Source organism: Falco punctatus, assembly GCF_963210335.1.
Source record: "Falco punctatus genome assembly, chromosome: 2".
In the NCBI taxonomy this organism is placed as follows: Eukaryota; Metazoa; Chordata; class Aves; order Falconiformes; family Falconidae; genus Falco; species Falco punctatus.
The window spans coordinates 111,357,398-111,501,576 of NC_137581.1; the positions used below are offsets into that span (position 1 = coordinate 111,357,398).

Below are 144,179 nucleotides of genomic sequence, written 5' to 3' on the forward strand. Positions count from 1 at the left end.
TGTTTTTATGGAAAAAAATAGATCAAATAAGTTGTTGGAAATTTAGTTGCCAGTTATTCAATCGTGCTATGTACTCTGATGACATATATGTGTGAGTGCCAGACCAACTGTTATAGATGCATACACTTTCAGATACACCTTACAACACTTGCAAACTCTCTACCTAATCCCTATTCAATCCCTTTTTATATTTTCCACAGCAGATTGAGATTAAACATGGAATTGCTGTCTGATGAGGGATAGTAAAGTTAGACTCAAGACTTCTGTTGACTTGAAAAAGGGGTAAATACCGAGTCCTACATAGTCCGAGTGACACCAATTCCCATTCCCAGCCTGGGAACATACTACTACAAGAGCAGTCTTTCTGTTTTTCTTATGAAAAGGGCCTTCAGTTACCTGTGATTTTTCATTCATCTGAACTATATAAATAAAATAAAAGTAAGAAGAGTAGTATTTCCATAGTGCCATTGTACTCCTCTCCGGTATAGACTCAGGGCTCCCTGACACAATTCAAATCAAACAAGGTCACTTGAATTAGCTTTGCTTTAATTTGCTCTCATTCGTAAAACTCTTCAAGGTGTTACATAAATGCTAATGACTGACTGATTGACAAGATGCCACAGTCTAGAACAAAGCATGCAGTCAGGGTGGAGGTGTACATACACAGTTCTAATTTCACATACAGCACGGGTCCTTTTCTGACAGAAACAAGCATGATTCTACTAATGTAAAGGGAGCCCTGAAAGTTGTCACCAGTTATAGATCCATTCCAAAACACTGAAAATAATTTAGGGTATCTGAAAACAGATTTAAAAACTCCATGGCAGTAAAAATATGAATTAGCTACTTGTCTGCTTTATAAGAAAAGCAGGTTAATCTATATACCAGCAGGCACATATTTAACCTGGCCTATTTCTGACCCCTCCCACCTTTCCTCCACCAAGATTACTTATTTAACCAAAAGGACATCATAATTTACATTTTAGTTTTCCCTTTTCTGAAAGCACGTATTTTATTTCATAAAGAAAATCAAAAGTAATAAAAATGTTCAAGTGCTTACAAACAAAATATAAAGCTTGTATGCAAACTATTAACAAAGCTCTCAATAGCAGTTCATAGGTACAGTGTTATATGTATTAAAGGAGAGATATTCTGGGTGTCAGTAGCATAGCAGTGAAGGGCCTACAAAGAGCAAGGTGGCTTTTAAACTGCAGCATTATTTCAGTTTCTGTTCAACTATTCCCTTAAGAAGGTTTAGGGAGACTAAGTTGAAACAGCCATGATAAAAATAGGTGGGGTTATGGTGATCCTTCAGTAGTGTTTAAGATAATAATTAACAAGAACAAAGCCCCTAAAGCTTCTAATAAGACACAGATGAACTACTGGTGAGTGAGGTACCTTTAGGTTATCCAAGTTGTCTAAGACTGTAGCATAACGCTTAGAAACCAAGTTCTATGTGGTATATCTTCTTCAAGTTAAGAGATGTCAAAATTGGGACTTTTATGACTACAATCCCATAGGAAAGGGAAAACTAAAGATCTCATACTAGATTTCATGACTACATCATCTAATACCCCTTTTCTTACGATCTTTGAATAGAAGACTGTTAGATTCCTAGGCAAATTCATACACAAACCCCTTTCTCCCCCCTTGCCCTATACAGGGAATACAATTTTTAAACAGGGTTTAGGTGTTAACAGACCATAAATGGGTACAATACACAAGAAAACTTACAACCTGAAATTCTTTGGTGGATTGTTGATGACTACAGTGAAGCACTGCCTTTTCTTTCCTACTTTATTTTCACCATTATCAATATTGTGTTAAACCTAATCCATGGAGACGTTACATGGTTGAGCTAACATTGATTAAAAAAACTGGTATCTGCTGTTGAACACCAGAGAACACCCCATTCTTCTTCTGCTGGGATAGAAAAACACACGCAGTTTGGACAAGCACTGGGGGAGGAAGGGGAATCCCATACCAAAATAAATAAGTAGATTCCCTATTTAAATAGTCAGTGTTCCTTATTGCCACAGATACTTAAAGTTTCCTTTCTTAGAAATGGCACAATTCCTTATACACTCATTTTATTCAAATATTAATTCCATTTTAACATGAAAGCAAAACAAAAAAAAAAACACACCTACCTTTTTGAGTGACAGTCCTATTTCGACAAAGCACCACTGTGGTTCACCTTACACTGTCATAGAACAGATGTCATTGCCTGGCACTCCAGTAAAAAAAACCTGGACAGACCTTCCCCTGTTTCTAAACATGAGTCCTTTTTAATAGTTTTATTTAATACTTCATTTAAAAAACCTATATCACCAACTTAAACACAGCAAATGTTTTTTTAGAATAGTTTTATATAATAGAACTCTGAAGGAAGTCAGGACTTGAGTACCTCTTTCATGTAATTTATGTACGTTTTCACTAATTGAAAGAATGAGAAAATGGTAATTATTTTTTTTAAAGATTGAACAGAGTGAAGAAAATTTAATGAAATAATTTAGGACTCAGAGTAACACCGTATCTCTCAACCAGGAAGCAGAAATTATATCTATAATTTCAAGGGGTTGCCTGATGGGGTGAGTTTTATTAGCCATTGTTTGTTTCACTACCAGGTGGCCACACTTCTGTTTTGAGTCCTTGAAGTTCATGCAGATTCAAAAGGCAGGAAATAAAATATAGGCCAGATGAAATAGCACAGAGGAACTACATATTCAGTGATATTCAATGCAATTTAATGGAGCCCAAGAATGCAAGGAGTGGACATGTGTAACACAAATGGTACCACCATAGGAGCATGAAGACAGCAGCTGTCTGCTGTAGAGACAAATTATTTTCATTGCATAGTTTTGGCTAGGTTGCAATTACTCAGTTACTCTGACTGGAGGAAAAAAAAAAAAATTATAACTAGTTCTTCATCTTTGCCACTTTCATCTCTCAAGCTTCACAACTTTTTAGTTTTCTCCTCGCATCCAAGCGGTCTGTGATATATTTCAAAATGAGTAGCTTGAAGTGTTTGGCTACCTGGGGCCATAAACCCAGCAGGTCAACAGCAGACACTGTTTGGGGACTTTCTGTGGCTTTTGCTGGAATTAAAACAAAACAATCAGGAGGAAAGCATCATGTGTACAGTGATAACTTATTAGTTTTAACACACGTATCCCTGCAGATCACAGCAACTTCAATCTGCTTAAAAAATGGCTTCCTTGGACTAGCCAATCTTTCTATTAAATAGGTCGGCCTTCCCTGGAGCCAAGATCTGCCTCCTTCTGCATGGATTATTATAACAGCACAGGCAGTATTTTGTGCTCTGACAATTTCCAAACAAAAATCAGTCCTACAAAGGCTGAGATTGTTTATTTTTCCTTAGGGCATTCAATCGTTCTGATTAGGAACAGAGCAGAAGAAAAGTTGGATATTAAAACAGCAAAGCTGAGGTGTTATTTTTAGTTTAATTAACAGTAGAGATCAACACAAATGAAAATAAATCATGCAGTACTTAAGATACGTAGACAAGGATACATTACGTGACCTGCCAAGAAAGATCACCATAATAAAGACACAGAGGTAGTAAGAAAAGCATCCTGCCCTGCTCCAGAGTAGCAAAAAAGGAGGGGGAGTAATCTATTATAATTTATGACACTGGCACCCAGCTTAACTGTGTAGTCTCAATCAATTGTAAGATATTTCAGGTTTACAAGTTGCAAGCAAAACCAAAGACATTCCAATTACATTCCATAAACCTCCCCATCTTCCATAATTACAGAAACACCAAGACAAGTGAATGCTCAAACAAAACACATCTACATCCACTACACTTCACACTTACTTCTTTCCTTGGAGCTTCTAGGCAGCAGAAGGAAGACCTTAGACTACTCACATGTTCCAAACTGTTAGGAAACCAGATGAAGAAAAATTTTTTCCCAGACCATCATTAGTACAACCTAGCAAGTTTATACCACATGACCTAAAGGTCATAGTTAAAACTTTATGCAGTCATTACAACCATTAATTGGAAATCCTAAATTTCTTCCCCAAACATGGGTCACCTCATAGCTACACTTACACAATCCTTACCTCAAAAACCTTTTTTTCCACCACAGAAGCCTCCAGTTCCTTTTTATAATCTCAGTGGGGTCAACAGCACCACCTGATTCTATGACAGTAATAATTACCTTGCACCTGCCTGCACAGTTCAAGCACCTGATAACAGAATGACTCGAGAGGAGTCCTGTGTCCCTGTGCAGGGTCTTCAAGCCTGCCCTGTTACAAACAGCTAATGCATATTATCAAGTTTCCTATTAGATCCTAATCTTTTAGGCTAGATTAGGTAAATGTCAGAATGTCATTCTTATGCTTATGAATTATTCAGAATATCTTACAGTGAAGCTATTATTGGCACCACTGTGACCTGAAAGTAGTATAATTTTTGAAAGACTAAGTGAATTTACCTCTATCTGGATGAATATTTCTGTGATTTTCATAAATATAATTCACAATTTATGAAAATGTTAAATACTACAGACAGCAAACAAACCTGTTTTATACTGGAGATGTACATAAAACTGTACATGAATTACAAAACACTCTGATTTTTAGAACTGAAAAACCAAAGCTCATCCAAAATGACATGCAGAACCAGAAGTAATCTTTAATCTCAGCCAGGTTCTAATTCTGGTTGTCTGTCTTTTCTTGAACTTTTCAATTTTGGCCAAACCATTCATTTGCGTAAAACTTTTTTTTTTTTTTTTTTTTAATAATGTTTTTATTGCTTTCTGGGAAATTATGAACGTTCAGATCTCCAATTCATAGATATATTTTTCATTAAGAATAATGTTATGCAAGGCTTCAATATGTATACAGGAACCGATTGAATGCTTTCAAATACTTTACCTTTGCTAATCCCTACCACTGTCTGTAATTGCTGTGACTAATCCCAGCTAGTCACTTGAGATTATTTCTGCTTCCTAACAGAGTGAATCCTGAGCATTCAAAGAATACTCTCAATATACTGGATATTAACATAAATTGTTTAGCACCATAATTGACCCAGGTTCACAAATTCAGAGAAACTTTCTGTTGTTTGACTTCAGACACTGAGTTTTGGATCATATTGAACAACTGTGGTTAATGGCATTAATTGGAGTGGGGGGAGGGAAGGGGCAGAGAGGGAAACAACACAGAAAGAACAGTGGCTACGTCTTTTATGAGTCCACTCAGCAGGAACCTAAAACAATCCAGAACAGCAGAAACTAAACACCTTTTCAATCTTATTGCAGAAAATGTCAGGTCCAGAAGAAGGAGGAGGGGTGGAGAAGTTTTAGGCATAGGCAAACAGAAAGTGACCCTTAGTACACAGTTAAAGAAGGCTCTTTTCCTAGCAGAAAAAAGAATAAAACCAGACTGCAACTCGGTAACAAACTGCTTAAGAAGACCAACTTTAAATTACACTTACTGGCAAAGGAACAATAGCTAGAACATTTCCAGTCCACTGTATGTAATGGTAAAGCAAAGAGCTATAAAATGAACTGGCAGCTTTCACCTTAGCTGTTGTCAAGTTCTAGCCGATAAGTCCACCGCAAAACAAAGCACTTTAGGTTTTTAGTGTTTTTAATAGACTTTCTTTTCCATTATTAGTTGCAACTAACTGACTGAAACACTAAAACAATCTATCAGGCTAAGCAACAAAATAAAGATTAATAGACCAGCCTGTCCCTCTTCTCTTTCACTTTAGCTGTTTCTCCTAGCATTTCAGAAATATTTATTTCTGGAAGGTTAAATCAATTGTAGTTATTCATAGAAATAAAGGAATTCTCATCTATACCATAGAACTTTGTATAATGCTTTCACATTCCTAAAAAAAAGTAAAGCAAGTAAACTAGCAAATAAAACCCCCATAAACCACAAGCAACCCTGCAAATATAATTTAAAGCCGCAGCTATGACAAGAAAAACCACTGCAGATGCTCCATAGTCATGGTCAGTTTACATCTATAATTCCAGAGGCACTACTGCTACTATTACAGCTGCTGCTGCTGCTGCTGCCGCCAGAACTTTCTGGATCAAGAAAAGAGTTTTATTGTCAAACTGCTATTTCAAGCAAAGATCTGATCAAGAAGGTCTATAACTTTAGTTACGTTTTGTTCTGAAACTCTGGTTCCGCTAATGTCTTTTTTATATTTGTGTATGAAATTCTGCAGATTTAATGAAGTTGAGAAAAAGAGTTTTACCCATTAAAAAAAAAAAAAAAAAAAAAAAAGCCACACATCAATGAAGGAATTTCACTAATAGTAAATGAAGAACAATAGCTTAAAAATTTTGAAAAGAAACCCTGAAAGCTTCACTTTGTTCCAAAGTATTTGCTATTATTTGGTCAGGAAACAAGGGGAGAGAAATACAGAGTGACAGCTATGAGTCATCTTTACTGAGGTTTAGAGACTATGCCATGCATCTGGCAAGCAAGGAAGAAAGGAATTTTATGAGGGTGGCAGAAAAATACAAAGCAATATAAAGCCAACAGACAGATCACTTAATAAACTCGTATTGTAAAATAATTACTTTGAACCTAGGAGTCTCCCTCAGTTTACTGCTAATATGCCACAGCTTCGCTGCAGAGGAGGAGCTGAGGGACAGCTGTATACATGACAGTAATGCCTTCATTCCTGTGTTACCACGGTCCTTGTATTTTCAGTATAGGCAATTTGTGACTACACAGTTACAATGCTGACAGGCTGGTGTGGATAGATCCAGAGCCCTTGCTGAACCATAACAGGGAGGAAGACCCCTCTTGACTTCCAGACTAGCAAAGCAAGGAAGCAAGGAGAGTGGGAGATAGATCTGTCATTCTCATACCAATCTTCAGCAGAAAATGAGGGTCGTGGAAGCGAGACAAAAATAAAGCATGGGTGAGAACCTGTCTCATCATTAGATGGTGCTAGATGCTTTGGAGGAAGAAACCACCATTTTTAAAGAGAAAAATTAATTTGGAATAACCTGCACAAACAAGAAGCTCACAAGGATTGTTCCACACCCCAGAAGAAGGTTCAGTTCTGTGTCTGTAGTTGGGGAAAAAGTATCTGGTAATTTTTTACAATACACAGTCATGAATCTGAAGGAGGATAGGACTGACCTACTGGACCTTTTTTCCTATGAGAAATGAAACAGGAAGATATTGCTCCCTTTTTTTTAAGGAGACTGATTGGTTTTACACCTGTTACATCCCAGGTTTAATATTGGTTGGCTTAGTTATTACAGTGACAGTGGACAGCACTGGCTCAGAGCAGCTTCAATATGTGGCAGGGAAAGTATACAGTAAATAAAACGCTCAGCTTGATAAAAGAACAAAGCATAGAAAAAAGTTGGGCATCTACGATCTTTTTACATAAATACATAATAAAAAGAAATTTATGAACAAAAGCAAAATATTTAGCGTTGGGAGAGAGGAGCACACCCATTCAGTATGAACCTGCTGAAAATTCTATATTTAGGTTAGCCTAAATGTCTCAGAAGTTCAGATGAGTTTTAGTAAATTAAGATTATTCTCCTAATACTTAGCCATAGCTGTGTGCCTGAGCAATGCTAACTCTATCTCTCCTAGGACACATCTCACAGTAAAATCTGCTTGGCTACAAAAGAAACCCATCTCTGCCTCAGTCTGTACCCACTTTGGCTCTGTACCCGCCCTGGCTCAACTATCTGCAAACGCACACACTGCCAACTTTTTTTTTTTTTTTTTTTTTTTTTTTTTTTTTTTTTTTGCTGGTTAGTGTGACCGGCATGACATCCTTGAGCTGCTCTTCCATCAGCTTCTTGTTTGTTCTGACTGTAAGTACCTTCAGTTGTGAAAGGACAGCAAAGGAGAGTGGAAGATGTCTGAGGCAAGATTTAAATAGCACCTGACAAAATGAATATATACTGTAAAAGGCGGAGGTCTCTCCAGTTGGATAAAAAAGTATCAGCCATGGTAGAAACAACAACCACAATAAATAATAGAAAGGTAGACAGACTGTTCACCAGCAAGTGTTTGAGGCAAGTCTATACATCTAGCAACTGGTGAGAGGATATCTGGTTTTTGAAGACTGATATAGAAAGCATATGTCCTGATATTACACAAACATCAGAAACAGCAGACACAACTATTTGCAAAGCAAAATGATTTAGCCATGCAATTGCCATGTACAATATCTGGCTCATTCTCCTGATTACTCCCCAAAACTGAACAGCACAACACATGCTTTAAAATGTGCCATCACCCTTTAACCCCCGCCGGCAACCAAGCCCCACGCAGCCGCTGGCTCACTCCCCCCACAGTGGGATGGGGGAGAGGATCGGAAGAGTACAAGTGAGAAAACCCCTGGGCTGAGATAAAGGCAGATTAATAGGGAAGGCGAAAGCTGCACATGCGAGCAAAGCAAACTGAGGGATTCACTCACCACTTCCCATGGGCAGGCAGGTGTCCAGTGACCCCCAGGAGAGCAGGGCTCCAAAATGCATAATGGTTACTTGGGAAGAAAAACACCATAACATCAAATGGCCCGACCACCACCACCACCACCATCCCTTCTTCTTCCCCCATCTTATATACTCAGCATGACATCCCATGGTATGGAATATCCCTTTGGCCAGTTGGGGTCACCTGTCCTGGCTGTGTCCCCTCCTAATTCCCCATGCCCCCACCCCCCCACCCCCCAGCCCTCTCCCTGGCAGGGCCCGAGAACCTGAGAAGTCCTTGACTCAGTATGAACATCACCCAGCACCAACCAACCCCATCCGTGTGCCATCAGCATTGCTCTCACACCACACCCAAAACACAGCCCTGCACCGGCTACTGAGAAGAACATTTACTCTTTCCCAGCTGAAACCAGGACATGCATGAAGGAATTCAGATGAAATATGAAATACCTAGGGTCTTACCACCTAGCCTTTAAAGGCAGCCTGATTTGAGTGACCAAGTGACAGGGGCTCTCCTGTCACCCCCCCGAAGCAGAGGAGCAGCACCTTCCCGCTGGCATGGAGCCCCAACAGAGGTGCTGACGGATGTGGCTGGGAGGTTGAGCCCTGCCTTCCAGCTGTGCCACCTCAGGTCACTGACCAGGACCATGGCTGCAGTTTCGGATAGTGACAATCGAGATCTCCTATTAGTGCTCAGCTCCTGAAGCTGGATCCAAGGTGGAGAGAAACCACAGTGTTGTCTGTGGGAGAATGTGGGAAATGCCCACAGAGCATCTGGGGGGCAGGAGATGGATGCTGTTAGGTGTGACAAATGCTCTTTTAGCCTCTCTCTACCACATGGATAGTTTTGTAGAATAAAGAAACAAGACAAACTTCAGGCGGGCAGCTTTTCAGCGTTACAAACACTAGAAGGCACCTACATTTGTGTCAGGGTTTCACAGCAAATGGTTTTGCCTGGACCTGGCAAAATACTCCTGTGAACTGTCCCATCAAAATATCTGAGTTTCAAGTCCTGAAAATTAGTTTCCTGAATAAGTACTTCAGTAGCTTCAAGTTCAGTGTAACTATAACTATTGTAAATCATTAAAATGATTAAATCATTAAAAAGCATGAAAGCAAAACAAATATATATGATGATCTTCAGAGTTCAGTTTCATGAAAATGTAAATGTTCAATGCACAGATAAGATGCTTAAAAATGGAAAGACAGCTTGAGCGTAAATATATATGGTAACTACACAGCAGTGACTGACAATAGTGTATCTATTTTGCAGAACATTTAAATCAGCAAAAAGCCAAGATACAATATTTAAATGAGTCTTTATCAGAAAACGTATCTTGAAAGTTCTGTGGAAGAATAATATCAGCTAGGGTATACTTTAAAGATTGTAATTGGACTTTATCCCAGAAAAGGCTAAATAAATTGAAATATGTTTTATATCATTATGCATATTTTTGTGATAAAAATAGCTTTATATTTCGTAGCAGTTCAAAAAACTGTGCATCAAGGGAATAATAATAAAGGAAAAGAAGCAATCAAAATGAGAAAGGGGGGAGATTTCTTGTATCCCTCTGCAAAAGAAGTAATAAATGACTCCTGTGAATAATTTCAAAGACTTGAATAAGCTGAATGCATCTCCCAGATGTCACTTGAAAAAAATTAAAGAATTGTCTCAAATACTTGTAGAAAGCATATAAGACTTTTTTTTTTAATCTGAAACATAAAAATGTGTGAACTACAATATTTACTAAACACAGTTTTATCAGATAGCCCTCTAAGAGAATCTTACAATAACATAATATCAAAAGTCTATAGTCCATGAAATTTCTTCGGGAAACCAAAGATCCTCCCCAACATGCATATTCCTTCATACAGTGTTATAAAAACAAAAAAAATTCTTAACAGGTTTCTAAGGATTTTGAACAGGACAAGAGTCAATAAAACATATGTAATCCACCTTCCCCCATTCCAAAATCACTTACAAAAAAGACCAATTCCACTATCGTGTAACAGTTGTATTCTCCCTTCCCAGAGAACAAAGATTTTTTTTTTTTGTTTCATATATTGAACATACACAGGCAAATGAAGAACTTATTCTCAAAAGTGTTTAAAATCATGTTAGCTATGAGTTTTTTAATATGAGCATTTATAACAAAAAGGAGATAAATATATATATGATTTTTTACAGACATAGATGTTTTATAAACATTTAGAAGTGTTTCATAAGGCACTTGGAAGTATTTTTTATGTGCAGACGTTCACTAAGAATCTTCCACATATTCTTTACATGTTGACTCTGGTGAAGAGAGGTAAAAGCTTTTTAATTTTCCTGTTATTTTGTATTTTAAGAGTTATTTCAGCACAGAAAAATGTCTTAAAGGCCACTGAAGCAGGATTTCCATCTTCAATCTGGACTGGACGTCACTTCTAAAACTGTTTCTTAGGAGATGGTCAGTTCAAGCAGAAGGCGGGCTGCAATAAATCGCACTAGGATGAGACCAGAGTTGATATTTAATGACTTGAAATATCTATTAGGTATTGTTGATTTTTTTTATTTTTTTTAATGTTGTCCAAGGGATCTGGGTCACCTGCAGGCAGGAGAGAGCAGGGAGGTGCACATGTCCACGCACCAAGCATGGAGAGTAGTACCAAGGAGGGTGGCAGAACTACCAGGTTTTGAGTTGTGGCAGATTTTGATTCCAGTACTTTTCCTCTCCTTGTTACACCGGCAGTCAGCAAAACTGGCCTTTTGTCTTTACTTGTATATGCCCTTAAGAATGTAAAATCAAGTACCTGCATCACAGGTGTTTCTAAAACTACAGGTACAGCAGCATAACTTTACTTTTCCATGTGCCTTTCCTTCCTTTTCTCCCCTTTCCTTTCTTTCTTTTCCTTAAAACATAAACACTATAAACCAAAACATTAATATAAATAGCACACACAAATGCACTTGGGCATTCATTCATTACTCACACTGCCTCGTATTTTCTCACCTCAATAGGCGATATGATAGTTATCTAGATAGCAGCCTGTACTCTCTCCTCTTTTTGTCTCCCTCTGATACATATGCACCCATACATGAAGGAACAGCATTCCACTGTATATCACTATAAATAAAAAGTTGTGCTAAATAAATTGCTGAGTGCTATCGCCATGAGGACATATTTTTTACAGTTATCATGATCTTGAATCTTTCCAAGCCAGTATGATAGTGAAACAGAACATTTCTCATGGGAAAGCCAATTTTTTTTATGTTTTAAAATGTCCATTTTTACAGGACATACTATATGCCATTAGATTACTTAAGGGGTTAATAAACCTCAGAATCACTTGTCTTGTCTGCAGTGAAGTGGCATAATGACTTCACTGCTGAGGTTTTTTTCCTGTAAAGGGGGACATTAGAAAACACACAGGAGAGAAATAATGCATGCCCTAAGCCCCTAACCAGCACTTTTAATGCCTTTATGGTGTACCTGAGAGCATATTAGGAAAATAAAGAAGAATCTTCAATTTACTGACTTAAAATGATTTTTTTCCCTTTTCTCTATTGACTTTAAGACTGAACCTTGAGAACTTTAAATTATTTTTTACATGCAAGGCTTAAAAACTAATTTACCATACTCTATCAGCCAACAGATAAGTCTGTAGCACAGCAGTAGATAACAGTTTCCAAGGGCAATACCTATGTCCAAAGCTTTCCAAAGGTATAACATGGAGGATACAATAGAGAAGGTGATATACATCAGGCTAGTTGTCCCCAGACCCTTTTCTTTCAGCTTCAGGCCAGCTATGTATCTGATGAATCTGAAATCCTGTCATCCCCTTGAGAGTGCCATATGCACTAACATATATGGATTGCTGCAGCCTCCTTTCTGTGCCAGTGCCGCAGTTATCTCAGTTCAGGGACTCAAAGAATCGCAGAGGAGACAGATAACTATATTTAAGCCTTAGGAATTGCCTTCTTTGTGAGGGGTAGCCACACTTTCCCATCAGAGATAAAAGAGACATGGCAACCTGTTCTGAGACAAGCAGAGCTGCAAGGACCAGGAGGTAAAAGCTGGAAAAGCACAAAAAAAAAATATCTATAGAGATGTCTTATAAAAGCACAAAAGTATTGAGAGCATCGATAAATCCCTAAAAATGTTAACTCTAGTTCCATGGAGCCATGCCAGCCTACTCCAGCTGAGCATCAGACCTGCACGCTTTGCAATCAGAAATAAACATTTTATTAAATCAGACCTTCTCGTCATTGTGCTTTTACATCTAAGAACTTTTCTCAGCAGGCAACACCCTGCTAATGCTGGATATAGAGGTTTAGAGACACAGTACCTAGGTTCTTTTTACCTGAGAGGGGAATCTTCCCTCCCCTGTCTCTTGTCACTTGGAACACCTGCTGCTGCAGCAGGCACCAAAGTTGTTGTATTTCTCTGCTTCCCAATGCATCATTTTTGTTACCTGCATCACTAATATCTGCCCCAACCATCTTCACAACAGTAATCAATCAAAAGGCTCGGGCTTTTTTAATAGCATTAAAATTAATGTGATTATTATAAATTAATTCACATTTCCACCTTTTGAATAGCAGTGTGCCAGCAAATGACTAAGCTTGTGCATTTCAGCTTTCAGTGTGGCCAACCTCTTTCTGAAGTTTATTTTCTAGCCCATATCCAATCTGTCATGCTTTGATTCATCGCAAAAAGTATGACAGCACAACGAGATGTCCCTCTGCATCTCAGCAAGAATTTTGCTTCATCAGGAAATCTTTGGTACCTGTCAGGCCAAAGTCAGGGCAGGATGCTGTACCAGGTGACAAGGGTCATCTCTTTCTCTCTAACTGCTTGATGTTAACACAGGAGACGGTCTCATCTTACTAGACGTGCTGCATTTGCAGAGAGATAATAAAGCTGGCTATAGACTCTGGAATTCCCCTTAGGTTTCAAGTAACAGGCTTGCCAAAAGTGGTTCACCTTATTTTTAAATATTTTATAGGTGTATAAAATGTGCCAGATGCTGTTTAGAAAGTGGACTTCAAGCTAACCACTCACTCAGCAAAAAGGGAAAATTGAAATGGCTTTTATTTAGCAGCTGCCAATATAAAGGAAAAACCCTAAATGAAACGGCTATGCACATGATATAAATTGGGTATAGAGTCACTGTTAAAGTGGCACACTCAGAGCATTTCCCATTCAATTTGAGATGGCAGATATCGTATTTTACATAGAACAGACTTATTTCCTAGTCAAGACAGCTTTTTCCTTGTGTCAGTGGAATAGATGCTTGACCACCTGTTCTCAAAATTGAAATGTTTCATTAAAGAAACATGCTCATTATCTATTGTGCAGAAGATATGCCGTATTAGATGTAAACTTGGAAGAGGAAGAGAGTGTGAAGAGAGACAGTAAAATAATTACCAACAAAGAGAAGACAGTAAGTGTAATATTTCTGGATTTTGTTAAACATTTGATACAGTGCTGCACAAAAGTGTATTTGAAAAAAAAAATAATTCATAACTAGCTTAGAAAAAAAGCATTTTCACATTAATAAAAATTTGGCTAAATTGTCCTAAAATGTGTAATGATAAATGATAATCTATTAATTGAACTAGAGGACTGATACTATTGGGGTTCTACAGGCTTTAGTGATTGCTTTCATGTATTAAGAGATATTAGATATACTAAATAATTTAATCTTAGGTTCAGAAAGACATTACATTGCAATATCAACATTAGTGGAAAAACATGACAAGAGGGTGACTCTAAACATATGGTTGAAAGAAAGGTAAAAACTTAATTTCAAAAACAGGGATGAGAGGACTAAATGAATTATAATCTAAATGCAGTTTTTTATGTGATAGCATGGAAAGAATAATTTAAAATAAACTAGAGCTGGCAGAAAAGGTATGGTATACCTATAGAATAGGCATACTGGCAGATATGGCAAAAAAATGCAGATGCTATTTTGACCCAAATTTATTTTTAAGTACCTCAGTTCCAAACTAAAACAAAAGCTGAGTCACTAGTTTCCTTAACAAGGCTTAACATACCAAAGCTCAAATAATACAGGGTAGGGGGACCAGGAGAAGCCAGTAGCCATCTGCAGGACCTTAAACATCATCAAGCCAAAAAAAAAAAAAAAAAAAAGAACTTTTAAGACTGGTTAAAACTACTGAAAACTACATATATAGCCAGGGTAATATATAAGAAAAAGCAGGAATTCCATCATTTGCAATGAGTTGCATTCCCTTGTCAAGAAAGAAAGAAATCAAAGCTTTTCACTCAGAACTGCATATTCAGGGTGAACAGATTTGTACAGTGAAACTGCAGAAGCCAATGGAGTTATTATAGTTATGCTGGGACTCGATCCAACAGGTAACGAATATTGCAATATTGTTTTGGCAGCTACAGTTCAACTAGGGAGAACCAGGAAGAAACTCAGAGCATTTAAGAATCCACAAAAAATATAAAGAACAAACTGCAATAACTTCTGTAGTTTATTTCAGACTCCCAAAGAGGATATAACTGTTCAATAACAATCTAAAATATTTTTACGATACCGGCTATCTGAAATGGAGAAGTCTTTTCAAAAAAATATCAAAGACTATCTAGATGAACAGAAATTTGCTTTGACTGAGTCATAAAGACTGGATCAAGCAGTGCCTTACTCCCTTATATGTTGAAGATAGGTTCTGGATATGTTCTTAGTTTTACTGACTGTCAAGCAGCCTCTGAAATATACATTCAAAAAATGCAGTCATAATATCAATTTTAATTACTTAAAGCTATAGCAATCACTTTCACTGATAGAATGGCCCAACTCTACTGATGTCCAAAATTATTAAGTACCAGTACACACACATGCACACATACACACACAAAAGAACACATACTACAACATATGCTGTGGCAAAGCCAGAATAGAAATACTAAATCTGTGTCTAAAAAATTGACAAGCACACATGGCTTCTTATAGAAAATACGTATATTTTAGGTTGCAATCACTGCCTAAAAGTCACAACTAAACACAACTAAACTAAACAGAACTAAAGAATAATTCAAAAGTAAAGTCAGAGTGAGACAAAAATCAAGACTGTCTTCCTTGAATGTCCAACTATAAAGTTATTTGCCCATTTGTTAATACTGACAAAAATGGCTCACAATTACTCCCACTTTCTAGTCTTTACCCTCAGCCAGGAACAATGGGCTTGTTTCATCCAAAGCCTGTGATCATCCACCTTCCAAAAGGGATCCTTGAAGATGATGTCTATCTGCAGATGAGGGATGTATATGCAGCTACAGACCAAACCTCATTCCCTAGACTTGTGAAGTACAACTTCGTGTAATGAATGGTGAACATCCTACAGAGCTGATAGACCTTGCAAGTTCACAAGGATAGCTGAAGACTGTATGGTAGTCCCCAGAATCTATATGTTCAGAGAGGGAATGAATGAGACATGAAAGCATTTAGAAGAACGTATCTTTCAAAGAAATAATGACTTTCATGACATTCCTATCTTTTATTATCATTTGGGTGACTCTCTGAGGACAATAGGACTATAAACCTGAGTTAAGCCACTCCACCTTCTTTGAACATCTTATTGTACTGCCAGCCATGCCACTGTAAACATAGGTGCAAAGATAAAATTTGAGTCTCAAAAGGATTTAAAAAAATTACTAAAGAAAGGAAATTGTATTTTTTTTATTTTTTTTTATATCATTTCTTCCTTTCCTCTTTATTTCCAATTGACATCTGAATACATTTGTTCCTTCACATCCACACATACAACCTAGTGCCTGCAGTGGGATGTTCACATGAAAATTGGAGGCCTTAATTTTGAAGAAATTTTATTTATTCCATTTTGGTAAATGAAAAAGGGAGCTTTCTGTTATCTTTCGTCTTGAGAAGATAACCCAGGTAAGATCTAATGGCAGCATGCTAGGGCAGCTTTGCAGTGATATTATTTAAGAAAGGAGATCAAAAGCTAACAACCTGTCTAGCTTGGCAAGAGCTTCCAAATCATTGCCTTCTAGACAATTTATTCAGAGAACTGCTGATACATTGTCCTGGTGGAGAAGAAACCAGCAGTTGGTCTTTGCAGGAAAGAAAGCCTTTTAAGCACCTACTAGCAATCTCATACAGAAGAAATGATTAAGGAAAAGCCACCTCCGGGCATGAAAAAAAATCCTCACAATAAACCAAATGGGATAAAATTAGAATCTGCTATCAAGTCTGAAAAGCTCAATGCTAGTGCTGTAATTGCAGCAAAGAGTGTCGTAGAAAGGATTAATACAGCTGCTTTGAATTAAAAATGGTGGAGTATACCAGCTGGAAATGGAAAGGTTTAAGAAAATTAGTCCCTCCATAAGAGGAAACAAACTCTAGTATTTCACTTGATCTAATAAGCAACTCATCAAATATATATCAGTTTTAAACTAATGAAATGAAGTGAGTCCAAATAAAATTGAAACAGTGGCTCCATCACTGCTTTAAGTTCTGCCTTGCAGTATCTTCAGGATTAAATCTCACCTTTTAAAATGCACATCTCAAAAGTAAATCTGGGGCTATGGGCACAATCATTGCCAGAGCTTAAAGTGCTAAATAATAGATTACACACGCATTACACAGAGTGGGACGCAGTAGTCAAGGTTGCGTGGACATTTGCAAAAAGGGTTGCAAATACAACTGACGTGCCTTCTGCACATGCCTGGGCAGGAGTTGTACCCCAGACCCTTCTGATACAGAGCCTGATGTGCTGACATTTGAGTTTGCAATGCCCAGTAATTTTGCTCTGCGGGCGCTTAATGCAACAGTTCCCAGGACCCAGAATTTCAATCTACACCAACTGAATGTGCCCCACTCAAAAAGCAACTCAGCTGAGAAGAGAGATCTCCTCTGGATGTCTCACTAAAAACAGACATTTTCAAGCACTGCAGTGTTTCATGAGTGAAATATCTTAAATTGACCCAAAGTCGTTCTGAGAACTTGTGAGTTTAAGTTACTTTTCCATGAATTTGTATCCAAGTTCAAATTGTAACACAGTCTGCAACTAAGCCAATTTCCAGATAACCACTTTGCACATAAGTTTTTTCGGTTGTTGTTTTTTCCTCCCCCCCCCCCCCCCCCCCCCCCCCCCCCCAAGGTTGCCTTGTAGGGTTTGGTGATGTTTTTTGTTTTTTGTTTTTTGGTTTTTTTTTGCTGTATAGTTTATTCAGACTTGAAATCAGTAATTTAACAGAAAGATATTCTGGCTGACATTATTCCAAGTTGTATTCTGCTACCATCGATGGAATTTAACTGGGCATGACCTGGCCCTATGGTTCTACTCCATCAAAACACAAATTATATATGTTATTTAAAAAGAAAAGGTCAGTTGGTTTGTGGTAGATTTTGAGGGTGAGAAAAAATAATCTTGCAAAGATCAATAAACTATGAAAGATTTCTATAGAGAAAAGTATTTTTCTCTTCAACTTGATGCAAGTATAGTCATTATCCATCTGTATTCCACTAGGACTATTTATTTTTTCATTTATCTCCCTTGTGAGTTACATTTTTATTTCAAAGTCAGTAGAAAAGGTAAAATCCAGTCATCTCAGAGACACTGCTCTTGGCTGAAGTTTCAGATAGAAAAAAAATCTCCAAAAATAAAATCACACATGTTACTTACAGGATGGAGGTGACCTGAGGCTCATGCCTAAAGATACCTGCTTAATCTTTTGGAACATCCAGTGGAAAAGATCAATTTTCAATTGACAGGAACATTCACTGTTGCAAACCTCCCTGCTGGGATACAAAACTGAGGTCATTTATTAAAAGGAATATAATGAATAACAGGGCTGATCCCTGTAGTTTTATGGATACATACCAATAAAATCTATCTAATCAAAGACTGCAAATTAACAATATGTTAAAGAAGGCTGGTTTAGTGTCTGTGGTTACTGACAAGTCACCAGATGCTCAAGATCAATAGATGTTTTGCATATTTTAATTATTCTTCTGGGTTTAGAACTTAATTACTCTTACGAACTTCAGGTAGTTTTGGCAGACATAGTTTACCTTGAAGCTGTGAGTTTTACTGTTGTTCCATCAGCTCAGACAAGGTGCCAGCAATGCTGATGTAGAGTCATGCTTTTATTTCCAGCGGCTCGTCTGAGTGCTGGAAGCTGATACCACAGAGATTCCAGTGTGTCTCCCACAACACGCAGTCATGTTTAATTTGCTGGCAAATATGAGAAATCTGTTGAAAAGAGAATGTTATTTTATAATCCTACGTTCATTTTCAGGAACAATGCTCCCAATATTGTGGACACTGACAGGGCCTATAAAGAAAAGTTAGAGAAAACATTAAATGTCAGACAGATTAAACAAGAGGAGAAAAAACATTAACAAAACAACTTGCATCAACTGTGCTTGAATTCAGGGAAAGATTAGATTGTAACAATGACAATAGAAAGAAAGGAATCTGCTTTACAATATAAGAAAGTGTATAACTAATGGGTACTTTACCAATCTGTCAAATTACAGGCCTCTCCTTGTAACTTGGTCCTTGGATTTGAATAATTCCTCAGCTAGCTTTTGGGAGTTTGTCCTCCCAGGGATCCCATTCCGGCTGCTGAAGCTGCCTGTTCCCTTTGTTTCTAAACACAGCCAGCAAACAGCACGCATGCCTCTGTGCAAAGCCTCACCACGAATTGCAGACCAGCAGCCTTGCAGCCTTGCCCTGCTCCACTTTCCTTCACCCTGGGTTCCCTGTCCTGCTTAAGAAACCCAGGTTCTGCCACCTTCTAGTCTTGCTTTGCTATCAAAGCACGACTTTCACCCTGCTCCAGTTCTGCCTCCTCCAAATACTCTGTTGTCAAAGGAGTGAAATATTAATTACTGCAGTAAAGAGTTAACAAAAACTTGTTTTGTTCTTTTAACAGCTGATGCTGGACTAAGTCATACCGGGAGCACAGATGAAATACAGGTTACTATCAGCTAACAAGAGGCAGGAAATTTACTCCTTACAAAACTGTGTACACAACAGTAAATCCAAATAGAACAGACTGAATTTGTTAAACAGCCACAACCACTAATACACAACATCAATCTTAAACATTCTTTTCATAATTATATTACTCTATAAATCACTGGAAATAAGGATTTAGAATTGGGAGGAAAGATGCTAGAGGAAATAAATCAGATCAAAGATGGTAAGAAAGAAAAGCATACATAAAAGTCATAGCAACTCAGGGTTAGAATACATGCATCTGTGCACTTCCCAATAAATCCTTTAAAATGATTGATGGGGATGGGCATTCTATCAACACCTAAAATACTTAAAAATTACAATAAATCAATCAATCCAGAATGTGAGCAAGAGTCACGTGGCATCTGCTTATCTATGGTTTTTTTCCTATTCTCCTTCATTTCTTTAGAAATGTAGCTAGTTGAAGTCCTATTTATGCATTTTTGCATACTATGAACACTCATTTTAAAACATTCCATATTATTAGATGTGTCTAATACTTGCTGCAGCCAGCAGTCTCCTTCAGCTGAAACATGACATTAGGTTCTGCCTAGGTGGATTACTATTTCAGAGCAGTTTTCATCAGGAATTTTTGCTGTTAATAGATGACACAGTCATTTTGTATGTCTTAATTTCTCTAATTTTTTTAAGCATTCTCCTTACTATAGGATTTGCTGTCATTATCATGATGATAATGAACTAAAAATAAGATGCACTTTTTTTTTTTTTTTTTTTTTTTTTTTTTTTAATGCCCGATGCTAAAGACTCCCAATATTCAAACTGAAAGACTACTCCTCCATCCTGGTACTGGCCCCTGAGCATGCTGAAATAACTTCGGAGCAACAAAATGAAGGAAGGGAGGTGGGAAACGACATTTCATGTGCAAAGCTGGCTCAACTCTCTAAGTATCTGTCCAACCACAGTCTGTCATGCCCATCACTTGTGGCATGCAAAGCCACATGTGCACTGCCAGGGGTTGCTTGCAGCTGTCCACAGCACAGCCAGCCGCTCACAGCTGTGGCACTGGGTTGGGAACTGTATCCAAAGCATCCAGAGCAGCCCAGCCCACAGTTACAGGTGCTGAAGCTTCCAGCGGTTCTGTCCCACAACTTTGCCTGAATGAAGAAGACTTTGAGAACCTTTATTAAGAGGCAGGACCATTCACTTTGCTGTTGAGAAGAGGGGATGTCAGCAGGCTGACTGAATAGGAAGGACACAGAGATCCCTCTCCTTCCCTCTCAGCTTCCCCCCTCACTTCTGTAACAATTTGTCCTTTTGCTAAAACAGATTAATTTCAAGTTCAAAGTTCGTTTCAAAGGTCTCCTCACTGTCATCACCTCTTCAGAGGCCTTGTGACAATGAACCCCACAAGGCCAGAGACACAGCTGGATGGGCTCCCAAACAGCTGCAGAGAACATGCAAACAGCGCCAAAGTCAGTGGCTTGGGATGCGTGGGACAATTTTTCACATGCACTGAGACATCTAAAGATGCAGCTAGGCATGCTCCAAGATTACACCAATGCCTAACAAGGCACTGGCTAGCTGCCATCATCTTTAAAAATTAGTTTAAAATACCTTGCCTGCTCATGTGCTTTTCTTAATCCTGCTGTGTGCCTTTCTGCCTTTTGGGGAAGTTCAATCTTTTTTTTTTTTTTTTTATTCTGGTCTTTTATTGTGTTACAAAACTGCACTATCACAATGTAATTTACATTAAGTCTATCAAACTTTGGAAAGCAGGGACATTTCTGTGTTTCCTGGTTTTTTTGGGGTGTTTTTTTGTTTTTTTTTTTGGTGATTGCTGACTAATAGCTTTAGCATTGCTATAGCTGTGCCATCTGATGACTGCAAAAAGCCCTCAAAATATTAATTAACTGAGGCACACAATGCACCTGTGAACTAGATTTTTATCATTCATAGGCAGATGGGGAAACAAAGACATGGAAAGGTTGAATGCCTTATCGAAGAGCCCAGAGGAGGCCTATTGCAGGGCTGGAAACCAAACAATCAGAACCCAGATACACCAACATTTGGTGCTGCACATTATTACTCTGCATTACATCTCAGGCTTTCCTTTCAAGTCTCAGACAGCAATCCCTTAGTAACTCAAAATTCTCTTACCACAATTCCTCTTCTTCCTGAAAGCCCTTCCATTATCTTCTTTCTGTAGACAACACCCTGGTTGTCACTCAGCCATGGGTGTTACTTTTGACTCTAGATTCTCATGTTCTGTCGAAGACTTGCAGATAGTTCTTTACTGGGTGTCTAAGACACAGCTTTCCTGTCTTGCCTTTGCAGATAAAGTACTTGTCTAGAGTTTCATCATACATCAATAGCTGCAACCCTTTCCTTTTGGCCTTGACAAATGCAATCTTACACAATCAATATTCTTCCAGAAAACATTGCTCAAGAGATCATTTCCATAAGCCCTTTGCTTTGTCTTTGTCACCTCGTCACTGGTTCCCCTTCATTTTATTTAACACACGTAAGTTCTCGTCTTCATTTTTTAAGTCCTTCATAGCTTGTTCCCGCATTATCTATATTGGTCATTCAGTATAAAAAGGTAAACCCTACCACTAATGAACCCCGATAAAGACGGCAGGGTAACAAAAAGACTGAGAGAGAAAAGATCAAGCCATTCCTTTGAACAAAAGACTCTTTTACTCTGGGATTAAAAAAAGTAGTGTTAACAAATAACTGGCAGGACAGCTGGTATCAGCAAGAAATAAAGGAATAGATTAGTATGAAGATTTCCAACTAATGTCTAACAAGCTGTTAGCTAGTGACATTGTCCTCCAAATACATATGATACTTTATTTTAAAGCTCCTATATGTGAAGCAGATTTCAGGGCCACAAACCCCTCTTGCTTGCATGCTTGCTATCTATGTAGCTAACTATCTACTGGAAAGGAAGAGTAATGATTTATCTTCAAGGAAAGGGAGAACAGGAAGAAAGAACTTCTCTGCATCTTTGAAAGAAATCACGTATGGATTCAGCAAGAAATATTTCTGCTGAAAAGAAAAACTGCTTTACTGAATCAGGAGAATTTTGGTACCTAACCTGATTTGAGGCTGTGGACATTCAAATCAAAGGCATCTATAAATTACAAAAAAAACCCCTTTCAAATTATTTTGAAAGGCAAGTGAGACTATATCAAAGATGGTCATCAAAAACAACCCAAGAAACAATTTCCTCTTTTATTTTACTGTGACATGACTAAGGCAAACAAATCAAGACACATGCATGAAAATTCCTTAAAAATAACTCTAAAATGTTGAGATGACTATTATAGTGTCTTTCAGGGGTCTTTGATAGTATGTATTTACATCAAGATAGCTGAGAAAAGAAAAACCAGCATAACACACACGAATGTAGCAGGAAGTGTTGTTCTATAAAAAAAAAATTCAAACTGTGAAATAATTCCATTAAGCTGTAATTTCATAAGGAACTAGAGTTAGAATACTTTGAAGTTTTCAGAAATGCCTTTCATACAAACACTAAAAGTACTTAAATTTCGAACTGTTCTGCTGGCTGAAAATGCTTTGGGATCGCACTATTCAGTTGAATTTAGATAATTTAATGCAATTGAAAGTCTTTCCTTGAGAGCAGTTACAAGAAACCATACAGAAAGGTCTTCCCAAAGTTGGAGATTTACTGCACAAGACAAACAAGAAATAGGACACCCGAGATGACATTCTTCCCTCCCTTCTTTGTGCTAGCGAGGTTCACCAATTTCAATATACTTGTCAATTTAGGATGTTGTGAACCTGGTGGTAGTGTGACAAAACCTGACATTTCAGATGAGTTAAGAATGGAGAATGGGTACAGCGATGAAAATGTATCCACATCAAACTTGACAACCAGCAGCAGAGACATCTTGACATCCTTGTCCTAGCTTCTAGTAAAAAAATTGGGGGGGGGGGGGGGGGGGGGGTAGGGGGGTGGTGTAGGGAAGAAAATGATATAAGGATTTAGCGTGCAAAAAAATGCGTTAATAAGCAATCACTTTACAAAAGGTGAGAAGGAATATTGGGCAAAAAGATATCTTTTTAAAAGTTCACCTTGGGAAAAACAAAAGAAAAAGCTGCATTAAGTCAACAGTTTTCTATAGATGAAAATATACAGGCAAGATGCTTCTTCCCACACATAATGGGGAAGAGTATGAAAAAGATACAACCTCCCAGCATGATCAATATAACAATGAATGATTTGCAATGAATAATAAGTTGCACAATACCTACAGTGATCATCAGTTTGCTCTGGTAGTATTTCTAGCAGGCAGCAGTCTCTGCACTCCTAAAATACAGCCGAGATCACGGAGAAGATAGGCAGCAATGTGGAAGATACATGCAGCAGGTTTCCCCTATAGGACAACCTTCATAACCAGCTGCTATTTTAACATTATTACAATATCTTTTTCTCTGTATTCTTAAAATGGTATTCATACCAGGAACTCTGACTGGATTCATTAGGTATTCCTATCAGACATCTAATGCTCGATAATGGACTGTATATAAGACAAAGCTCTTTATTTTTCGTCCTGCCCTTCTTCTCCGTGAATTGTTCTTTTAAGGTGTAGTAACTCAATATCTGTGTTTACATTAGCTGCAATTCAAAAGTCATTTAAACAGTCATTATAATGGCAGGGAACTTCTCTTCTTTCCTTACTTCCCATCTTCTCTATGAAGTGCCAAACAAAACAGAGATGGTAGTGTGTAATCCATTTAGGAAATGTTTCCTACTCATGTGGGAACATTTGGACAGGGGACTGAGTCTTTTTATTTTTAGTTCTTTTTTAGAACAGAAGCCTTGTAGGTGTGGAAGTAGACATGGCCAGCAAAGGAAGCAAGGCATTATTACTGGAATATATGTGGCAGCAACATCACCAGTGAAGAGCAGATACAAAAGAGACAGAAACCAGCCACAAGCAGGAAAAAGGGCCTCAGACTTGTACAGACCAGAGAAGCTTTAGTTTGGAAGGTAGTCTCCAAGGTGTGTGAGGCGATCAGGCTGGAAGAAGTTAAGGATGGAAGTGGGGATTTAGTGCAAGGATATTTGATGGGATGGCAGCGATAGTAGAGCAGATGGGAGTGATCTGAACAGGCTGGAAAGATGCAGCAAATGAGGATGTGGTCACCTCTGGGGAGAAGGAAAAGGCAACCTTAAAGGTGGGACAGCAGAGATTATGGAGCAGACTCAGAAGAACAGAAGGGCCCTAGGTATTAGGAGTTGGTATGAAGGAGATGTGAAGTGATTCAAAGCTGGAAGAACTGGAGTGTTAGATCTGTGTTTTGCTGAGGCACTTCAAACTAGTTTTGTTAGAGAAATACAGAAACACAAACAAAATTCTTCCAGGAACAGAGATCATATAAGCAGTATTGATATAAAAGGGTAAATACAAATGACAGTAAACACTTGACAATAGGTACAATGCTTAATTGAAGACAATATAATAGAAAAGAAGAGTGATGGACAGAGATAATCAATGCAATAATATCTTAATATCAGCATTTTACTATCTCCTGAGACAGCAGAGTCTAATTGAAGAAGTTAAATAAGAATGAGTTGAAATAATCAAAGTCCTAAAAGCACGTTACATCAGGCAGTGTTAAAAAATTTAATATCCTAGCAGTATTTTTTATTTGGCAATTTAAAGGGTGAACACTATTATTAACAGAGATTTTTTATCACAAAACTAGGTCTATTCAGACCCTCTGCATTCTTGTTCATATTGGATCAGATTGTTGCCAAAAAGACAGCTCTAAAGTTGGGGCAGATTTTAATAAATTCAAGCCAATTTTTAACATTTTTGTATTAAAAGGCATTAATTATTAACAACTTCTGTGACATCCACATTTGCACTTTTGCTGAACCATTGAGCTAAATGTTATGAACATTTAACAGCAATAATTCACATTTTTAAAACCTTAGCATTTGATGCCAAAAAATCATGAACTATCAGAGATGACAGCTCTTGAACCAAGTACTTTATGCAGCCTAATACTTATTTTGATCAGGACAAATTATTTTGTTTTTAAAGACCTTGCCATTAGTAGAGCGAATAAGATCCAAAGCAAAAAAATTGCATGCCACTTACCTATCTGAGATGTGTTGAAAAGACCTTCTGATCTGAAGTCTCACAAGCTAATGACAGGTGTAATAGAAAACAATGCTAAAAGCAATCTATTACAGACCCTTTGGCAGACCTCCCTCATGTGGAAGGTTACTAATGGGATTGAAGTCAAAGAGACATTTCCTATCCTACTGTGCTCATTGTAAGATGACTGCCACAAACTTACCACTGGAGCTGTTCCAACTTGACCCCCATGTAAAAATAGAGTATTTTAATAATATCACAGCAAGCTTTCCGGATCCTTTTAAGAACAGTATCTCTTTTTTCATGAAGTGACTCTTTCAGCTGAGCATCATCAAGCAGGCTTAGTTGTGAGACATTGTGTTCATTAATAGCTTCCACCTTGACTTCTGTAGAATATGAATCACTGACCTGTTCACAGGCAGGGAATTTTCTTTAAGTCAGATGGACAATTATTTTTCTTCATCAAATAAAAAGGCTCTGCCTTACACTGAAGAAACTAGAATAATGAAACATCTCTTCCCAGTAGTTTGTAAGGAGCTCTCGTATTGTTAAAATTAAATACATGGAGACAGAGCTATATAATTTGTGAGCCGAAGCCTAAAGTATAATGTATGCCACTTTGGCACTGGAAAGGGAAAGAGTTTTTTTAGGCAAAATAGACTGAGTCAGAGTTCCTCCCTACAGAATCTGAAAATAAGTTCCTCCTCTGGGAATAAAAAAATAGAAATACATTAAAGACTGTGTTTAAACATAAACCATTAAGCATTATCATTTGGCTTAGGAAATATCTAAAAAAGTCTTCATGAAAGAAGTATCAGGAAAAAGTTCGTATTATGCTACCGCACGAGATGTACATTGGAAAACAGGGTAAGTCTCAAATTTCCCTGGCAGTTACATTATCTCTGGAGAATAACATGCGTAAAAATGTGAGGTGGGATACTGACACTTTTGTCAGCAAGGAAATGCTTGTAACATATCTTGCATGTTTTAATTAGAGTTGATCAAAAGACAAAAAGTCTTTCAAGACTTTAAAATCTATTCTAATTTCATATTGGGGCAAATGTATATTTAAACAGAATTGGGACAAATTTCTAAACAAGAGGGATGAGAGAGATGTTTCTTGCATTCTTGGTAGCCAGGTGATTATGAAGTATGTGAGAAATTTCCATTAATCACTCACCAGACCTTTAATGTAGGCTCAGATGTTTCTTGAAACAGTAATTACAAACCACAACCACTGCTGTTTGCTGCATACATTCTCTGTTTGGGGACACATATTAATTACATATTATATGATACATGTTAATTTATGCAGTTTAATACTATAATTTAGTCTTGCAATTCATAACCTTTCCTCTACTTCTTCTTTACCCTAAAATGGAGTATATGTCACTATATTAGTGTTTCAGGAGTTAAGGGAATTGGTTACAGGAAGGTATTGGAAAATAAAGAGTTCAAAGAGATTACATATTAATTTTGCCTTTTTTTATTTTTCACTACACCTTGTACTAGTGAAGACATCTATCTACCCGTTGTGTCCTTTTTCAATTTCTGTTTGTATATAATGTGGCGGGAACATAATTTTTTTTTTTTTTTTTTTTTCCTGTACAAGCAGCAGCAACTCAATGGAACTCAGAGATTAGCACTGGGAGCAGAAAATGATCAGTTAAGTACTTTAAAACTACTTGTAGGGATAGAACAATTCCAGTTACAGCCCACAGTCACTTAGAGAACAAATCACTAAATTATGCCAAGACTGAAGTCTGAGACCAGAGAAGTCTGTATTAGCTGATTCTGCAGCCAAAGCAGAAATTAACAATGATCTACATTAAATGTACATAAAATATTTTGGGTCCTTTACAGAGAAAATAAATTGTCCAATTTACATATAATTAATTGACACTTGATATCTAATTAATTTCAAGTGTTACTATATGGAATGCAATGATCTACTGTCTACTGTCTACATCAAGATCTGTTGTATTTAAAGAGATGAAATAATAAAAACTACAGAAAGGAAAACATTTAACAATGTACAAGATGTAATCAGGAAGGGAAAGGTTAACCAATAAATCAGTATTTCAGGGGCTGATCTTCTAGATTGGTGAAAATCCTTAGATATCCATTGCTCTGAAGTCGGTTCAGTGTATGCTGTATTTCAAAAAAGATGCTCACAGCCAGAAAGAACAGGTCAAAGTATGTAAAAAAAAATTGTCAAAATCATGCAAAGAATAGCACATCTGATTCTCATTCAGTGTGGTAATTTTATGGGTCAAAACCAAAATTCTTTCAAAACAGGGATTTTTTTCAAGTTTCTTCAGAAATTTCAAATGCTCTATCTTTTATAAGGATATGCCCCTCCTGTAATATCATTGTCAAGTTTGCTACCTTTTCCATATCCTACCCTCCTCCAGTTTACAGTACTGAAAAATTATAAGATGGTCAGGAAATGCCTAATTAAATCACATCAAATCCATGGAGATCTATGCTTTGTCTTCATTATGTAGAGACTCTCACTGCTATTAAAATTAGGGCTTTTGTTTCTGTTTATTAGAAATAACAGTAAATATGCAGCAAATGGTCTCAGATTTCTATATCCATGATATAGGGGAATGAGAATCTTAAACTTCCCATTTTCACTGTCTGTGTAGCCACATTTGCACAAATAGAATGGCCTTACAGCACAACAGAGATGGAAGATCATACACCCAAATACAGTCCGAGACTAACTCTTCAATGTTTAGAAATAAAGTCAAGCTGTAATAAGTACGTCATCCCTCTGTAATCTCTGTACACTCATAGCATGCTGTTCCTATGGGAAAAACCAAGCAGTGCAGGTTGTAAATTAATTTTGCTGAAGTTTGAGGATGGACAGAATTAGATGAAAGGAACTGTCTTTCTTAACAAAGACTCCACAGTTCATGGGAAATTAAAAACAGTTCTTCAGTGAGCCCGTGGACTCCCTTTAGCTTAAAGTTTACATCCTTTCCTCTCTCACTCCCAGGAGACCTCTGAAGATTTACTAGTTAAAACTGAATTCTATTGCTGGTTACTATTTTACTTCCAAATATATTTTCTGTAAATGAAGTAGATCAAAGAATCAGCTTACCTATTCTGTTGCATCCTCATGGATGGAAAAAGAGTCTTTATTCTGATCAGGTAAGTAGCCTCCCAGCACTATGTAGAAACTGTACTATATAGAATCTACAGAAACATTCTCATTTTTATTGATTTACTATGGTGAGGACGTCCCTTGTTCTGTCCTCTTGGCATTCCTCCAGATCTTTCCATTATCCCTTTGAACCTCCAGGTCTGGAGAACATTCTGTCAGGGATCTATGTGAACATAGAACAGCATGAACAGTTTTAGCAACTTCCTCCTTTTTCTCCCACCCCTATAAAAAAATTAAGTTAAAATAAAACAACTCGATGGGATTTCTCCCCAGTAAAGTTTGAGCTACGTTTCCTTCCTTGTTTTATATCAAACTTACAAGTCCTGCAGGGAAGCAGGTAAACAGAGAAGGTAAAGCAAACAGATGCGGTGGCTACGCCAGTCTAACAGTGTGAAGACATGAACCAAACCTGTGTCGCACTACAGACAGTTAGCATTTTCCAAGTTGTTACCCTAGTGATCAAGTAATAACACACTGCAGCTTGGTCCTGTGACTGACAGTTGAGAAAACAAGCTTCGCAGCTGCATGAGACACTGCTAAGGAGTTCTGCTATGCCACGGTACAGAGAGATTTCATCCCTCTGGATGTCTTTGAATGCCACTTCAGATGAAAGAGAGATTTTACTTTTGAAAGATTCTGGGTTTTGGGGATATTTTTTTTTCTATAAATGCACAGTTCTATCAAGCAAATTTGTCACACCTTGAAATAGAGGGTATTAACAAGATAGCTCCCCTAAAGGGAAATATTATTTTCACACAGAAGCAGCAGGTATCTCTAATGAACTATTGTATACATATATATATAACATACATTGCTCTCTTTATATCAGTGTAAGAGGAGTAGAGCAAGTTGTAACTAACTTACAAGATGAATCATGTCATGTGTGCCTAAAAGCATTTTAAAAGCAATGAAACAATAACACAGAAAATTTCAGTTTCAAAGCAAGTAGGGAAAAAAAATATGCAGGTGTAAAGCTGATATAATATTTGAGAACAATTCCATTTCCTCTTGTTTACCTGAGTTCTGCTTTTTTTTTACCCTGCTGCCTGTCCTTGAGTAGTTCACAGCGAGTGCTGAACCTTGAGGCTTGCCTGGCTGCCTACGCCTTTTGTCTTCCCTGACAGGGTGAACACAGTTGCTGCACCTGGTACTGGATCCTACTGGGCATCCCAGCTCTGACTGACAAGAGTGAGTAAGAAGGGGTAAGAGAAAATTCAGAGTTTCTTAAGTTTCCTCTCTAAGCCAAGATATTTACAGAAAAGAGAAGTACAGAACACATAGACATGATGGCAGTGGTGGTGGGGGCAGCTAGGACTTTGTTGAACAGCTTTGCTGCCTGTGGGTAACATCTCTTCATTTTCAGAAAGTTTGGGTTTTGTTTGTTTTACTGAATTAAGCTGTATCCCACTTCACGAGGGAAAAAGTTGTTAAAGGGGAAGAACAGAAAAGGGAAAGCGAACTTCCAGTCAGCTAGAGTAAGGGACAGGTTTCTCTTTGTGCGGCTACTCATAGCAATATCTGAATGCAAGAAAAGAAACAGATGCTTGGAAGAGTATTTGCCTCTGCAGAAAGTCACAATGTCAACAGCAAAGCTGAGAGGCATGTCTTGACATTGCAGTAATCATGTGAAATCTCTACAAATTGATATAATGCTGGGAAAACGGATTTTACTGCTAATGATTTTTCAGGATCCTCATCATTGTTGGTAGTTTGGTCATATACCCAAGACAATAAAATAATCAATGTGGTCACTTCACAGAAAGTTAGACTTTAGTTCCTGTGAGAAAAATCCTAACCTAGTACACTCAAAGATGCCCATGCCTTGATATTACTCAAGTAATGTATATTTCCTAGCCAACAGACTCACCAAGCTCTTACCTTTGGATCCATTTCAGCACATGGATCATGAGCAATTACACAGCTTTTACACTGACATAAACCAATGTGATGAACAGATTGCAGAAAATTCATTACATCCCCTCAGTCCAGGAAATCAGGGAAATTAACTGGGTATACCTCATGATAGCTTTTTATTTAATATCAACCAGGAACATTCAATGGAATGTCACATAAGATGGAATGCAGAAAGTCTATTTTCTATAAAACAGAAAAAGTTTCTCACCTTTTCTTTTTCTTGGCTTACTGTTAAGCCCTTCTATATCTCTAGCTACTCTCATCTTTCAGTTACTGGAGAATCAAGAATATAGCTGGACAGCGGGAACAGGCTTGGGAGCAGTAAAAGGAGAAACATAGGTACCTGATGAGGAAGAACTGCTAAAATTATAAGTGTAGCCCTATTTGCCTGTTTCTGCTGTTGCTAATAAATGGAACAACTGTGTCAGTAGTCCTCTTGCCTCTCTCCTGAGCAGAAAGTACATGTGTGAGGCCAGCTGGGCAAGAAGGTGTCTGGGAACACAGGTTTGTTTAGAAACACTTAGCAGCTTAGACTGAGATGAGACAGATGCACACATAATTTTTAATGAAAAAGGACAGATTTCAAACACCGATATTATTATTATTAAACTTTATTTTATTGAAATTATTGATTTAATTATTAATTAAACTTTAAGACTTACAGACTTGTCACTGACCATACAAAAACAGCGCAGAGCTTGATCTCAGCCTGTTCAATGACAGGTATGAATAAATACTTCAAATAATTGTTTCTGAATGTGAAAAATAGCTAGCATGGTCAACATTTTCAAATACTAAAAGTTAAAGTTAAGCAACTACAGGTAATTGATGCATTTACTGTAACATCTTAAGGCTCAGCAAATTATTTTATTTTTTTTCTTAAAATTGTGTAAAACTATTCAGGAGACACTTATTATCACCCAAAAGTGATATGAAGGTTATACTGTGTCAGATGCAAAGAAGGGCTTCATTAAATGCCTTGCCATTTCCTACATTTTAAATTGCAGTTTTAAGGACAAGTAGTGTCCTGTCTCTGTTCAGTTAGGCCTTACACTTCTTATCACTAGATATTTAGATCGTTTTCCTGAACATTAAAAAGTTCAAAAGAAATCAGAAAATCTATCCTCTAGACCTTCATAAATTAGAAATAAAATCTCAGCTCTGCATTCATTTCTTTATGTTCCTGTTTATCTGTTCAGTTACTTCCATGCTCAGCTACAAATTTTTATTTTTAGGCATACAGCTTATACTCCGCATCATAGTGTGCTCTCAGTTTAATTTCTTCTGCCAACTTACTATATATATTGGTGTCCTAAAGCAAGAGCACATTGTCCTAGTGGCCAGTAGCCTGCCTTGGTCCTTTCTATCTACATTTTCTTCTAAAAAGACCTTTAACTTAAACTGAAGTTTCATAGGAAAGATATTAATAGTTAAGGCTCAGATCTTAAGAACTAAATGAAAGTTTTAAGAAACTAGGAGAAATCGTGTCTAAGCTGGTTTGCAAGAGGGGGTACCTGAGGGTATATAAAAAGACATGGATCAAGTTTACTGATGTCTTTCCTTATTCTTCCAACACTTTTGAAATGTTTCTTGAAGTGAATGTTCAAACTCATGGATAGAAATGCACACACTTTGCAAAATTAGGTGCAACAAATTTATGAGAAGAGTTAGATCTGGAAATATAAATATAATTTGGAAATACCTAAAATTAATCTGAAGCTTCAGAAGTAACAGATTTCTTAGCAGTTGTCTAGTAACGCTACCATATTAGAACCCAGGGACTATCATGTCATGCTTTGGCTTTACAGGTTTTAATGCATTTAATGTGATAGCCCAGTAATACATCACTGTTGATAATGTATACACCATGCAATTCTGCCATGGCAGTACACTTTTATGCAAAAATGTGCCATATACTTTTCTATACATGTATTTGATTTGAAGTAATTAAATCTTTTAAAATATTCTATATGTGTCCACTAGGAAATTATTTCTTTAGTATTTCCTAAATTTAGAAGGCAATCATGAATGTGTCTTCAAACTCTGGTTACTATGAATGCACCTTCAAACTCTGATTGCTACTAATGCTCATAGTTCTGCCATTCCATTTAAAAAGCCTGAGAAGATTAAAAAAAGAGTTGACAGTCAAAGAGTTAAAAACTGGAAATGTTGGAGGGAGGGAGTGACAGAGAAAAGAGCAAAGAAGATTTCACATCTACCATGAAATTACCACAGAATTTGCAGTTTAAAAATGTTCTGCCATATACTGGGAGAAATTATCTTGTACTTGAGGTTTTTCCTGCAGTTTTATCAAAGGTGAAAAGCAATTGTTAGTGAAATACATGAAGCTGCTGTAGCAGTGATTGAGAAAATCATTTTCATCATAAAGTCTGTACACTAGGGAAAACATGGAAAGGTACTTCAAAAATATTTCACTGAATTATTTCCTTTTTAGATATGGAGGCAAAGGAAATATAAGGTATCACTACTATAAAATGCTCTGCAAAACTTTATCAGTCTAATACATTCCCATTTAGTTTATAAACACCAAAGAAGGCAAGAAATGGTTCCATCTAATTTCAATTTCCTTTTAAATATAGATAGAAGGTATATTAAACATTTCAGCTTCATATTTGTATTCATTTCTGATGAAGACATAGAACTTCAAACCTTAAACATTCCTTCTGTATATACAACAAGAGAAATATCCATACGACATAAAAAATGTGAATAAACCTATAGTTTAAGTTCAATAAGATCAAGTTGTTCATAATGGCCCACTTATTAAAAAAAACAACACTGATAAGCAAGTTCCATTATAGAGCCTCAAGAGCGTACACTTTTGTCAGCGTAGACTAGTGCAGACAGTTATGCATTTATTTTCCTGCACTCTAAGCAAACTAGTTCTAGCTACATGCTAGAGATTTATACTGCAAGACTCAGAGACTCTCCTCCAGTGACTCTCAGTGTAATAGATGATACAGTCTTTACCTTGGCATATGCAAAAATATGAATTTATTTGTATGAAGCAAATCTATAATTGTCACCTCCATCCCACCATTTGTTTAATATATTAGGAGAAGAGAAGCACAATATTTTAGACACCCAGCTGAACCTTCACACTGATCCCCAGAGATCAGAAATCTAAACACTCAGCCTGAGCCCATTGCCTGGCAGACTTGACACAAGAAAATCCTGGAAAGGTGACGGACTGCAAGGAGAGAGGAAATCCACTAATACCATGGGGAGAGCAAGACAATTTGAAGATCAAGGCAAGAGGAGCACAACTTTTCTGCAGCTTTTAACTATGTGTCCAATATGAATATAGTTTGGATTTACTGCTTTCTCTGATTCTCAAATAACTATGTTACATTAAATGCATGCTCAAGTGTTTAGCTGCTTGGGACCCTGGAAAAGTTCACCCTGCTTTGTGCTGCAGAAAAAGGAAGGCACCAGAGAGCCAGATCCAGCCCATAACTTACACTGATAATGATCATCACTTGAACAAAAAAAAGAACTATCAATAAGAATGCAAAGAAAAGCCTCACTTGAGAAACTGCTTCATTTTTGAGGAGCTTACTTTTGATCAAAAATGCATCAGCAATGCGATCTGCTGTTTGCACAGGAAAAGAAGTTTTAGGAAATAAAAGGTGTGTATATATACCTGGAAACATCTGTGCTAAGAAGGTGTTTTCTTAGTAATACAAAAGGAGGTAATGTTAGAAAACAGATGTAGGGATATAGATGTAAGACAGAAAGACTTTCTATATTTTGCTAGGCATCTTCTAACCTTTCTAATCTAAAAAAAAAAATATAAAATAAAAAATGAACAAACCCACAAAAAACAGAAAACAAAAAACAACCAACAAAAAACAAAAAAACCCCCACAAAATAAACAATTTACCTAGAAATATTTTGAGAGAACCTGAGAGCTGTGATTAGCGTTTCCTATGCTAACATAGTAGTATCCATTAGAATATCAAAATACTGTAACAATACTAAATAAAAAAATCAGTCTATTGTAGTAAATAAATTTTAAATTTTTTACATGGTGTCATACTTGATTAAAAGAGTTATTCACTCGTTATAAACTAAAATCAATTGTTTTTTCTTCTTTTTAATAGTCATAATCATTTAATCAATAGTAAATGCTCAATACATTCTGATAATTATTTTTTAAACCACATTCACTTCCCAGAGTACCTTTCAAACACAAGCCTATTAAAAAGAAAGATATCAGTTAATATGCAAATAAATGATAAAAGTACAGAAAAACTAGCTTATGTTATTGTGAGTCACATTTAAATAATACATTACTGACAGATAAAGATGTTTAGAGAATAGTATCATGGCTGGTTAATGAAAAATCAGCATTAATTATAATTTGGGAGCAGTAAGAGATTAAAGTGGAATATCAAAATAGAGTAAAAAAAGACATTGTCTGAACAAGATTTAATCTGAGCTGTGATGCAGGAATCTGAACTTTTAAAGGTGACAAATGAACACACACACTTAACTTCAGATGATACAATTCCTCCCTCAAACACACAGCATCTCTGGCTATGCTACGTCTTGTTCGGACATTCTTAATCCAGTCTGTTATAGGAGAATCAAAACTTCTGTCATTGAGCAAGTTTGGAGAAGCCATTTGAAAGGCAACACATCTAACAGAAAGCTGTATCCCATACCTGGGAAAGTCTAGTCCAGTCTCACCTCGTTTTCAAGCCAGGACTGTTGAAAATCAAATGAGAGGCAGCTTGTTCCCCACTGCCAACGGAGGGAGGGGAAGAGTCGCTCCCACCACTCTACGCATCCATGAAACGCTCAGCACAGCACTTGGGAAGCAGAAAGAAGTGGCTGTCCCTGCTGAGAGAAGTGGCAGATGTGCAGGGGAACATACAAATCTTCTTTAAGTCCTCCTCAGATTTTTCCTAAAGGCTAATAATTATGGGAAACTGACCTTCTAGCACAAGAAATCTTCATCTGTGGGGTCTACAACAGGAAATAAACTCCTAGGTTCTGCTCAGTGTTCAGCTTGTATGTAAACTGAGAAAATGTTGTGCAACACCTGCAAAGTGCAGGTGATTTCTGGAGAAACTGCTTCAGTAAGGTCGTGTAATGGACAAGGAGTAACTACTTAAAGGGGAGCTGCTGCAAGCTGGAGACAGTGTTGGTGGAGAAACAGAGGTGTTCAAATAGTGGACAAAAGGTGAATGATTTTGCATTGTGCTGCAACCAAATTTCACTGAGCAAAAATTCTGAAGCGTTTCTCCTTCATGATTTGGACTACTGTGAGCACATCAAACTTCTCTCATTCTCTGCTATAACAGCATCGATGGAAACCTAAAGTGTCAGTTCCTGTATTTATTATGTTAATCGTAGCCTGAGCTCAGCATATAGAAACACTGAGTTGAAGGTTTTAATGTAGCTTATAGTTACCCACAACCATTCATTTTGTGGAACATAAAACTTATTCCATCCCCATCAGGGACAAAGTGCAAGTCCTTAGTCTTTCCTGACTTAAACATAATGCAGGGATTCACAAGAAACAGTCATGAACAGCAAGCCCTATGCAAAAATCCCTAGAAAGAGAGCAATAATGAACTATACTTACAGAGAATAACAATCTCTTTGCTGAAAGGCACTTGGATATCATCCCTCCCATAGCCAGCAGCACCTACAAGCAGCCAGGCTTCATCAGTCTCTTAGGAACAGATTGGGCAGTCACGTCAACCCAGAAAATGAGTAACAGTATCTGGCCCAGAGGGGTAATATCACTCCTATGGAAGTTGCCCAGATTCAGTGGAAAAAGAAAACACAGTAGAAATGCATAGATGAAATGACAGAGAATTTAAACTAAGACAAGTTTCCCAATTGTTAAAGGGGACAGTAAAAGAAAAGCATCTCAAGTTTTACACTTTTGATCAAGTAAATTTATATCTTCAGAACTTTGACGGATTACTTTGTTACACTTTGTTACATTCAGGCATTGAGAGGATGTCTATTATTTCTTACCACATAATTATTTTTTTTTCCGAACAATGCACAAATAAAAGTATTGTTGTAAAATGCCTCAGGAAACTTTACAGATAGTCTGCCTGGAATACAAAACCCACTTCACCAAAATTAAATAAATTTTGTTCATAACGCTTCTCGAATTCACCCAAAGTATAATCATTAATTCAGTACTCAAAAGTATCTTAAACCACTATCTATCTTAGATATGTACTTATACTCATGAAAATATTTTTTCTCACTTGAAAGGAATGTAAATATCTATGGATTAGAAAATAATTTAATGAGCAGTTTGCATTAGTTGCAAGCCATTCGGGCCAAATATTCTCAAATGCTATTGTCTGTAGTCAAACATATTAAAAAAAAAAAAAAAAAAAGTCTTGATCTGGAGATCACTTATACTGTGAGAAGATGAGACTGACTGTAACAGGGGCCTGCCACAGCTTAAAGGCTGTAAACAGGATCTACCTATTGTGGGAACTCAGCTCCCGGGAGATACTGCTCATCACAGGGCACTGATGAAACAACCAAAACAAGTATGTTTGCATAGATGGTTGAGAATGCTTCTTGACCAGCAGAAGCACTGATACATCTGGGAGGGAAATACATTCATATTTCCCACAGAAAGGCACTCCATGCATTGCCACCATCTTTATGTCTGTTTATTTTCATACAAGCGTCAATAAATTCTGGTCAGTCCTTCAGATCTGTTGCAGGAAGTGAGCATGGACCAGCCAAAGGCATACTTTTGCGCCTGCAAATCAGCAGGCACAGTGGTCCACATATACATTATTGTAAAATTGTTCCCTTCTTTGCATGACTGAATTCAAAGGCTGAAGGACAAACCCTCAAGTGGTACAGCAAAGCCACCTCTTCTTACTTTGCATGTTTCAAGCCATATTGGTTTACTACTATTTTTTTTTTTTTTTTTTTGTGACTTTCTAAATGACATAGAGACCTTACTTTGTGCATGAGCAACATTTTGTGCTAATAAAAGCATTACTATTATTTCTCTTTTCTTTCATTCTCCCACAGGAACACTAAGTTCGTAAATATCCAGTTTTAAACCCTGAATTTCATGTAGCAACAGAATCACAGCTCAGTGCAAGGTCACTGTGACTAATCAACCCTAACCAAGAATGAATATTTGTTCTTTTCTTTTGGTCTTGATAGGTCAGACCTAACTAGTCATTGTAACTCGAGCATGTAAATATTTCACAGGTATAATAGGGACAACAACAAAAGAATGAAGTATACTTTATTTGGGGGTATTTTTTGCTTTTTATTTTCCTTGCCAAAATTTAATCAAGCAGCTTGATCTGTTTTTCAAGCCTGTCACTATGATTACTACTCAATGCAAAAAAAACTGCACTTGTTTCTTTGCTCTTTAGCAAAACGCATCAATGCATTTCTCTTGGGTTGCCATCAGTACCACAGCAAACGTACCTTCCTATTATCTCCCATACTCAGTAAACTTTGTTTACATCGTTTGTGCTGCTGTTCTCAGCCTCAGCCCTTTACAGCCCCTGTGGGTTCTTTTGGGTCACCCCAGTTGACAGCTTTGGTAGATGGAGCTGTGCCAGCTCACTCAGAAACTGGCTGAACTAAAAGTGTGTGTGCCTGACTCCAGCTAAAGCAAAAAGCCTGGTCAGTTGGCACTGGAAAGGGAATAAAAACCAGTGTATTGGAGGGCAGAGTGAAATCACAGAGGATTTCCAGGGCAGATGGAAAAACTGACAAAACTATTCATATAGCAACTTGGGAAAGGTGGCAAAGATAAACCCAAACCATAGACCAGAGTTCATGTAAACAGAAGGATTAAGGTTTGCCACAATTAAAGCTTCCCACTAAATGAAACAAGAGAGTCTTTAATTAAAAGTTTTTTTTCTGGTGGTCACCCACAGTAAATTGAGACAAGAAGGAAAAGTATGTACTTTGAGACAGGGGTGATTCCTTTCAGATGGCCATAGCCACACAACCCCACTGAACTGCCATGTTTCACCACTGTTTTCAGTTACAGGGGTGGCACCTTTAACCTTCCCATCAAACACTGGATGGGCTGTATCTTTTCAATGAAATGAAGTAAATTGTACACAAAGCAGTCAGTTTTACTGCTGCTGTGTAATTCAGACACCTCAAGAAATTGCCTTCAAACTCCTCAGGGGTACCAGCTCCTTGGTTGAAATTGAATAAAAGAATGAATGGATAAATGAATGAATGAATGAATGCATGAAAACTCAACATTTGGGGTGCGATAATACAGTAAAATAGCTCTAGCCACCTTCCAGAGAAGCTTAAAATCACAAGTTCTTTCATCAACAGAAGTGTACTAGAAGTGATCAGGTAAAGCAACAACATCCAAGGGTGGTAACCAAATCCAAGAAGTGGTAGTCTTAAACCTCCCAAATGTGACTGGAAGAGGTTTTTTTGATTATGCCTGCAATGCTACATTGCAAATGTCTTGAGTTTTCAAAACTTTGTTCTGTTTAGGATCCTGTACTCCAGCTGGAGTCAAACACATTAATAGCAATGTTTTGCTTTTGCTTAAATCTTCATGCTTTTAATAAATTAATCCTCTTAAAATCCCTGTTGGGAAGATAGGCAAAAACCTTTCTTGTCTGTAAAACTGAGATAAGAAGTGTTTTGCCTAAGGACATGCAGTTTGGACTGGGAAAAACAGGGTTAAAATTCAGCAAAGAGTGGCTTGTGTTTGTGCTCCAGCAACTAGACTACACCATTTAGATTGTGCAAACCATTAACATGAAATACAAACACAAGATAAATGAAAAAATTGAAAAACTTTTCTTTTTTAATATTCTCATTAATACATAGATGAAACAACTTACAAAGTATGTATTTTCTTGTCTACTATGCTTTGCATTGTGGGGAAAAGGATTTTGAGGAAAAATCCCAAGATTCTCAATAAAATACGACACCTTTTTAAAATGATGAGTAAGAATACAGTAGAAATGTAAAAATATACACAAAAATAGGTAATGAAATTAATTAGGTTTGGGTTTGTTCATTATATGTTTGTCTACTGTCTTTCCTAATGAGAACATTTGATACCTTTCACTTTTATAAATTATCATTATATGGTATGTAATCATTGTCAAATATGTTCATTTTAACCATATTTAAAAATACATTTTCAAAACAATTTAATCTAGCAAGTAAGTACTGCTTACCTATAATGTACATACAATCTCTCTTAAGTTATTGTAACTTCAGACAGGGAGCTAGTACCTTTTACCATTTGGTACATACCATGACTATGGGTTTTTTAAAGCCATTTGGTTTTTGAGCATTCTGAAATACCTTAAAATGCCATATGAGTCGAATAGTATTCTCATGATAGTTGAAGAAAAATTACATATATGAGTTAGGTTTACAAGATGGTCTTCTAAGCCTTGAAATTGTGATGACAGGATGGAATTTATTACTCCAATCTCCACCTTTCAAATTTGTAGTAAAGGAAATAAGAGAAGACATACTCAAGCCTTTGAGAATACAAAAGTGTCTTATCCAACACTCACTGATATAATTTCCATTCTCATATATTCTTTAAAGACATAAAAAAAAAAAAAATCAAAAACAACACAAACATAGAAAATACCCAGTATAGCTCTTTCATACCATACTATACCATGCTACAATATTCTCTGTTTGTGCAAACTTGCAGTTGATGTGAAAAGCTTCAACAGGCTGCACTGTTTGCAGACTCCTTTCCACCTGTATAGCAAGAACACATGACATTGCATCCATGGTCTTTCTACATAAAGAATATCTGGAACAGGCCAGACATTGCAAATTTTCCAGTTACAATTTCAGGACAAGGCCTCATTTTTGGAATAGAGTGCAAGAAGTGACTCTTTAATCAGATTATTTAAACAAAACAAAGAAATCTCATTCATTTGAAGATATATTCCCTTAGATCTGGACTAGAAAATAACTTTTCTAGGTTATGACTTGATAAGTAGAGCAGACATTCAGATCTAGCAGGATGCTGATATTTCTACCGAGTGTTCTCTGGATAGTAAAGGCAAAATCATCCGCTACAACTGTGCATGAGCAGACCGAGCTCCTGGGCATGCACAGCAAGCAAGATGCTCCTAGGGCATGCCAGAAGTACCGCACATTTGCTGCGCCAGCCGTTTGTGGATGCAGACACATGTGAATCCTAGTTTCAGACCCATTGCTTTTGCTTCTGATCGCAGGATGCCCAGCAGCTTGCTCACTTTTCTAACCAGACTGCCAAGCATCTGAGAGTCACAGCAGGTAGCCAAGGTAGGCTTTTTCTGTCTAGAGAAAAACTTTCTGGGAAGAAAAAAGAAGAACATGCGTGGGGAAACCCAAGCATATGGTAGCCCTAGTAACTATTTATAGTTGTAAATGGTTATGGTGCTTCTCACATGGCTATCACCTCCATAAAAGTTTCTAAGTCTAAGTATGAGTAGTGCTGGGTTCCCGTATGGTACAGTACACCGAACGCAAATAACTTAAACAGCCACTGAAGTTACTGCACTTGCTAAACAGGCAGGCTAGCAGTGTGTTCAGTGTTTTCTCTAAGTGGCTGAGCAGCAGTTTCCAGAGGTTAAATCACATTTGTTTATAATTGCTTTACATTGAATGTTTCTTCAATAACTGTTAAATATTAAATAAGCTTATCTTTTTCTACCTAATTTTCTAAATGTCAGTTAATGCCCCACAAATATCTTTGAAGTATTGGTGTCATATCCTTAGTAAGCTTATTATTGTATTCTTATTTTTCCACTTTATTTTTTAGGATTACCTTGGCATATATTATTGTACATACATAAACACATACATGTAAAATGCAATAATACCTAGGATAAAACTCAGCAAACAAACTTCTTTGTACACACCTCAGAGAAGCTACATTTGGACTTCAAGAAGAAATTTGCAAAAAATATTTCAATATGGTTTTGCAACAGACTCATTTAGCGCTGTCCTTATATGCTACCAAAACGTACTATCACACTACTTCTTTGGAAGAGCTGTAAAAGGGAAAGAATCCACAGAAGCAATCAAAGCATGCGGTAGTTTCCAAATGTCCTCTATAGATCAATGTTTACTTACAGAATTGATATGGCTGCAAAATAACCCTCTCAGCCCACCCCACATTTGGGGCCAATGGTAAAAGAAGATACCTTACCCTTAAAAGCTTTCTGGCTTGAGAAAAAAAAATTGAGATCAGATATACTGTTTTGGACGGTTATCTCTTTGTTATGCTTAGGCTTGTTTTTTTTTTTTTTAAAAGATTCATCTGTAATTCTAATAGAGGGTGTCTGAAAATTTCTGGTAAAAATAAAATCATATTGTAACACTCAAAACTGAAATGTCAATTTTTTTTGTGTTTGAATCTTGGTGTGAAAATCTGCTTCCCAGCCAGGTGTCAGGAGGAGGTTCACAGGTACCAAAGGGGAGGCCATCACTGCTGGAAGAGCCTGCTCTCTACAGACCTGTTTGGAGAAAGTGACCCAGATGAGGACCCCAACCACGAGGCTACAGAGTCACTAACAGCCTTTCCCCCATCGGGTCTGGGTTTTCTGAATTATCCTCTGCAAAATTAAAGACATATTTAGAACTTTTTTCCCCAAATAACCTTGTGATTAGACATAATTAGGCTACCTCAGTCAGATAAAGGTGGGAAAAGAAAATCAGATGTCAGATCCAATCCACAAATTCTGAGAATTACAGGTTGGAGAAACGGGCTGACAGGAACCCCATGAACTGCAATAAGTTGAAGTGCAAAGTCCTACACCTGAGCAGGAACACTTCATGCACCAGTATATGCTGGGGGCTGACCAGCTGGAATGCAGCTTGGCAGCCAATGTTCCTGGACATTGGTGGACACCAAGTTGGACGTGAACCAGCAACGTGCAGCAGCAAAGGCCAATGGTACCCTGGGCTGTACTGAGAGTGTTGCAGCAGGTGGCAGGAGGTGACTCTTCCCCTCGGGCAAGGCCACACCTGGAGTGCTGGGTCCAGTCCTGGGCTCCTCAGTACAAGAGAGAGATGGACATGCTGGAAAGTCCAGTGAAGTGCCACTAAGATGACTGGAGCATCTCTTCTACGAGGAAAGCTGGAGAGCTTGTGCTGTACAGCCTAAAGAAAAGAAGGCACAAGGGAGATCTCATCAATGTATATAAACGCCTGAAGGGAGGGTGCAAAGAAGCAGCATCCAGTCTTTGTCCAGTGCTGCCCAGTGACAAGACACAAGGAAATGGGCACACTCAAATGTTGATCGAACATCAGGAAAAACTTCCTTTCACTTTTCACCCCCTTAAAGTTTTGCTGGAGGATGAGATGGGTTTGAATCATCTAAAAGAATGATGGGAATTCACTGTGGGTTGAATCATTGACTAGAGTCCCAACTATGAAAAACGGCATATAAAAGGATGGAATCTTTCATGCACCTTGTTGAGTGGAAGGGGCTCTGCTTGACTTAAATCCCAGTCTGGTAGATGCATGGTTGACTTACTCTGAATATTGCTTCCAGATTAAATTCTCAGAGAAGGTATGCAATTGTACACGTGCTCTAAGGACTTAACTGGGTCTAGCAATGAAAGTAGCGGTGTGCTCTTGGCCCTGCAATGGTAATTTTTTTTCTGGGAAAAAGCAGTAGTAATGAGTACTAAAGTAAATTTCCTAGGAACCCTACTGAGACACTCCATTCTTTGAAGGAAAAAGACCATTGTAGGTGTCTAAAAATCCTCTAATTCTGTCTTATTCTACCTTGAAAAACATGCATGCATTACAGAATAAGGGACCTATTTTTACTGCTTTTGCATTTCTTCAGTTAATGTGGACAAACGACCTATCACAGTATAAACCAGCAAAACTGAGAAACTCATTTGTGGGTTGCGGCTTTGTTTTTGAGCTTTGGTTTGTAGTGTTGTTTTATTTTTGCCTTGGTCAGCTTCTGAGTTCAGAGGCAGAAGGTTCTCTAAAAAGGTTTGCAAGAAGTACTTGCTTCTTCAAGCACTTAGCTGTGAAATCACTTAATATCTGAGAAAGATGTGCTTGTAATATAATGCAGCAAATGAATAAGCAACTGCAGATTTAAAGATTAGAAAAGCCGATTAATTTCAGAATTTCATAGAGTCAGTTGCCAGCAGATAAGCTAAAAAACTCTTCTAACATAGTATCAGCTGATGAAGAAAACACATCAAAATAGAGGATGGATTACAATGTTATATATAATATCTTGTAAATACAAAGGTGTCCACTTCATAAATCTACAATAGCATACAGATGTAATCTGTATGCAATGTTAGCAAAGAAATTAAATTTCACCCTTTCTAATTAAAGGGTACTTTAGAAAGAGTCATATAAAAGTAGAAAAGAAAAGACAAATAGCACTGCAGACAAAATTTAGTAATGTAATCTGGGGTCTCATTTTATTTCCTTTTCCTCATTGTTTTGTTTAATTGAAAGCTATTTTCTATTAAAAAGAAAATAAATAAACAGCACACACCCCACAAAACCCAAGAAAAAAATAGCCAACACTGCAGTGATAGGGAGGAAAAAGATCTGTAATAGTCCTTCTGTTAATTAAAAAAAAAATATTACAGAGTAAAATTTGAAAGCTCATATGGAAAATATATCATGAACAGACACTGAGGCTTGCAGGAAGAAAGAAAAATAAATATATTTCCTTCCATTTCTGTTGTACAGAATGTGACTCCACACAAATGCAAAAATACAATTAACCTCAGGCATCTATAAATGCTATTAGAGTTACAGGATGGACCTGTTTTATTTGTCAGTATCCTGTATTTTTAAAAATGTATGTTTTCAACAGTATTTTGCTAAGCATTTTCCTGTGTAGTGCTGAGGTTAGAAATTTCCTTGAAATAATCTGTATGCCCTAACACTTAATCAGTGAAAAATTTCTTCTGATTAAACAGTTATTCTTTAACACAGACCTGACATCTCCCAAGCTAGGAATCCTTAGAAGGTCACAGATTCTGTCTCCATAGGAGGCCAAGCTGTTTAGCAGAAAGTATGACCTACTGTGGAAACCAATGACCTAGTAAAAAAATAAACAGTACTGTGCTCTAAAGTGGTGGAGCCAGCTGAGAAATAGAGAACTCAGTAATGAACTGCCTTCCTCCTACAGAGATCAAATCATGTTAAGTGATGCTATTAAAATAGATCACATTTTAAAAGTCTTTACCTGAGACACTAACAACTTAAATTAGTAAACCACAAAAATACCTACTTTATTTTTCAATGTATATAAACACAATTATTTGTTCTTTGCAGGAGACTGAAGTCCAAACACTCAGATCAACATCCACTCAGGAAAATATTTTAAATACATATATAAGCCAAAGGAGTTTAAGAATGAGCTTTAGTGGGTTTCCACGTAAATAAAAAAACTCAGAGAGTTATCCACTGATTTCAATGTACTCTGAATCATGACCACTACTCCATAATTTCGTTTTTAATAATATTGCTCAAAGGTACTCTGTTTTTAAAAAGCTGGAAATAAAATGCCAATGGAAAGCATACGCTTTATTGCGTTGATGTATTAGATAGCAAGTTTTAGAAAGTGCTCATCAGAAGTTAAACCCAAAACCCAAAGCAATCACTTAACTATTTTAAAAGGTCATATTTGCATATGATGTCACAAAATTCTGTACATAGGTTTATCAAATAATTTGGACACATAAAATAAGAGTATTTACTTATCTAAATTTAGGGTCTGATTATCATTATGGTAATCGGAGGCTACTCTTTTGCATGCAATACAAATACAAGAGGTTAATCTTTGGAGTAAATCCTTTCAGCACCCTCACTGTCAGTGGGACTAAGATAATTTCCACTACTAACAGCCCCTTAAAATAGGTAAACGATATAATACCTTGGTTAAATTTCTGAGAGATGGACAGGATTTTATGGCATCATTTTAGAGATAAACCTGGTTGTCATTCTCCAAAATAAACCAGAAAGCTACAGGAGATAAAAGTCATTAACTGACATTGACTACATTTCAGCAGTGATGTGTTCTTTCATCAAAGCAAGTTGATTTGGCTGGGGGTTAAAAAAAGAGGAACAAAAATAACACACCAACAAGGTACAGTAGTGATCAGTCATCAGCAAACTGGGATAACTATGCAACCTTTACGTTCACATGTAATTACTGAGAAAGGCAGAAATACCAGTCAACATAGCAGGTGCCACACCATGGGGTGCTGCAGGGAGCGGTGATGAGCTGCTGTTACGGAGTCAGACATGATGGATTAAAAGAAAGGCCTTGGAATGGCATTCCGCCCATAGAGCCAGATCTAATTTAATCAAATTATTTTCAGAAGAATGAATCTTCTGCTCTAGGTTGAGCTCAGGACTGCCTTTAAAAATACAGTTCCAGAGCTGAAGTTGAGGTGTTTCCCAGGAAAAACTACAAATGCACGGTTTATTATCTGATCTGATGCGCTGATCCTTAGACTGACAATAAAGTTCAATAGAACAGTATCTGCAAAGCTGTCATACTGTTGCAAAATACAAGAAAAAGCCTTCTTTAGAAAACTTCTTGTAGTGATGAAAGTAAAGTGCAAAGTAAACATTTCCTGCTACAAAGAAAATTCTGCATTTGGGTTTCATATTGATTTTTAGCTTCTAGGAAAATATGTATATGAGTTAAAAGAGCAGATGTCCCAAAGCTCAGGAAGAGAAGAAAGTTTTTGACACAGCTTTTTAACACATTCTAATAAATCTTTTCATGGATCATATTTCACTGTCATTTCTAACCACATATACCTACAAAAAAAGTAGGCAGGCAGTGTCCTCCTACAAGGCTAACCATCTGAGAGAAAAAGTGTTCTGATATTTTTATTATGTTTAATTTCAAAGTGATACCATAGATCTGGAGTTCAAACTGTTTGTGACATCCTGTGTCTTCCAAGCAGAGAAACTACTGTATTTTCTTACTGTTACTGACATTACAAAAGAAATTTTTATAAGGGTTTGTGTCTGAAATAAGTACTTTCTGCCCAGTTATTTGATTTGTAACACTGTCTAATCCTCCTCTGACTCGAGCTAATGTAAATTTCCCAGCCAAAACCAAGAGTTACACTCACATGAAAGAGTAAGACCTACTAATGAATTAAACCTCACAACAACAGTAGGACAGGTAATTATTATTATCACCAATTTTGTGTGATCTAATACTTCCTGCAGAACAAAACATCTCCATCAGGTTTGATGCCTGCTCCTTTCAGAGCTTTTCACTGCAGTGTCTCTGAATGGCTGCTCTTAGCACGCACCAGGTCATCTGCTGACCAGCCACGCAGGGCACGTGGGAACCTGAAGAGGTACTGACATGTGATGAAGAGAGACCCATTAGAAGTCACAAGTCTCCAGCTACAAATTTACGTGGCAGATCTACAAATGAACTATACACAGGCATGAAGCAACATGATCCAAGCTGGGTTCAGCATCTCATTTTAATGGCTGTGATGCATAATAAATGCAGATGGCTTTCCAGAGGATACAAAGAGTGAAATCCTCAGCCACTGACTCTCAATCTTTGAGCTAAGCATAGGCCTATCTGTCCTAATTTCCACAAGATCTACAATAAGAGGGAAAATAAACCGCAAGGTGGTACAGAAAATACTCAAATGTTCCTTGGCTCATTGCTAGCCTGGGATTAGATTATTTAATGACACATTTGCTATACTTCCCTGTTACAGGAAAACTACTTGTTAGGCCACATATAACAAACTTAGAAAGGCAAGTAGGGGAAATCCAGAAATCAATTTCTAGTCCCTGTAGTGATATATTCTACATGTGAACTCTGTTATGCCTGGGGAACACAGATTTTATCCTTGAATAGAAAATTTCTGGCTTGTTTTAGCTTTATGAAATGTCTTTTTAGTTCAGACTTTCTTCTGAGAATATGCCTTACTGTGAGAACACCGTGCTCCCATTTGTATGACCACACATGAAATCCATCTCTCACAGAATAAATTATTATTATTAAAGAAGCAGATAAAGGTTCAAAAAGTTAGAAGGAGTGGAAAAACTCCCTTACCTTTTCCTTCAAAAACTCATTCAAAGTTTAAAATGTAGCAAGGCCTGGAAACTATCATTTTTTAATTATAACTAAAGAAAATCCAAGTACACTATTTTAAGCATTCAATGACTTGAGATGCTACTGTTCTTCCTTAGACTTTTGGAAATCAATGAAAGAATTAATTAGGATAAGTTGAGAGACATCTGCTATCACTTTCTCTCCAAATACTGTACAATATAAAGACAGAGGAAGGGACAAGACAAACCTGTGCTGTTGAATTTCTATGTCCAAGTGTCATACACTATCGATTTACTTCCTTGAGGACTAGTGGGAAAATAAACCAAGTCAACCCAAGTATGAAAAAGCAAAGTTTATTTATACATATAATTATATATAGTTTAGGCACAGCCTTTGTAGGCATAGACCAATATTCCACCTAAATATTAAGTAGCAGTGGTGACAATGTGTTTGAAGATGACAGATGACATTCACAGCTGCCATAAAAGAGAAGGACTTTTGCCAGAGCTGTCAGAGAGCTCAGAGCTGACAGTCAGCTCCAAGCAAGTCAGTCTGCCCTGGCCACCCTAGTGTAAGAAATATTGGGGGGAAATGTTTGACAAGCCCACACTTAGCCACAAAGGAAGCGCAAGCAACTATCATAAATTTAAGAATACACAGCATCTATAGTTTATCCCACTGGTTAAACAATTGTGTGTAAAGGGAACTATAACAACCCATAACATTTCTATCAGGTTGATGTCAGATTTGTAAAAGCACAACCAAACCACCACCCCCACCCCCCCCACCCCCGATAAAAGTAAGACTCCCTCAATCATTTCATCTCATCTGAGTAGTTATATCTCTCTAGGTCATCTCTTTTCCCTAAACAAAAATAGGTAACACAGATAACAAAGAGTAGAGTATTCTGAGATTTTTGGACTGAGAGATGTGATTATTGCAAGATGAACAATGAAGACGCAGGGTGATGATAACCTCACAGAAACTCCTGCCTTTCTGCTTCCATTTTCTTAAGCTAGGAAACTGGCAGAATATCTGAGGAAAATGTCTTCAGTTGTTTCCAACTGACAGAAACTGTTCAGGCAGGTTGAGATATAATGAAAATTAATAGATTCAATTTCAACAAGTTGACCAGGCTTAAAAGTAGTGACATTATCTTAAAAAACAAAAACCACAACCAACCAAACAAAACAAAACAAAACAAAAAAAAAAAAAAAAAAAAAAAAAAAAAAAAAAAAAGAAGAAGAAAAAATATTTAAAATCTTTACAGCTTTCAGAGGTGTTCTTGTTTTCAGATTTGTATTCATGGTATGCTACTGTTACCGCTTGTTGTATATTTCTGTAAAATTTTGAGCTTTGAAAAGTAGTCTTTTTAATGATAGCTGATATTCCTATGTTATCATTTAACTTAAGCATCTACCAGGAAAAAAGCCTTGTTCATCATGAGATTAGGGAAAAAATAATCATAAGATTTTTTAATAAATGAAGTCATATATGATATATATTTAGGACATAAGATTAGCAATAGTATTCCTCTTGTCTAAAACAGCCTTGTGTCTCTGAGGTCTTGAACTTTTCTCCAATCTGCTACCAAAAATGCAAATGTCTATGTGACCTGTAACATTGATATGACTAATTAGCTGCAATCCTTCTGCAGACTAGAAAGAAATAATGATAATGAACAGGTCAAGGAGAGTGGCTGAAGAACTGGTACAAGTCATGTTGACTCCACATAGGCATGGCCATTAGAGACTTTAAGGCTGATATGTTGCTTTAACAATAAATAAACTGGAGTCATCGTCAGGGAACAAGATTTCTGTCACTTTGACTCTTTCCCATTCCCAGAACATTAGACTTCTGACTTGCAGAAAAGCTGTAAAGTTTATCATCTCCTAATACAGCTGTAAAATCAAAGACAAAAGAGTTCAGCAGATATTTGTATAGAAGTCACCTACACTTATGCAAGTTCCCTGGTTTAAAATGTATAGCATAGATGCCTAGCTTTGATGCAGCAACATTCTGGGACACTCATTAATCAACATATTAAAAGGAAAACAGTTACGGTGGTGGGTGTTCCAAAGTACAACAATATTCAGAAGGTACAGATTTTATTTCTTGTGGTTAGAGGTGCCCAATATCTCTACACATCCCACATATTCACTTTTCTGCACCTCACAGCCCTATTTGTAACATGGAGATTATGCATTACGTAAATCTCACAAGAATTCCTGCCTTAGTTTACTATATGTCGGGGATCATCAAAAAGAAGATAATGTGACTCAGAAGTGTTTTGATAAAAAAGGAAGCAAAAAGAATGCAAACTACTCCATAGAAAGGTAAGTATCAATGAAGTTCTGACGTATGAAGTAATCACAGCACATACTAACATCCTGCCCTACTTAATACATTAGAAATACTTTATGGTTTAACGGTTAAGAACCTATTTAGATAAATGGTTAATTGAGATTAAAAACACATTTCAAAGCTATTCCCAAATCCTCAGCCTCATATGGTGCTCATTACATATAGTCGAGTTGACAGTCTTTTCCGAGGCACTTTATCCCAAGGACTGTTATCAATTAAATTCATCACAAAGCAACATAAACCTGCTCAGCTAGGAACACCAGCTTAGTTTATACTGGATAATAACAAACAAAGACAAGGAGAAAGGCAGCAATTATGCCATTCAACAGAAACTGGAATTTATCATCGCACCGCCAGTAAAGTACAAGCTAGAATAGACATCACATAGGCAGGAGGCTGTGGTACATCTATAACAAAACACAAAAATGTGAAACTAATTTGTTATTCTTAAAGTTGAAAGAGCCTTACAGCTGAGAATGGACCTCTATACCTGACACAATTTTTCATACACAGAAAAGAACTTCTGGAGCCGTTTCTAATAGTCAAGTTCCATGGTGTCAAGCAAACTAATTAAAAAAAAAAAAAAAATCAACCAAACAAATGAAAACAAACAAACAACAACAACAAAAACAAAACCAACACAAAACAAAAAAGAAAACACACACAACAAGCAGAAAACAAAACAATAAACATTGTAAACATGCTCAGTGAGAGATTTTTGTCTTAAAAAGTTAGATGATCTTTCGTTTTCCCAAAATGGCAATTACTGTGTGTCTAGAGATACATTTTATGATTATCTGTTGAAAGTAAGAAGTTGAAATTATTGAAAGAAATAGATGATTTTTTTTTTTTCTGAAAGAAAGCTGGTGTTTCTGTTTTGGTTTGGTTTTTTGTTTTGTTTTGTTTTGTTTTTTAAAAGCTTTTGATTCTTCATTATTATTATCATCATCATCATTATTCTTTAGGTAAAAATTGAGACCTGCCAAGGGTTTTGTTTTTGCTTTTAACAGGAGAGTATTCACAAAATGAAAAGTAACCACTAACCTCATGGTTATGAGATCTTCATTGGATACTGAGGCTGAAGTCACTGCTGTGAGTCACACCACCCACCAAAAATATGGCTTTTCCATTGCTGTGACAGACTGAGCTGCTGGCCAAATTCTTATGCAATCCCTCCCTATATGATTAGGACAGGGCTTTTTTATATAGAACACACCAAATATCCCTCGAAAACCATGATGAAACTAGGGCCTGATAGATCTTAGATCATGCTGGAGCTGAGAAATACTCTGAACATATTCTTCACAAGAGTTTTCTCCAATAAATTTTCATTTACTGTAAAATAAACCTCTTCAAAATTAATTTTAAAAAATAATAGTCTCAATTTAGTCCTTAACATTACTGAATAAGAAGAGAGTAATGTGAATCAATCATTAAAACAATCATATCATACACAATAAGCATATAATTTCCTTTATGATATTTGGATGGTTATCTATTACTTTTAATGCAGTGCTAAATGCAATGTCCTCCAATTTAATTATTTACATATATCTACAAAGCTAATTATCCTTTGATCATTAACCTAGCATCTCTGAATGCTTAATTGTTTTCAGAGACAGTTATCCATATTACAACAGCCAAACCCCTGAGAACAGTATGGCAAAGTGGTTTTCAGACGTTTCCACTGTTATGGCTATTTCTGCTGTCGTATGATACATCTGTAGTACTTTATGCTGTGATACACTAAGAATATCCAGCTAGAAGCTTTGCAAACAACGCTGATTCTGTAGTCAAAGAAGTCATAAAGGTGTTCACAATTCCATTAAGTCCTAAAAATATGTTGATTGCTCTTTAGCTTTAACTCCAGTGTTTAAATTTAAATTTATTTAGCATTCATATTTTTAAACTACTTCACTGAACTGGAACACCGGGGGGGGGGGGGGGGGGGGGGGGGGCGCAGTGAGAGAGAGAATGGAAGAAAGATCATTTTTGCTATTTGTAGGATTGGATTTAACATTATTTTCCTCCTTAAGATCCTTAAAAGCTCATACTTGGAAAATAAGAAAACATGATGGAAACAGGAAAAGGAGCTTCAGTGAGCTCTACAATGTAGAAGATATTTTAGGGTCAGGTTGTTACTGGGTAACTTAACAGAGCTTGAACTGTTTTAGGGTCAGGTTGTTACTGGGTAACTTAACAGAGCTTGAACTAAGTAGTGGCTCCTGAGTAGGTACTACAGAAATCTTTTCGTACGTATTTGGTAAGAAATTAAAGGATATATTTTTCCTGTGAGATTTCTCATACAAATATATCTAAACACACATCTCATTTGAACCCAGCATTTTGGTTGCAATCTTGATAAATTATAAGACTATGCAACGAAGTAAAACAAAATATTGAGTATTCATTTAAAATTACTGTTTGAAAGTGTCCTCCTTAAGCTTAAGCTATCACAGATGTTGCATCCAAAATGACTTTTTGAAAAAAAAACAAAAACAAAAAAAAAAAAAAAAAACCACCAAAATATTGAATAATGTTAATAACCAGAGCATGGAAGAAGGTTAGTGGAATGCTCTGTAGCCAAAGAGTGGCTGATAATTACCACCTACAGCCCAAAAGCCTTGATTTCCACCTTTTTTTGGAAAAATGTTGTAGGATTCTTAAGTAACTTGCCACCTGCCCAGTGATCCATGATTATGAAACCAGGCAAAACAAACTGCACAGCATAAGATCCTTCACAGGTACTCTCCTGCCACATCTTTCCACATACCACTGATATTCACCTTGGCTATACAATCTGTGTGAAACATTTCAAACTCAGCTCACTGTACTGACTCAAAATTAAAGAGCCATCAATGGCATTAAACAGTGACACAGTGACAGAACAGACGCAACTCATAAAATCCAGTCATGTATGAGTGGAACACCACCTTCCACATGCTTAATTTATGTGATGATGACTAGGGTCTGTGGGCCATAAGCAAAACAAAAGGTTGATGCTGTCTCCTTTTATATGGTCATCTTTGTGCACAAACAATTTTATGGATGGAAGATTTTTTTGAACTCACCTACAGTATGTTCTCCAAGCTACAAAAGGAGCATTTCTCTGAACAAGTCTTCTTAAATAGCACAAATATCTTACACTAGCTGCGGGACTTTTCAGAGGAGTTTTGTAAAGCATGCTGTGGATTTTGTATTGAACTATTACATATGTTCATCTCCCATGTGCAGCTAATTTTAAAACTCTAGTTTTCTTAGCACCTTCCCCTCTGTTATGATCCTCTTAGAAAATGAGTGAAGGAAAAAATCACGGAGTTTGGGAATCTGCACTTATTAAAGATCTGGATATTATGAACCAAAAGGCAGTCTCATGGAGTGATTTGGCATCTCTTTCTCTTCTCCTCAGTTGTAGTAATGGCAATATGAGGTCATCAGGTCCAAAAGAATAATTCTGTCACCACCTTATAGCCTTCTGCATGTATCTAATTACAAAGACTTTTCTGAAGCAACATTCATCTTAACAATACTGGTTTAATAAAGTATATTTTCAAAAAGCTTTATTTAACGCTGTTCTTAATTTTGAAAGTATATTCTTTGCATTTGTATTTCTTTTCAATGTATTCCATAAGTATATTTAAGTATTCATCTTAGAAAAAAAATTAGCTTTTTAGTTTATTTTGTCTCTAGAATGTTTACATATATTCATGAATATACTGATAGTATTAACAGTTAAGAATGCCTCGCATCAAACCATCATTGAAGGCTAGAGAATGTTCTATTGTTACTGATGTGTCACAATAACTGAGAGATTGCACTTTGTTTTTAAAAATCCTTAGGAATGGAATTTCCTTCTACTGAGAAATTGATTTTAGTTCAAAACACCTTTTTTGGTGATGGTAAATGTTTGAAATTCTGATGGTTTGAATAAAAAATAAGTAGAAAACAGAAAAGGCATTCTGTCCCAACTCCTGTTTTTCAAAAAAAGATATTTTTAAAGGCTTTTTTTAGGTTTTTGAAACCATAACAGAACACATTTTGGATAACAATACTTTGTAATGCAGAACAAAGTAGAATTCTGAAATATTCCTGCAACATAGGAATTGCATGTTTCACCAGGATCCATGACTTCTCTGTTAGAATTATGGCACACACAGTGGGAGCTAAATGCAGTATTAGCTGTGATCATTGTAACGGGAAGTGCTGATAGAAATTTGCAATCATTCATTCTACTCTGTCCCTCTCCTACCCTTGTTAAAAAGTGTGACAAATGAGAAGCCCAGACTTTACACTGAAGAGGTAATGATGGCTACATGCAGATGAAAATTTATTATCCTGTGCTTGTTTTCCCTTAAACAGATGCTTTTAATGGATTTTTCTCACTGGGCATCCCACTGTCACCTAATCTGTAGTTTTAACAGTCTAAATAAGCAACTACTTTATTAATATTAACAAGACATTTCAATATTTCTAATGCATAGCAAGATGACTAGGGGTAAGTGGAATGATGGGTAGCTTGGTATCTAGATGCTAAATCTAAGTAACTTAGAAAATACATTATAAATTAGTAGAGAGGTGTTAAAGCTCAAAGAAATCTAGAAGCAAGAGGTAGGATGAATGGTTTTTGGCTGTGTTACAGAGTAACCTGCTTTCTGGATCTACTCAGGGCTACCCTAGCATTCAGTGAGAAGTGTATTTCAACTGTACTTTTACCACACATAAACATATCATTTTAATTTTTCATTAATTCTTTGGTATGAAGGAGTTTGTAACACGTTAAAGCTATCATGTCAATTAATGTCACTAGTCTTGAACTACACTTTCCTATTCAGGTATGCTCACGCATAAATGAGAACTGAATCAAAGTAGATCAAAACCCAACGCTAACTTTCTTTACATAAACACAAATAAGCAATCAGCTGCATTGTCACCTAATCACCCCAAAGTGTCTTACATTAAGAAAAGAAACTGATTTTTTGAGTTTCACCAGAAAGGGCCAGCTTTCCAAGGTCACTCCAACAACATTAAACTGGTCTCATAGGACATGATAAATATTTTCACCTGAAAGTATGGCTAAAGATAAAATACATATTTTGATTAATCATGTTGAATTTCTACTCATTTATATTTTTATCAAGTTCATATATGAGTCAATCACTAAAATAAGCAAAATCTTACATCTGTGTCCAAACACAATTCAGAGAAACCGTCATTAAATATGATAAACATAAGATATGATAAATTAGACATTAAAATTACATTTAGAAAGATTGAAATTATTTTTATGTAACTAAATAATCATTTAAAGGGCTGCATATTTAACATCTTTGTTCAAACCTATAAAGATATAAAAATACAATTCATGTTACAGATAAATGCACATTGCCATGTTTAAACATTAAGAGATAATATTAAGTCAGATACATATCTGTAAAATTTTAATTGACTTTAACTTGTCTGACTGGAATGAAATGGTCATAAATTATTTTTCTGCAATTTTCCTGTGATGATGCAGTTAAAACAGACTTTCACTGTCCCAGACATATTTAAGAAAGTCAAGTTTGTGCTCCATCTTGAGAGGTCAGAAATTCACAAAGTTCTCATTCACAGTTATTACAGGTCTAGATAGCTAGAAGTGAAGAATGAACATTTCTTGAACTCAAGGCCTGGAGCTCACAGAATAAATGTTTAGTTTTGCAGTCTCATAATGCCACTGCTGTTTCATTTCCCTTAATACCATTTGCCATACAAAGACTAAATTTGCTTTCCATTTTCCAGTATCTGTATCAAAATGAAAGTAACTGCATTATCACTTTGTTGTTTTTTTCTTTTCTTCTCTTGTCTTTTTTTCTTTTCTTTCCTTTTTATTTTTTTTTTCTTTGCTTTGTTTTTTTCTTTTCTTTTTGTTTTGCTTTGCTTTTGTTTTCTTCTCAAAGCAGATGCAGAGTTCATCTCAAATAAATCAAGTAATAATGGCATAGAGTCATGGCAGGGGATTTGTACCACTATTTCATTTATGGGACCTATGATGAAGCACATTCATAACAATAACAAGCACCCTGCATGATTCCAGCAGTGAAAACATTCATGCTCCTTTGCTTGCCATGTACGTGAAGTTCATTTTCTTTCACCCAGCTATCTCTACTCATTCTGACCACAGCCCTAAGGCCACATGTTGCGTGCTGTTCATCACTTGGATATAGCTTAAAGTCCAGGAGCCTGACACCAGCTTTCCTACCTCTGAAGGCTGCCCTTCAGCTCCTGAACCCACAGTGCCTTCTTCTCCTTTCCCCTTCCCAGAGGACATGGCAACCTCCCAGCTGAGGAGTTAAGGCAAATGAATCAACTGTTCTTAGTGCTGAGTCCTCCCCCTTTTCAAACTATGAAGAAAGTGAACAACCGGGTGCAGCATAAGCCCGGTGGGCCTCATTCCCAGCTGCTTGAAATTAAATTCCTTGGGATATATATTCACTAGTTATGTTAAACTTTGTTCTTAAGCTTCCAAAGAAAATGCTTGTTTTTTCACTTAATGTTCTACATTGCTTTGAAGACACTGCCTTTGCGCTGGACCCACCACCAGGGAACCCACCGTTTCTGTCTTTTTATATCATCTGTAGTGATGTTACCCGTCTAATGCATGAAGAAAGTTGATGCCCTATTTTTTTGAGTTTTTTTTTTACAAGTCATAGGCGTTTTCTCGATAAAGGAAAATACAAAGCAAAGCTTTTCATAGCTTCTTGTTTGTTTGGTTGGGTTTGTTGTTTGGGATTTTTTTGTTTGGTTTTTTTCTTTTATATATCTTTGAGGTGGAAGTAAATATATCCCTTTTTCAGATAAATCAATTGATTTTTCTGCTATAAAGAAACAGCATTTTCTCAGGTTTTGCATGTGCAGTTCCTTTGTTCAACACCTAGTACAACACAAACTGGATCTTTCTCTGTTTTGCGAAAGATTTTAATACTGTGGAAAAAGGAAAATAATTGTGTTCAGTTTAGCATGATTTCCAGTCTTTAGCACAAAATCAATCATTACATGAAGAAAATGAGAAATACATAGAATGTGCAACAAATGAAAATTGAATTACCTCTTCAGGGAGTATCTGCAGGAACACAGTCAAATCATTGTGCCTAAGCCAGCTATTTTACTAAGAAAAAAATTATTATTTTATTTATTTTCCCATTTAGTGAAATGCTCCAAGCTGAAACATTCATATATAATGTAAGTAACTCTAATTGTAGCATGTTTATGAACCTCTTTATTTTAGACAGATCAAGGAGGACAAGTGGATATCGATAAAAGCTCTCTGCTTCAATCTGTTGTTCAGAGGATGGGTAGTCATATTAGGGTGATACTGAACTTGAGCTAGTGAGATCAGCATTTCAGTCAGAATGGACTGTGCCTACAGAGACACTGAACGAAAGCTTCCTCACATCCTTGCAGTCAGAAACTAGGTAAAGAAGCTTACTCTGTTGTGCAGGGACGCCTCTTGTCTTGCAGAATATGTTTTTTTGTCCTTCAGATATTTTTCCAATATATTAATCACCAAGTCCACTTGTACATTTCTACTTCTATCATTTCCTTCCTTGCTACTGTGCTATACAAAGGGCTAATCACGTACCAGTTTCTGCTATTGTAACATAGGACATAGAGCCACTTACAATATCTTGATGACTGTACTAAGCTAATTTTGGAGATGCATCTAGTAACTAGGAGCACACAATGATGTCAAGTGTATAAAAAAAAGAACCTGAAGAGAAATTGGATAACTCAGAAATGGCTATGGGCTACAGAACTAGGCATAACTAATTAACTGGTTTAAATCTAGTGAAACATCATACCGATTGAAGCTAACAACTGATTGAAGCTAACAACTGTGTGAGGACTATTATACTGGCCTGCAGGAAAAGTTATTTATCCCAACTTGATTTATAAATTGGTATAAATCATGGAAACGACTGAGTTACTATTTTGCAGATCTTTTCCTTAATAAAATGGGCCGAGGCCATTCTGTGCTCCTAAGGGCAAGCGAGGCACAGAGCTCCCCCTTTGTGTTCACAGACTCAGCAGCCTTCCTCCCCAGAACCGGCTGCCTCATCCCAGCAGCGGCTGGGAGATGTCAGCACCTCATGCTGGGTGCCGGCAGTGGCCACAGCTGACCCCTGTAGGCAGTCATCTACTGGTGCACAGTACATACTCTTTGGCTAGGTCAAACATCTCCCTGGAGGTCAATGATGGAGCAGGTTTTGGCACACCTTGTGCAGTTAGTGGGAGTGATCAGTCAATAAAACTTCTTCCCTCTACTCAAAGCGGTCTGCCCACATCCAACTACTTCAGTCGTGCTTGTCCCATGTATACCTATTAATGACCAGCTTCCATTGAAATAACTTCCACCAGTTATTTCAGTCTGTTGTGGGCAGTGGATAGGTCACCTTTTGAAAGACTGAAAGAGACTTATTTGACAGTTCGCTGGAGAAGATTGCTATTTTCTGCTTGCCCTACAACAGCTTAGAGGGTACAAGCAGGAGGTGGGAAAGTATATGCATGACACCCAATATGGAAGGTGTTTCTAACAGACATGAACAGTTTAGCATTTTTGACTCCAAGGCTTACAAAAAAATCTACTGCCCCAGTGTCACCCCACATTAAAATGTCAAACTTGACCCAAAAAAAAGAGAGGTTGCCCACAGTATATTAATAAGTAGTGCTGCTGGTGGGGTAGTAATGACTGAGAAACATTGTCACAGCAGGACAACTCACTAGACGAGAGTTACAATACCCTGTAACAACCCAGAAGTCATTTTTCCTGGTAGTTAAAACACAAATGACCTAACTTTTCCTCTAGAGCTACAGTTTCTGAAGAAAAGAAACATCTATCGATCTTCTCGAGAGATTAGAATAAGAAAGCAACAAGCACCCTATAGTTGCAATGCTGGATAATTACCTTATAAATTATGCTAATACAATCTCTATCTTTTACCTCTTGTTTTCTTTTACTGTCTGTTCACAAAATGGACTTGAGCAGTACTGGTGTGATGAAGCACCAATGTTTGCACTACAGCTACCTTTATCGTAGCTTTATCGTAAATGAACAGAGGTCTTCAGTTTTCAAAACTATCATTTCAGCTTCTTTCACAAACAGTAGATCAAACAGAATTGCTTTTAACAATGATTATTTGTATTGCAAAATGAGGCATGTATTACTTCCAGTAAACCAAACTGCATTGGCCATTCTGCAACATTTTCTACAACACATTTATTTTTTTCAAAAACGACAGATATTCAGATCTCATTTCAGAAAACCCAGCTGTGTACTGTAAACCTAAACTTGTTAAAGGGAAAAGTTGAAGGTCAGCTCTCAGTAATTCTTTAGGGAAGGATTAGTGTCATGTTAAAAAGCCTAGTTTGCTGTTTTCCTGCAAACACTGATTGCAGCTCCAGGCATCATTTTGAATGAACTGTCTTGTCTTTGGCACAGAAGATAATTATCCCAGTCCCACCCAAAGAACTGAGCTTGTGCCAGAAGGGACAGCTGAGCTAAAAATGAAACAAATGCCATGTTGAAACTGAAGATATTGGACTGTGTTTCCAGTAATATCGAATTTTCTGCCGTATTATAATGTTACAGAGGGTGTTGTGTGCCAGTGACCTATAAGCGGCGGGTGAGAAGGGAAATACTACACACTATTAGCCAGTTAATGGTACAAACAGGACTTTTACAGAAGTCTCATTCAAAAAGGCCAAACTCAATGTACTTCATTGTGTACCTGTAATCACCATCCTCCATGCCTACAGAGTTTGTCATGCTTGCATATTATCTAGATAACAGGCTTTTAAGAAAGCTCATGGTCAAGAGCAAAAACTGAATCCCAGTGAAAAATATAACAATATGCAAAAATAATTTAAAAAATCCCCACAGTTTAAAAGTAACTGCATTGCTATGTAATTTGCTACTTATGGAAAACTTTGTCCTAGCCTGATAAAGCATAGTTTTAGAGCTCAGTGTGTGCAGAAAGCAGAGGAAACCAATTTGTCAAAGTCTAATGACTGCTTAGACCAAACCCATTTTTAAAAGAAGTAATGTTTTGGGGATTTTGGTTTTTAGCTGACTCATTGTCAAGATAGCAACCTTTATTAAGGAATCATTTAAAATGGAATCATGGTGAAGTTTAATTTAGAAACTCAACAAAAGTCAAGCCTGAACATGAAAACTAGATTCACACATCTAACACTAAGCATTTGCAGAGATAATCTAATTTCTTTTCCAATAAAGTTATTTATTTGTATGCAAGAAGTCTTCAAATTTCAAATAAAGTATTAAACTCAGTAATCTACATGGCCTCAAAAAGTATCTTTCAAGACAGTCAGCTGTAGACAACCACCATATGTTTATGCCATACAAATTCAAAGAGGGCTGTAAACTCCCAACACAATGAAGATACTGGAAGATAAGCACATCTTTTCCATTGAGCTGGACCTGTCAGCTCCTCAGGTCTACAGTTCCCAGAAGATAACACTAAATTTAAAGTAAACTGCTGCCCAAGCAGTGTGGTGAAAGTGAATGTTAAATATTTAGGAAGGTCCTTTGGAATGCTCAAGGAAGCTGCAAAAGCAATAGCTGCAACAGATACGGAAGACAAGCTGCACCTTGGATTCACAGAATGGTCATGGCTGGAAGGGACAGCTGTAGATTTTCTAGTCCAACCTGCAGCTACTAGAGCAGGTTGCACAGATTCATGTCCAGGCAGGTTTTGAATGTCTCCAGAGAAAGAGACTCCACAACCTCTTTGGGCAGCCTGTGCCAGGGCTCTGTCACCCTCAGGGTAAAGAAGTTTCTCCTTGTATTCAGAAGGAGCTTCCTATGTTATAGTTTGTGCCCGTTGCCCTGTGTCCTGTCCCTGGGCACCACTGAAAAGAGCCTGGACTTATCCTCTTGACAGTTTACTCTTAAGATATTCGTGTACATAGATAAGATCCCCTCTCTGTCTTCTCTTCCCCAGGCTAAACAGCCCCAGCTCTCTCAGCATTTCCTCATAAGGGAGAAAATATTGCATTAGAACCTAAGAACAAGTTCAAATTTTAGGCATGTTAAATGCCTGCTTCATAGAGGCCCTGATCAGGAAATAAAGGAACAAACTTCGAACCAGGTCTTGCCTAGTAGTGAGGTATGGCTCACAGAATATAGTCAAAGGGCTGCTCTTTACTGGATAAAAGTAAATCAAGCAGACAAAAAGGTGCCAGGGCTGGACACCCATACAGGAATAAACAGAATCACAGTTTACTACTGTTCTGTATTACAAATTGTGAAATTAAGAATTAAAAAGAATATAGAAGCTGTTAAAAATTGCGAAGGGCAGTCAACAGAGTAAATTATTGCAGTAGACTCAAAACTATTTAAAAACAGAATATTAGATGTCCAGGTCATATGCATATCACTTCTAAAAAAAAAAAATAATAAAAATATAAAGTTGAGAAAAAGCTGGATAAATATCAAGGTATGAGAAGGTATTAAAATTGAGATGTTATCTTTCAAATAGTGAAGATGTGTGCAAATGAGGAAAAGAGAAGGGATCATAACCTCTATCAGGTTTTGGCAGGCCAAACACAAACTTGAACAACAACTTTCAAAAGATCTAAAACCTGACAATAAGTATCAAACTTTTTTAAAATTTTCAAACACATTAAAGGAAAGAAGCCTGTCAAAAAGACCACAGATAGAGTAGAACATTACAGTGTAACAGTATGCAGAGTAGATAAAGCCAAGGAGAATTTTCTTTTTTTTTTAAATCTATGCATTTATTATAGAGATCCATTTAAGTGCCTATCCTGAAAAATCTTTCTTTGCAAGGAAAATACCAGTGATCCATTGCAAGTTGAAATACTGGTAGAAGAAATTATAGAAGAAGTTGGCAGAGTAATGATTTTTCAGTAAGAGATGATACTCACTATAGAGTTTAAAGGGAAACCAAGGATGAAACAGCTGATCTGTTGCTCATAATAAAGAATAAAATCAGTGAACATTGGAACAAAATACATTGAAGGTTCAATACAGCCCTTGTAAAAAGAAATATTACCTTTGAAATTATAGGTGTCTTCTGAAGGTATGAAAAGTATAGCAATAAATCAGATTTGGATATCATCTGCTTGGAATGCCAAAAGGTGTCTCATAAGATTATAAAATGAACAGTCTCAGAAACCTCATGTGGTTGTACAACAGCAACATGAAGCCAAGTGACCAGTTTTCACAGACTCAGAGATGTCAAATGGGAAGTCATGAGAAACTGTGATGGTGTCTCAACATGTTCATAAATTATATGGAAAAGCGGATGAACAATGAAGTACCATAGTTTGTTGATGATACTGACTTATTCAGGGTAGGAAAAAGGGTGGCTGCTTTCACAGAACATAGGAAGACCAGGAGATTCAGTGATGGGCAGATTAAATACACCATACATAAATGTAAAGTAAATCATGCATGAAAAGAACAGTTCAAACTCTCTATATACACTGAAAGGCTCTGGCCAATCAGGAACATCAATGCAATGACCAACAGAAATTAAAACAAGTATACATTTGGGAATAATCAAGAAAGAAACAGAAAATAAACCAGAAACCATGATGTATAAATTGTGCTGCACCTTTTTGTTAAATACTGCAGGTCATGGTGTTCCCACATCAAAAAGAGTACAGTGAAAATTGTAGTTTTAGAGGAGAATTACAGTGATTATCAAGGTTAAAAAAGTATTTTGCATGAGAACTGACAAAACAGACTAGGACTCTTCAGTCTGGAAAATACCTGGCAGAGTGAGGGGAACATGGCACAAATGCATACAGTCACGAGTGTGACATGCAGAACAAGTAATCTTGCTCTCTCCTCATAAAGAGCTACAGTGATTAAAGAGTGGTACATGTTTAAAGGAAAAGTCCTAGTCCTTTGAAGGTGACAAACCCCAAAGCATTACTTCTGTCTAGGAAAGCTCCTGACCAAAGGTTTTGGAATGTTGGGCAGTTTTCCAGGAACTGTCATCACATTTTTGCCATGTCCTGGATATCCACTGCTGGCCTTTGTCAGACATAAGACTTTCTCAGAAATGGTCTGAACTGATTTGGTCTCTTTCATGTTCCTCATGTTACATTGAGTTGATTCACTACTGCCAGACTGAATGCAAACTTTTGACTGTAGTCTCCATAAGGTCCTTTTTATTCATATATTTAATGTATTCAGAATAATGACAGCACTAGATATGGTACTGGTATATTTGACTAAATAGATAAAAAAAGGGCTGGAACAATGTTTCATGTCAGTTTGCACAAAGAGCACAATGTATTTAATAAAAATCACTTTCTGTAAATTTTTCTTTCTAATCTTGCCAGTACTGCCCAATCAGTTCAAAAGACCTGATATCGTCAGACAGATTTCCAGCTGTACATTATCTGAAAGCAGAAAATAATGTGTAAGCTTGCCTGGAATAATGAGCAAGCAATTAACAGAATCTGGATACTTTCCAAGTAGACCCCCTCTCTCCCCATACAAAGCTTCTCACATGTCAATGGTGCACTTCAATAAACTTGTAGATATTTCCACCTACTCCCCAGGCTCCCCAGGGCTGGCTTTAGTGCACCTCACATTGTGTCACTGTTTTGCCTTTGAACAGACGAGAACCTTTTTACTGAATAACTAGACAGCCATGAGATGAAGCAGGCAAATCTCAACGTCATTTAGCTGGCCCATAGGTGGTCTGGGGATTTTTGAGCCTAGGAAGTCCTTCCAGAGTCCTTCTAGATGAAACACAGCCTTGCTTGCTGGAGCAAATACTCCACCATATCTCAGGTTTGAAGATGCCTGAGGAACCAGCTACTAGGTCAGAATTCTGTGTCCCTGCTGGGGCACAGAGCACCTAGGAGCACAGCTCCTAATGTTGTTTCCTCCAAAACCAAGACTTAGTTCATGTGCACAAAAACTATGTGAGTCAATCAAATTTACAGTAAATAGGAATATTCAGGTGAACCACTCTGTAACCACATGATGCTATGAGCAAAAACTCTGATGCAGATGATGCTTCCATGTATGTTATTGCACAGGCAGGCTATATGTAAGTGTTATTACTGCTTAGAAAGGGCATCATAATGCACTAGCTCTAAGGGAAAATGGAAAAGAAAGTTTTAAAAGAACGTACTCAAGACACTCTTCAATGTGTCAGGCCAAAAAAAAAAAATCCTCCTTCCTAACAAACTTTTATTTCTTTTTTTTTCCTTATACAATATTCAGTAATTTTCATGGAATATTGCTAAAAAATAACTGAATCAATTAATTAAAAAGTAAGTACTATACAAATATATTTCTACAGTTAGAAAAGATATATTAATAATAAACTAAACTTACAGTCTTGGGAACTCAGCTGTCAGTAATTTAGAAATTAACCACCATCTCTGATTTCTCCACTTCCTTTCAATCAAACAGCTTCTACCCTATAAATCTCTCAGAAGAAAGAAATAGATCAAAAAAAAATATTTATAAGTCTAGTACTTTCTTAGAAACATCAACATTATACTTCCATTTTAATATGAAATACTGGAAGGATAAGGAACAAAAAAAGTAGTATCCCTGGGAGACTGTATAGCTTACCTTGGGGTAACTGCTGATTCTGGTTGTTTCCAAGTGATTTAGTAGGTGTGCTGGAGGTCTCACAGAAGGGAAAAAAACAAACAAACCACAAATACAGGGTCATTGTATGAAATAATTCTAAAAATATCACTTTTTCTATGATTTCCTCTTAGCTTGATTTCTATTCCTGCTGTATGTTATACCTTCATAACATTTTGGTTGATTTGACCCTTTTGATGCCACACCACATTGTAATTAGAAAGAGATGTATTTCTGGGTGAAGAAATGACAAATCTGTGACAGCTTCATATACCAGTTGTTAAAACGTAGTTGATGAAACATTCTGTTTGTTGTTTGGTATCTTAGCTACTTCATCAACCATTCTGCTTATTTCCCATCATTACTGGAATTATGCCTTTCAGCTACAGAGACCAAAAACATTAATACATGATTTAGGCAACAAGAATAATAACAGTGTGTGTGAATGAAATATTGCCAAGGCTAAAAAGAAAATGGGAAATTAGACTTCTGACGTTGAGCATTCTCATTTCCCTGGATCAGCATACAGATCTTATACATGGTTTTAAAGGTACATGTTCCAAACAAAGAATTGGATCCATTCTTCTTTTATATTAGTAGAAGCGGCACATACTCTTTCTAACTGCAAAATAAAAATAAACCTATTTTTTTCAGTCTGTTGAATGGCACAAAGAATAAAACTATTTTAGAATGGCTTGGTCTTTAGTTTGAGCTAGACACTAGTTTAATCACTGCGGGTGTTTTTTTCCTGAGCTGCTGACTGCAGGCATCTCCAATTCTAAAACAAAATAAAATTCACAACCCCCACTCCAAAGCCATGAACACTTACATTTCAAAGCATCTGGGAGTATCATTCCATGATGATCTGAAAGAAGAATATATGTCTGAATATATAGCTACAACACTTGAAAATTATTAATATAGATCTTGAACTTGGAAAATAAGAAAACTGAAGAAATACTTCAAATGATTCAAAATACCCCTTTTCATCCCAAGCAATCTAACGTAACTGTGGTTGAATTTCAATTAAAAAATTCAAAGCATTTATTTAGATATTTGAAATCAATAGTTTTACCTTTTCTGATTATTTCTTTTTTATTATTTATTTTTTAAAAGATAAATAGTAAATTAATTTATTTCTTTATGTTAGCCATCTCTACCCAGGATAAGAAACCGGTCTCAAAGGTACCAAACAATGACTTAAAAGAAATTACTCAGCATTCAAATTTTCAAAGCTTTGATTAGTAAAATGATGCAGCATTGTCATCACTGTTCCTGCTAAAGGTAATGGGAAACAAAACTCCCATGATCCTTAACGAGATAAAGTTAAATTAATGCTGAGAGCATCTACTCGTATGAAACAACAAAGCAAGACAACACCAAAGTTTTTGTTGTAAATCCAAAGTAGATAAAAGGCATCTGCTATATTTTTCCTGGCATGTTCAGGTATAGAAAACCAAACAAGTTAGGACCAGGAAAAAGAGCACCTTTCTCACAAGCAGCACGAAGCGACTCTGGAATGAAGGTGCTCCAATGATTTGAGAAAAGCACAGATCCTCCACTCCTTTCAGACTTTGATGAAAGAAAAACATACAAGTCTGGCAAAGTGACAAAATATATGGGACACAGATTTTAAGGATTTTTTTTCTCATATTCCTTGTGTGTAGTTGTGACATGGGTGGAGAACACAGTGTTAAAATGTGACAAATGATGATGAGCTCTAATTTGGGTTACAACATAGAGATTTTCTGGCAAGTATACAGTGGAATATTCTTACAGGAGCATCAATTTATTAACTTATTAGTTTGCTGGTGCACCCAGAAGGTTGTTTTTGTCCTAAATAGCACTCCAACATATATATGCAGGAGTTTGTATACATATAGAGGTGCATGTATGTGTTAATGTGTAAATTATTTCCATTTTGCTTCTAAATAATAATAATACACTCCCCATTGTTTTTAGCTTCTGTTAACTCTGAATTTCTTACAGGCCCGATGGTAGAAACTTGCCTGGAAAGCAGACTCAGAAAACAAATTTTGAAGTTTAACATTCATTTTGGAAACATGAAGAAAGCTGTGCTAAGGATGGACGGAGAGATAGCAAACAGTGTTTCACTGGCAGAGAGGAAGCTGTGGAGGAGGAAATAGAGGACAAGCCAGATGGGTAGGGAGGATCATAGCTGTGGAGGACCTTAAAAATAAGGAAAAGCAATCTGTATTTAAACTGCTATGAAATTGGGAGCCAGAGGATGGATTCAAGGAATGTAAATGATATTATTGAAGAAGGAGTAAAAGTAAAAGCAATTAGTACTGAATCACTGTGGGTGCTAAAGAAAAAAAAATAATAAAAGGAATGGATGGAGAGGAACAAGGTAGTTGTGGTACTAAGCTATTTTTGATTGACAGGAAAGGATGGTGCTGCCCCTTACTGTGAGAAAAAAATATGGGAAGTTAGAAGGGTGAAGGAGAAGATTCATTTCTGGATGGATAGGCAAAATGTAGGAAACGAGGTGCTATAAAGGGTACAGAGGAAAAAAAATACTGAAAGTATCAGGATAAATTGGTTCCAGAAGCATAATTATCAGATTAATATGTAGCTTGCAAATGTATCTAGGAATTGGACTCATTGTTATTTAAATAGATACATTGGTCAAATAAGGCTTACCTCATTAGTGCCCTATCTTCCTTAATATGCTGAGGAACAGTAACAGGTCTAAAAGTTATCCCAGAATTAATATCCTTCTTTCAAAATGCACCTGGATATCCTAAGAAATAAAGCTCATTCAGGCTGCTTACCTTCCCTTTTAAAAACTTTTCAATAAATCACCTAATTCCAAACATGTTTGATACAAGTCTAGTTGCATCAGAAACATTAAGCCTGAGAAAATCAGATGCTGAGTAGAAAAGAGAGATCAAATTTGTATCCCCACAGAGTGAGCAACAATTTGAGTTCTCATTCATCAGCTGGTCAACCAAACAGCATACATATTCTTTTCAATAAATTAGCTCAGTAGTAGCTTGAAAGCAGTCACAGAGTACACTTTTTTTATCCATCCAGGAATTTAGAGGCCAGAGAAGGTCAAGGTACTGTGGAAAGGCACAGGGAGAAGAGTGTGGTACTGTAAGTAATTGTGCGCGGGGGGGAGGGGGAGGAAAAGAAAGGAAAATAAAAGCCTGTTAGATATAAACCCTTAGAAACACAGCATTGTTAATTCCAGTTTTCACAAAACAACTTCTACTTCTTCCATTAGAAGATTCTCCCTTTGAGGTATGTATAAAAGAGAGACAAAGAGAAATATCTGCTACATTCTTTACAAGCCATTTCTAATTTTCCAACGACAACGACTAAGATCAATTACAGATTCATCGGAGAGTTCAGGTTAGCTCACTCTATATCGAACACATTTGTATTGTGCACTTCCACTGCTTAAAGTTTCCATTTGCCCTGAATGTTTCATGTACTACATGAGACAAGATTCCAGTCTTGATAATTCATGTAGGTGTATCCTAAAAATTCTGATCCCTTCATGCCCATCCTGAGAACCTGTGAAGAAGGCAGGTTCAGTCCCATCATCCTCGTTCCACCCACACCACATTTTCTCTCTTTTTTTTTTTTTTTTTTTTTTTTTTTACCTAGTAAAATAATAGTAGCACTTAGGCATAAATTAAGACAAATATTTGAAGCTAAGGGAAATGTTACTCTATGAGCTGGGATGGCACTGCCAAAATACCCAGATGTGCTGATACAGCTTTCCTATGTAAGACCTCTGTAAAGTTCAGCAACCTATCTGACCAGTTAAACCAAATTTTGACAAACATTACTTTAAATTGCACAGAGGCCAAAGCAGCTTCAAGTTCCTGTTCCAGGAGCAGCAAAATGCATATAACTATTTATTATTATTTTTTAAGATTTATCTTTTTTAATTTATAAAATCCATTCTTTACAAACAATTTAATTGTAATTTACTTGCAACATTCATTGATGGTACATGGTGATGGTGTAAATACAAAATATCTACAGCATTGTGCATTTACATCCATAATCCTCAACACATATAAATCAGTGACTGGGAGCAAAATCCACTGCAGAATAATGAATTAGCAATCTGTCACGGTTTCACCCCAGTCGGCAGCTAAGCACCGAGCAGCCACTCGCTAACCTCTCCCTCCATCTCCACCTCCAACCCCCCAGCAGAATCAGTAGCGAATCAGAAGCGTAAAAGTAAGAAAACTCATGGGTTGAGATAAAGACAGTTTAATAGATAAAGCAAAAGCCTCACATGCAACCAAAGCAAACCAAGGAATTAATTCACTATCAACAGGCAGGTGGTCAGCCACCCCCAAAAGAGCAGGGCTCCGTCATACATAATCGTTACTTGGGAAGACAAACGCCATTGCTTCAAACATCCCCTTTTCCTTTTTCTTCACCCAGCTTTATATGCTGTGCATGATGCCATATGGTATGGAATATCCTGTTTTCCAGTTGGGGCCAGCTGCCCTGGCTGTGTCCCCTTCCAGCCTCTTGGCCACCCCCATCCCACTTACAGGTGGGGTGCAGTGAGAAGCAGCAAAGCCCTTGGTGCTGTGCAAGCCCCGTTCAGCAACAGCTAAAACATCCCTGTGTTCTCAACACTGTTTTCAGCAAAAATCCAAAAAATAGCACCATATTAGCGACTATGAAGAAAATTAACTTTATGCCAGCCAAAACCAGCACACTATCCAAAGATTAGGAATCAATTCAATTAAAATGATTAACCATATACTTAATGACATTCTCATCATCTAGAGAGAGTATTTTGGAAAAGAGAAAAATACTATGAACTTGTTGATAAAGTTTAAGATATTTACAGATCAATAAATGCTGAACGCACTTCCACTCCAGCTAAGCAGAGACTTGTTTCCAGTTAGAAACCAAGATGTAGTGGAATGAACTTTGTTTCAGTCCAACAGCTGCATATTTACACTAAAACAAGTACTCTGCATCCTTTCTGATTTTATTTAGACCTGGCAAAATAAGCTTTGATTTATATTTAGATTCTAATGAAGTTAATCAGATATTCTCATGCAACATTACTGTGGCAGGAGAGCACAAAGACATACCATCATGTACCCAAAACCCATTCCTACATGATGCAGCAACATGGTACTCAACCTGCTGTTTTAGAGGTCTTCGGTGGTGGGGAAAGTATTTGTAGGTGAAAGAAGGATAAAGAAGATAAGCCTGGAATTTCATTAGCCCTTGTGTTACACATTTTTGGAGGTGTTTTGGAGGGTATAGGATTAACATTCACATTACTGCAGGGTTCAGGAACCAGATAACATCCTTAAAGGTTTTTTTGACATCTTGCGGAACTCCCAGCTATCATGTGAAATTTCTGTGCAGATGTGTCTTGCATCAGTCTTGAAAAAAATAAACTTAATTTACTTCCTATTCTAGGTAAAGGATCTGAATCCCATCATCTTATAGCAATTTGCTTGTTCATTATTTATATTACCCCTCTTTTATGCTATCAGCTGGGCTTTGCTGGGCTGTAGAGCAAGTCTGTTTCCTCAAAGCATTCACTTTTCAGTAATACTTCATAATTTAAAATTTTGGTGTTCATTTCTTAAAATAAATCCCAGTGACTGAAACACATAGTTTCCATCCTAAGCTAACTCAGTCTCTGTAGTCATTCTTAAATCTGCCTAATTCTGAAATATATTCGCTGTCATAAAGCCACAGCTGAAAAAATAAAATAATCCTGTACAGTCAGATCATGCTATACACAAGGCTGAGGTTGGGATTTTGTAAAGCTTTCAGGTGCTTCTAAACCACAGAAAACACAAATCAGTTTCCACACACTACATCTTTTTGTGTCTGACTTTTATGAGATGATAATATGGTGATGCCCAGTGACATGATTTCATAGTTTCTGGCTGACAGATTTGCAAGGACATGAGGTAAGTAAGATTTAGTTAGTATCAGATATAGCTGATAATAGTGATAATGTACTTGCTAGCACTTCTGGGCAAGACATGGTGCCTTGCCATAAAACCTGCTGCGTTAGGGTATATATATATATATATAAATTATTTAGAATGACCGCCAAACTAGCACTCAGTGCTCCTTTCCTTTCTCTGCCATGCTGGTTTTTTCCTCCATGTGATGAACCAGTCCTTGCATCCTTCTGGTGCCTTCCTGTGTTAACAAGAACACTGGGTAAAGGGGGATATGATGCCTGATCCCCAAATTCAGAGGCTTAGGGTCCGGTGCAATCAAATCCTTGCTCCAGGAGAATGGGTCACATCTGACAGAACTTCATCTTCCCCAGGGAGCGCACAGGATGGCAAAAGAAGAACTTTTTTGTTCTTAAAGCAGTTTCATTGCTCTTAAATATTTGTTGTTAAATTGTTGTTAAATATTTCATTATTGTATCAAAATAAAAATGATGATATGGAAAGTTTTTTTTTTTCATTTTGCATACTATGGCCCGCAACTCCCATTTGTTTAAACCTGTTATGCATCACATACAAATGGCCATTAAAATTTTTACCAAAGCACAGAATTTTGCCAGTAAGAAAATCAATACTTTCTCATTTTTTTAAACTGTGTTACAATAATATATTCTAATGTTATGAAGACTGAAGGACACCTTGACTACCATAGTCAGCCTAATATATACAGTGTTACACAAATACTTAATTCACTGAGTTAGCTCCAAGTTATCCAGCATTTCAATTTCAAAATTCCACTTATGGTCTATAAGGCATTACAGCTTGGACCCTTCTTGAATTGTTGGTATTTTGGATTTGTATCCTCCTGCTCTTCATACACTGAAAGATTTCTCTGTTATGATCAACAGTCTAAACATGAATCTTTTGGGGTGAAGAATCTATATTTTCCACTCTGATAAAACAATTTAACTGCAAGGACCCATTGATGTTACAGAATGAGGCCAAGAGCAGAATTTGTCCTTCTGCCCAAGAACTCTTAAAAGTTGGAACTCTTTGTGATTTTAATCTGTGAGCAAAAGTATTAACCAAGATCTTACCCGTTTTGTTTTTGTAAGGAACTTGGGCTTTGAGTCTTAAGTGCTGGAACTACAAAAGCTCCATGGAAATTAAACTACTATGAAAAAACTATAGGAAAAAGAATCTTATGTCTTTTTTTTTTTTTTTTTTTTTCCCCTATCTTCCCCAGAAAAAGGTATCTACTGATGAAAACAACTTTTTAAATGTCTAGCACCTTAATCTGGTTCATAAAGGGGAAAATTAGTAATAGAATCCTAGGGTCAGTTTCCACATTCGGTTATATCTGTTCACCCCAAGCTGATGATTGTTCTTAACCTATCTGAACCTAAAAAGAAGTTAGACTCATGCAAGGAGGTTCAGAGAATGGGTATAATACAAAGGGATTGAGAACTGGATTTAAAGAGACAGTAAAAGAAACCAATTAAATGGGCTGATTGCTGATACCCTTCTAATAGGTTTTGACCACAAGACGGATGTAGGTTTGGAAGTTTATTTTCAGTTTGCTTCTCTTCTACATTTACCATTTCATAGATATATTAAGCAAGGGAAAAAAAATCCCTTGCACAAGTAAAGTGATATCTTACAGTAAAAGAAAAGTTTCACATATATATTGTGGTACAGCACAGAAAAAGAAAACTCAGAGATACATAAAGTATTTTTCTTACAGGAAAACTTATAAATAATTTCTGAGTAGGTGAGGTTGGATACACTTCTGAGAAGAGCAAATTCCAGTAATCAAACAGTGTTGTCAAAACTAAAACAATAATAAACTAAATGGACTTATCCATTGAGTGAAACTCTGTACTAGGAGATACAAATGTAAATGCTGATGTCACGCAACAACACCCACCTCTCTTTTTGCACTCTTCTGCAAAACTCAGAAACCCTTATCCATTCCTTTTTAAAAAACTGTGTTATTATAATAACAACAAAAGAAAACCATAGGCTAAATCCAAGAGGAAATATAAATTATTAATACTTTCTACACTGCATGACCAAGTGGGCTGTTTTGGGAAGGGAGGGGAAGGGAAGAAAACCAGAAATGGGACATTATGCTCTTGGTCACAAAGTTTTTCATACCTTTCTGCCAACTGCATTAATTCTGTTCCCAGAAGGCATTGTATTATGCTTTAATTTCCATTATAGACATGACTATGCTGACACTTTTCATGGCCATTGATTTCAAGGCTTCCAAATTTCCCTTGTATGTGTATTTTCCTGTTTTATGAAGACACAGTGACACAGAGTGACACAGGAACTTCATGTTTGGTCATTTCATAAAGACGAGGGTATACACCTCAGATAGTAGCCTTCCTTTAGTCTTAACTAATAAAAAATGTATTGCTGTCTGTGGGTTTTTTTTAAGAATTCCTATCTGCCACATTTTAAAAAGTATAAAATCTAAGTGCATCAGGTCTTGTTCCCAGTAAAATATCAGTGGGCAACTGAAAAGTTCCCACAGAGTAACACCTGCATATATTTAATATTCACATTAAATAAATTGTAATAAAAAACATATCTATACCTCAAAGAGCAACTTCAGGGGTACACAAACACACTAGGACACCTATTGCATAGCCATTAACAAACAGTCTGGGGGAATGATTATGAAAAGACAAAAGTATTACTAGCAAGGAGTAACATCTATATCAGAAGGTAGAAAAGACATAAAAGGTAAAATTATTTTTTTTAAGAATCACTGGAAAGTCCCCCTTGTTTTTTACCTGGTCTTCCCAAGGACAACTAAGCCCCATGCTGCCTATTCTGGATAAACTCCACCCTGTGAAACTGGGCCCTCACAAGGGACTGATTTGGTTTTAATGACTGACTAAATGTTTTCACGTAAAACACAAGTGTTTTGATATTAATAGCCAAGTACATTTCTAAATACTTTTAGTAGTTAATTAACTTTTAATATACCAGGGATAATTAACCTATCTTATGCCCCTTGTTTCAAAAGTAACTAGAATCACAGCAGCAAACACTTGCTGCTTTTTTTTCCTCTCATCCTTTCTTTTTTGTGTTCACTAAGGTAATGACAGATACACATAGGGATGATTTGTAATTAAATTAAATTCAGCAACAAAAGGTGTGTAAAATGCATTTACTCCAAAACAATAAACAAGTACATGATTAATTGCTTGCAATATGCCTACCTTTGATGTGTGAAAATAAAGATGATGCAGCAGCTGAGTACCTTTGAATCAATTCAGCATCCACCTGGTAGAAAAGCACATCATTTACTGCAGACTTAGACAGGTTCCATAAAAAAATTTCCAAGATCTCACATGGAAATTCACCAGAACAGAAGATATTTATATCCATTTAATTCTTCCTCCTCCACCGCCGTGACTTAGAGTAATTCCCAGAATAACTCCCACTCCACCCCACCCCACCCCAGATGTCTATAAGTAAAACTATGGGGTAGGGGGGAAACTAGAAAAGTTAACTACATATTATTAGACACCCTGATAACAGAGAACTGTAAATACCATTTGCACGTTGTTTATCTTTTGTCATTATTTGTCAACATTTCCTATGTATCCTGAGATAATACTCAAGCAAACTGCAAAGAAACAAAATATAGAGGATTCCTTTAGTAGTGGCATCGGATTTCATTCAAAGTCATTGCGTTTTGAATCCCTGAGCACTACACTGTGCCACCCTATAGCACAGTAACACTTGTTAAATACGCCAATACAGTGAATATACAATTATATACACCATGAAAATAAAGAGGAAGAAGTGTGGTAATAACAAAGACCATTACTCCTGTGTGCAGAATTCTGTTACTCTGCCTGTAATTTCAAACATGCACGTCTACTTGCTAGTTTTTGGTATCTATAATGTTAATGGAGAAATCTTGGATTACTACTAGTTTCCTTTGTTTTATTAGAGAAGCAGTTCCATTTCAGTGGCAAGTAATGATAATACAGATTATCTGAAGGCTTATTTAGGGTTAATTCTTTACAGTACTCACTCAAAATGTGTTGGTATTGAAGCAATAGTTTACACTGAATTTCCACAGGGATGCAAGTCAAAATCTATACTGGATGGGTTTGGAAAATTATATTTTTTTCTCCCCAAATCTTATTATTTATCCCTCCCTCAAATCTAGATATCTCTAGAACACCAGAAAGTTGGGATTTTGAGATGTGAGCAACTGAATGTGAAGAAATCCAACGGTTCAATTCACTGCAAATTGAATGAACGAGGTTTTGTAGCAGTGCTAAAATATTTACACCCGCATCCTCGCACACATCTGCACTCCCTTGCTGCATCTCATACACAGAGATATTACACCCGTTTTTAAGAGGATGTAGAGAACAAAGAAGAAAGGGGGTCACTAACTTCTGATTTTGTTTTCTTTTAGTAGCTGTAAGCTATAAGCAGTTTAATAGCAAAAAAAAAAAATCTGTGAATGTTCATATAATAGGATGGCACCTTCAATCCTGCCTAATGTCACATAATTCAGGAACTATTCGTATTTTATTTTTTTATTATGATTTCACAGATTCAGAAAAAGACACATTTATATATATAGACCTAATATTAAAAACAACAACCAACCAACCAACCAAACAAAACATCCTTTTTTCTAGATCTGGAAATACTTCAGAAGTAAAGGCAAACAAAAGTAGCAATCCTTTTATTCCTAAGCAGAACATGAGAAGCTCAGTCAAAGGCAGGGAGATAAATAACACTATGACTACAAGCAACTGGTGTTGCTAATATCGGCTTAGCTCCTTGGAGATTGGTTGCATTCATTTCCTATCAGATGACCACTCGAGTTTCACAGCCTGCTCTACAGCTCTTTTTACAATAGGGAGCATTCTGCCCAAGCCCTGGCAAGTTGTCATTGATTGTTTCAGATATTCTGTATTCAGCTATTCACAGAATGATTCACTGGCTTTTCAAACTGTAAGCTAGCCTAGTGTGTCAAATATGCTTCTGAAGATAAAGGCATTTGTAAATGTAAAGGCATCTGTAAACGTGAAAGGTGCTTAACTATGTATGCAGCATTTACAAAGCACAGGCAGCAGGCATGAGACTGCTCCTGGTGAGAAAGAAAATAATTCAGCATCATTTTTCCTCTTTCTGAATTCAGATTGCAACATAAAGATTTAGTAGACTCACACATAATGAAGTTAGGAATTTTAACAATACATCAGCTCTGGCCTACCACTACTTCTCTATTTTCTGCACCACAGAAATGTTAGCGCTGTGTCTCCCAAGGAGCTGTGATCCCTTTACAGTGTGCAAAGTATATAAATACAGGAGCTGGGAAGCCTCAGTGGGCAAACCTACTGGCATTGAAACAATAAACACTCTGGCATACATCTACAGACACAAAACCTGGCATGCATTTGCATACAATTACTCAGAAAAAAAAGGAAAAGAACTAAAGGTCTGCATGGAGGAAAAAGGCAGTGAGACCCTAACATTTCAATACTTAATTACTCCCTAAACTTCCCCTCCAAACATGATTCTTTTACCTTTTCTCTTCTTCCTCATATTTCCAGATGTCCTTCCCACAACTCTATTCCTTTTAGAAATGGAGAAAGAAAACTGAAGATTTTCAGCTATTTTGGGGCTTGGAGATTTAAGGTTGAGATCAGAAACTAAAGGTTTTCATTTTTTCCTGATCCTGATGAGCAGAAATGTATCAGCAACAGCCTGGCTGTAGATTAATTCTGCTTTACACAAACAGACACAACATGGCCTGGCTACCTGTTGTTTGCCTGAGTCGGGTTTAGGGGTAGGGTAAGGTGGGGGTCATCGGGTTGAAATGGATGGGGTGAGAGTGAAGAACCAGCTATTTTGTGCATTGAGGGAGCAAACTGCCTGCCTGAAGGCAGGCCAGCTCCTGCTTCACCCTGCTCGTGAGGGCAAGAGGCTATAGAAAACCAGGTGATTAAACAAGTTGAGGGCTGGCCAACCAGCAAGGTCTGAATTTTGTACTTAGTTGAGAAACAGGTCTAGGTAAGTCACTTCAGCTGTGTGCCTTGGCTTTCCCAACTGTAAAGTGAGCATCATTAGGCTCCTGAGCTCTTCAGTTAAGAGAAATGGTGTCTGTATAAACTGCTGTGATAATTTGCCTGAATAAAATCCCACATGGGAGACTCTTGAAAGTACTCAGGCCATGCTGTTTCCTAAAGATCCACAGGTTTGTCCCACCAGTACTGAGGCTCAGCTGTTGGTATCAGAAGGTGGCTTGACCTCTTGCCGGTCCTCAGCTCCATTAGAACTTCATTAACAGGACAGTATACTGCACAGGCTTGCTTGAATGGGACTCTTACCTTTGGAGTTTGATTCTTTAGGAAACCTAATATATTCGGCATCTTAATCTTTTCTGAGCCATAGAGGACCAGAGAAAGGTCATATTTCATACATTATTTTTAATCAACTTCTGAACAGACTCTGTGCTCAGACTTGCCAACCCTAATGATATAGGCAACAGATTATTCCTCCTCTTGGTAATTTGCCATGTTGCCACTCTGAGCAAGTGATGTACCAGAATATCCTGTTTCTCAGGCTGCTGGCAATCAAGAGACATACCTCTGTCTCAAAACACATGTCTTGGATTTATTAACATTCATATCCAGGAAGTTCAGCACATGGCTCACGGGACAAATAACTTCGATCTGTATATGCCACCCAGAAAAACTTTCGGATGGCTGAAAGAAGAAAGGAAACTTAGCATATGGAAAAATGAGGATGTACATATTCCTGTACGGGTTTGAAAAAATTGAAGGAATCTACTTGTTAAGAAATTTCTCTTTACTTTTGTTTCTCTAAAAAAAAAAAAAATTAAAGTTTTTTCTTCTTTGTTTAAAGCAAATTAATCTCATTTCATTGATCATGAAACAGCATGCACCTAAACTTTTTATGAAATTGAAACCAAAGACTTACTGATACCTCCCAATTTTATTTTTAAGGTGTTGAATATAAGGGATTATGACCTTATTATATAAGGGATGATGACCTTATCACATGAGAAGCTGAAACAGGTTAGTTTAATTGTGATACTCTGTCCACTGAGATGACTTCCAAGTGTCTCACGTGTAAAACTGAGCATGTATGCTTCTGCAAAAGAGATGGGAGAGACAGCAGACATACTAACTTTGGTGGTGTATCTCTTACATCTGTTCTTTTTCTCTCCCCCTACTAAATTTAGCACTGCTGGAGAGATCTGCACCAACTCCCTTTTGATAAATGCCCCCAGACTTACCAAATTCTGTGCTTCTAACAGTATCTATTCAGCCTAAACGGGTCTGAACACATGAAAGGGCAAAATACGTGCAAACATCAAGCAACCAAGTGGGCAAATAATTCCCTTCTTATATGGCTAAATATACGTAACAATTGCCCTCCCCCCGTTTTGTTTCTGAAAAGCTCAGTCTCAGACCGGTTGGCTGTAAGTACAAAATAAAAGTAGCTGAAGGAGATTTTATTATTTGGGGGATAGGGACAGGACCCAAAAAACACCACAAAAAAAAAACCAAACTGGGCAGCTCTCTGACTCAAAATTTCAATCATCCCAAGCCCCATTTCAGAAATACCTGCAGAATTACCAATCTTGGAAGGTAAATACCTTTTCACTTATGAGGGGCCTAGAGGTCTCTGCCCAGAAATGGTTGCAGACCTGGGGCTAGCCTTACCACCTACCTGGACAGCTCAGTTTCTAGCATGCCACCTTGCTCAAGGTGGCTGGATTCTTCTGCCACCTACCGTGATGCAAATCAGAATGCCAGGTGCTGCTTCCTCCCCACTGTATGAAGGAGGTTACAGATTGCCCTAAACCAAGAGCTGACAACCAATCAAAGGTGCTCTGCCAGACTGTGTTTCTTCCCCAAATCAGAGTTTCAGCATACTGGCAGAGATATAAAACATCTAGCCTCTCAAAGAGGCAGGTTATTGCCTATTTGTTGATTTTCAATGCAATGTGAAGTCAGAGACATTGTTTTCTGAAGGGACATGACTAAGCCATATTAATGACCATATCTTGCTCTTGTGTCAAGCAATGGCTCCTGAGACCCAAAGGCTTGGGAGAAAATGCCTACATGTAAAGTGATCTAGTGTCACAGCAATATCAAAACTAGCCAGCTGCAACAAGGCTTTTACTATCCCATACCAGGTTAACTTCAATAATTAGCTCCTGCACCTTGCCCCAGGACAGCCACCAATCCCAAAAACATTTCAAAGTTTCATCTACTTTCTGTGCTGTTTCTTCATCCTCTTCAGGCCAGTCCACCCTGCTTCTTGCCTTTGCTGCATCTGGAGTCTTCCTTCTCTGGGCTCCTCTCCCAGCCAGCCTCTCCTCATCTGGGGCCCCTTCTTCTCCCAGGGCCTCTCCTACATCTGGGGCACGCGCTCTATCCCTCTGCCCTGTCCAGGTCTCCCTTCATACAAACCCATCTCTTCCATACCCCTTAGAGCTATTTAACTACTTAGCAGGAACCAGCCACAGCTGCACCTTATCCACATCAGCCAACCCACTGTCCCTGAAGCCAGCCCATAGCCGTATATTATCAATGTTAATTATCACAGCTCCATTCCTCTACAATTCCTCTACAATCTAGAAATACCTTTGCACACTCTCGGTCATATCCCAATTTATTGAGGTGGGAGCTATGACACCAGTTCCCCACTCCTCTCTGTCCTTTGATGCATTGCAGTCTATGTAGAAAAATAACCCTTTTGGTGGCCTCCTTGGAGACATAGCAGTTCAAGGAGTCCCCAGTCCAGACAAATGCGGGACTTACACATATCTGAAGGTCAATCTGCATATAGTCGGGATCAGTCACATGGAGGGAGACACTGCAATTTTCAATTCTCTCTCTCAAGGAAACATAATTTTCAGTTGCCTGGGCAAACCTTGCCATATACCTTTCAAAATCTGTTCACACCTTCAGCACCCTTCTTCTCAGCTGTTTGTCCCCATTCCATCAAACTTCAGCAGTCTAAAAGTTTGGCATTTAATGTAGATAGTAATTTATACTCCTTGTGGGGACACACAGGCAGCTACAGAGGGAAACTTTCCACTTTTTATAGCCACCTACCACAGAAGAGAATGGGAAATACATTTCATCATAAAGGCAGCCTAGAATAAATGCCTAAAATAGAAAAATTAAATTCAAGTTACCACATTTACTAAAAAAGAAGATGACGTGTTGTTTTTGTCAAAGCAGTTTAACTTAAAAAATATGGTTCATCTTCCTTTAGGATTAATGATGGTAAAGTGATTGTACACTGTAGGAGGCCTCCTAGTGAAGAAGGAGCACAAATATGTCCAAAGCAGGTCTATGCCTAAATAAAACACGGTGTTAGCATGTTATCTGTTTTTCTCAGTGACTTGTGAAGTTATGTGGTGTACTGTAGTTCAGAAAACTCCACAGTGATTGTTCACATTTTTACAAGTCTACCTGAATCTTATAAGTGATGTGTGAAATAGCAGATCACCTGGAGATGAGAGAAATAAGTGCAACAGGGAAGGCACCAAAAGGTATACAATGCATATTTCAAGCTTGGTGATACCTTTTGTGGAAAAAAAAATAAAGATTTGTGGCACTGGGAGGACATAAGAAGTGTATATACTTATATACACTTCTAACGTGTGTATAGTGCACTCAAAATAGAATTCTTACGAGGTAGAACAAATTGTAGAATTTCTGCATACTCCAAGAAAAGACAGAAACCCTGTTATACAGGAAATCATTAAACTGAAAGATCAAGAAATAGCACAAGCAGAAAACACTCCATAGAGAGAATTCAAGGCTAGTAACAGTTGATGTGTACAAATGATGTGGCACAATGGATTTTGCCTACAGTGAGAAACTTTGTTATACCCACACCTACTTTCTAACTTCACTAGAAAAATCACTGCATTCCAGCAGTGTGTGACTGGATTGTGTAGAGATCGCAATTACTTGCTGAGCCAAATGGGTAAAGCCGATGAGACTCCAGTTTATTTTGACACACCACCCAATTACACCATTGAAGAAATAGGCACAAAATTTGTCATCATAAAAAACTTTGGGGAATGAAAAAATGCACATTACAGTCATGTTGGCAGTGCTAGCAGATGGTATGAAATTGCCACCATATGTGATTCTGAAGCATAAAACAATGCTGAAGGAACAGCTGCCTACTGGAATAATTGTTAGGTGTCAAAACCAGGATGGATGTCTAAAGATTTAATGAAGGATTGGCTGAACGTTGTTCAGAATAGGTGACCAGGTGTGTTATTAACAAAAAGGAGGAATGCTTGTCCTAGACGCATTCAAAAGGCACCTATTACTGGCAAAAATATTGTCAGAGAAGTTAATACTGTTCTCTGGTCATAACAGAACGAGGGCGTTCACAGCTGCAGGTGGCTCGATACATTAGCAAACAAGACCTTTCAAGACCATTTGAAGTCTGTACGTTCAAAACGGCTTTAGAGAGGTGATCATGCTATAATTCCTAACAGAAAAAATAATGGAGCCAGGCACAACAACTGCATGGTACCAGATAAATCCAGGAGTTACAGCTCAAAACTTTAAGAAACTCCGTATTTCATATTCCATGGGTGGAACCAAAGATGATTTTTTTTTTAGTTCAAAAATGTTGAGAGCAGAGAAGCCACTGAAAATGACCAAGAAAGTGTATATGAGTCGGAGAGAGACAGTGATGGAAATGAAGAGGGATGATATATGTAATAAACACTTTCTGTTTATAACCTTCTATTTTGGGTGGGAGGGAGAGGTTGTCTCATATTCAGAGTTGTCATCTTTCCTGATTCATATAGTAGATTACTCCGATGCTCAGTCTCCACATCACAACTGCAACTGCACCAAGAAGGAGGTCAGAGGTGCTTGCAGAACCACTGCATATCATGAAATATGACCAGCAACATGGCTGGGGAATGTAACTGAATGGACAACAGTGTCTCTACTCTACTAGTTCAAAATTTCTATGAACTGGTGAAATTCAGTTAAAAGGAACTGCACCAGCAGATCAGCTCTGCCTTACAGACTGAAGACAATAGCAGAGATCACTCAAGCAGCAATTAACCTACAGTTCATACAAGATATCACATTTTCACAACATGCCCTCACAATATTTTCTTGTCCCAAAAATGAAAAAAAAAAAAAAAAAAAATCCAGTCATATAAAGTGTCCCTGCATCAGGGAAAGGTATAAATTCTATCACAAAGTATTTTTATGCATCTGTCATGTGTCCTCTGGGATTTTTGCATATCAGACTTGTCCAGTTTTTATTCCCTGAGTACAGGATTGCGCTAGTGACTAGATGACTTTGAAATGTCTTGGGTTTAAAATTAATAACTGGATGCAGCATAAGAATATAATTTAGTGCTACTTCTGTATAAATATATCTAGATAGGTGGTCATAAATGCACAAGAGCCCTTACAAAACTTCAAAGGCTACTCACACTGCTGAGTTTTCGTTTTCCTATTGCAAGATTGAGAGGCATATCAGTTTAAACATTCTGTTATGACAGTAGGCATTTCTGCATTAAAAAGATTCAGCATGAAGAACTGCCTAAAAAGAATATAATCAAGTCTGTATAAAGAGATCAACTACTCCCTGCCATGCTTAATGCGGTCTACATTTTGTTAATAACAGTTTTTCCCAGAAGCATCCAAAATTTCTGAATTTAAACACAACTGCATTGGAAATTTTAAGACCTGAGGAAACTGACACAGTTCTTGCCCATTTCTGTTGAAGTAGCACTGGGAGCTGGTTCTCCATTGCTACTTAACAGAGCACATTTTTGAGAGTGTGGTTTAAAAGACTCTGGAGCTGGAAGAGTTTTAAATAGATTAACTGGATATTTGTGCCTTTCCCACTTCCTAGTAGCTATACTAATTTAGGACTAAATCTTTCTTGAACTGTTATATTGTTGTAGTTCATCTTCAGCTGCATCCTCCATCCTTCTCCACCAGCACTGAGACTTCTCCTGGTAATGACAGAAGCAGAGTCAGTGCCCAGACAGCTGCCTGAGCACAGGAATACAAAAGTACCTTAAAGATACACTTATTCACACATGCTTTTGGTGTGGTCCTTATTCCTCGACATAGCGTCCCGAACTCAGTCTGCATTATTTTAAAAGTAGTTTTTATATCTAAAATTTGAAATTAAATTAAGTGGAACAATCTTCTAGTCTGTGCTGAATAGCTTCAGCTTTTGCACAATCTTGATAAATATGAAGTCGCTACGTTGAAATGAATTTAAATCTATCCTCAACATGGCTGATATTTATCACTTTTTATGACATATCTCTGTGAAGGAATGGTACCTTATCTTCTTAAATATTACAAAGTCAAGATGCTTAAATTTACAGTGCCCACAGAAGCTTTAATTCTATTTGCCTGTATCTACACTTTATAACAAGGTCTTTCACTGCACGATCACATGCAATACTTATGGGTAAAACAGACTGCTAGCTACTGTATGGTGTTACATTTGTTGGGAGTGGGCTGGGAATAAGTGTTGCTTAGAAGCTGGTATGTACCAGTTGTTTAAACAGGTAAAAACCCACCCCATTTCTTGCTTCCTGCTACAACAATAAATGATCTTCTATTTAGGATCAATTTTCTATAAAAATAAACAATCCTATTGAAATCAAACTTCAGACAAGATAAATAGGTACTTGGCTTGCCTTCTATATCTGTGGAATATATGGAGGATATAAAATGACCTCTTCAAAACAAGAGGTGCTTCAGCACACTAGCAAGATAAATAGCAGTGCTGCCCAGTATCTGAAGGTTACATCCACATAGGTTATTAGCCCTAGCCCTAACTCTGTAGCCTTCTTGGCCAAAACCAGCTAATGCTCTGTTCATTATAAAACCAAATTAATTTGTCTGTGACGGAGAGTGATTAGAAAATTTGATAGGAAAAATATCAAATAGAAAGCCTCCTTGAGAGCAATGGGAGAACACTCAGAGATAGCGATGCGTGTGTCTGACAAAAGAATGGCAGTAGTAACTTCTGCTAGTGTAATATAAAAAGTACTTCCAATTGATTTCTTCATGCTTTTATGTACAGGTACGCTTCTGGGGCCAAAGTTTCATTTCACTTGTATTAAAATACTTCTAAGTGAGAAAAACATTCACCCTTCCAAATATGTATTCATCATTAGTCCTCTAACTCCCTTACAGTGTTTTTTGCAAAATGAAGTGTGGGTCTCAGTCTGTTTTCCAGTCTATGTAAAATCCATTACAGCTGACCCTCACTGTCCCAGTTAAATAGCCAAGAAGTGAATTAGCATAGGGGAAAAGGATGGCTCTGAGTATTTAGCTAACAACAGATTTCTTGTAGAATAAGTAAGTATATGGTAGATCAGAGTAACAGAGGTTTCAGTACTGTATCACAGCAGATCTGTGCAACTTAAGGTGATTCCTAACAGACAGAGCAATGAATGAAGATTTATCCACAGAGAAAATAGAGTAGTCAAGATCTCTATTCTTTCAGAAAGACATCGTTAATGCCAATTAAAAACATGAATCAGAAGATACATGTCTTTGCTGTTTCAAAACCAAACATCAAAACATTCCATTTGAGAGTGATGAAACAAAATGTTCCACTTCCTAGGTGGAAAAAAAAAATAAAATTAATATCACTTTTTTCAGCTTGAGCTATTGAACAGATTCAGGACAAATTATTTTCCTTAACCTTACTTCAGCAATTTTTTATCCCAAAATCCTGCTTAATTTTAGCCTTAAGCATTGCAGACACCGCTACTCACTCCAGCAAGGTTGGTGAGGAGCATCAAAAAGAGGAGCTGTAGCTACAGGAGTTTCTTCAGACACAGTTTATTCCAAACTACAAGCCAGCCAACGCCAGGGTAGAACTGTTCAGATGGTGGCTCCCCTTCTGCCACTACAGGACTCCAGACCTGCAGCCTTCACAATTCCCCCCATAATCCAGCTGGCCCCTGAACATGCCGGTCTGTTCCCTGAGCACCTGCTCTGGTGAAGGAACCAGACCTATGTGTTGTGAAACAAAGTGTGGCCACATGGAGGTGAAACCTACGCTGGAAGACACAGTGTTGCAGCCCAGATTTCCAGGATTAGGTGGGTGTGGAATGAAAGCAATGAAAAGAAATGCTTTTGATCCCAATTTGTGATCGTGCAGTAGAGGAAAGGAAAATCTAGAAGGTACGTTGTAGAAGACTGCATTTGTGGAGATGCTGTAGCAGCACTGAGAAGGCAGCAGATCCCAGCTTAGGTAGGCAGCTGTAGCCTGCAGGGACGAGGTGCACAGTAGTCCTAGCTTTCAGGAGTGAGGGATTGTGCTTGGGCAATGGAGAGGAAGGGACTGAAGCATGCCACTTTCTCTGTATGGCAGGCCTGGCACAGACCTGGAGGCTGGTATCAACAGAAGCAGCCATGCCTACCAAGTTTGGAAAGCCTCATTGAAATGGGACAGTAGCTTGAGTTTTATGCAGGACTTTAATCTCTGAAAGCCAGTTCTCTATTTGCTACAAAAGAGCCTGGAGTTTGTGACCTTGAGGTTGAGCTGTAAGACTCCCAGAAATATCAGAAGTAGAGAAATATATTACTCCTCAGTATTGCAGATGTTGTTTCTCTGTCAATTGTCACTGAGCTATTGCCTCAGAAAAGAACACTGAAGTGTCAGTGCTGTCTGCAAGCCACAGTGAAAACATCAGTCACCCTAATTAAAGAGCATCCAGAAATTGTTTTCCCTTATATACTGTTCACCACCAAAGAATACATTGTGAAAAGACCACAGCCTGTTGTTTGGATGATGCTATTAAAAAACTGAAATCTGGCAGATGTTGACATCTGATGCTTTTGGCAGAAGTTATTGTTCCAAATTCATCCAAATATTAAATATTTATCCATACAACTAAAGAGGAAATAAGAATCTCAGGACATTATCAACAAGACAACATGGATGTAAAAGCCCAGCTAAAGGGAACCTACTCTTAAAGAGAAGATCCTGCTGAGAATTTCTCTCAGAAGACATATTGCCAAGACAACCATAGTAGAAAGAGCCAATGTTCAGGATACAGCTAAATACTTACCATTCTATGTCTTCCTTTCTAACCCCAGATTTTTAATACCCAGTGACAGTGACACTTGGGTTTTATCTCTTCCTCACTTACACTGCTGGAGCAAATGCATGCTTAGTCTTTCCCGCATGTGTTGCCTAACAAAAGCATGGTGAATACCTGGAGATGACAGCATTGAAATTACATTTATAGGAATAAGAAAATCTCCAACCCTAGCAACAAGATGATATAATAACAATGACCTTAAATGCCTAATGGTCCAAGATAAAAGAGTAAGATTTTGAGGAAAGCATGCATATAATATTATCCCATTTGACTAAAATCTGCTAGTGTCACAATAAAAGGCAAACCTGTTGCTGTTATAGCAAATCTAAATCCAACTCAGCAAGCTAAATGGCTTTCAAACCCCCAAATCAGTGGAACGTATGAATGGGATAATTATATGCTGTTAGCTTTTCTTGATCCACTTGTTTGAAGGATGATTTGTCTGAAATGCTTGCACCAGATATCTACCTTCCCTTCTTTCTCTACATTTTTTTTCAGACTAGGTAAATTAGATGATGAGAGAGAGAGAGGGAGGGAGGGAAGGTAAAAAGCCTTGTTCTCTAGAAGCAGGCAAGCAAATTATCAGTGACAGATGCAACACTGACAGCATAAGTCATTGCTTACATCCATCTATAAGTCATTGCATGTGTTTGTTGTTTTATTTGAGGTGAAGAAGGAGGATGATGAAGAAAGAGGTAAACATATGAAAAAACAAAGTAATCTTTCAAGTTTTCCTAACCTCTTAGTAACATTTCAGCCTGGTTAGCAGTACTATTCCTTTATCATTTAATCAAATAGTTTAAGTATTAATTTGAATCAATTTTGCCTGCTTACCCAGGATTTCAAGGAGTAATAAATAGGTACCTCTGTATGTAAGTTATTTGCATAGCTAATAATTTTGTTCCTTCATTCTGTTAAAAAAATTAGGCTCAGGAATTAATTATAGCCCCCTATTAGTGAACAAAACAGCAATTGTAATACCTAATGATGCCCAATATTTTTCTCATTGTCCTTGGTTCTTAAGGCATGCAGAATCTTGAGCTAGATTCTCCCAGTAGGACTACACAATTTTTTTTCTCGTTATATTTGCTTTTCCTTACATTTGCTAGAAATTTTCAGGTAGGCAAGGGTATTCATGCTACCTTTTCAGTTAAAAACAGAAAGCGAAAGATAAAAACAACTTCTTCAGTATCTTTTCTTTAGATTATTTGAAGCTCCATAGACTTTTACTCCTCAAACCTTGATTGTACAGAAAAAATCCTCACTTGTCTTCTCTTTACTGTTTCAGTAAAGTGTCACTCTTCAGAGAACAGAAAACAAGCAGGACTACTTTTGTAATTTACCACCACCACTACCCAGTAAAGAGGGAGACTGGCTTGGAACGCCATCAACACTCTTTATGGGATGGCCATTCTTCCTAATTACATTCCCTGCTTCTACTAATATTGTTGTTAATCCTATTGGAACATACTGTGTTATTTCTATTGATTACAGTGGACTTTGGATCCAGCTGACTGATAAAAAGAAATAATGGCCTTAGGCCGGAATGCTGAATTAATATGTTTCTGAATATTCTATGAAGAACAAAAAATCCCCAAAGAAAGCATCATTACTTTTGCAGCCCCACAGATTAGGGAAGCAGAGAAATGAAAGAAGACTGAAAGCAAGAATGAAAGGGGAGCAGTAACAGCGCAAGAGAGAAGATAAACAAGGGAACAGAAGGTTTTAAACTCTGTGGTGTTTGAAAGGAACAGGACAGGAAGGTGAATTTTTCTCATTACCATTTCAAACAGTTGCCAGCTAATGCTCTTGGTGGGGAAGAGGGGTCATTTCTTATTAAACATAATGAAGAAAGATATAATGCAAAAGTAAACTGTAATTACCCTACTTCCTGAACTTATATAGTCAGTGAAGATTAAGAACTAAATAATTAAAACCCAGGTACATTTTCTTAACATATAAACATGTGTACATGTATTGGCAGGGGTTAGATCAAGTTTAACCCAAAGGAATTACATCCATGAAATAATATTATTTTAGTAATACTACACTGCTTCAGCAAGAGCAATATTTAGAAAATACTAACATTATCAAGAGATGCAAATGAAGATTAATCTGACCTTCCTACTTGAGAAAATTCAGTATTTTGGAGCTGTTTCACAGCTTTGCACTTTTACGAGAATCTTAGAGCTCATACGGCAGTAAGCCGCATATTCCTCTTCTCCCATGCTTAATATGCATCAGAAATATTACAGCAATGTTAAGAAACTGTAATACGTATTAAGTGAGTTTGCCTTCTACATACAAAACAGTGGATACAACTGTTGTATATTAAAATGTCTATGGATCTTGGAATCGTCACAGCTTTCTTTTTCTATAAATCTAATAGAGCTGAGTCTGCTCCCATCTTACTGATAACAACCAAACAGGGATTTTGCGATCAAGCAGGAAGGGCAAAGGATATAAAAATAAAAAATTAATAATAAGAAGAAAAGTATAATACTATGTCCTGGTTTCAGCTGGGATAGAATTAATTTTCTTCTTAATAGCTAATGTAGTGCTCTGTTTTGAATTTGGTGCAAGAACAATGTTGACAACACACTGATGTTTTTAGTGGTTACTGGGTGATGTTTATACTAAGTCAAGGACTTTTCAGTTTCTCAGACCCTGCCAGCAAGAGGGCTGGGGGCGCATGGAGAACTGGGAGGGGACACAGCTGACCCAAACTGGCCAAAGGGATATTCCATACCATGGGGTGTCATGCTGAGTATGTAAGCTGGAGGGGCAGTTGGCTGGGGCTGGCAGGGAGATGCCAGTCACTGCTCAGGGACTGGCTGGGCATCAGTCAGTGGGTGGTGAGCAGTTGTGTTGTGCAACACAGGTTTTTTCTCCCTCCCCTCTGAATTTTATTCCTCTCCCCTTCTCCCTGCCTTTCATTATAATTGTTGTTGTCATTATTACAACTATTGTTACTGTCATTACTGTTTGGGGAGTTTATTCCTATTTATTTTAATTATTAAATTGTTCTTATCTCAAGTTTTACATTCCTTTCCAATTCTTCTTCTCATCCCTCTGGTTTGGGGGGACTAAGTGAGTGGCTGTGTGGTACTTGGTTTCTGGAAGGGGTTAAACCATGACATAATACTACTGCTAAAATACTCTACCTCTGCTGAGGACATTGTGGCATCTATAATGAGGTACAAAGTGCCATGGGATCTCCCATTAATGAGATAAATTGGTCCTGGACTAGAGACACTTGGGAATTTCCAGTGCTTGGCAAGAGGGCTGGAAGAAAATGGATTTTCCATCATAGTGCAAGTGGGTGACCTGCTTTGTAACCCTGATCACCGCATTGCTTGATTTGTATGACTAATGGCCATCTCTCCCCAACTTCAGGTATGAAAGAACATTGCAAACTTTCAATTTATTAGGTAGAGCATAAAGGCCAGGTTCACTTGTTGCAACAGCAGGTCCTTTTGAAGGTTATCACCTTGATTTCTAAGGCTTTGACCTATGACCAGTGTTTGCCTTTACTGCTCACAAAGGACGCTTATATTATGCACTTGCAAAATAATTTTTCTAAAGCACAGCTGTCCAATCCTACATGCCATTCAGGAGTACAGTCTAGAAAAAATCTTGTGGTATCGAAACTTGACAGCTCTCTGCTGAATATTAAATCAGATCTGTCTACCCAAACTATTATCAGACCACAGGTAGGAATGTTTTTAATGTTTCTTCCTTGTCATGTAAAGTTACTTGTTTGGTGATGTAAGGACACTCTACATTCCTTTTCAAAATTATTTTCATATAACACAACACTATGAGGTAGCTTAGTCACAGATGTAAGCTGGTCTTCCTATATATGCACAATGCACATACAAACATTTTGAGTTCTGAGTATAGATTAATCTGGCTGTTCTATGCCAGAAGTCAGGTAGGATTTCACTCTCCTTACTTGAGCATTGCTTCTTGACAGGTGTGAGCATCAGTGTGATGGCTATTATGGCTTTCAGCCAAAAGCATCTAACTTTTCTTGTTCACTGAATATGCATATGAGCTGCCTAGTCTGGCTTGGTAAATTTGTAGGTCTGAGTTCTTGCATTGCTTAGTCTAACAATGCCCAAGTTTCTTGTTAATCTGGGTGTAAATAATTTCTTTCCCAACACATAAATTAGAATACATTCAGAAGCCATCCGCCTTGAATAATGATTTAGTTAAGTAGAAAAGAAAATATCACTCTGTAATTGAGTTGGTGAGGTGCATAAAGGTCCCTCTACATGAGCAGAGAATAATGAAACTGGATCCAAAAATAAGTAGAGTGAAGACTTCTGTTCATACACAGCAGTACCAATGCATCAGAAACTGAATGTTGGAAATCCTTGTAATCATCTGTTAGAGGATTCTTTGCAGTGGCAAGTAGATTTGGTTGTGTGGCATTTCAAGCCCATGAGTCTGAAGTGCTGGAGTTTGAACCAAACCCAGTATGCCAAGGCCTATGCATTATACCCTTCTAAGGATGGATGACCCAGGAAGAATATGAGACAATATAAGGGAAAAGAACAGTAACGTGTGGGCATGTGGAGAAGCATGTAACAGTATATCCCCAGAATACTTCTTCAGCCTCCAACTATCCATAAGTCTGATAATTAAAGGTCAGTTGGTCAAATCACTGTACGAACCAAGTTAGCAAAAAACTACAGTTATGAATAGTTCTGGCAAACAGAGAGATATTAATAAGAGTCCTACTTTTTTCTAAAATTTTGGAGAGGTACCTACTCTCCAAAGTGTGACTTCCAAAGAAGTGGATACTTCTCTGACAACACCACCTCCACATTCAGCTGAGGTCAGGCAGGATGCTAGGAATTAATAGGAAAACACAAAACCAGTAGATATTATTGAGTACCATATACTAGGATAAATATATTGAGTACCATATACTAGTCTAGTCAGCCCATCTCCAAAAGGGTATGGCAAAATAAATAAATAAATAGATAAATAGATAAATAAATAAATGAATAGGCATAAATCAGAAAATCTCAGAGGTGATTAATCCTTTCTTAATAAAGACAGTAAATGTAAATGGACTTTAGCTTTTAAAGGAGACAACAAGCCAAAATAAGGCAAAGCTAAAATAGTCAGAGACAATGCACATACCAATGAATAATCACTCTATTCTATTGTTTCCTGTATTCATGTGTAACTTATCTTCACGCCTAAGCAACCAGGTTTGGTCACTGTCAGGAAGAAGATACAGTGCTAGGTGAGCTTTAGGGATAAATGGCATGGGTTTATGTAAATAAATAAATAAATAAATAAATAAATAAATAAATAAATAAATGGGGGGAGAATAAAAAGAAAAAAAAAAAAATGGAGTTCTGTTTTTCTTCAAAGTAACTTAGAGGGCAGTTAGGAAATTCACAGCAGGTTGTGTACATCATTCTTGTAAACTAAATGTGGCAATGCTGATTTGTTTGTTCCCTTCACGTGGCAACTTTGTGAAACAAAAAGTAAGCTGAGATTTCCCACTGAACTCCAACCTTCCTGATCCAATCTCGAAAAAATCTGTAACACTTTTAAATCAGTCTGAAGCCCAGGACTGCGGAAACCTTCAACTAATGAAGCAGAGAACTCCTGGAGAAATGTGCTTTTGGCCCATTGTAGCATAAAAACTGAAATGCAGACAAAAAAGACTAAAAAAATCAAACCACAAAATCCTCTAACATTCTGTGCTTCACAGTTCTTGTAGAAATTTGACCTTCTGAGTGATCTATATTGCTGGGAGTTTTAGTCAAGGGAAGTTTAATGGTTGGGTGTATAAGCAATGGAGTTGTGGTGGAAAGGCAGCTGGGTAGGTAGCATTTGGCATAGCATTGTGTGTGATTGTCCAGGATGCTTGTCTTCATTAAAATCACTAAAATAAAGGTATTAAACTGGAACACCTCTCCTATGAATAAAGGCTGAGAGAGCTGGGATTGTTCAGCCTGGACATGTCTCCAGGGAGACCTTACTGCAACCTTTGAAAATACAGAGAGGGTTCATTAGAGAGACAGAGGGAGATTTTTTACCAAGGCCTGTAGTGATAGGACAAAGAGCAACAATTTTAAACTGAAAGAGGGTAGGTATAGATTGGATGTATGGGAGACAGTTTTTATGATAAGGGTGGGAAGACACTGGAACAGGTTGCCTAGAGAAGCTGGGGGATGCCCCATCATTGGATGTGATCAAGGTCAGGTTGGATGGGGCTTTGAGAAAACTGATCTAGTGAAAGATGTCCCTGCCCATGGTAGAATGTTGGACTAAATGATCTTTAAAGGTCCTTTCCAGCCTATGGTTCTATTATTCTAAACTAATATCAGCATGCACAAATATACAGTAATTCAAAGCTGCCTGGGCACGTGTACAAAAATGTCACTATAATGAAAAAAAAAAAAACCCAAAATCCTGCAAGACAATCATTACTTTCACTAGTAGTTATGTACTAGGAGATCCCTTTTCTTAAGCAAGGTGGGGAGTGGGGATGTCCAATGACTACCAGTTTTAAAATAACTACTCAGCAAAATACTGGCTTTGTAGAGTTCTGTGAATCAGGATGGAAATGTTTAAGTTCTTAATTTAAACATTGTTTCTCTTGTGATTACAGAGAAACAATGATGAAATTAAAAAGTACTGTGCTTTTTTTTTTTTTCTTGTCTAATGACAAACAAGGGGGAAAAATAACATCTTTGTTTTCAACATTATCTAGTGTGGGGAAGTAAAATAGAAATTGAACAGATGCCTCCATTCTACTGTAGGTTCTTTTTCAAAATCTATTTTTATAATTCTCTAAGAAGGACATGACAATTCAGCTTTCTGAATTAGAAAAAATAAGCAGGTTTACTTGAGAGAATGGTTACTGCATACTTGCAACTTATGATACCTGCTTTAAGATGCTGTATTATGAACAACAAAGTAGTTGCACACAGCAGTTATTTGGAATCCCTTAGGATTTTCAATGAAATCTGAGAAAATCACACAGTAAGTGCATTTCATCCAAAGGAACAAAGTGAGGTTATCAAAAGATATTATTACGATTCTTCAGAGGGAGCACAGTATATGATTCTTCTCAGTAACAACTTTAGTTACATGCAAAACCAGGTATTTCAGGCAGACCATCAGCACAGCCTCAGGGAATAGCAAGAGATGAACTTACGAGCCTAGTGTTAGGTGTGTGAGGCCTAAGATTGATGTTCAGATGTTTGAAATAAAGAAGTCAAGCTTTCAGTGGCTTCACTTCAGCCAAATTGTCAATGTTTAAGAAAGAAAATGAGATTTGGGCACCCAGGCCTACCTGGGTTTAGGCTCCAATACACACATTTGAGTTCCTCATCCCCTGTACAGTCAGTGGAGGAAACTCCAGAAGGTAATTCAGTACAAGAGTGGTTGAATGTGCCTGTTTCTCTCACCACTTAATATAGAAGTAACAGTAGGTGAGTACAAAGGATCAGAAAAACTCGTTGAGGACATGACTGAGGACATCTGTGCAGTGGAATATCCATTTTAAAGACTCTGCAGGGCACTGCACCACCATACCCAGTTCAGTCTGAACGGCCTAACAGATTATAACACCTTGACATGTGCTTTGCATTTTTAACAAGGGTCACGAGTCCACAACTATTATTTGACACAGAAGGGCAGCGAAAGTCAACCACACTGCCAGAGAACATGCTCCTTTCACTAACTGAGGATTTTTTAACATAAAACTTCCAGAGGGCCCCAAGCACCCATGCTACTGGAGAGGACAGCCTGGCCTTGCCTTGCTTCAGCCCCTACAAACCTGACCCAAGAGGAAAACTCACACTGCTGAATTGGGCAGCTCTTCTCAGGAGACATGGTTTTAACCTGTGTTCTTGATGTCTCAGCATTTGCAGACAGTCTGGTCTTTAAAAAAATTATTGCAGTACAGTTAAATGCTTTTTGGAATAAAGCAGCACCCAGCATACAGTCCCATACAATTTTCTAGTAGCTCTCTAAAGATCCTAGAAAATTACCCTGTCACAAACCCTCTGTGCCACCTTGACAGCAGGACGACCTCAATACCTAACAGAGACATTTCTGGCATGGAAAGCCCAGCACCAGCTGACGGAAAGGCCGTACATAGACATACCTAACACCAACCAACATCCAAGCTTTGCCAAGGGACACGCAGGGCCCGAGCGGAGCAGGCTGCTTTCTGGTAATTCCTGGCTGCGGAGCATCACCCTGGTGCTGCCACAGTTAAGCACAATTTAGAGATGTGATTGAGTCATTCTAACCTATCCAGGAACCTTCGTCCAGGGATTACCACAAACATAAATACTGTTCTACAGTCACCCTTCCCATGTGCACCTCTTCCTGGGAAAGGGATAATGCAGGGGGAATGTAAAAATCGCTAATCTGAAACACAACCAGATCCAGGAATTGGCAAATAAAATTATTCTCGTTTTGAGAAATTTCTGGACCTTCCGAGGACATGCAATGAGAATGGATTGGTTATGCAGGAAAGGTTTAAAAAAAACCAAACAACCATGTGCAGAAACCATGAGATGAGTCAAATACTGGAATCTAATTGATCTACCTTAATTAAAACTACAATTATTTATTACAAAAGAATGTTTTCACCCACACATCCCAGTACATGGGAATTTACGTTTAACTCTTCCTTGTATTCCAAAGTTACACATGGAGATTTCCACATCTCACAGTGATAGCGTTTCCCATAAATTCAAATAGATGATTATCCTCAGCTGATGCATCAAGGCAAGCATTTCAAACTGTATAAGACAACTGTAAACTTCACAGAGATTAATGAATTTAAGCTTCAAAACTAGCAGTGCACCTTTGAATAGAATGCATTTGCAGTTTTCTCTACAAAGATGGGTTAATTTATTAGGCATATGTATGAACTGATACCTTTCCTGAAAAATTTATTGCCATTTCTAACTGGAAGAACCCTTTCTTTTTAATCAGTTCTTCCCCATTCATACTGAATCAAGGTTGGAAAGAAAATTGCTCCTTAACGAGGGTGTGATACTTAATGCTACAGCATACTAGTCCACGAATGTACTTTGTTCTGGTTAGGCTTGCTGGATAAATAATTTAAGTTCTTTTCTAATTTTATAGAAGTGATTACTTTAGAGTAAAGTAATATTCTGTTTCTCTGAAGCTTGCTACCAGAGCTTGGCCATAAATATACAGAAGCCAACAGTAGGCATTTCCATGTTCTTTTAGAACTTTATTGCAACTTTTTCGTTTTGACACTATGCTTTATCCTAATGGGCTTTTTATCCCCTGCATACATTTTAATTAAAGAATAAATAACCATCAGCAGAACATGGATAATTACTGTAGGTACATTAGAAATGAAAATCTCATGCTATAATTGTCTCCAAGTCAATGAAAACATTCGTTATAAAAGTGTACCTTATTGGAGATTTCAATTGCTTATACTTATACTTTTAAATCAGTGGCAATGCAACAGTTATTAATAGGATCTTTCAGTGTGAGAAACTCTAAGTCACAAAGACAGCTTAAAGACTTTTGGGTACATGAAAATTTACCCTTCCTTTTTAATACCAAGACTTCTGGGCTTCTTCATTTGTTACAGCCCTTTTAGAGAGACTGTAACTGCTTCAAATCCATTTACTACTGCTGGAGGAAACATAAAACCATCCACTATTCTTGTTATCAGACAGCAGAAGCATAGAAGCAGAACATCCCCCACCCCCAACCTCTCCAGACTGAGAGAAGTTTATTGATTTCGGGATTTGTGGATCATTGTAACTTTTACTCAACAATACAAAAAGAAGACAAGTGTTTGGGGGTCTGTCTGTTTGGGTTTTTTTGATCTTCACAGTTCAACACAATGTTCTTTGGCACCACTACAGTTGTTTATGGAGTCTTTCCTCTGTTAATACAAAGATGAGCCACACCTATTCACCTCTTAGCTCTTCTACTCAGAAATACCTAAAGCTGAAAACTTATTTCTTCCATTTTGCCTTTCCTTTTCCTGGCTAGGGAGTATGCAGCTGATATTAACCTATGGTTTCTTCCACCTCCAAATATGCTCAGCATTTTGACACTGCCAGCCCAGCTCTCCCTGAACCTCTAGCAGAAAAATGTTCTGTGACAAGTCATTCCTCTTTTGGAGGGCAGCACCTTGCCATAATGTCTAAGCGCATTTTTTGAAGCCATGAAAATGTGGGTCGGAGTTCTTCATTGCTTAGGAAATGTTTCTAACCTAGTTCAATCAATGCAGAAGGAAAAAAGAACCAGAGGTATGGGTGACAAAAAAATTCTACAGGCTGTGTAAGCTATTCTACTGGGAGCAGATCTGGTGTTTGAAAAAAATAATGGAGGTGAACATCATGATTGATGTCAAAGGCTCTTAAATTCATCCTTGTGTAAAGATCCCAAGATTCAAACTAATACTCCCCCAGTAACAATAGACAGGACCCTTCCTTGTCAGTGTTCTTTGAACATTTTTCAGCTTGTGTGTGTAGCACAGATATGTCCAACACTGCCTTAAAGCCTTCCCCTGTTTGCAAAGGCTTTTATTTTGAGAAATTGATTCTCAGTATGGATGTAGAATATAATTCAACTTCCATCTGACACCAACAGAATTTAATTTCAAAGGAAAGACAACTATATGAGTTCTAGGAAACGCACAACATTTCAGAAAAAAAAAATACATAGTCAAATATCCAAATTTCCTCTGAAAAATAGACTCCATGGAAAATTTTCAACCAAATTAAGATATAGGATAGCCAGTTTTCTAGAAAATGTCTCATTTATTCTTCTCTGCACAGTCTGTTTCCCTTCAGTGTGATATCTTCACCACAAATAGAAGTAAGTGCATCTTAGGTCACCTTCAGCTATTAAATTTAGCTCTTACAGTCCCTAGCATCTATCCATCCTGTTGAAATCACTGCTCAGGTCTTAAGATAAAACATCTAAAACCTCATTCTTTAAATATTTCTTTGGGTTCTTTTTCTTCCAACAACCTAAACCAGACAGAGAATAGAAATAGTGACACTATATTTCACATAGTAGAAATTAGGCAGGGCATTTTCTGAACAGTTGATAATGGATTCCCATCATAGCACTCAGAATTAGTCATCAAGTCACAATCTGAGATCAAATAAAGAGCTTTTCAAAGAAAATGAGCATGAACTGGCAATTAATACATCTAGACTAGATATTTGAGGGTTTTCAATTATAAGAATAGCTAGGATCTGAACCAATCTCCTGAGTAATAATAACGAAGGCAACAATCTACCTATTGCTGAGGAGAAACTTGATGACTTTCATAATCAGATTGACTAGAATAGAAAGAATTCACTTCCTGGATTCAGTGATCCAAAGGATCACTCTCAATGCTTATATTCTAAAAGCTGATTTATTTATTATGATTCTATGTATCTTCCCAAAATATCCAGGGAAGGATGAGATGGAAAGGAAGGAAGATGAATCCCACTTTACAACATTTGGAAAGAACATGAATAAGAGGTCATTATAAACCCTTTTTTGGTTACATTTTTTACTAATACAGTGAGCTTTACAGAAAAAGAGAATCTTATCCAAAACCAGAAAACAGTTTTATTTTGTTTGGTTTGGTTTTTTTTTAATAAATAGTAGAATTCCGAATTCTTATACAGTATTAATTATGTGCCCTTTATTATTTATAGAATATAGTTTCTAAAACCAACATGACTCTAGGGTTGAACACCAAATGGTATTTTATGAAGTAGTCCGACTATGTTGCCAGTAACCAGTTAAATATCTTTTAATTAGTTCTTATAATCAAACTTAATTAAAATGAATTATTCAAATATTATGTATTACAGTCAAACATTAATCTTCTCAGGAAAGGTAAAGAAACTTAAAAGGCTATGATTTAAAACAAGTCTCCACATTTAAGCTTATAAGCTTGTGGGTGTAAGAGGAAGGATCCACAATTTGAATTGCTCTCTTATAGGACCTTTGCCTGTGCTGAAGTTGCTTGGACAAGCAAAAGTCGCAGTAGGGAGACCAGAGACATCTGAGTGCTCAGAAAGACATCCTTGGGTTTCTGTGACTGTAGTGGCAGACACATACAATAACCAAAGTTCAGAAAAATGCCATTTTGAAAATATGATTTAAGCAAATATTTTATATCGTTGTAAACTCTGGGAGGCCTGGAGCTGGTGTGTATTACAGAAAAAAAAGTTCAAGTATGATGTCAATTAACAAGAATTAGATGACTGTACTTTAAATAAAAACAACAAACCAACCAACTAACAGGAAAAAAGGAAAGCCAACAAAACCCAAACCCACTTCACCCTGGAAACTGTAATACTTTTGTGTAAGTCTGATTCCAAAATTCAGTAGCACAAGATAGGCAAAAGAAAGCAGTTCATCTAGAAATAACATAGGTACTCTGTGAAGTTTTAGTCATAATGCATAACACTCCTGCATATTAAAAGACTTTCATATTTAATTGCTGATAATAAAAAATAGGAAGTGGCAGAATATATTTTTTTATTATTATTCAGTGAATATGTCAGATTTGGGATTTAAAATATACTGTGACTATATTGAACAGTAAAGTATAAATAAATCTATTAAAAAATAGGTCAAAACATATTTTACCCATAGCTTTTCTTCTGTTTTCTTTTACAATGGGCAGTACTCGGGATATTTATGCAGTATACAAGAGGTCCAAGGGTAAACACAGATAAACTTAGGAAAATAAATGTATCAGACTGATCTTCAACTTATCTAAACTGGTGAACTTGTATTGACTCAGTGAGATGACTATCATCTTTACTCTATAGAAGCTGCTCACAGCTATCTTTCCCAGACTCAAAGCTGAAGATGCAGTAATTCAGAGACTTAAGTAGCCATATTCCCTTTGACCCCGCATACATTCACCTCATGGCATGATCTCCAACCGGGTGTAATAGCTACAGAAGTTTCTGCAAGTAGAAATATACATTATTGACATACTAGTTTTGTCTCAAGGTATGAAGCAAGGCCTTTTTGCTTTAGCCTTGCACAAACTGAAATATGAAAAAACTTTGTTTACAAAAGGAGAGAAAAAGAGTTTGAAGTATTTACCTAAACAAAACTAAGATCCAGAAGGCATACAGTTGTTCTCCCTAAGTACAAAGGAGGAAAATGAGCTATTTCACCCCAGCAACAGTAGTAACTACACTGGCATTGGAAGAAATATGTGTGAACTGGGTGAGAATAAATTCAAGCTGGATATTGAAAGAAGGCTTCAAATCATCGGGGAAGCAAGACTGTAAGACTACTTTCTATTAGAAACAGTAGAAAAAAAAGGAAAAAGTTACCATTGTCAAGATTTGGCAAACTTATGATTAAGATATGTATGATATGACAGATCTGGGACTGACAGCCCAAAAGGTCCTTGGATATCTTGTACCCTGTGGTCCCATGTGAAAAACATATATATATATATATATATATATAAATCACTCCTACCTTCCAACTGGAATGAATCCTACCTTGTGCAGAAAATTAGAAATACACCTTTCAGTCTGAGCAATGTTTGTTACATGCTACTCCAGCTGTTTATACCATAGGAAAACTTTATCTGCAAGGCAGTAGAAATTTCTCCTGTTTATTTTTATTCTAGTGTTAATGAAAACGTTTGTTTGCACAAACAAGAGCTTTAGATCATTGCAAACGGAGTCCAGAATGGTTGTGTGTGTGCATGTGCGTATGCACCAGTTGGTTAAAAGTTGAATAGACTGATGCAGTGCAGAACTAGATGGAGAAAATAATCACTCTGCCACAACCGTAGTGCTGCCGGCAGAACAGACTATGGGAACACTTCTCATCCATTTCAGCTGCAGTGTCCACAGCTTCATCTATAACTCAACTACCTCAGTTTACCTGGCTCAAGGCTGTTTAAAGCTGTGTTTGCACTGAGTTGATAGATCACTGTGGCACTTCACTAGTCTTCTGACTCTGACAGGAGGTTAATAGCCCCCTAAGAAGATGGGTGACAACTGTGAAAGCCTAGGGTGGGGGGAAAGGCCTTCATTGTGCACAATTTACAGCTAAACAGAAAGTGCAAAGAAAATATCTGCCTAGGTTCTTAAATGAATAAAAGCGGGCTAGACATCCAAAATCAAGTCCTAGCTTTGCGAACTGTTAACAATGTGCTGTGATGGTGTATTTGGGGATACCAGTATACTACAAATAATATTTTCACTATGCATCAAAACTGATGGAAGACAGGCTTGCCCATAAAGTCCTGGTCAGAGGCTCAGCAAATTAGGCTTCAGCTGCTACCTCTGATGTCTTCTGACCTCCTTCCCTCTGACCACGCTCAGCTTTATCTGTGTAACCCTCAATCCCCAGTCTATAAAACAGGACTGACAAAATTTCCCTAAATCATTGTTTTAAGAGGATTAGGAATTGTAATATCTAGACAGAATGAGCACGAGAATAATTTGCCATTTAAAGTTTATAAATGTAAGACTGTTACCACAGCAGCTATTTTTGTATGCTAGGGGGACATAGCATTGTTAATAAGAAAAAATTAGTCAAATGTATGGCAAATATTAATTAATGGAATAGCAAACAATGAGCATTCTTTTTTGGCAGATGAATACTCCTGTTTGCCCAAGAAAATGAGTATTTGTATGAGCATCAGTATTCCTTCAAATACTGAAAAAGATTGTTCATATGTTCATAAAAAAAATTTAAAAGACATAATTATGCATAATTGTAATGAGTAATTAAATTTTGAAATTGTGTTCACAAGTATTTGCCAATTATTCAAACAAGCTGCAAACTAAATACTGTGCTTCATTAAAAATAATATTAAGACAGCAAATTCAAAGACTAAAATATGACAAAATCACCACACTTAGGTTACTTATGCAATCTAATTCCTAACCCCTTGTCCATAGTAAAGTTTGGCAATGAGATAGCATATGCTAATATCTACAGAACTTTTGTCACATTCAAGATGGAAAATGATATTTTGGCTCAGTTAATTTTATTTCTTTAATTGCTTCTCTTTCTTTTTTTTTTTTTTTTTTTTTTTTTTTTTTTTTTAATTTCTCTGTTAGGCATGGTGTGGCCTAATTCCTGAAATACCCCATTTTGTTGAAGCATGGTTTCAACAGTATTTTACATCTCTATATAGAATATTTTATCACCTTAAAGGGCTTCTCTTACTATTTTCTCAAAATCTACAGCATGTCTTTGAAGTGAGGAAGCTTTCTGTGAATACTTAACAGATGGGAAACTGAACCATATATAAATGTAACATTTAGGAAATCTAATTTTGGGTGTTAGCTTGATGCCAAATACGTATTTTTCAGATCAGAGAAGCTCCCATGTTTGAATGAAATTCTAAGTTGTCAGCATTTCTGAGAATGAAAATTTGGGATGGGTTTCATTCCACTTAAAGACATTTGAATTAGAGCAAAATTCATGGAGAGGAAATAAGCACTTAGAGAGCAAATATCTCCTCAAAAGATAAAGAACCAAAATAAGTATCACTCTCACCTGAAAAGTACCTAGTTCTGTCCATTGACAACAAAAGGAGTCAAAACATCAAACTCCCATGTAAACATCCAGAATTAGGTGAAAGGAACCCAGCCCAGAATTCTTCAGGTTTTTGACCCTTGACATTAAGCATCTGAGAACTCCTGTTAAATAGTGAAGCATGTCTGACAGAGGGAGTTGGCCTTATAAATCTTTGCTCTCTGTCCTAGCTTAGACAACCTCAGTGGCACCAGCTGTTAGGAAGAACTGGTAAATTTAAAAATTATATCCCCCTGTCCATTGGGCAATTTGCACTTTTCTTTAACACTTCTCCAAAAGCATAAATCAGCTCCATGAGATGCAAAGCCCTCTTATCTTCATGGTGCAACTGATGGGACAGCCAGCTCAATGACAGAAAGATCTGAACCATCTTGTTCTCCTTTTTTTTGCCTTACTGAAGAAAAAAAAAATCATGCAACCTAGTTGCCAAATCTGTCAGAAGAAAAACAGAAGAACTCTCTGCACTGCAGTTTATTTCCAGTGAAAATCTTGTGGGCACGGGGCAGGAAGTAAAGGAAAATAAAACCCTTTTCTGGTTATTAAAGTAGAAAAGTAATGTTCCATAAAATTCTCCAGCAACATCCACCTGTCACCGGGACTTTTGCAAGCCAAGTAGATGATTGTTGCATTGGCTGCAAATGAAGCCCAGACTTCCCATATGGCAGTGCTAATTCAGCCACCAATTGTCCAATGATATAGGGAGAGGTCTTCTGCTCACTAGAAGTACTACCAGAGAAAGCCTGTCTCTTCACCCAAGGCATTCTGTTTGCAGGATTAGCTCTTTTATGATTTTTATTTTGAGTTTGTGTTCCAAATGTACTCAAACACCAAAGACTTTGAAGCTCTACAACACAGGGATCCATCCACACAGATATTTTTCCTCCAGAGCTTACAAACCTAAATAAGTCAAACATACAACAGTGAAAATTTACATGGATGGACTATTTTAGGTAGTTATCTTCAGTACTTTGCTATTATTGCTGGTTTGTCACTTGTTTACTCAAAGCAGCTCTTTGATTCTTTAATTTTTAGACAATCGTAAAGCCAATGACTGTGCCAAGTACCACTCTCTCAGTACAGCCATAATGAAAAATAAAGCCCCTTTATCTGCAAGATAGCAGGAATTAACAGAAGCCCTCATCCCATGCAGCATAGCACCATGCAAGGCCACATCAGAAGAATGGGGCCAGAAGGGTTCAAGAGCTGCAGAGAGACTAAAGGATGTTTGGGAGGGCTCTGAATGTTTCAGCCACATAGTCAGAACTGATCCCATTCCTCTGTTCTTCTCACAGCTGATTTTATATTTTATAGCCTTTCCTGTCATACAGTTTAGCAGCAGTGCAGTCTGCTTTCCACAGTGCTTAATGTGTCACTCTTCCCTGCATCTGCATCCTAATTTAATTTCTGTGAATAACCTCCCCTCTCTCCCTGCTCCACACACCCCGCCCCCCCCCCCCCCCCCCCCGGCCTTTCTCACATCTTCACCAATCATTGCTTTTAAGGAGGCTCAGCTATTTTTCAAGGAAAAAATTAAAAAGGAGCATGAGTTCTTTGTACAACTGAGCTGCTCTTCATCTTTCCTTCCCACTCTGTTTCCTCAGGGGTACAGTAACATTATGGGCCTTCTCTTGATGGAGGAACCTGGTGGTCTCTTGTTCTCACACTGGGGTGGAGAGAGCTCAATCTCTTGTCATTGGCATAAATGTTTAATACTCATGCAAGCAGAACTGTCTCATGATGGCTTGCTAATTATCCACTGTAACAGACTCTGGATCTGATGCCCTTAGATTATTCTCTTTATTGGCTATGCTTTAAAAAATAATTACTCATCATATTTTCAGAAAAATCAAACATTATGTTTTCACAGCAAAGACTCTACTAGCAATGGGGAGGATACTAAAAATAGAATAAAAGAGGTCAGTGGTTTCTTTGATTCGTTAGCACTGCTTCTAGCTCTGCAGTCTGCAGTGTGTGACTGGGTTTGCACGGACAGAAAAACTCTGCTGAAGATGAGATCTTTCTCATACCCAAAGCTGCATGCATTACTACTGTTGAATGAGTAATTAGGTGTAATTTGCAGAAAATTAGCAAATATTTTTAATGAAAGAAGTAACTTGTATCTAGAATTGCCATTTTACATATTGCAGATTTGGTGGTATAGTACTCCAAAGTACAACTCAGCATTAGAATTATGCCATTGACTGAGCATTGACATATGTCCCTAAACCAAAGAACTGAAATAAGAACAACTGTATAGTTCAGTATCAGACTAGTTGAAACAGACAATTATCCAAAAAGATAACAAATTTTTTCAAATCTCAAGATTTAACTTTACCAAGCCTGACTACTAAACATCTGGAATTTCAGATATTTTACTTTATTTCAAAATTTATACACAATAAGTGGCAAGAGACTAAATGCAGACATTTTGACCCATCAGTTGTTAAAATTAGTGAAATTTAAAGCTACAATCAAACATACCTTTAATATGACAAAATCTAGAAAGAGTAAAAAAAGGGCAATAAACAGAAGGGCAGTTGGACAGCAAATCTGCTATAAACGTCTTTGTGTAAGAGGCAATATGGAGGCCAAAAGCATAATCTGCTAGTATGGAAGAGGCTGTCAAGCATGCCTACAGTTTGGAACCACGAAAATTTAAAATGCCAGCAAAATGGAACAACAGGATGTTAATGAGTTCATATATAGAATGGCATTAATGTAATATATGATTTGAAAATCGACATTATAGAATAACAGCTAACAAACTACTATATGGAGGTTTTTCCTTAAGAAATGTTCTTCAGAACCCTCCAGATGTGCCTGTAGCAGCTCTGCATCAAGTGGATGCAAAAACAGGTTCAGCTCATGTTCCTAAAAAAACATTACAGATTATACAAACAAAAAATGCTTGACAATACTAAGTCTAAGAATAAGAATTCATCTACTCTCATTATTAAAATTATGCATTCAACTAAGCAACTTCCAAAGGTAAAACTCATCCTATTAACAGGTTTTACTGTTTTTGCTATAAAACTGCAGTAGACCATTACTTTCAGGTTTATCCTTCTTCAAAATCCTGTAAACTAAACATTTTAAAAGAATATTTTTTGTTAACATTTTCAATTTATCTTAAAGAAAGAAAATTGAAACTGAAATTCATTTTGCTTTCAAACCATGATCAGCAAAACAAGTTTAAAAAAAACAGCTGATGCCCTCTCACTTAGCTAGGTAGGATGCAGGAAGAAAAAGGGATCTTTGATACTCTGTGCTTAAGCTAGTGAATAAAACCCACCTTTCTCCTTTTCCTTTACACTCCAAAACCAGACAGAACTAGAAACATGAGCTGATGCATTCAGGAAAGTGAAATCAATGACACAGTGACATACCATAAAAGACTACCGTCAATGCATCTAGGATGAATTCAGAATCCAGTAAATCTTCCATCTTGGTAAAAGTCTTCTGCTATTTTTTTGCTATGACACTGTAGGGTTGGTTGTGTTACATCATGAAGCATGCAAAGACTAAGTACTATTCTGGGGAGGTTATAACATATTTAATTTACAGCAAATAATCTCAGTCCTTGTTTTAAATGCAGAACTTATGTGGCAATTGTATATGTTGTTAAATTCATGTTATTTACTACTGAAAAAGCATTGGCTAAGTACAATACCTGTTTTCAAGGATCTTGTCCTGAACAATATTAAGAACTGGTATAACTGATACACAGTTTAATCATGAAATCATGACTGATTCATACAAGCTAAAATGCTGTTAGCAGTTACTGCGTAGGCACCACATCCACAGATGGGGAATGAAAGATATACAAAGAACTGTATCCAAATATATATGTATATATCTAAGCGTGTATACATACATCCACTTTCTGTGGGGAAAAAAAAAAAACAACAAAAAAAACCTTACAGAATCCCTTTGGACTGCAGTAAAGCTGATTTTTGCCATGAAGCTATGGGGTACTTGTGGTATTTTTTCCTGGCTCTTCAATCACTAAGCCTGTAGACTTCCCAATGGCAGGGAACAGCTGATATTTAACTCCATTCTGTACTATGATGCTGAACTGCCATTTGAACATGCCCATCAGATGAAGCCTTCCATTGGTATAAACAGCTTAAGAGAAACTGCAACCATGGTATCCATGCCTGAAACTACTCAATCCCCTAAACTGTCAGGGAAAATTGTACAGCAGCTCTGGTTTTTGTTCTTAGCAAATTAACTTTTTATCCTAGCAAAAAAGTGTCTCAACTCCTCCCTCACTGTAGATATTCTTTGTATTTTCCTCATGCAGGAGTCATTTCTGTGTTGTTCTATCACAACTCAAATACCTTTTGACAAGTCATTTATAAACTTCCTTAATACTTTCAAACTCATTCCCTTTTCTTTTTTTTTCTAAAGCTTGAACAATCTCTACAGAATAACAAATTAATATAGGCTATAACTGCTCTACCTGTGACCTGAATTTCTATGGGTAATTACTAGTCTGGGTTATCTATGGGAGGCAAATATACATACACATCCATGGGCAGTTTAGACCAGGTAATTTCACCTGTTTCTCCAAAAGGTCTGCATTTGGAGCATATGTTGATTTTGCAGACCAGTTTTTATAGTAGTAAATGCAAGCTTTTGATAAGCTAGGGTACTATTATAATCAAACATTGCCTGCATTTTAAATTACTACTATTTCTTATGCAATGTATAATGAAGGATAATGCACATAGCTTTGGAGCTCATTTCGAGTTTCAAAACAAGTTACAATGCAATCACCTATTAACCTTTTCATCCCAAGGGTTTTTCTACAAAAAGCTAATATCCCTGACAGCTCCTTGTTTATTTTCAGATCCATGCACTGTTTGCCACTAGTGACCTTGCAAGCAGATTCACACCTTGCAAAGTCCCTGACCTTGTAGTCATTAAAATCCAATCACACACTGGGCAGGCTTCCATATTCATTAGGACAGCAAGAAGATAGATTTGAACATGCCTCTGAAGTGACCAATACATTCATCAGCCAATTTCCATCTTCTTCAACAATTTCAGCTTGCTTAGGGATATTACTAGATTAATTGATACAGAAAATCTTTTGCAACAAAACGGTAGCAATGTTAAACAGATGCAATATGTTTCTAATTAAAAAGGCCGTGATCAAACATAAGTCATAAATTATAGGTTGTCCTATGAATACCCATATGAAGTTCCTAGAACAATTATTTTTGGTTATGCTTTTGATGTAGGGGTCAGAATGTTTTTTCAAAATACATTATAGTGAAACTAGCATCTAAAAATAAGAAAAAACATGTTTACAACTAAAGGAAACTTCATATAGGATATTTTTGGGGGAAATTAAACATACTGATGCAATGTGCTAAATAACCCTATTAAGTTCCTATATATCTATTTCATAAGCACATTTGGAAGGTAAAATTTTAAGTCATAAAGACAAAATGAATGTCAACCACAAAAAGAACAACAAAACCTGAAAGAAACCAAATAAGACCCAGGTGTAACATCTTTTCTATTCTATTTTGACATATACTTGCCTTTGTCTACACAGATTGTTCTCCTGGAAAAGTGAAATTGATGTGAATATACTTTGAGGAAGAAAAAGATTTTTCATATTTGGAATATTTAGGTATGACCTCTTCTGAATTTAAAGCACAAAAGATTTGAAATAGGGTGGGATAGAGGAAGAAGTGGCAAATACATGAATATCAAGCCCCAAATGAATCAGTACCTGCCAAAGAGGTTGCTCAAAAATCTCTTTGCTCTCATCACAAAACACGTTTACAACAATACTGTTCAAAAACCATTTATGTTTACCTGGCAAAGGCCATAGCTATATCAAAACATTCTGAAGGTGACTGAGCTTCAATACTTGGGTCAAAAGTCTCTGCACAGAAGGCAGCTGAAGGCAGGTTGTAAGCTCCTCTTGGATTTTTAGGTTGTTTGTTATATTGTTGATGGGGAATCCATCCACATGAGTTTTCATCAAAGTACAGACATGAAGCTTTATAAACCCAGGTTCCATATTACTTGTCTTAAGTAAATAATTGCTAATTAGCCTTGCAATTTTATTTTGGCAATTTTTGTTTATTTGTTTGTTTGTTTTTTTAAACCAGGATCTGTCTGAAGGCACATCAGTGACTAAATCAATCCAAAGACCCACTGGAGATAACTTTTGATTCAGAAGGCTTTTGCCTGATTAACAGCTTTTGAGTAAGATGTGAAACAAATCACCTCTTCTTAAAGATTCCTCCAGCTTTCTGACAGCAGAAGCTGAAAGTTGCACATGTCTTGAAGAGCAATGGCCCGCAAAAATACTGTCTTTCTGCATTCATAGGCCGGCATACCACTTATGCATAACCCCAATGAATACAAGTTGGTCTTTAAAAAATAGAAGAAGAGAGACTAAACACATTCATGTCTCAAAAGACAAACAATTTTTAAGGACCAAAGATAATTCTAACGCTGGGCTCTTAAGGAAAGAGTAGAGAAGAATGATAAAAAAATCAATATTGCTTTGAAAATGTGTTCCCCTAAATAGGAAAAGGGCTGTTGTCTTGAGAATCTAGTGTATAATAAGCAACTGGTTATTTCCCCATGTTTGCTCAAGCCCATGTGATGAATGTCCTGAAAGAGTGTCTGTAACTATAAAACTAACATTATAGACTTTCCATACTCCTGCACAGTAAACAACTGGATACAGCACAACATTGTCTGCATCCTTTGTGTAATGATCAGGGATTTTTCATTTATACTGCCCTTTCATAACCTGTATTGCACTCACATTAAGCCAAAGCTCAAAGGCTCTGGCACCCAGTTACACCATAAATTGAAATAATGTGAACGATTTTATACGGTTCTACAAAATGTGCCTTAAGTGTTGTGTCTGTAATGCAAACAATTTTGCAGCCAGGACTATTTCTGTGGAGAAAACTAAGACCCTGAGCTTTCTTCTGCTTCTGAAGAAAGCAAGTATGTTTATGGCAATAAATACAATGTTTTGAAAGCAATAAATTTTAGCAGGCCCATTAGTCTTTATTGATATAACATAAAGCATTTTATTGCAAGAAAATTAGGTTCATGAGCATTACCTGGCATTATCTGGCATTACCTTTGCACACAACAGAGATATTTCCAGTCGTTGCATCATACGTCCTACATATTCAGCAAATTAAACACACCACTGATACAATTAAACACACCACTGATACCTGAAAAGGTGAGTGTCTAAGTATATAATAATTTTATCATAAAGTAAATATGTGATTTTAACACTGTTGGAACACAAACCATATATACCACAGTTTCTTGAATACCTATTTTCAGGAATAAAATTATGGAAAACTTTGGCACTCTCCCATATTTTACGGAGTAAATTCCTTTTTTTATTGTTCAGAATTTTGTTTTGTAAACTATTATCAAAGTATTTTATTGCATTTATAAATAGTTATTACTTGAATGACAAAACGTAAAGTTTAAAGAAATAAATTAATTTTTAAAAGAGCCACATATTCTCATTCAAGAAGAAAAAAACACTATAGAATTGTAAATTAAAAATTAGGAACTGTTCATTCTTAAAATTGACACTTTCTGTTTATACAGCCTGCATTTTTTTTCTGCTGCCATTAGCACTCTAACTCCATTTTTAAACACAGTTAAGTTCACAAAGGAGTTGAGGATCATTAAGATTTTGATTTGCTGAGGGACTGAGAGTCTGCACGGCCTGCTGCCTTCAAATGACTCTATGACCTCCTCTGCATCTTTGGAAAACTAAAATCAGGTTCTAAAACTTTATGCCATGCATAACCAGTCCTACAGCCATGCAGTTTGCATAGATGAATGTGAAAACATCAGATGAATGTGAGGCCATCAAAAAAATGAAAACAAATCCCAAAATCAATAAGCATGCATAGAAATAATCATAATGAGTACAGGTGAGTATCAGCCCACATCATTTACCTGTAGAAAATCAGCAGGTACAAGAGTGTTGTACTGCAGTAGGCCATCACATGGTGCAATTTTGCTGGTGTTGTGACAACATGGATCCATCTCTAGGTTGTATTATCCAAATTTGGACTGTATTTAATACCTTTTAATGTCAGCTTTATACCTCTAATTATTTTTAATGAATCTTCACTTATTCACATCAATTATGTAATTATTTGAAGATTTAATATTTTTCTATGTCACAGGTAGTCTCATTCTCACTTTTGTCTTTTTTCTTGTTTTAGATTAATTTTTTGCTACTCAGCTTCCAGACTTCTTCAACATTTTCAGTTAGCTTTCATCCCAAAGCCCTATTTGTTTAAGATACCACTGATCTTGTGTTTTCAGTGTGCTTTAAGTGGGCATAATCATTACCTGAAAATATTTCACCAAATAACATAGTTTTTATGCTAAAATATTATGCTAATAACCAATTCCCTAAAACTCATTTTCTTTAAACAAGGATGAGAATGCAATTTGGCATGGATTTCCTGTTCGTGGCTCCAGCTGTAATTCCAGATTTAATATAATTATTATTTCTGTGTTTACTAAGTTTCCAAAGTGCTTAGTATAGATCCAGTAAATGCTTAGAAAACTTGATAATAAAGCATAACTTAGGAAAGTAATAATGGTTCCACTTAAAAGGCAGAATGTAACAAAGTTCATTGTCTTCCAAGTCATAGAAGTAGAAGGATGCTTAAAATAAGTATGAACAAAGGCAGAAAAAATTCAAAACACTGACCTAATACAAAAGAAGAAAAGAAGAAAACCATGCATCCCAGGAAACAGAGGATCAGCTGAAAGGAACAAATAAATCACATCAACATTAACTGTTTGTCATGGATACTTGATAATTTACTTACTTAGTTGTATCCTTGCATTCTTAAGGGTGAAAGAAGATGCAAGTGTTCCCAACGTCTTGTATCTGTGGGTGGCCTCGAAGACAGAGGAATCAAAGATCCCACTTAAGGTCTAAGTAATGGGAAAAAAAACCAAAAAGTAGGAGAGAGGGATTTGGGGGGTTTTGTTTTGCTTTGTTAGGGCTTATTGTTGTTGTTGTGGTTATTCTTCTTTGTCTGAATTAGAGGAGGGAGTGTTAAGCATCCTTTTCTCCAATACTAAATAGAATAGAAAAGCCTGTTGGTTACAGGGATTGCGCACTGTTCTGCTTTTTTTGTTGTTGTTGGTTTTGTTTGGTTTTGGGTTTGTTTTTTTTTTTTTTTCTTTTTTCCTTTAGCATTCACAGAAATAGATATTTAAGTCTTCATGGACCACATTTTCTTTCTTCAAACTAAGCTCTGGAGTTAAATCTCTGTTCCAGGGAAAGGGGCATATCCCCTGGCTACTTCAATATTATTCAGGCACAGAATTTACCACCCATTGACCAGCCACAAAATCTGTCATTTGCCCAGACTGCAATTAAAGGTGTTTACAGACTCATGGAATTATTTAGGTTGGAAAAGAACTTCAAGATCATAAGCTGCAACCACAAACCCAAAACTGTCAAATCCACCACTAAATCATGTCCTTAAGTGCAACATCCACAGGTCTTTTAAAAATACCTCCAGGGATGGTGACTCCACCACTTCCCTGTGCAGCCTGTTCCAGTGCTTGACCACCCTTTCAATGGAGAAATGTAAACCTCCCCTGGCACAACCTGAGGCCCTTTCCTCTCTTCCTATCACTTGGTACTTGGGAAAAGAGACCAACACCACCCTCACTACAACCTTCTTTTGGCAAGTGAAACAATCACAATCAAATAAGAAAAGACTCTACTGTAGAAAGAATATGAAGACGTTAGCAATTTCAGTTATATTTAACGCAAAATGATCCCAGCAGTTCACAATAGCAGCAGCTAAAATGTACACGGTGACTTTTTGGTGCAGCAGTGGGTGGTGAATTTTAAGGCACTTTATATTTAATTAGCTCAAAGTATGCAACTGAATTGCTCTAGGAAGAATCAAAGGCAATTTTAAGCTGCTATTCAAAAATAATAATAATAATAATAAAATAATCTAATAAGGCAATATAGAAAAAACACACTTGCATTTTTACAGTTTTCCCTCTCTTTTCAAAATGTACATGTTTTCTAGAGGACAAAAAATTTTCTGGGTATCTCAGTGTAGCTGACTTCAGGAATCAAAATCATGGACTTTCACCTATTTGTGAAGATGAAGAATAATTATCCTATCCAAAGAACAGAGAGGTATTAATGAAGAAAAATCAGAAAAAAAACCCCATATACTAGCTGTGAATCATGCAACTGCTTTTCCAAGTACAAGACACTGCTTTTTTTTTTTTAATATTTTTAGAATTTTGAAGATAAAATTTACTTTGAATCAAAATAAAATCCAATCATTCCAAGACTATGTACCTAGGAATATTGTGAAGCATTTTAACTTCAAGAAGACCACATATTCAGAGAAATATAGTTTCATCAAAAGGTATCTAACCATCTCAATTAATTGCAAAAATGTATGTGATTTTCCACCTGATTAGTGATTCCAAAATAGTTTGTCTAGCAGGAAGCTGGCATGACATTGAGTAGGGGACAAACCACAAAAATGAGAACAAGCAGAAAGTTACTTTTGCTTCAGTCATAAATAATGTGAAGAATTTGATGCAGCTGTTCCACAGGGATTGTGTAATGCCAAGACTGAGAATTTTGATATTGCTTTTCCTTACCTCGTGCTGCAACAAATGCTTGCCAAAATATGTCAAGTCAGTATTGACATTTACTGATACACAATATATCATGGAAGTTTGAGATGAACCTTGAGAGTAATAACGTGTGTAAAACATTTACAAAAGCTAAAATATCAAGTAACGGGGGGAGAGGGAGAAGAGGGAGACATTACAGTGAACAAGGTTTCAAAAATAATGATAAAACAGAATAAAGTATTGTTTGGAACTAAAAATATGGTGCCACAGCTAGCACCTGATACATTTTCTACAAGATGGTAACCAGATCTTTGGGTTTAAGGGCAAAGTGTTCCAGTGCAATAAGAAATGAAGACCATGCATCCTTTATCTCAAGTTTATAAACCAGGAAAACACTTCAACAGAAAGGAAATGTGATCTGCACAACAAGTGTCTCAGACTAGAATCATCAGTGTTTCATATAGGAAGTCCAGTGGTTACAGAAATGTAGTTTAGATAGCAAAGGAGACAGAATACTAAAATGCCAGTTTTACGGACAGGTATCCAAATATATTCTAACTTGATCCTGCAAAATATCCACATCACTGGAATTGCGTCTGTGCTTCATGTCCAACAAGTGCTTAAGTGTTTTGCTGGACTACGTTAATGCCAGCTGGGACAGGCATCTTGTGAGTTCCTAAGCGAACTGGATTTATATTTCTTACTGTTCAAAATGTTCACTGGACACCTCGCTCTGATACCTAAAACTTGAAGTTGCAATTAAGTAATTTTTGTTATTTCCCAGGCTAAATTTACTGAGATTTAACACATGCAAGTCTCAGGGCAAATATACTGAAGGTAAAGCCAAGACAAGGACACATTCTGCCTCCTCTCCTTTCTTCTCCCATAGGTTTAGTTCTACTTTTCCTCTCTTTTATGAAATGAGGCCACTTTTACCTCTTCACTGTTTTCCGTGACGCAAACATTGCAGCCTTCCCCCACTGCTAGCAGGCTTAAAGCGTCATCTAGTCTGACTGCATCATCTTAGATATTACTGGCCTCTCCTGACCAATTTGCTCCTGAGGTCTCACTTGCTCTTACTCTGTCTGATCCCTGGAGCCTCTACTTCTGCATCATAAGCAAAGAGAAGAACAGGGATCAGTCATAGAAGAGGGTACATAACCACACTATAGAGCCAAACTGCATATTACATAAAGAAAAAAATAGTCAGCATTCAGTGAAGACACTATGTTCTGGTGGCCAGAAACACTTAAGAAAACCCCAACCAAACAAAAAAACACTATAAGGTAGTCCTATAGCAAACCCTCAGTGTTGGAGCTAAGATAAAAGGAACAAACAGTAATACTTTCATAAAAGCTGACTCACAAACATATGTAAACAGGGACACATCTTTGTACAAGAACTGAGCAACAGGGGATATTAAGATAAAACTAAATAAATGTGAGTTCATGATAAAATTACTTTGTACAAGAAACTTTTTTTAGTGGCATATTTACAGTGCTCTATTTAGACTGTACTAGTGAATTTCTAGAATACTGTAAAGGCAGAAAAAGGCAAAGAAAGTTGAAACAGCGAAGTAGTAGCGGCTCTTGAACATATGGCTTACAAAACAAAATTAAAAATATTTGTATTCTCCCTAAGGAAATCAAATTTCAAAGTGAGCACAGCTCTGTATAAATACATGGGATCAATGAGTAGGCAACTGTTTAACTGAATACTAGCAACAAAGTGCAATGGATACAAGCTAACAAATACGGTAGTTAATTTGGCTCAAACTTTTTAAGAAGTATGCAATTTAAACATTAATCTGAAATATATCTTCCAAAAGCCTATTTGCACTCAAAGATAGTATTATAATAATGGCATATATTTATATGACTATCTAGAACATTTGTGTGTGTATATATGTGTAAAACACATAGACACACAGAAGCACCCCAGTTTAGAGAGAAATCATTTCATACATGTAATTTGGACCACAAACTGCAACACTGGTGAAATACTATGGAAAGAAAAGTCTGTATTCATTCAGATTTCCAACAGCCATTTATAAGAACTTGTAGCATGCCAAATCAACCTGAATAGTACACAGTCTGCACTGATCTTGAAATATCTCATCTGAACTATCAGATAGGTTTTAGTACTTCTAAAGTAGTCAATAATGGGTTTATGAATGATTCCAAAATTGAGAAGTCCACATACGTTTATTAGAAATAAACTGTACAGTATTGCAAGGTCCTGTAAAAATGTATTAATGGTGACACAAAATTGTAAACAATTGGGTCAACTCTATTAAATCAAGGAAAGTTGCACCCTGCTGCAGGAAAGGAGTCACTTGAAAAACAGCGGAAGCTTTAGCTTCCTGGAGATCTACTTTGTGTATGCTTGAGGGGCTCTTGCAAATGAAGTACTTCATAACTCCTAATTAGTTGGGAAACAGAAGATTGGAAAATTCAGTCCTAATTCAGTGCTACTTCCTACATCTACTTCAAACAAGTTTTACATTTCCTGGGAGGATTAGTTTAAAAAAACAAATTTCATACAATAATTTTCAGATAGTTCGCTAAAGTACTTCATATGACTGGTCCCTGTTGCTTCCTGGTCCTTCTTACTGCACCTGCAGACATATTAAAGTCTCCAGAAATTTTCCTCCCTCTTCTGATGACAATCCTGGCCTTAGATATTCAGTGTGCCAGCACAGAGGCCACAGTTCAACCAGAAGATGTGTTCAGTACCTGTTCTGGTTAGGAGCGCCTCCCTCCTGCCCCCATCACTGCTGGCTTCTTCCTGCTCCTGCTCTGCACCATGCTGTGCTAAAACAGCCATTAGCACAGCTGTTGGCCCAGCCCAGGGAATGAAATGGGACGAAAAAATAGAAGTCAGGAGGACGAGGCTTTATTTTTAATCTAAATCAGTTCCCTGATCTGATTTGATGCACTTCACACCTTCACAAGCTATTTTCAGGGATTTGGCAATAGAAGATATGGTCAGGGAAAGAAATTACTTAAAGTCATTGCAGTATCAGGGAACTATATTCTCACTTCGTGCTTTAACCAGCTGACAGCTTGGCAACAAAGTATGATAGGAGATACAGATGGGACAACTTGCTCCATTCCAGTACATTGCCAGTTTGGTAAAGTTCCCCTAAACCCACCCATTTCGTTTTCTCACCTTTTACCATCCTAAACCATCCTGAGTTTTCTGTGTCTGTGTCAGATGGATTTAAAATGAGATTACAATATTCGGTACATTCTTAACCACTCATTTAGGTAATACAGCTAGCAAACATCCAGTGCACACTTTAATAAGTAAAATGAAGGCTACATTAAAAAGAAATTAGTCTTAGGTACCATCTATTAATTCATCTTAAATACAAAAAGCAAAATATTTGCCAACATCTGATCGATTTACTGTTACTCTAATGATCTCAGAGAACATCTCTCTCCCAATGCAATACTTCATGGAAAAAATGCGCTCTCTCACATGCACAGCCTGAAAGGTCCTTTCTCCTGGGTTCAACATACTTGGCTGCCTTTCTGTAAATGCCGGCACCAGTGTTTTGGTAGCACTCAAAGCAAGGTGGCTTGTAACTCCATGGATTTGCTTTAATTAACTTTCAAAGTTGCAGCAATGTGGCCTGCTATGAGGCAATGAGATGACTGGGTGCACAGGTTGATCATCTGCAAGGAGGAGTTTATTGAGCAAGGCATTAGTATTTTCAAGAGTAGATGGAAAAGGAAGGCTTTGAGCACAACTGGCCACCTGAGCCCTCCTTGTGACTTAAAAAAATTGCCATCACTAACCCTCTCTTTCAGAAACAGCAGGGTTTTTAGCTCATCCCTTAAACTGGGATTTCAGGTCATCTCTAACCTTCTTCATGTATATGGGAAATAATAATGTCTATATAAGTAATACACCTTTATATTCAAATCTATTTTTACCCACAGATAGAATGGAGTAGAATTTACTCCCATTATACTTTCAGCTCACCTACATCACTATCAAGTGTAACACATTTCTTTCGTTGTAAAGCCTCAGAAAATCTTTTTTTTTTTTAATCCACAAAATCTTTGCTCAATGGCATCTGTGTGAGTGCTGTCATCAAAAAAGTACTTTGTTATCACTTTTATTGCTGTGGTGTGTGTTAACAGAATATAAATGGAAAGTGAAGAAATCTTTCTGCTTTGTTTTGACTTAACAATGCCAAATGTAGTTCATAAAGCCTCTATTTTAACTTTGCTGTAAGTACTTTTCCATTCCCCCACTTGTGCATTGTTCTCTGGTAATATTAGTAACAGCAATCTTAACAGAAAGTCTGCTACACGATCTGACCCAGGCAGCTATCACGGTGCAGGCAATAGGGAGCGACACGGAGCCACAGGTTCCTGCCTGTTTACATGTCAGTATTTAAGTTCTGGCCAGTCAAAATTTAGCCATCAGTGTATTTGAAAACGGTGTCCAAACAGCCATCAGTAAAATCAGAAATTTTAACATGGGCATTCAAAAAAACCCCCAAACATTCTCCATTTTGAAAGTCACATCTTATTTCCACTGGACCTTAAGGAATGCCTTCTAGGAGTGAGAAAAAGAAATACAGTATAACTTTTATACTAACCATCCACCTGCACTTTTGTTTTCTATCACAACAATTATAGAACAGAAAATCCTGTACCAAAGTTTGGAGCAGCAGCCATTTGGCCTTTAGCATGATTAGCTTATTCTATTTGAGTAATGGCCCTTGAAAACAGAATATTGTGTATTACTGAGGGCCAGATCTTCAGATGGCATAACCTGGCATGACTCCACTGATTCAGTAATATGGATTACAAACAATCTGAACAAAAGGCCTATCATTTTATGCTTGGAATGTGCCACTGACTTTGTGGGTGTTATTGTAATTCAGCTGGATAAAACCTGCTGATAGCTGAAAACTGAGTCTTTCCAGGAAAACATGAAACCAGCTTCTGAGTAAAGAAGAGTCCAAATAATAACTCATTGGAAAAATTAAACATATTTTAGACTATTATGACAACAATTTCTTGCAAGTTCAGCACCGACATTTTTATGTGATTTATTTTCACCCCATAATAACGTTCATTGGTAATAGAACACTATAAACCCTCTTCATTAACATGTAGAGTTTGATGTTAAGATGTTTTCTGAGGTCAGCTGTCTGTTAATATAGGTATTTCCATATGACAGAAGATCCTCATGAGAAATCATGCATTAGGCCACCAAAAAGGGGAGAAGGTAAAGCAGGAATACAACAGTGGGGACTTCAACAGTACATACAGTGCAACAAGGATATATTATGACCCTCACAAAGTTAAAAAAAGGGGGGGGGGGGGAGGGGGGAGGGAAAAAAAGATGAATACAAAAAGTCAGTACTGCAAGAAGACAATCCAAATGCCCAAATCCTTTAAGAAAAACTAAATAATTGCTCATCTAATTCAAAACTGAGCAATCTGTAAATTGATTCTGCAATAGGAAACTGATCAAGTGGTTAAAAAAGGCAGGAGGGGAAAGTGTCTCACAATTGTGATTGGATGCTTCATCGTTTTCCCATTTGCAGAAAACCAGAATTTGAAACTGAACTCACAGGAATAAAAACTACCATTTGCTCTCTAAGCATATTCAGTTCTGACTGCCTGCTCTTATTAACCAACATGTCACCAGAAAATGTTCCTTATTAAACTATCCAAGTAATAAATTATTATTATAATAACATTTCTCTGTTTCTCTTCATATAAAATTAATGTATCTTGACCGGCATTGTATTTGCTATACTTTGTACTTTAAATGTAAAACTTATCAGTTATTTTCATTACAAAACCGTTGTACTGATGTTTATGTTGTTAATTCAATTTTCCTACCACCAGCTTTGCTTTTTTTCAGCGAACATCCAATACCCTCTTCATGAACCCAGATGATCACACTCTGCTGGGCAAAACAATTTCTGCTACCAGACTATGGTCACGTTGGAGTTAACGTAAGTTTCACACAGGAAAGTCAAATGGAGAGGGAATTTAATAGCAACAGAATTCAGAGTTTACTACTACAATTTCAGAACATACAGGGGGAAATGGTCTATCTTGCTAGAGCTAGCAATGTTTATTGTACAAGTACTTTGAGATTAGTCATATTAATGATCTGTAACGCATTTTCAACTCTCTACAAGGAAGGCTGGCAAAGTATGAAAAGAGAACGGAGACAAGGGAAAATCTCATCCAAAGCCAGAACACAGCTAAAGGAACTAAAGAAAGAAAATGAATCTAATTTAGCTATGAAGCTATGGGGTATCAAAACTGAGACCAGACTATAAATGTATTTGTTATGGCTTCACGCTTTACTCTGAAATACTAATGGTGACAAATTTGAAAGAGTACTTCAGTGTCTATTTCAACATGATATTTTCATTCATTGTATTTCCCTTCTCTTTACATCGGAAATGTAGTTCCACCTTTTAAAAGCTACTGACCTGCATACTTCCACAGTATTTTCACACCAGATGAAATGGTTTAGAATTGAGAGAGGGAACACTGAGAAAACAGCAACTGCAGGGGGCATTACATCCCCTGAAAGACAATGTGATTCCTAAGGGAGAGGAGGAGGGCGGAAACACGAAGAATATTTTGTTGCCATTTCAGGAATCGGCATTCTCCTTGGAAAACAGCCACTTTGACATGCTTAGAGATAACCCTTCTTCCTGTGATCGGTCCACAAGTACCTGCCCACTTCCCTAGTGACTTCTTTAAATACTGTTCCTGCTTAATAAATTTATAGCACCTAAACAACCTTAACTTTTCCTTAGGCAACATCTATACAATAAAAAGTCTGTATGATAACAGGTGTGGAAATACATCAAAATTATTTTTTTATCTTGTGGAGGTTTTTTTAATTAAAATATTTTCCATCTTTCTTAACCCCCTCATGTAACTAAAGAGTAAGATAAAGAATGTTTAAATATATTAACTTTAAACCAGATCTGTTTTCTGAATGTTCAAGCTCAAGAAGGTTTGGGTTGGTTCTAATATTCCTGAAATTATTTGTATCATTGACATAACCACATACCTGCAAACAAAGCTAGAAAATTGCCTTTTAAAAATACATGGCAAAAGTAAATAAAAAATTCCCAAAAGCGTATTACTACACATTATTTCTCATGATTTAAAGATGTATAAAGTCAGGAAAATATACTAAAAAAATTGTGAAATGCATGGATATTGGGCTATTTTACTCTGCTTTGGGAAAGGACATATTACAAGTAGTTCTTTATGGAAAACTCAAACCAGAGAATTCTTTATCTGATCCTGATAAAAAAGGAGGAATAATAATCAAGAGCTTCAGAAAATCTCATTATATCAATAACAAAGAACTATAAGGAAAAAAATCAAAACATTCTTTAAATCAGAAATGTATACTATCTTAGTAAGGTTGATTATACTGAATATTAATAAACTTTTTCAAATCAATTGCACAAAAAGTAATCTTTCTAAACTAGCAGCTGTCTCAAAGAATAACTTTTTAAAGTGCTTTTAATTCCCTATTAATTAGTAATCTTATAAATTATAAATACTCATTCAATCATATCTTCTTATTTTCAGAAGGCTATAGCACATTTTTCTAAAACAGTAAGCAGCAGAATCTTGATTTAAAACTGAGGACTCTATACTCGTTTCATATTTTGTAATGTTTGAGTTCTACTTTGTACAATGCTGTGCAGAACCGAGGCCTGACAAAATTTCCTAATCCAAGGAACTCAGAATGCTTTGCCTAAGTAGGGAATTAAAACATCATCATTCACATTCCACAGAAGGGAAGCCACTGTCAGACAGAGATTTAAAATCAATAGGCTCAGATCATGAGTCAAGTCACTTGCGCAATCCTTTTAATAAAATTATGACCAAATTTCCCATTATTGTCATTTGAATGAGCAAACACTCTAGAACACTTTAGGGGTAAAATACATTTTAGAATACTAGAGACAGTATTTGCAACACACCTGAAAAGTGACTGTAGGTCTTGAAAATACTGAATAAACTGTACTTCCAGGAGTGTCACACTAAGATACGATCTGGCCCAGTGCTTTTCTTGTAGGTTTAAATAGGAAGACACACTTTTGTACCAATGCTCTCATGATTGCCTGCAGCAGAACAAGCAGTTCACTATTTCACAATCTGCCTCCTGCAATACTGCTCAAATTATCAAGAGTTCACTCTAGAAATTCTGTCATAGACTTATGTAGGTGCAGGAGACTCTCACCACTCATGAAAACAGAACAGCATTTCCTTCTTCTGTCTTTGTCTTTCAGAGCTTCCAGCACTGTGTATTTCTTAGGTACCACCTTTACAAGTTCTAAACGGCATTTGTTGATTCTGCATCGGACTTGTGTTTTTTTGTTTTGTTGGGTTTTTTTTTTTTGGGGGGGGTAGACTTAAATGAAGATGGTAACTTTGAGCCACTACATCTGTCTCTGAAAAAAACAACATATAAGCTACCCTTCCCTGTGAAGGTTTAGTCTGCATGAAGGTAGCAGCCAAGAAACCAGTCATTTTTCATGCATTGCAACAGATCTTCTTAACACTGTTATTTACATACTATTGATTTGTTATGTTTGGCCATCTGTTTGTGGGTGAAATACTGTAGGCATATTTCATTTTCTTTTTACTTTCTTAAAAAGCTTACCAAAATCTTCTCTTTTTCCCCTTATAAATACTCTATGTTCTTTTCATCTTGTTGCAAAAATGCTACATAATGATAATCCAAGACACTAACATTACCCTCAGTGAGTATCATCTGCGGGTTTCTTTAGAATCTGAAGCACTGAATGGATGATTCTAAGTACTGCTTTCACTCTAGAGACTTTATTTTTCCTCTTTTACAATTAAATGGAAAGCATGGTTTCACATAGTTTAACTCCATATTCCTCTACTTAAAATCCTCTAAACAATGCCAATAATTTTGAACCAGTTAATACCTTTAAACTGCGGAACAAGATTGTTAAAAAAAAATACATATTCTACAAGGACAATATAAAATCTACATTCCACTTCAAATTCAGCTAGAAGACAACCTGCTATACTAATACCCTAGAAGCAATATCATGTATAAATCCTTTAAGAGCAACCACTTTGAACACAGTGGCTGATCTGAAATGCTCTGTGATTTAAATCCAAGTCATACACAAAGTAATCCTCAAACAACTGAATCCTGTTTAACTTCTAAAAACATCTGAATTTAAATGTAAGGAAAGCAAGCATTTCTAAAACCTCACTTTTAAATACACATTTAACCTTAATCTCTTTTTCTGACTCTTTCTTGAAGTATACCACCTGTACATCCGTCTCAATTATATGTTCATGTATATACATATATTTAAATGTATAATGTATGCAGCTTACTAAGAATGGATTCAAATGGGAATTTTCCTTAGTTCTACAACTACTACTATAATCATCAATGCTTGATCACAGCGTGGACAGCAATATGTTTTCTTTATCTATGCTCTGGGCTTTTTTGAGCTGGTAAGCAGGGAATACTTATTTAGTGTTCTTTTATTCCTTTCCCAATACAAGAAAATTACCTCCAAAAAAAAAGCAAACAAAATCAAGTAAATCCCATTCCCCAACAGGCCCAAACCAAGGTATTTCAAAATTCATTATGACAGGAAACTGGATCGCCATGCAGGAACAAATAATTTATGGTAAGACATATACCACTGTTACATCAACAATTCAGCCTACTGTTACAGTACTTATTTGCAAACAAGTGCTGGATTGGCGCAGAAAATCTGTATGTGAAAGATAAAAGCCAGTGGCTATTTTTTTCCCATCAACCTAAAGCTGTGACTGGGTGTGATGCCCACACCCCGTAGCCTACCTTACATCATGTCAGGAGAGAACTCAGTGAAGCTGCTAACTCTAAATCAGAGAATTTATTAATTTTATAGGTTATGACACTCAGAGACATTGACTCTTATCCCTGAAGCCCATGAAATTAAAAACTGATATCTCTCCAGATTCTTAATTTGCACCTCTTTCCATGAAGCTACTACCCACGGCAGAGTTGGTGAAAAGGACCATTTCTGCGCCTCAGCCATTTCAGTTCAAAGCCTACTGTCTTAACTGAGCCACACAAACCCTCAGAAAAAGTAGAGTCTAACTTCTGTCAGGTCCACTTCTGTCAGCTTTACTACAGCTCTACTACACAGAAGATAACTTCCACAGAAGACGAGGATGAAAGGTTGGAAATGGCATCTTATAATAGACTGCAGCAAGATTCACCAGCACCTATCCATCAGAGATCTCAGTGCCTCTGGAAGCTAACATCCATGCTTAGTATCTCCATATTTTTCACAGAGCACTTAAAACTAAAAAACATGGAAAAGTTTACAAAAGGTGCGGTACTTGGTCTAACAGTAATAAACTAAACTCATTTTAACTTTCCATCTCCTCAGATGTTTTTCAGTCTGTTTATTGGTACTCTATCTTTCTCCTAAGTAGGAATAATTAATAATTAATCCATATAATAATAAATCAATAATAATAAATAATAATTAATCCACAGATTGGTTTTCAAAGACTGCAACACTTCTGGTTTTTTTTAAAAATATTTGTTTTTTGATACTAATACTGTGCAGTGTGATGACACATTGCTGTTGTATCTCTTTTATTTGTATCGTACTGATGTCTATTCAAGCCCTAAGAAAATCTGTTGTGCACCTTGTAAGGTTATTTCTATGGAACAACTTTTTAAATAAAATCAATATGTAATGTGACCTGAAGGTACAGTGAGCTGCTCACACTGACTGTGAATTGCTAGTACAAGTCTCCCCTAGGCTCATAAACTTCCCGTCATCTGTCTGGTAGACTTCAACACAAATTTGAATGATTCAGCTGGACACACTGGGACAAATGAACCTAAAAGAAAACAGTAAAAGTCAGTCCCCCAACATGATAGGAATTCTGATTTTTTCCAAGTATAGAAGCCATCAAAACAGCCAAAATGAAAGTGACATCAAGAACCAGAGCATAGTGTTTTTCTACATGGGATTTTAAAATGTTTCAGGAGTTATCTTCCTTCCTCTCTGACAGCTCCTATTTTTAATTCAGTTACTCCATTTTCATGGGAGAGAAATTTTGTTCCCCTTTCTTCTGTAGGCCAAGCTATTAAACTATCCCACCATGGCATGTGGGGGTACGTGGATTAGTATAAGCACACTCAGTAGGGCAAGACTGTTCAGATGACAGGAAGGAAGACCTGGAATTCAGCTTATACACAAGTAGGAAAATATTGATGTATTCCAGTGACCACACTAATCCACACAATCCTGTGTAATTTTTTGCTACTTAAAATTGTATACAGAATACAACTGTCCTCTAAAACTATGCTAGCACAACTGCTAACATGAATCTAGAGAAGCTTTGCAAAGGTAGCCTGTAACAAAAAGGCTTATACATCTTCCTTGTGTGGGATATACCAGTGTAAATTTGTTAAATGACTCTGTGTGTGTGTGTATCCCAGCTGGGCAGGATATCGACATGCAGACCCCTTCAACTATACCAGTTACAGGTAAAGTGGTGATGTTTGTGGGTAGAGAAAGCCTTAGGCTAGGGCCACAAAAGACATTTTGGATGCTATAGCCGCCTGTTATGGTGATGTTGCTATACTGGTAATGGCTCCAATGTACTTGATGCTATACCAGTAACAACTATATTTACTTGATGCTATACCAGTAACAATTACACTAGCAAGAGAACATTGTTTTCTGGATTGGCATAAATAATATTGATGTAACACCTCTTTTTTTTTTTTTTCTTTTTTTTTTTTTTTTTTTTCTCTTCGTGTTAGCTTTATCATCTGAAAAAAAGGTCTCTTTTCCTAATACAGCCTAGGTACTACAAGCACATAAGGACTAATTATTTTAATACAATACATGCAAAACCAAAAAACATTTATTTGAAAAAATTACAGAGAATCAGGGTAGCATGACTTTTGCTTGTTCTTGCTCTCTGTTTCCTTGCCTTCCATTAGCTATAGAGGAAATTGCACTTTAACCTTTAGTCCTGTGCTTAACACATGGACAAGAGCACCACTAAATGCAATACACTTTTAGTTATGTATGTCGCATAGCTATGAAAAAGTAGTAAAAGGAGAGAGGAATGAAAGATTATTAACTAAGTTTAGGACCTTCTAATTAATATAGTGATGTCTCAGCACCATCACTGAGCTGATCAATATCACAATCAATAGTCTCATTTGCAGCTTTTTGGGTACTCAAGAGGAACAAGGCATCACATCATTATTTTTATTTATTTTTTTTTTTAAAAGAAAACTTCCAGATATAAATCATGCTTAGTACTGAAGGCAAAAAATAAATGCTTATCTGACCACTTTTCTAATGTTTACCTAAAGGAAACTAGCATCCATCAGTTAAAATAATTTAACATCAGAAACAAAACCTATCTTCCAGGCCTGCTGAATAAGGAAAAAGAAAAGGAAGCTTGCAACTTCAAGAGTATTTTCCTAACCAGAATAATAATTTCCTCTAATTTTTATTCAAAAGCTCCTTCAGATTCTTAACTCATACATGCAAGGAAAAACTAATTTGAGGGTTTTTTCCAGATGACCATTCAGCAGCTCCACAGACTTGACAAGCAAAACACTGAAGCACTATGTGAACATTGATCCCCTGCATGCCAATGAGCTAACAGATACCAAAGCAGCGGTAGTAGGTACCAGTGTATAGTGATACGGTCCTCTTTCTTTCTGAAGACTGCCAGTTATTTAATTAACTGCTATTATCACCATCTCCGTAATATTATAGTTCTATATGAAAAACTGTTCCTCTTTTCTAGAAAAACAGGTGAAGAAAACACAAACTTCACCAAAATGGTCTTGTATTTTGATCTGTTTGCATCCAAAAAGAAACTGTTCTTTTTATAGGACTCTGCTTTACAAAGAGCAGAAATTTCTATAAACAAAATTGGTCATTTTCATGTGATAATATTCACTGTTATCGTGACAAACACTTGGAAAAAGAACAGTTTGAACTTAACCTCCTACCTGTGGAAATCCAGCTTCCTACCACTTGAAGCAAAACAGAGTCTTTGGCTATTTTAGTACAAGGTATATGTTGCACAACTCTGATTCAATTGCAGGGACAGTGGCATTGTTGTATGCTGGTCAATTTACTACAGTACTCCATTGCTGTCCTCCTTGACCTATAGATATTTAGACTCATAAAAAAAGAAACTACATTTGAAAGAAGGAAGCCGTTCCTTGAAAGGTCAAGAGTGTATTACATAGAGCACAGATCATAAAGTAACACAACACCATGTTTGTTCTTTCAGCTGTACTCAAAACCATTCATTTGTATTGCTGTTATAAAGAAAATATTGCAGACATCTGAACAATTTTTACGGCATACAGTATTTGCCATATAAGTGTGACATAGCAAAGGGAGATGCATCTATCTCCCCTATATATGTACATGGACATTTGATTTATTTTATCATGAAATAATGATAAATGTCCAACTTGTGTTAAACTTCTGACAAATTCTTAGCTTTTTAATAAATATATTTATATAGGAATACGTATATATAAAAATTAGGCCCTTTACTATTAATCTAGAATAGACTGATAAAACATACTTTGGTTAACATCTTTTGCTGAAAAATGAGTTGACAATAATGCCAAATCCAAATAATTTCAGCTGAAAAAAAAGATTGGGAAAGGTTTGCATAGTTGATTTGATTTTGTTTCAAAAAAAATTTGAATTTTATAGCAAGTACTGAGACAATATCCAGGTGACGGTCTTCTCTAACTTGCACCTACTTCCTGTTCCCTTTTCTGCCCCTCACTTTATGTGAGTCCAGTGGCTAGGATACTCACGTGAGTTCTAGTCTTGCTCTTCTTTGGCCTTCTTCATAATTATGGTATAGAAGATAATATTTTACTTGTCCAAAAACTTTCCTAATTGTTAGAGATAGCAGGCCTCTCCGTGAAGAAATTCCATTCTTTAAAATATGTTTATACACATACTAGAGCAAAAACTGGAGGAAACAGGTATGCAACTGTGTAATTAGGTGGTGGAAGACAACATTCAGCCCTAGCACTTGGTGGACTTCGTAAGAATCATCTAACTTCCTTCATTAATCTAATTTTATACTTGTATTAAGTTTCTCCAAAAGTCCTGAAAATTGTTGGCTTCAGACTGACCCAAATCAATTTGTCTTCAGGTGGGCTTCTGAAGGGAGGAAAGATCTGTTATTATACTCCTAATTTAAAACCATGTGTTAGTCCCTAAGGCAGAAGTATCAAGTTGCCCAACTCAAAAGTCAAAAGCTTTAAGAGTACTTACAAGGAGGTGTGAAGAAAAGCACAAGGAGGTCAAAGAGAGGTAAGAGGAATATGAAGAAGCATGAAAACTTCTTCCTAAATATACTGAGATGTACTGCATCCCTTTCAAGAGAGGAGAAGGACATGAATGCATAATAAACAAACATTAAAGCCGACTAGAACAAAGTGAGAAGGCTGGAATCTTCTGTTGTCATTTACAATTCAGGAATGCTTACTGATGAAATGAATACCAGTTTAAAACTTGTAATCTGAGCTGCTTCCCGCTTCTCCCTCCCTCCCCCCCCCCCCCCCCAATGCACTGTTCAAGGATATTTTTAAAAAAGGGAAAATTTGCACATTCAGAAACCCTGTACGTTGAACAGCAACAATTAATGACAAAAAACATTCTAGAAGTCTTACAGATTCAAATTGAGATCTTAAAACATTAGATCCCAAATTCTGCTACTTGTTCACTGATTTATATTTTTAGTTCCAAGTACAAATACAAGAAAAAGGACCACAACAACTAAGCTTGGAAGCCACAGCCTAAAACAAACATTATTAAATGTAATAATAATTGAAGTTAGGTAAAGATTATGATGGGAAACCAAATACTGCATACTAGAAACTCTCTGGTTCATGTCTGAAGCTTCTAAAGATGGTTATATGCAGAGACAGATTATTAAACCAGACAGATCAAGGTATGAAGCAGTACAACTTTGCAGTAAGATATTATTCATTGAACCACCTACCTATCTCACTCCATATTTTGTACTAGCTCTGCAAGTGCACAGCTAGACAAACAATCTATACACACAGATAACTGTGTCTTTGAGTGATGGACACACAACAGTAGCTTTTCATAGCCCTTTTAATAGCTTCTAGACAACAGGTATTATAAAGCCTGACAAGAGGAAAGTAGATTCTGTAAGAAATACTATTGAATATTAATCATGAGGCATGGAATGAAAAAATACTCAGGATGCTCTTCCAGCTCTGCTGATTTTGAATGCCAAACTGAAGCTCTAATCATATATATATGTTAAATACAGCATCATTGGTATGTTCTGACAGAGTTGACTTAATATACTGGAATGTTAACTTTTTTGGGGTTTTTTTTCTACCTTTGTTTATTGGACAAAATTCCTAGCTTCATCCTATTGAGAATCTTGGGCATTGTTTCTCCCTAAATAGAGAAGAAAATCAGTGGTCTTTCTTCTCTAATTGCCAAATCTTCTGTCATCTCCTGTGTGACAACAAAGAAGTTACTCCCTGCAGATATGCTCCCTTTGTATTGTAATCAGCTGTCTTTCTGCTTCTAGCTGTTGCTGAGTTAGAACCAAACAGTGATGAACATTTTTAGGTGTCATCATTTGATAGTTAGATGAATGCAGTATGGAAATGAATGGGTTATTAAAATATACAAAGGTTGTGGGGTTTAGACTTTACTGCTTAAGCCTAACAAAGTACATCAATCACCATCCGGTTCACACTTCTAAGATGTTCTTTGCATTCTTATCACCCAGAAAGTTACTTTCCCATTAAATGAAAGCTGAGATTCTATTTCACAATTTGTCTGACTTAAAGAAATTATTTTTTTTCTTCCTACTGCATATTCCCCCCTGTTCATGCCTTGCTGGCATTTTTCAAGAACTCTTTTTTCCATTATTTTGCCATTGTTGCTTTTAATATTGCTCATGTAACACTACTTCTGCATTTCTTTGCAAAGACAGATAATTTTCTATACCAGTCTCAGTTCTATCATCTAAGTCCTGATTCAACAGAGGCTACAACCATATGCCATTAAACTGAATAATACAGATTTTCTGTTTGCTATGTGCTCAGGCTCTGCTGACCCAGAGTCAGCGCTCAGAACACACAGTGCGATAAAGTAGTTAGAAGGGAGATATCACTGCACTGTCAACTGCACAGCCAGGCACTCTGAGGTGCTGGAAAGTCTCCTCACTTTAACTAGGTTGGTGCAGTCAGTCTAGCATAACCTGCATTGCTTGTTAATCTCTCATACCTAGAAGTCTGATAGAAGTCTGCTTCACACAGTATCTCCATTGTACCTGAAGACCACTGCACCAAACATGAGCTTCTGCACAGCAAATGACTCTCCCAGTGTAGATGCAAACAGAATTATCTTTATATGGATAAAGTTATTCCTACTAAAGATGAATAATAAATTATTCTGGTACCTATATAAAGGGGCTCCCCCACGTTCCCCCAAGTGGGTCATGCCAGTATAATGAGTATCGATTTATAAAGGACAGTATCCTATTCTGGCACCCCTTGACAAGTCTGACAGACACTGAAGAAACAAAGTTATATATTCTCTCCTGCTTATGAAAATGCACACTTGCTGCTGGTTTGTGTTTTGTTTTTGTTTTTGTTTTTTTTTTTTTAATTCAACTGCTTTATTGAGACTGTCCATTCATTACCAAATCTAAATCACACTTGTTTTTGTCTTGAAATCGGCTTTGGGATTTAATTCATACTTTACTTGTTGCCACCTGCCAAGTGCCCCCAAAATAGGTTTTGCTCTGACCTTACTGAAAATCTTTAAAGCCACTTGCTATGTCAAACATTAAAATGTTTATAAAACATCTGTTCTAAATTTGACTGAAAGACCTAACAAATTACTTGAAGTCTTGTTCATTCAAAACTAATCTTCCATCTCAAAGCCTGTCAGTACGTTACACCCCCTGATAGTTTTATTTGTACGCTATTTGGCAAAATGATCATAATACTTTTTGACACCAAACAAAGAAAATATCTTGAATATCATGTCTTCAAGTGTCTAGTAAAACAAAAGCCACCCTTTCAGTCTCTGTAGAATATTATTAAATATTCATCTGTGCTGTAACTAAATGCCATCTATGTTAGACTGGACATATTTTTGAAAGCTTAGAATCAGCCTAGAGAACTAATGCTATTTGTTTTTTATCTTCCTCATGGAACATCTTATTTGATTTTCCTGCACAGCACACAGTATCCAAATCTTGCCTTTGCAATAAAAAACAAACTCTACTTATTCACCCTTTCTCTGTAATATTACATGACATTCATGCATAGAAAATTAAATGTTTTCATCTTCACTCAGTCTGAGAGCACATTCCCTTATGAATTAGAATATTTATTGCATTTTCACCCAAAATACATACGGTAGCATTTATTCACTATTCCAGTATTCTTTGTCTAACATGACAGCAGTCAGTCTTCCTGTGTATATCGCTTTCATCAGACATCATAGCTACATTTCAGATGCTTCATTAGTTTCATAAAATGCAGTAAAATCAACTAACTTTTAATTCGGTTTAGTGTTTTAGGAAACTGACCCATATGCTGCTGTTTCCCTCTACTTGGTCCGTTCCATCAGATGAATATCAGCACATTTACAGATTTCTGCAGAGGTGAAGGCAGGTGGTAACTGCTGCAGAGAGATGGAAGGGAAAAAATTGGAGGCTGCTACCAAGATCTGCTTGTTTTTTAGTGCTGAGTGCTTCTGCTGCCTGATTGCTATAGAGACTAGTCATCAGCCTAAGAAGGAGCTGTTATTAGCATCTGTGGGCAGGCAGAAACAGAAGGGAGAAAAGCATCTCTAGCTAAAAGGAAGATTTCTGTTCCAAAGGGAGGAAGGATGAAAGGACTTGGTGGTGGTAGCAACAAAACCAAGAAAAAAAAGAAGACTAAAAACTAAGGGAAAAAAGTGAATTTGACAAAAGTGGTGCACATGGAGAGCCAGATGGCAAATCCTAGCACTCCTTCAGGCTTAATGGGATGGGGGAATGTCATAGTCTGTCTATTAGCATTTTCTAATGCAGTACATGCTCTCTGCCACGCAAAGAGACCTCACAGACATGCAGGCTCTGATCAATACCATATCCTTATTCTCCCATGTTCCCCAAAGAACTGCTTTCTACATAAGCCACTGATCAGTTAATATTTATGGGTTATTTTGCAAAAAGTAACAAGGGTTTAAAATTCAGAATCATTAAAACTAAATTTGCAGTAATTAAGGACTACATTTTCTTAAAATCTGCACAACTGCTGCTACTGTAAGCTGCCTGGTATTTGAACTGGTTTTAATCATTGCTGTTTTACAGTGCCTATACATTATGAATTGTACAGGGTCCACATAACACAATGATAACTTGATTCATGGCTGGATATCTTAGATGATATCATATGGCAGCTAAAACATTAGATATTACTTCATTATTTCTTTTAGTTGATAATAATAAAATTAAATAAATAAATAAGAAAAATCCAGCCCCAACTGGTTACTAATTCTTCTGACTTTCTAACATATAATTCATAGTCACTTTTCATATGTTCCTGTGTTGCATATACTGTGGTAGGCACTTCATGAAACACATGGGGAAATAACAAATAAATATGTATTCTAGCAAAAGCTCAAAGATAGCAGTATATAAAACTATGGTTGCTATAAGTCAAAGCCCAAATGTTCATAGAATTTCATACAAAGGTGGTGGTGGTGGTGTGTATAAGTTGTGGTTTTTTCTATTTCTGTACCTTGCATCCATAATTAAATGCATGAAGTTTTGAGGATGACATTTTTTATATGTGTTTGTACTTTTCCAGACACACTGGAAGAATTTACACCCTACAGAATATAACAGCATTTCTTGTGGCTACCCAAAACTGTACCATTGCCTATAACATGAGTCATTCAGGTAAAGAAAAGAGAGTACAAATCTGGTTATGCTTTATCACTTTTTGGTACAAGCAAGTTGTTTTACAAATAATTTCCTATTTTGGTGATTTCTTTGATTTAAATTTAGAACATCAATAGCGCTTTTATGATTTGAAGTTTTGTACCTTGTAACTAAAACTTTCCAATATGTCCACGTTAAATTTTTTTCTTTTATGTTTTCAAATCAGCAGTGGTCAGGAGCATCCATCAGGTCAGGAATTCGCATACATGCCGTTCTATAAAGAGATAAGGAAAAAGATTTTTTTTAACCCCCTTGCAAAAGCTCTCAAAGACTCAGCAAAAGATGAAATCAGAAACATGCATGTCTGTACTGCATATACAGATAATATTAACAGGACATGATACAGGTGCATGTTCGCAGCCTGTTTTTGACTAAGAATAGCTCTGAATGAGTGATTATGTCCACTCATATTTCTCTGAAATGGTACAGCCAAGCCCTAATAATAAAGATGTCTAATACAATACAGGAAATATTACTCCAGAATAGTGTTTTTTTTATTACCTGAACTAAAACCAGTAGTATCATACCTTTTATTTATGGCATTTCAGGAAAATTTTCATTTTTCATTTGTATTTCATGTCATCTAGATTTAAAGTTCATTTTGAAAGAATACTTTATCTTCTGATAAATTAACCAGTAAATCTTCAGCTGGTAATGGGAATTTAATTTTAAACAGAGATATTGTGAAGTGCACACTTTTGTAGTCATAATAGTGAATGATCCATTTATCTACAGGAACTTTTTTTCCTTATAAGGTTGCAAAGAGGTCAGCATTGTTAGGTAAAACATTTTTTCCTGAAATATTTGGTCTAGCTCTAAAAACTATTCTTTGACCTAGTTTTAAAAACCTAATGGCAAGAATATGTGTGATTCCATTCAAATGAAGTTTGGAAATCGTTGGAAAATTCAATTCACTTTGCATAGCCCTGTAATAAGAAACAATTCAATCTGCTCAGTTTTGTATAGTTTCCTTTTTACTGTTGACTAATTTCAATAGACTTGTTTTTTGTCCTTCTTAGACAACATACTGCTTTATACGTTTACTCTTACTGATATTAAAGAATTTCAAGATTTCCAGGGACATCAATACCCAGGCACAGGTAATGAGTTCTGTATTGATAGCAACTAAGGTCATTACAGGATACACTGCATTAGGTTGTAGAATAAAAGTAAGATCAGATATAATGTACATTGTTCTGCATTTTTATTTATATATAAACACACATATATATACACACACTCAGATTTTTTTCACTTGCCTTATGGTAACCATCAGAAGGAAGACTACAAGTGCTGTCAGATGTAGCTCAAATATTGTACTTAAAACAATTTGAAATATTAATACCTGAGACTTCTTCAACAGATGCTCAGCCCCACCGTTTTTTATCTAATAGCATTTGATTTGTGCAATGCACTGAGTTTTTTATTTAACGGTAGATGAAGTTGTGGAATATGTGGAAGTTAGTGATACTGTAGAGTTCATTACTTGCATTTTCAAATTTTTTTAAAGTAGCAATCTTAGATTTTTCCAATACACAGGCCATGCATGTAGCATATCCATCATTATGCACCACATATTTCAACAACTGTAGATCTTTTATTTTTTAAGATAGAGGGCTCCATCATCTCACCCACATATCACAGGCCAGAGAATCTTACTTAGAAAACTTTATGAAAACACAGACCTCCTGCCGGAGCTCACAGAAATATTTTAGAAACATGTCCATGGTGGACATGTTAAAAGTTCAAACACTTCTATGAATAATGACTTATTCACAGTATATGTTATACATCAACAGACCTTTAAAAATGCATAATGGAAGTATTTCATAAAAAGAGCCACATAAGCCAGCAGACAAAAAGAAAACCTCCTCAACTAGACAGCAGAAAGTACTGCAAACAGCTCCAAAGAATTTTGGTGCTTTCTAGGTATCTGGGAAATACCAGCCAGGATTCATGGCTCCTTCCACAGGTCATGGAGAGAGCAGGCCTTTGTCAAAGTCTGAACAGGGATAAAGGCTGGCCAGGCCAAAGGAGAGCTCTGTGTTCTGATTTGAGAGTGTGGAGGAGTGTTTCTCATGCCCTTGGATAAGTTCTTGTACAATGAGGTAACTGTTGCTCTTCCTCTAGTATAGTAGATTTTTACTATTCCATGCTAAGAGAGTCTCTAAGTTTCTGGGGTTTGCCTTTAGATACTCAGAAACCAGATATGCTATTTTCATCCTTTTGTCTTCTCTATTCCCTTTATCCATTTTGTTTGAAAACTGCAAAGTGATGACAGATCTGATGTGTTAACAGGTGAAGTGTTCTGATACTTTATTTCCTAAAGTATTAAGAATTTGAACTTTCTCTGTAGCTTGAGCTTGCTTTGCTTCCATATGCTGACATTGCTTTTAGGAAGGACATACAAACCAGAATTTTTTCTTGTAGGAAATTATAGTGCAACCTTTGTTTCAGAAATGAAGGGTAAGAAATTTGAACTTACACAGCACAAAGAAACAAATTTTTTTAGCTAGTTGACATTAAATCTGCATCTGCTAAACACAGTGTTCCCATATCAGCCTATAGATGATGCAGCACAGTGTCAAAATAAAGCACTGAAATTTAGTTATATGAATTCTGTTGCCACATAGAAACTTTCATTTGTATGGCAACAACAAAAACTGATAACATTTTGCATTTCAGCAGAAAAAAATATTGATGTTATTATTTCTCACAACTATTCTTTTTACTTATATGATCATTTTATTCTAGATTATTTACCCTAGAGTAACATACACATAATTCAGAAATAACTACAAAATAAGGTAATGGATAAGTAAAATATAATTAGACTATATCTCATACAAAGTTACACAGATTTTCCCAACTTCTTACCATAATTATAGGTTATATCCTAAAAAAATCAGAACTGATTCTTGTTGGCGGAACTTTATTCTTTCATATTTCCTAATTTTGAGAGATAACCAAGCTACTTGAATATAGCAACACAGGTTGTTATTACTAAATTTTATTTAAGCCAATGTTTCTATCCCAATTATAATTAGGAATAACAACCAGGCACAGTAGCTCAGATGAATTCCAGTGGCACTGTTCTTTGTTTTCTACTAATTTATTGTATGAATTTGATAAATTTTAGCAGTCGGGGAAATGAAAAACTACCCCCATTGGCTAAAGCCAAGAACAGTTCAGATGTGCTAAATCAGGTTCTCCAAACAGCTGTGCCAGTGTTCCTCTGTCCAAAACTGCTAGTTGAGTCTTGGGTCTTTACTGAACAAGCTGCCAGCTGCATGAAGTAATGCCAGATTGTATAGAATATAAACAAACATCTACTTCGACTTATATTTAGACCAGCAAACATGATGTATTTGTGTCCTAAGGTCAGCTTTAAGCCTAGACCTCCGAAGATGTATCCTACTGTATTGACCAACTGTGCCATCTAGCTCTCTTTTAAGGTAATCCTATTATGTAATGAATTATGATAAGAGATTTTAGCACTGCTGAATTTGAGTTAAATAATCCCTCTAAGCAGTTGGATACTAAATGAAAATATTTCTGCTGTACTCGGGCCAATTCTGAAAACATCACAGTATTTTTCTACCTTTTTTTTTTTTTTTCCTTCCACAGATTAATTCAACTTCATTACTTAATTTTTACTGGCAAGTATTCATGCAAGAGGCTACATGTTATACATATCAATAAAATCCTCTAAATAAATTAACTCAGGTCTCAAAAAGATAATAAAACTGAAAAGTACACTTGTGTTAATCATGGATTTTAAGGAGAAACAAGTTTATCTCAAATTTTATAAACTGGAACGCCTTTCCTTTAGTTTCTTATTACTTAATGGTCATTTAAACACCAGACTTCCACTATACAACTCATTGGGTGTGACACCGGAACAAAGATTTATCACCAAAACAGGGTCAGCTGTCACCTGATATTACCATCTGGAGAAAAAAGTAACAACAAAAAAAACCCTTCCAGCTTATTTAACAGGAAACACTTCAAAGGGCCTTGAAACCAATTCAGCAAACCAACCAAAAAAGAAAGGAGAAAATTACAGCATTAGCATGAAAATACTGCAACTGCAAAACACACAATTATGGTGATTTAAGGAATAAAAGAACTTGAGGTTCCTTCTGAGACAAGGACTCAGAGGTGAATCCTTCACACACAAGGAAGCTTGCACTTGATAGGCAGTCACTACTGCAGTCCCTAGATTGGGTGTACTTTGAAGAATTGTTTATTGATTGAAAAGGGGAAAAAAAAATATTAGTGGCCAAACACAGTTTATTAAATGCTGTAAAAAATTACTCGGCGTGGAATGACCAATCTCTAAGGGACAGATTCAGTGCAATATTACTGCCTTAGACAAAGAAGTATGAACAGTAAGACAATGCGCTCTTCACAGGAAGGAAGTCAAATGTACCGCTGAGCGATGGCTGCTGGGAGGTGGGAATACCTGTCCGGCCCATTGCCCCCCAGTGCGCATGGAAAGCTGCAGGGGCAGCACACCTGCTCCTTGCCTAACCCCACCTAGCCAACACTACAGAGGCAAAGAGGTACATGCACTCACACATGCTTAGAGATGTAATGGAACATCAGGTTCTCCTGTTAAAGCTGGGGGTAATGGCTTCATGGGTTTGCAAGCCCAACCTAGTAGGTTTTCTTGCATTAGGAAACAGAAATACTGATGCACTCCTGTACATACCTGTGCAAACATAAAAAAAATAGAATGTGGAATTACATAAACTTAAGATTACATATAGCCCACACTATTTCTGCCTGATTCCTTCTGTCTTATTTCTGTCTTTAAGGCTTTCAGGTGGATAAGAGACAAATTAAGCATTGATCCTACTGTTTGAGAAGTGTTCTTTCCCAGACAGCAAATCCTGATGTGTAGTCAGGCTAAAATGCCCGACAACAGGCTCTAACTGCTGGTGACATCAAAAGAAATTATGGCTCAGGATTGTAGGACTTTTCGAACTTTAAACAAATCTCTCATTAATAAATGCAAGCAAAAAAGCGGGGAGACTCAGAAGTGAATGCGTAGTCCTGGGAAGCTAAGGATGAAAAATTAAGCTACAGTGAGCTTTTGGCCACTCACTAACCCTGTCTGGTTGATGCACTGCAGTCTCAGTTCAAGGTGCTGATTAGAAGCCACCAGCGAGCCATGGTGATCCCGCCATACACTTTTTCACCTATGTTAAACAAGCTGAGAAAAAACTTCACTGATTTTCATGCCATACAGGGGCTTGCCTCACACCAGTGGATATCTCAGCTGGAGGGCTAGGAGAAGTAGTTCAACTGCCCTTGAAGCAGCACAAACCCTGAGCCTGCCCCAGTATCTAAGCTCTTCACCAGAATACCAGCCCAGTCTCTAAAATAAATACATTCTAAGAGGAGGAGCCAGAACAGTAAAGGAGTGGCTAAAGCCTCAGAGTATTATTGGAAATGTAAGTTAGAAATGGAAGTTGAATGTTGATCATCATCTGCACTGACTGATTTTTCCCTTAGATGATCCCAAGGGCGAAAGTGGAAACAGATACCCACATCAAAAGCTTGACTAAATTTTTGAGCTCACAGGAGAATCTGAGAGGTATCCCCTTTGTAGTTTGGCACCATGTACACCAAATTAAATTGGAACTGTGATACAAATATTAAGTGAACTAAATTCAGGCTAAATGGCTGAATAATAGAAATACAGGGAGACAACATGAATGCAACTACATGTTTTAAGTAACATTTCAAAAAAAAAAAATTATGAGCCTCGGGCAAATTGTCCTTCTACTGCTGTGTTATTCTGATGTGATTTACTTCCATTTTGCAAGGGAAGAGGAGGGGAGGGCGATACTAGTCTGTGAACATTCTGCACCAGCCGAGGCCATCCACATTCCAACATCATAGACACTGGTCTCAGCAGGGAAAAAGGACTGTTAGTTTCCTTACCCTCATGTGTGAAATGAGAATAACTCACATTTAAATGCAGCCACAGGGGAGGATCCTCACACCACTCTTCCCTGCCATGATGCAAGCTATTGCATATTTAGTATGTGTGTTTAATAAGTGACCAGAAAATATTTTTTTCATGTTGAAATATCTAATAAAAGCATAGCAGAAATATGTTCAAGACAAACAATCCAGAGGTTTTGAGAAGGAAATATATAATGAACAGAGAGTAGCAACAAATTCCTTTTAATCATTTCACATTACAGCTTCCCCGCAACTTCAGTCAGGATAATTAAATTGACAATTGAAGTTAAGAAAAAGTTATGAATGTTTTGACTTATGGGAAGCAGAAAAAGTAATTTTAGATTTTGGATTATTACAATATCAAAAATCAGAACTTGCTTAGCATGTATTTTTTTCTAGGTCAAAACCAGTTCAAATTTGCTTAATTTTAGGTGTCCTTCTGTGCCTAATATCCCTTGACCCCATATGGAATACCTTGTTTCTGCATAAATCAAAAACTTATTATAAAAATATACATTATCATAAAATATTAAGCATCTTTCAAGGGAAAAATTACAACAAAGCAATTGTAGAGCATTTTTTAGAAGCACAGTCATAGAAATAATTTAAATATACACACAACTATAACAAAGGGAATCTGCCCCATGGGAGCATTATTTTATATCTTAGAGGGGAAAAAATAGGCAATGTAAGGTGGTGAAAACAGACATGTATCTATCAAAATATTACAAAAGTTTTCTAGGCATATTTGCAAAAATTTAGTAGACCGTTTGTTATGGGCTTGACCCAAAGTGCAAAGTCAGCAGCCTTTACTACATTGCACTTGGTCCAATAACTCATTAATCTCTTACATGAAAAAGACAGAAAATATGCAATAGATTGTAGTTATCTAAACACAAATAGACTCTAGAGATAGAATATTCAGAATGAACAGTAAATATTTTACAGGAAAATGTACTCAGTTTATGATATAGATGAGATTTTTTAATAAGGCTAATTGTTTAGTCAATAGTAGCTTCCTCCAAAACAAGAGCAATAGGGACTATACTGATGTGGAATTCCAGCTTTCAAATATCTACTGTTCTTTTAGTTGGCACAGCCCCCCCTGCCCTGAATTCTCTGTAAATATGTGTGCAAACTTTTGGGGTTTTCTCCCAATTATAATATATTAGGGTTGAAAGTCAGATATCTTGATAAAAATAATCTAGACAGAAATGAAATATAATTTCACCTTGTTATATTTCAAAAATTATGCACAGCTGGAGGAAGAGAATGATAAACTGCCCTGGATGTCCCCCAGCTACTTAATAAAACATAACAAAGGCACACATAAACACACCCACGCAAAGAAAAATTAATTCTTTGATTTTTTTCAATTAACCATTCAAATTATTTGATGAAGTCAAATTTGGCAAAAAATATCACCACTTAGTAAAAGAGCTAATTACAAATTGAAGATAGAGTGCATTTGAGTAATACAAGTGGTAGAAAAAGAAAATACTAGTATCCCCTCTCTTTAGGTAAGTCAGAGAGGAAATACATCCAAGATTTTCAAGGACCATTGGTATAGGTCAGACAATCCAGGACATAAACGAAACTGAACAACAAAACTGAATTTTATATATATATGTGTGTGTGTGTATATATATGTATATATATAAATCAGTTCAGTGCATACAGATACTAATTCATGTACCGTTTCCAGTTTCAATATTTTATAAATCACTGACAAGGGATAAACAGAATTTTATTACATATACTTTCCTACCTTCCCTTAAGTCTTCCAGAGTTTCCTCCACCAATAACAGGCATGTGAATAACTCAAACAGCCAAGAATTAATAAAATTACAGAACAAATGAAAGAAGAACGATAGTGTCCAGACTGCTTGAAAAAAACCTTACTTTTCCTTCTACTTCAAAATTTACTCTGGCCTGAAGCCCAGAAATGACAACATGCAATCAGTTCCTGTCACAAGTCTAAGACTGATATCTTTTGACCTGTCAGGGTAGTAATGGAGGACAGAAAAGGAATATCAAGAGCTTTCTAATAGAAAAAAGGCCAATTTTATCTTTTCAGATTAATAGCTTTTAATGGTACTATAATACTTAACATGAAAACAGGATTTTACTGTTTTAAGTTTTTTGAAGGTACCACTAATAAACTTTATTTCTCCATGGCTTGCACATCATGATTAAGAAGATGGCTACAAAAACCCCACAGGGATTAAAAAAAAAAAACAAACAACCTAGAATATTTTAAGAAATTCTTAGGGTCCAGGCCTGCACTTTTTAACTTAATGGCATAAACTCTACTCACTGTGACACATCAGAGCCCAAAGCACTTCTACACTAACTGGGGACTGATCTATTTATTTGTTTGCCTTTCATAAGTGTGACCCAGTAAAATAGGGGAAAGGATTTGGTGGCTGCTGCTTTGACACACACAACTCACTTCTAGCTAACCACTCTGAGGATTTAGCTCTTTCCTTGCTGCCTAAGGTGACAAACACAAGGCTGAACCCCAAATGGGACACAAAACAGAAAATCATGTTATAAATGTGCATGCATAGGAGGAAAAGCACGGCTTAGAAACACTGTTAGGTAATCCATGGAATGGCCCAGCATATGCATCTAGCTTCATACCTTGACTCTTTGCCCAGAAGCCATGCAGTGCAAGGAAGGTAAGTGTCATCTTGTTCTTCTACATTAGAAGCAGAAGTTAACATCCAGCATAAACAACAGTGAGTTTGACTGGAATGCAAATAAAACATTTTGAGTGCTGCTTAGCATTATTTTGCAATATAAAAGTCTCAGAGCAAAGTAACGATGATCGTGCCTGAATTATTGCAATATTCAATTTCAGAACAATCCAGGACCTAATGTATTAATTATTGAATGGGCAGAATTCATCCTACTGGTTTGTTTCAAGACTCCTTTTTCAAAGACTCTTGCAGTAACTTCAGTGAAAAAAATCCAACTGTTTTAGATAAGGCCCTCCAATATAAATCCAAAAAACTCACTAAAGAGTGCTACTCAAAAATGAGAACAACAGAAATTTGTCATCATCTATGAATAATTATTATAAACTCAATAAAATCACAGAAGTATCCATAAGCATTTCAAATATTTTCCTAATTAAACAGCAATCGGTGAAGTCCAATAGTATCAAGAAAAAAAAATGGACAGAAATAGTCAAATTATTTTAAAACACTTTGACATGGAAACAGAAGTTAACCTCCAGTCCATAAAACTCTTGAAAGAAAAGTTCCGAGATTTAATTTTCTCAAAACCAATCACATGAACTGTTTTCATCCACATCATATGCTGCTATTTCACCTCACTCTTCAGAAAAGTAAGATTAGAAACACAAAAATAATAAAGGAAATATTTGTTCACAGCCAAACACATACCTGATTCACGCTGATCAAGCCGTTGACACAAAGGTTTTAGTAACTAACAAGCAACATGAACATGACAGACAAGCACACCATTTAAGAATTTAAATTAGGTTTCAGATATTAATTTACAGATCAAGATATGGATTGGAATGTGTACATAGCAAATGTTATTGTAAAGGTTTTTTTTGGGGGGAGAGGGAATTAATGCTACTTATTTGATTGCTAAAAGATATCTAAAGAATATTATTTGTCATGTGGTCATGGTACTTTTCCTAGTTTTTCCTTTTTCTTTTCTCCTTTTCAAAAAGTAGCTACAGTGTTCACTCACTTTATATTCCACTTTACTCCCCTGCAAATTGGTTGCAATACTGTCTATACAAGATAGAATTTTTTGTAAAGCTTAATTCATTATTCATAAGGTACTTTGAGGTGTTCAGAACAGCATATAGCAAATGAAAAGGAAGTGAAAAGTATCCAAGGATACAAGTCCTTTGAAGGACTACAGCCTTTTAAAGGGATGCAAAAAACTCTTAATAGATGGCAACATTTCATTTCCAAGGATTCTGAAGGTACAGTCAATATTTTACCTGGAAGTGTTTGTGATCTAGGTGTAGTCATGTTTCCTGATTCCTTGGCATATGTTTAACTCCAGTTTTGCTAAACACTTAAGACCAGGTGTTCCAGACTAGAATCTAAAAAAGAAAGCGTTCATAACACAATATTTGCATATTCAATGTCAGTTCTTTACCATTGCAGTAGAAAATCATGTCACAACCCTTTTCCCCCCATTCTTCTCTGTAAAGACAGCTATTTGAAATTCCTAATATTTTTCTCTAATTTCATACACATTGTTTACTTACTATGATTTAGTGAAATTTCTGAAGTTGTAAACGATTTCAATATCATTATATAAACAGACAGTACAGAGATACTAAGTAATCCATAAAAACAAAAGGACTTCACTTTCATCAATCCATTCCAAAAACTGTAAACTGTAATGAGTAGTTGTAAGAAGAAACTGGGAGGAGAACAGAACTGAGTTAGAGAACATAAAGATGGATAAAAATTAACTGCTGTTTGAAATATCTATAATTAAGATACATTTCATGAATATTACTTGTAAGTTGTTTTTGAACATGGAACATAGTCAAACTTGACATTTCTGTAATAAATATTTGCAGTATTTCCCTCCTTCTCTGATATTAACTTCAAGTGATTCTTAGTACATGTACCTAAAAAACCTCACACCATAGGCAAGGTATTTCATACTAGTACTGTTCTGATCTTACCTTTAAACTAATTTAGGCTGCCAGTGATTTGCTAGGCAGGGAGTGCAGACTGGATCATGGCTTCTTCATCTGTGCAGTTAATTTCCAGTCCACAGTTCCTAAGACACTGCAATGCTATCTTTAGAAGGAAATTGTTCTAATTCAGTGGTATGATCTAAAAAAAAAAAAAGTAAACAAGATACAAAGTCATGTGATTTTTTTGTTGTTGTTTTTGAGATGGCAACAGTTTGCAAAACCTTCATTGTGCCCTGTTCTTTTTCAAGTAAAAGGCATTTTTAATAAAGTTTGAGAAAGGAAAGAACAAGCTGGTTTATGCCAATCAGTTGTCAAGAACACTACTTTTATTTTCCCCCTTATATACATATAAACTAAACTTGAATGTTATTGTTTCAGACTTAAATCAAAAGTGATTTCTTATCGCAATCACCTGTCAGTGTTTTAGTTATTTCAAGCACTACAAGCCTTCCCTATTTTCCTTATTGTGCAGCTTGACATTTAAAGGAACACTTTTTAGCTCGGATCTGGCTAGTGCCTGAACGTTACATGGCTTCACACAGGAAGGAGCAGTCCTTCACCTGTATTCGCCAGCAGTGAGGCCAGGCACCGCTGTCATCCTCCCAAGCCAAGGGGCTGCTGGCTCTTTGTTCACACCACGAGTGAGCCCCAGGTTTTGCTTGCTTTCCGCGTACTACGCTGCTTTGTTGCTCAGAAAAAAATGAGAGGCTGAAAGCAAGGAGGTAAATTCTTGCAAGAAGGTGAAAGCCCTCGGAGGAAGAAGGATTTTCTCGTCTTACCTGGGAGCAACTGATCATGCAGGGCTGGGAAAAGCTTCTAGGGGGGCCTAATGAAGTTTGCAAAGCAGGGACCTAGTGGCAGAGATGGAGGGTAGGGGTCTAGGAGAGGAGCTGAGAATATACCTGTGAGCCAGACCTCATTGCTGAAGGAAGGAGAAAACCTTCTCCTAAGGGCCTGGAGAGGGATACCATACCTCAGCCATAGCTCTGAGGTACTAAAAATTCTGGTCTGAGACTAAAATGCCTCCTTTCTACAGGGACACAGTGGGCAGACACAGATAAAAAATAAAATGGCTTCCAAACAGTCTGTATCAGAATTTTCTCTGTGTAAAACATTACCATGTCACAGTGAAAGTGTTACAGATTCAAATCCCTCACACTGTTCTGGAGATTAACACAGTAAGGAGAAAAGGTAGGTAGATCCACCTGAAAGCTCTGGTTATTGAATTATTCCTCCAAAAGGGAATGCAGAAGAGTCAGGGACCTTTATCCACATCCTCAATAGCTCCAGCAATGCAACCTCCAGGTTGCTGGGGTTTGCAATTTGAAAGGCTGAAAAGCAAACACATACTCTAAAACAATTTGAAAGAAAAAAGAAGTCATTAGAAGATGCAAAAGCTGAAAACAGTGCATCTTTTTCAACAATAAAAACTGTATTTTCAACCTTTTGGTGCTTTCACCTCTGTTGAAACAGAAAAAGGGCAAAGGCCCTTGGAAAAATTGGAAGGTAGTTTTTTGTGGGTTTCAGGGTTTTTTTGTTTTTTTCTTTCAGTTTTAAACAAACTTGCTACATTAAGTTCAGCACACCTCTTATTTCCCTTATTCTCATTTGCCTTTCATTCTGCATAGGAAAAAAAACTGTGTACAGTCTTCAACTTCAAGGTGCTGTAGAAGTAACATACTAAGGAAAAAAAAAAAGACCAGCTGAAGTTCAATGGTTTTGCAAACCATCAAACACCTCATTAAAAACAACAAAACTAAAAACATCTCACTAGTTTTAGCAGTTTTCTATGTATTAGATATGTATGTGTATCTAATAATATGTAAATATATTAACAGCAAGAATCTCAGCCCAAATTCATAATTGAAAAATTTTTCAGTGCACTAGTGGCCTTCCATCTCTGTAAATGTTTGTATCAGTGTCTGATTTTGCATCCTCCAGAACAGGTATAAATCGGTGTACAGAAATATTTTATATGACTTTAATTCACAAATGACTAAATTCTCCACTTTCCACAGAAATCTTGGACAATATTTTAAATGGATCCAAAAGTAGCATGTCTACTATTGTGATCATAATTTTATATAAGACCTGACAGTTGTTTTCCTTCTATTTGTTGGAAATCAACCAACCCTTCCTAAATGTTTCAGTTTATGTCTACTTCTCTCAGTACGCTACTAACTCATTACTGCTTACCCTATAAACTTACTTTACACATTAGTTTGAAACATTTGCACTGATCATCTTTAAAACTAATATAAAAGTCATATAAATCATATAGTCTTGGTCTCTAATGGTAATCTTCACTTGTTGCAGAACTCCCCAAATTAGCTGACTGCAACAAGG

The 144,179-nt window shown here is 36.8% G+C and overlaps 1 protein-coding gene and 1 long non-coding RNA gene across 2 annotated transcripts; one reads left to right on the forward strand and one right to left on the reverse strand.

Annotated features, from left to right (window-relative positions):
- Positions 1-32,359: 32,359 nt before the first annotated feature.
- LOC308059366 (uncharacterized protein) lies at positions 32,360-90,262 on the reverse strand. The gene is made up of 5 exons (XM_080376577.1): positions 73,894-90,262; positions 65,557-65,592; positions 64,710-64,759; positions 64,467-64,552; positions 32,360-42,789 (listed from the first exon to the last, which is right to left on the reverse strand). The coding sequence occupies exons 1-5, from the start codon at positions 74,060-74,062 to the stop codon at positions 42,732-42,734; spliced, it is 399 nt and encodes a 132-aa protein (XP_080232703.1). The 5' UTR covers positions 74,063-90,262; the 3' UTR covers positions 32,360-42,731.
- Positions 42,783-65,836, forward strand: LOC308059369. Its single transcript, XR_013926223.1, has 2 exons — positions 42,783-52,220; positions 52,267-65,836. It is a non-coding gene; the product is annotated as an uncharacterized lncRNA (long non-coding RNA).
- Positions 90,263-144,179: the final 53,917 nt, after the last annotated feature.

Bases quoted from the DNA above. Each gene is read 5' to 3' on its own strand.
- LOC308059366 (XM_080376577.1), bottom strand. From the start codon at position 74,062: ATGGATATAAATATCTTCTGTTCTGGTGAATTTCCATGTGAGATCTTG. The intron at 65,593-73,893 runs GTAGGCATATTG...TTCTTCTTTCAG, and splicing joins TTTATTTTCACACATCAAAG to ATCATCATGGAATGATACTC. The intron at 42,790-64,466 runs GTAAGTTTAGTT...TCTTTTCTTTAG, and splicing joins ACAGCTGAGTTCCCAAGACT to GCTGTACAGCACAAGCTCTC.